We start from the raw sequence: 144,179 nt of genomic DNA, 5'->3' as shown, positions 1-144,179 counted from the left end.
GTTACTGAACTCGTGCAATCTGGTGGCTAAGGACTATTTCTCCTACTACAGTTATTTTTCACTTAGAGTCTTTGATTATCCCTTGCTGGGGCTGGTGTTGCCTGAGAGAAAATGATGAAGAAAGGAGAAGAAGGAAGGGGAGGAGAAAACTGTCAGTGTTTTACTTTACATCAAGATACGGTAAATATTTTTTATCTATCTATCTATCTATCTATATTTAGCAAGACTTAGCAAGCCCAGCTTGTGGTTCACATAACATTGTTGACTCTTTTTTTTAAATACTTTGTTGACTCTACAATGGGTCTGATGTTGTTGTATGAAAGGTGAGGAAGAGGAAATGCTTGCCCTCCAAGATTCCATTCAGTTAAGAAAGTAAACAAGTAGACAATCATGAAAGTTATGGAAAGCTGGTGCGACTCTCCTTAGAAAAGTCAGAAATGGTAGTGCACTTTAAGTGGAAATCTCAAAGATTATAATGAATCCACTAGCAGGCTGCAGCTATAAACGGTTTGAAAGAACTGGAGAGACTGTGGAGACAGATGACTGTGGAGAGGAAGACTGTGGCTACAGCGGTTCTTATCTGGACTGCTCATGAGAATCATCTTTTCAAAAATAATAAAAAAGACTTTAAAAAATAGTAAGAGGTCAGTGAAAATGAGGAAGTAGGCAACTGAAAGCACTCATTCCTCCACAGAAGCATTAAAAAATAAAAAATAAAAAAAAATCAAAGGAAAACTATCACGGAACCACCTTTGCCAAAGCTCTGGAAAACAGCCACAACTAAATGATGAAAGAAGGACAACTGAAAAATGATAGAAAAGCTTCATGGCATTTTTACTACTGTTGCCACACTCCTTCCCCAGCTCAGCCGTAGTCCTGAAGATGGCCACGCATATTCCCAAAGTGGGACCCTGGTCTCCGGCTCTGGGAGGAACCGGGCAGAACTTATTTGCAAAGAATTGTGTCTCTGTGTTTTAACTTGTGTGGGGCTAACTGAAAGACAGACAGGAAGCACTTGTTTTTGTTTCACCTCAGAGCTCAGGTTGGAAAAGCAGCAGGCAGACCTGAAATCATTCTAAGATGAACTAGCAACCTGTAGTCTCCTGGGACAAAAGATTACAACTGAGGTGTATGACAGAGTGACAAAAAGAGAGAAAGCTGGTGAGAAAATTAGGGTATACAAAAGCACCTTTGTACACTATGGAATTTAGAGGGCCGTGCACATACCCAAGACAGGATATATTCACACAAGAACCAAGAAGGCCTTAAGTTATGACTTCTGGCTGATTTCTGGGCTCAGTGCAAGCAGAATGGGCACTGAGATGTATTTTTAATGACCTGGCTAAGTACTGATAGTACACCAGCATAGAGTCAATGTGCAAAGACTGGGAGAGGTTGTGTGTGTGTGTGTGTCTTTGGCCTTTTTGTTTCGCCTCTTCCCCTTCTCCTCTTCCTTGTTCTTCTCCTTTGTCTTTCCCCCCACCCAAGCTCCTGGTGTTCAAGGAACTTACTCTCAAAACTTCAGCTAGATACAAACTAAAGGAACAGAGGCTTCAGAGACCACACATGACAAAGAACACACACACTTAACAAAAATAGTTAAGAAGGGTCACTAACAGGTGCCTGGGTGGCTTCGTTAATTGTCTGCCTTTGGCTCTCAGATCATCATCCCAAGGTCCCGAGATCAAGTGCCACATTGGACTCCCTCCTCAGTGGGGAGTCTGCTTCTCCCTCTACCCTTCCCCGCTGCTCGTGTTCTCTCTCTCTCTTTCTTTTTCTCTCTCGGTCTCAAATAAATAAATAAAATCTTTTTTTTTTTTTTTTTTAAAGGAAGGGTCACTAAACAAAAAACACCCCACAGCACACAATAAAAACAAATATAAGGGGGAAAAGTCTGATTTCCATATTTACTACATTATACTATTTACAATGTCCAGTTTTTAACAGTGTAGGAGGGTTCCCCTTCCTCTGCATCCTCACCAGCATCTATCATTCCCTGACTTGTTAATTTTAGCCATTCTGACTGGTGTGAGGTGATTATCTTATTGTGGTTTTGATTTGTATTTCCCTGATGCCCAGAGATGTGGAGCACTTTTTCATGTGTCTGTTCGCCATCTGGATGTCTTCTTTGCAGAAATGACTGTTCATGTCCTCTGCCCATTTCTTGATTGGATTATTTTTTCTTTGGGTGTTGAGTTTGATAAGTTGTTTAGAGATTTTGGATACTAGCCCTTTATCTGATATGTCGATTGCAAGTTATCTTCTCCCATTCTGTCAGCTGTCTTTTGGTTTTGTTGACTGTTTCCTTTGCTGTGCAAAACCTGTTAATCTTGATGAAATCCCAATAGTTCATTTTTGTCATTGCATCCCTTGCCTTTGGCGCTGTTCCTAGGAAGAAGCTGCTGTGGCTGAGGTCGAAGAGGTTGCTGCCTGTGTTCTCCTCAAGGATTTGGACGGATTCCTTTCTCACATTGAGGTCCTTCATCCATTTGGAGTCTACTTTCATGTGTGGTATAAGGAAATGGTGCAATTTCATTTTTCTGCATGTGGCTGTCCAATTTTCCCAACACCATTTGTTGAACAGACTTTTTTCCATTGGACATTCTTTCTTGCTTTGTCGAAGATTAGTTGACCATAGAGTTGAGGGTCTATTTCTGGGCTCTCTATTCTGTTCCATTGATCTATGTGTCTGTTTTTTGTTTTTTTTTTAAAGATTTTATTTATTTATTTGACAGAGAGAAATCACAAGTAGATGGAGAGGCAGGCAGAGAGAGAGAGGGGGAAGCAGGCTCCCTGCTGAGCAGAGAGCCCAATGCGGGACTCGATCACAGGACCCTGAGATCATGACCTGAGCCGAAGGCAGCGGCTTAACCCACTGAGCCACCCAGGCGCCTTATGTGTCTGTTTTTGTGCCAGTACCATACAGGCTTGATGATGACAGCTTTGTAATAGAGCTTGAAGTCCAGAATTGTGATGCCACCAACTTTAGCTTTCTTTTTCAATACTCCTTTGGCTTAAAATATTAATCTTATGTTGGCCTCACCTCAATAAAAAAAGTAAAACAATAACAATAATAAAGCCTGGACATCAACCCATGTCAATTAAATCAGAATTTTTAAGTGTGGGTCCAGGAACTTTTAAGTCTTGAAAACTGCTCAGGTGATTCTAAGGAATATCCAGATTTGAGAAACACTGGGCTGGATTAGGAAGAATTTGTATTTTATGAATATTTTGTTTGAATGTTATTTTTTTTATACTTAGAGAGGGAAGCCCTTGAAGAGTTCTGAAAAGAACATGAGAAGACACACCTTTAAGATATATGGTAGCATAATAAAGATCACCTGAAGGGGGCTTAGATTGGAATCAGTGAGTTTGAGGGGACTGAGACTGAGGGGCCTAATGCAGTCAAAGCCAGAAAAGACTGAGAGGATCCAAGAAATAAAACACATGTGGAGGTGGAGCACGAGGATAGAGTTTTGACCTTCAGTTGACTTAGGTAATTGAATTAATAGTATTATCATTAACTAAAAGAAAAACTCCAGGAGATGGAAGTAAGAAGAAATGCTGGATTGCCTTAATTTAGGATGTACTGAGCTCTAGGTAATGTGCTCATAGGACATGTAAGTAGAACCAGGCAAGGGACAGTCAGAACAACTCATCTGAGAGTCCTGTTTATGATGTGCTTATTGGCTTTCCACAACATATCCTCTCTGATACTTAGGAGATTCACAAAAAGACTACAAGGTAACACCAAAAATAAGACTGGCAGCACACCTCACAATAACTTGGAAGGAATTTCTAAAAACAACATCTGAAGCATAAATGGAAATACAATCATAAGCAATAAATTTTTTTGTCACCAAAGCCTAAACTAAAACTTATTCCTTCCCCCAGTGCTTACCTTGTGACTCTGTACTGAGCCTCTTCTTTGAGGAAACATCTAGCCTTCTGTCTTAGTAGTTCTACATTAATTTCTACCACCACTGTGAGGCTCTGAATCCCAGAAATCAAAGAACAAGAATCATCAGAAGGGAAAGAAAGGAGAAGACTGACTCTGAGGTACACATAATTCTAGAAAGTGCCTCTGAAGGGCATCACGAAAAAGACACCAGAGAGAAAAAAGGATTCTCAAGTACTTGACACATCGGCTATGTGTGGAGGGCCTTTGAAGAGCCTAAAAAGATACAATATAGTCTCAAAAGATGAGAGAAGGTTTTTTTTTTCCCCACACTTCTTCTAAGTACAACTAAAAATCCCTGGGCATAACATATAAGAAAACATAAGATGACTCAAAGTTGGAGAGAACAGGCCAAACATGATAGGGGCCTTGGGACCTAAAGGAATGACTCAGCAGTGAGTTCCTGGGTTTTATTTTTACCTTATCCTCCCAGACTGGGTGCTGGAGAAGTTGGCAACCTAGAATAATAAATGAGTGCCAACAAAAAAAAAGTCCCAGGCTAAGCCTGCTCTAGTCAAAAGGTGAAGAGAGAGACAGCCTAACAATACAGAGAACTTTTAATAAACAACTGCTTTCCTGACAAGGTTTTCAGGAAGCCTCTGGGAGCTAGAAAAAGCAAGGAAGGGACTCCCATAGAGGCTCCAGAATGAATATCCTGCTGACACCTTGATTTTAGCCCACTGAGCCTCATTCTCAGAATCCTTACCTCCAGAACTAGACAGTAACAAATCTGTATTGTTTTAAGCCACTAAGATTATGGTAATTTTTTAGGGCATCGATTGGAAACTAATATAGATTTTGGTACCAAGAGTAGGGTGCTGCTATAAAACAATGCCTAAAAATGTAGAAGTTGCTTTAGAATTGGGTAAAATGTAGAGGTTAGAAGAGTTTTCTTTTCTTTTCTTTTTTAAAGTAGGCTCCAGACCCAAATGGAGCCCACTGTGGGGCTTAAACTCATGACCCTGAGATTAGGAGTCTGATGCCCAACTGACTGAGTCACCCGGGTGCCCCAAGGCTAGAAGAATTTTAAGGAGAATGATAGAAAAAACTTAAGACTGTCTTGAACAGACTGTTAGTTGAAATACAGATATTAATGACTCTGTTCATAAGGACTCAGAATGAAGTGAAGGGCAAGGTTGAGAAAAAAAAAAAAAAAAAAAAAAAAGACTGTTAATAGAAACAAAGACATTAAGGCCTTAAAGGAAGTGAGAAAAATATTACTGAGAATTGGAGGAAAAGGGATCTTTGTTACATAGTAGAGTAGCTGGCATAATTTACATTACATAGTGGCTTAGGTGAACTGTTTCCTATTTTTTTGTAGAAAGCAGATTTATAAGTTATGTACTTAAACACTGTTGAAGAAAAGTATATTTCAAGGCACTTGCTAAAGAGAATAAGTAATGCTGTGACTAAAGAGGGGGAAAGAGGTGATCAGAGCCTGAGCTAAACAGGAGACTGAGCTGTTACAAGGACCTGTGGAGATTTACAGCCAAGAACAGGGTGGGGTAAGTGGATGGAACATTCCTACCCAAAAAAACACTAGGGATAGGGGGATTCCGGTTAAACCAACTTGACAGGATTTTTGCTGAAGACAGGTTAACAAAGGTTGGGGATTATGAATTTGATCAGATTATCAAGGGTGGGGATTTTCACTAAACTGACCCAGCAGGATTCTTGCTAACACTAAACTAAATAGGCCAAGGACAGAGCTCAAGGGCAAGGCCTAGTTGAAAGAGGACTCAGAGGAGCCTGACCTAAAGTTTGGTCAAAGGAGAGAGAATTTGTCAATATTTAGCTGAGGTCTTCAAGTAGAGTACTGAAGGTGAAGCAGGCTTTTCTTGCTACCTATAAGTAAAATGTGAGAGGAAAGAGCTAAACTGAAGTAAGAAGTGTTGAGCAAAAAGGAATTAGGGCTTGATGATTTAGGAAATTTTCATTCTATCCACACTGCCAAAGACGCTAAAATTTAAGAGATTCACTGTTAGGAAAGCATACTCAGAGAGAAAAGCTAAGAGTGTGGTTGGATAACCTTTTGGTAGGTACCTCAGAAGGATAGAAAGGTTGGAGTACTCAGTCACACAGAAGCTCTCCCAAGAGTAGGAATTTGATGCATGGATCTCCTCAGCCACCTAAGCAAAAACCAGGAATAGATACAGCATTATGTGGGAATGATTTGTGGAGGAGCCTCTTGTTTAATAGAGTGAAGCTGAGACATACATGAGAGACCCACAAGGATCCTGGCAGAAACACTGAACTGAAATGGGTAAAGACAACAAAATGAAGAAAGGCTGCCCCATGGTCAGACTCCCACAGTTCTTCAGACAGGAAAGAGGCTGATGGATCTACTCAGATGCAGATAACTGCTACCTTTTATGAAAAAAGAAAGAGAATTCCAGGGGATGGAGCCAGGAGTCCAGAAGGCAAAATGAGAAACCAAGGTGAATCAGTGAACACAGATGATTATTTCCAGACTCTAAAACCCAAGGGAATTTGCCCAGTTGGATTTCTAAATTGCTACCAACCAGTAAGTACTTTTCACCTTCCATTTTCTCTTTGAAATGGGAACTTCAGTAACTAGTATCCCAAACTTGTCCTACTATTATATTTCTTGTTTTCTAGTTTCATAAGCCTACAGATTGACAGGAATCTTGCCCCAAGATAGATTATGCAAGTTTTAAAAAAATTATACAGAGCATGTTCTTTGACTATAACAGAATGAAACCAGAATCTGATTACAAGAAGATAATAGAAAAAAATTTCAAATTTATAAATTAAACAGTATACTTCTAAATAGCCTACAGATTAAGAAGAAAATATGAAGGACAATTTAAAAAGCACATTAAAGTGAATGAAAATAAAAACATAATATATCAAAATTTGCAGGACACAGCTAAAGCAGCATTTAGAACAAAACTTATAGCACTAAAGTGCTTATATTAGAGGAAAGTCCTAAATATTCTAAGTTCTCACCTCTAAGTACTAGAGGAAGAATGAACTGAAACTGAAGCAGAAGGCAGTAATATAGATAAGAACAGAAATCCATCAAACTGAAGGCAAAATACAACAGAAAAAAATCAGTAAAACCAAAGATTTTTTGGGTAAAGATTAATAAAACTGACATACCTCTAGGAAGACCAAAAAAGAAACAAAAGAAAGTACAAATTACTAGTATCAGGAATGAAACACAGGATATCACAACATATCCTGCATTCATCAGAATGGCAAAGAAGAAATACAAAGAAAACTCTGTGCACATAATTTGACAACTTAATTGAAATTACCATAACTCACCCAATATAAAATAGGCAATGTGAATTTGCCTGTAATTACTGGGTAAATTGAATTTTTATCTAAAACCCCCTGAGAGAGAAATCTCTAGGCTCAGACAGTTTCACCAAAGAATTCTACTAAACTTTGGTTTAATGAAAATTCCATCTCTTCCAGAAATTAGGAGAAACGCATTCTAACTCATTCAATGAAGGTAATATTGTGCTGCTATCAAAACAACACAAAACAGAAGAAAAGGAAAACTACAGATTAATATCGCCATGAACATAGATGCAAAAATTAGCAAACAGAATTCAGCAATATAGAAAAGGAATTATACACCATAACTAAATGTTACCAAGATGCAATGCTGATTCACTATTTGAAACCTGATCCATGTAATCCACCCTATCAAAATGCTAAAGAAAAAAAATCACATGATTTTATTCACAGAATCAGAAAGAGAGTAGAATAAAGGAGAAACATCTTTAATTTGATAAAGAACATCTGCAAAAAAAAAAAAAAACACCTACAAATAACATTATGCTTAATGATGAAAACCTAAATCGTTTTCCCCTGCAATCAAGAAAAAGGAAGTATATGTACTCTAACCACCGATAATCAACTTAGTTGAGGAAGCACAAGAAGACAAGAAAGGAAATAAAGGCATACAACTTGGAAGAAGTAATACTGCTGTTCCTATTTGTGGATAATATGATAGTTTACCTATGAATCCCAAGATATCTATTCACACATACACAGAAGTTGTATAATCAATGGGCTCATACATGGAAGTTATATAATCAATGAGTTCAGCAAGGTCACAAGATAGAAGGAAAACATACAAATAGCAATTGTATTTTATATACTAGCAATGAGTATGTAGAGGCCAAAATTTAAAATTTAATACCATTTACAACTGCTCAAAAAAGTGAAATAAATACTTTGTTGTATATTTAACAAAATATGTACAAGATTTGTATGCTGAAAACCAAAAAACAAACTAATAAACAAAAAAAGCCACTACTGAGAGATAATCTGCATCTATGAATGGGAACACTCAACACAGTATGTCAGTTCTCTCCATATTTTGAGATACAGGTTTAACAGAATTCCTACCCAAATCCCAGAAATGTTTTTGTAGATGTGGATGTGATTATTTTAACATTTATAGGGAAAGACAAGAGGATTAGAATTTTAAAACATTATATAGCTAGAATCATAAAAGACTATGTGATATTAGCAGAGGGATAAACTCATAAATCGATGAAAAATATAAAACCCAGAAATAGTTCCATATACATACTACCAACTGTTATTCTGAAAAAGTGCAAAAGCAATTTAACGAGGAAAGGATAATCTTTTTATAAATGGTGTTAGTGAAATTGAATATTATAGGAAAAAAAACTCAGCCTAAAATTCATACCTAATATAAAACATTAACTTGAAATGAATGATAAGACTTGAAATATAAAACTATAAAACTTTTAGAAGACAATATAAGAGAAAAACCTCTGGTACCCAGAGTTCCACGAGTAGTTCTTAGGTATGATCCCCAAAATAATAATTTACAATAGACAAAACTGATACAGCGGACTGTTAAAATTGAAAACTTTTATTCTGCAAAGCACCCTATTAAAGGATGAAAAGACAAGTGACAGACTGGGGAAAATATTTGCAAACCACAATTTTGACAAAGGACACATACTTTGAGTACGTTAAGAACTCTCAAGCATGACATTAGAAACAGAATAAATTCAATTCGAAAATGAGAAAAAGATATAAAGAGACATTTCACTAAAGAGAGTATACTAATGGCAAGTAAGCACATAAAAAGATGTTCAAGGTCACTATTATTAGAACAGCTAAAATTTAAAAAGAAATAGCAACAATATGGAAGACTGGTGAGGATGTGGAGAATCTAGTTCCCTTGCACATGGCTTGTGAGAATGTAAAATGGTACAACCATTGTGGAAAACAGTTTGGCAGACTCTTAAAAACACTAAGCAAACACTTACCATATGACCTAGTAATTGAACTTCTGCATATTTATCCCAAAGAAATGAAAGCTCATGTTTTCAGAAAAACCTGTACACAATTGTTCACAGCAGTTTTATTTGTAATAGTCCTAAACTAGAAATAACCATAGTGTCCCTTAATAGGTGAATGGTTCATTTGTAGTACATTTATACTACTCAGAAATAAGAAGGAAAAAGTACTTACTTATACATGCAACAACTTGGGTAAATATCCAAGACATTATCTTGAGTGAATAATGTCAGTCACAAAATGTAATATATTGTGTGATTCCATTTATGTAACTATCTTTGTATGAAAAAGTCAGACATGGAAAACAGATTAGTGGTTGTTATAAGTTATGGCTGGTTGGAAAGGATGGGTGTGATTACAAAGGGGGTAGAAGATGAGAGATCTTTGTGATGACAGAATAGTTTTATGTCTTGATTGCACTGGTGGTAGCAGGAATCTACACATGTAATAAAATTACATACAGTTATACATATAGAAGCAATGTCAGCAAGACTGTAGGTTAGGAGGTCCCATCCCCATTGCCTCCCCCCACAAAAACAATGGCTGAACAACTACCTATAGAAGAAAATAGCTTTGGGAAAGTTCCAGAGTACAATTAAGAAATTGCAGCCACTTGTTGGAGCATAAAAACTAAGAACAGCTGCATAGAAAAGTACAGGAAGGATTTTACCTGTGCTAGCCTCATTCTCTAGCCCAGTACAGTTTGGTGTGGAGAGGGATCCCCTCAGTTGTAACTTTCCTTGTGGTAGGCGGTGAGAGCTAGAAGACCCCAGCAGCCCTCACCACTGCAGCAGACACTCATTGCCTTTGCCAATGAGGACTCCCACAGTCTTTGCTGATGCCCACGAAACTGCCCGAAGACCATGCTGCTGAGCACCACACTTCCCTAACTGGAGCTGCCTCTGCACCCACTCCTCCCACCAGGCTGGAGCCAGCCCAGAGACCCTGTTGCCAGGGCTGGAGTTACTGCATAACACACCTCCAGGCCTGGTGCACTGCACTCCCCCTGAAACAGTATCATTACAAGCCCCCAGAAAAAGAACCCCTATAGTGATCTCCACACCTCTCTATACTGATGCTGAGCCTGTGACTGCTGTGTACCCTATCTCCAGGCAGTCTTGTACCTACTACTGGTGAAGGTCTTTCTCTACCAGGCCAATACAAAAAGTCTGCAAGCGGTGACTGTTCTTTTTTTTTTTCCTTTTAATAATTTTTTATTTATCTATTTGAGAGAGAGAAAGCACAAACAGGGGGTTGAGGGAGAAGCAGGGGGGTGAGGGAGAAGCAGGCTCCCCACTGAGTGTGCGTGTACACACACACACACATCAAAGAAACATGACACCACTGAAAAAACAATATATTTCGAGTAAACACCTCCAAAAAAATGGAGATCTACAAATTTCCTGACAAAGAATGCAAAATAATTGCTTTAAAGTTGCTCAGTGAGCTACAAGAGACCACTTATTTGCTGGCATAAGACACTACAAAAGAACACTGATAAACAATGAAATCATGAAACTAGTACACAAACAAAACAAGAAGTCTAAAAAAGAGATAGAAATCATAAAAAAGAACCTAACAAATTCTGGAGGTGATACAGTGAACGAAATGAAAAATGCAATAAAGAGCTTCAACAGCAGACATGATCAAGCAGAAGAGTCACACATGCATATTGTACAATGTCAAGTTCCTGGTTTGATATTATAAATATATGAGATATTAAACCAAGTAAAAGGTACAGGGAACTCTCTGCACTACTTTGTAATTTCCTGTGACTCTGCAGTTATTTCAAAATAATCTCAAAGATAATGAACAGGACTAGAATCCAGTAATCCAAAAGGGTGTGCTATAATTTTCTACTGAAGCATAAAATTTCTCTCAATAGTCACAATAAATGGTTAATTTTCACAACAAATATACCAGTAGATCATTAGTTTATGCATATGAATTAGCTTATCATTTTTATTCCACACTGTTAGGGAGCTATGCAATACAAATATATTCATACAGTGTGTATTTCTGCTTTATGACTTCCATTTTTTATTGCTACTGCTATCAGACTAAGAGGATCTTTATATTTGGGATACTGTTTTCTAATCTACTGTTGACTTTCTTGTTTAGTGACAAGCAAAACCTTAAACTCTCTTATCTTTAAGAACTGGGACTAGGATCCTCAGAGAGTCATTGTTAATAAGATTATGACTAAGCATGAAGGTAGTGGCAAAGGAAGTTACCAGTCCATGTGAGAGTATATTTTTCAGCTTTCTAATACAAATAATAAACATGCACCTTGGCACTTGGCTTTTTGTTTGAGTATCTAACAGTGAGACTTTTCATCCTCATATTTTGGTGTTTTCTTTGTGGAAATGGGAAAATTACCTACCTCCTTACAGATAGATTGAGCCCTGTGAAAAGTTCTGGCCAATGAGTTCTGGGCAGAAATGATTTGTGTCATGTTCAGGCTGGACTACTTATTTGCTGGCATAAGACACTCCAAGAGCTCTCTGTTCCTATTATAAAAAGTGCAGAAAGCATGTGTTAATATGGTGGTGTCTGGAATACTGACCCTATCCATGGAGGACAGCTGCCTAAAATATCACATGATAAACTTTTGTGGTGCTATGCCAATGCAATTTTGTGTTATTTGTTAGAACAGCATAATCTGGCTTATTGAGACCGATACAGTTGAATCAGTTATTATCATAAAGCCGTATAATTTATCATTCAAACCTGGACATCTTTGAGAGTAAAAGGATACATTATTAATAATTAGAACAAGACAACAGTCATTGACTGGTACTGTCTTGAACAATGTGGATGTATGGTCACCTTAAACATGTAGTAAGTAAAAGCAAAGGTACTGAGAACAACTGACTGCCAGAGGTCTCCAAGAATATTCTCCTGTGGCATGTTGGAACATAGTTACAACAACATATTGTGCAAGTTTTAGGCCATAAAACAATACAGTCAAAACTTTTTTCTAGTCAAATTAATTTTGAGTTTGTGGTCAGGATCTGTGGAACTAATAAGAAATTTTTAATAAGAAATTTATTAGAAATAAATAATAAATAAATAAATAATAAATAAATAAATAAATAAATAAATAAGTAAGTTTCTAATAAGAAATGTTTTCAGGTCTCCTATCTCCAGGATTCTGGGGTCTTATTGATGGTCAAATCATGGAGTCTTCGGTGGTCATGAGCCATCAGTTCATAGTGGTTACTGCCAAAATGCCCATTGTCCCACCTTTTGTGGACCTTTTAGTTCTGGAGGTTCTGCTTATTCCATCCTACCTTTGGGGCATGAGAAAAATGTGGTAAAACTGCAAACTCCAAGTCTGAAAATCCAGCCTCTCTGTATATACTGTGCATCTACTTTTTCTGCTCTTTCTTCTACTTTCTCATCTCTTTCTTTGCCTCCTGCTTGGGGAACTGCTTGGTAAACAGGTATTTATTTTGTTTTGCTATTCCTTAGATCCAGAGTCATCTCTTTCATTCCCCTTCTGGGGAGGGGTAGGAGGGTTATTTTTGTGTAAGCAAGTCTGGTTTCTGCCTTGCCAATAACTTTACCTCTACAACAAGGCAAAGAATCACACAACTTGGCTACCTGCTAAAACAGATTAAGAAAAAAGGAAAAATTAGAGAACAAAAATATGAACAATTAGTTCATAGATATATTTCAGAGATATATTTAGAGATAAATATTCAGAGATATATTTCATCTTGCAGTCTTTTAATTAGAAACTGAAGGAAGCTAAGAAAACAGAAGTCCTCCTGACTCTAACAATCTAGCAGTAGCTTACCACTGAGGCCAGAAATCATTGGTAGAATATCATTATTTAATTGCTTTGTAATAATTTTACATTTTAAGAGTTCTCTAAATAAAAAGATTCCTGGAGAGATATCAAGCTGATTTTATATATGAAGCATCTTGATATGAATTCTTTTCTCCTATCATATGATCTTTCCAATATAGTTCTTCTAGCTGAGTGCTGGATTGAATAGGACACACTAGAGAAGTAGAGAAAAGGCTGGGCAAGGTATGGATGAAACTTTAAAGGGATATACACACATAGTCTCAGGCAGCTTGAGGGAACTGTTTCTGAAACTGTGACACACTCTGCTCATGTTACACACTGATTTATAGCCAGTACTGGCAGCAGAAGCAGTAGAAGCAGTGGGATCCAACCATTTGTGCTTTTTGGATTGCCTTTATCACTTAGCCATGACCTTCCAATTGGGCAACACTGAACACTTTTCCAGAATGTTTGGTGTCAACCAGACTCTTTAAGTGTCTCCTTGAAAGGACACTGAATTTAAATCACATTCTGATTTATCCAGCATTTATTCAGCATCTAAAAGGAATGGTGTTGATAATTTAGAATAAGGGATGGCTTTAGGATTTTTCATTTAAAAGATTTTGTTCTGTCCTAATAATAGATTTGTTGCCACAACCCCTATTTTTAATATTATTTTTAGCAAACTATTCCATTTAGTGGAATTTTAAAAAATACTCTATTTGAAGACCAATTGGTTCCAGCCAATTCCTCATAATTACTGTGTTCAACATGATCAACCTATTTAGAGCAGAAAGAATCTATAAATACTAGTTATCACTTCAGTGCTTGGACTCATTACTGTGGTTCAGTATCTGATCAAGTCAGTCAGGCTTCTGGCCTAGTAATTTATCATCTTCATTTCAGAATTCTAATGCCATAGCTTACACACACACAGAGAGAGACACACACAGTAATTTCATATATACCATGAATCACTAAGGCAAACTCTCAAATGGTTTGACCTAATAACAACAGCTATGTATGATTTTTTAGCTCTAAGGCACTAGAATCAATTACACATAAATAAAAATGAGTATGGCTTCCCACTGCCTGATGCATAAAATCTAATGACTACCAAAATCTACCAAAATCTTAATCTACTTTTCCACACTTGGCTCCTATTATCCCTTTTGCACTTTATATTGTAGCTAAATGAGTTTTATCTCTACTATATGAAAATGCACCATAAATTTTCTATTCAATGTTATACTTTTTTTTAAAGATTTTATTTATTTTTGAGAGACAGAACGAGCAGGGGAGAGGTAAGGGGGAGGGAGAAGCAGACTTCCCTCTAGCAGGGAGCCTGTTGTGGGGGCTCGATTCCAGGACCCTGGGACCATGACTTGAGCTGAAGGCAGACGTTTAATGACTAAGCCACACAGGTACCCCTCAGTGTTATTCTTTATGCTATTTCCTGTCCTAAAAATGACTGCTTTCATCTTTGTAATGCAAAAGTTCTACCTAAATTTTAGATCTTGATTCAAATTAGACTTCTGCCATGGAGCACTTCTATGATGCAATAGCATCTTATTTGTACCCTTTTTATTATGCCATGGGTCATTTTCTTATTTTATTTTAGTACAAGTTTATTAAGAAAGCAATTATGTTACATATTGTTATATAGCTTCAGCACCTATTATAGCTTCCCAGAATATGTTTGTTGATTTTTTTAACCCGATTCTTCAAAAATTGAAAATTTAAATAAATAACAATTCAGAAATATTTTTTATCTATAGTTTTTGATCCATTTAGTTTATAAGCAGAATTTTTAAGGAAGGGAAAGCATCTATATGGTTTATTTATTTATTTTTTGGAAGATTTTAATTATCTGAAAGAGAGAGAACGAGAGCGAGAGAGCACGAGAGAAAGGCGGGTCAGAGGGAGAAGCAGATTCCCCACTGAGTAGGGAGCCTGAAGTGGGACCCATCCTGGGACTCCAGGATCATGACCTGAGCCAAAAGCAGCCACCCAACCAACTGGGCCACCCAGGTGCCGCATCTATGTAGTTTAAAAATCATAATAGTGTTAAAGTTAAAGTCCCTATTTATTCGACACAATAAATTAGAAATATTTTTCTGAAAGAAAATTCTTTTTGTTGTTAATTCTGTTATTTCCTCTTATTAGAAAAATTTCCAATATCCTATTAATGTTGAATCCAGTATAACTGCCAAGTTAGTTAATACTCAACCCATCTGTAAAACATGAGGAGCTCACCAAATGGCTTCTAAGATATTGTTCAGTTCTAAAAATTTTTATATTAGTATTCCATAATTTCACCTTGTTTTATGTACAGCTGCGTTAAAATACGTACTTAAGAATGCACGGGACTTTGCTGACATAGTATCTGCTATATCTCATGCTCAGCATATCTTATATTCTAAGTACTTATTGAATGAATAAGTTTGTCTTCCCTCCCCCATAAGTTTATATATTATGGAAATTCCACTCAATACTTTTTTTTTTTTTGTGAAGCACTGATCATGAGTAGGACATTGTGCTAGGCCCTGGGCCTCTATTAACCTCACAACCTATCTGGAAAGGTCTGTCAACAAATTAAATATGAACACAGCTATAAAAGAAGTTTAAAACAAGATAATATGGAAAAGGCAATACAAAAGGATAAGAAAGATCAACTAATTTGGCCTATTAGTAACTTTACTAAATAGAGAATGGGAGTAGGCACCTGCGTGGCTCAGTCGCATTAAGCTCTGCCTTTGGCTCAGGTCATGATCCCAGGGTCCTGAATAGAGTCCCACATCTGGCTCCCTGCTCAGTGAGGTGCCTGCTTTTCCCTCCCTCTCTGCCTCTCCCTCCTTCTTTGCTCTCTCTTGCCTGCTTGCTGTCTCAAATGATAAGTAATCTTTAAAAAAAAAAACAACAAAGGGAATGGGAAGTATTAATAGTTTTTAATTTTCTTTCTCTTCTCTCTTTGCTCCCTTCCTTACTCTTCTTCCCTCCTCCTTACTGTGTCTCCTCCTTCTTAGAGGAGAAATGTAGTACTTTATTTACAGATTATAAATCTCATGGTACCAAGGAAAAGGTAATACGGAAATGAATATGCTTCCACTATTTCTCTTCAATACCTCAGTAAAGGACTGACCTTACAAATTTGAAAATTATATGCCATTACTCTTTAAGTTTCTTTTTTTTTTTTAAGATTTTATTTATTTATTTGTCATAGAGAGAGAAGCGAGAGCAAGCACAGGCAGACAGAGTGGTAGGCAGAGGCAGAGGGAGAAGCAGGCTCCCCGCCAAGCAAGGAGCCCGATGTGGGACTCGATCCCAGGACGCTGGGATCATGACCTGAGCCGAAGGCAGCTGCTTAACCAACTGAGCGACCCAGGCGTCCCAACTCTTTAAGTTTCTAATAGAATTTGTTTATATGCAGTTCTCTGGGATAAGCCTTGGTATTTAAGAAAAAAAAAAAAAAACAAAAACTAAAAATGGATCTGAATCCAGATCCAATGAGTTATATTTCTCTTTTCTTAAATATTAATGATATCTGAAAATTGAATAATCTACTTTTTCTGTTTATTAGTGCTGGATAGCCCTGAGAAAAGAGATAATAAAAACTTGGAAGAAGAAGAGGTTGAAAGTTTTCATGGATATAGAGTATCCTAAATACTGTTTGTCAATAAAATAACATCCTCATTATATCTATTATGTTAGTAGCTTAACATATACTTACAATATATAGTTAGCAAATTAGGGCAATCCCTTTCTTAAATTGTTATTCTAATGAAAAAGAAAAACACATATTCATCCATATTTGAGTTCCAAAACAGCCTGTTTTCAAGAAACAATGTACATTTCATCATAAAGAAATGTTTTAACTTTTTAAGCTATTACAGAGAGAAGCAGAATCTGATATGTGCATGGAAGACAAATTCCAGGGCAAGAGAAAAAACAGGCAAAGATAACTATATACTCAATATACAATTATTTCAATTGTTTAAGATGAAGCAATAAAAGTTCTTTTGTCCCATCCAAAAGCACAAAACACACATTCTTCTCAAGTGCACATGAAACATTTTCTAAGACAGATCATATGTTAGGCCACAAAACAAGACTTAATAAGTATAAGAGGATTGAAATAATATCAAATACTTTTTCTAGCCACAATAATGAGATACTAGAAATTAATTACCTAAAGAAAACAGGAAAATTCACAAATAATGTGCAGATTAAAACAACCTGCTACCAAACAACCAATGGGTCAAAGAATAAATAAAAAAATACCTCGAAACAAATGAAAATATAAATGTAACTTATCAAAATTTATAGAATACAGCAAAAGCAGTTGTAGAAAGGAGTTTATAGAAATAAATGCCTACTTCAAAAAACAAGAAAAGCCTCAAATAAACAACCTAAATGCCCTAATTATCCTGAAGGAACAACAACAACAACAAAAGAACCAAAGAAGCCCCAAATTAGTAAGAAGTAAGGAAATGATAAAGAGCAAAAATAAATGAATAAAGACTAAACAAATAATAGAAAAGATCAAAGAAACTAAGAGCTGGTTCTCTGTAAAGGAAAACAAAAGTGACAAACCTTTAGTTAAGTTCACCAAGGAAAAAAGAGAAAGGACTCAAATAAAATACAATCAGAAATGAAAGAGAAGATGTTACAACTGATAACACAGGTACACAAAGTATCATTAGAGACTATAATAAATAACTATATGCTCACAATCTGAATAACCTAGAAGAAATGGATACATTTCTAGAAACATATATCTAGCAAGACTGAATCATGAGGAAATAGAAAATCTGAACAGATTAATTACTAGTAAGGAGATTGTATCAGTAATCAAAAATCTCCCCCAAAACAAAAGCTTTATTGGTGAATTCTACAAAACCTTCAAGAAAGAATACCAAACCTTCTCAAACTCTTCCAGAAAATAGTTGAGGAGGGAACTCTTCCAAACTCATTTTACAAGGCCAGCATTACCCTGATACCAAAACCAGACAAGGATACCACAACAAGAGAAAATTATAGGTGAACATCCCTCATGAACACAGTTACAAAATCTTCTACAAAATATTAGAAAATTGAATCTAACAATGTATTAGAAGAATCATACACCATGATCAAGTGGATGTATTCCAGGGATGCAAGGATGGTTAAACATCCAAAAATCAGTCACTGTGATATACCACATTAACAAAATGAAGGATTAAAAAATCACATGATCATCTGCAGAAAAAGCATCTGACAAAACTCAATGTCCACTAATGATAAAGACTCTCCACAAAGCAGGTATAAGGGAATATTACTGAACATAATAAACACCACTTATGACAAGCCCACAAGTAATATCATACTCAATAATGTAAAGTGGAGTGTTGCCTGGGTGGCTCAGTGCGTTAAAGCCTCTGCTTTCGGCTCAGGTCATGACCCCACAGTCCTGGAATCCAGCCCCATTGTTACGCCCTCTGATCAGTGGGGAGCCTGCTTCCCTCTCTCTCTGCCTGCTTCTCTGTGTACTTGTGATCTCTCTTTGTCAAGTGAATAAAGAAAATCTTAAAAAAAAAATGTAAAGTTGAGAGCTCTTCCTCTAAATTCAGGAACAAAACAGGGATGCTTACTTTTGCTGCTTTACTCAGTACAGTACTGGAAGTCCTAGCCAGAGCAATTAGGCAAGAAAAAGAAATAAAAGTCTCAAAATGGAAAAGAAGGGGAAAAGCTCTCACTATTTGTAAATGACACATTATTTACAGGAAATTTTAAGAACTCAATAAAAAATATTAGAATAAATTAGAATAAATTAATTCAGTCAAGTTGCAAGATACAAAGTGTGTAACTACAAACTCTGTTAATGACCTATTCTGATAATGAACCATCAAAAAGGGAAATTAGGAAAAAAAATCTGTTTATAATTGCATCAAGAAGAATAAAATACCTAGGAATAAATTTTTTAATCAAGGAGGCAAAAGATGTGTATATTGAAAACTATATGGCATTGAAAAAGACACAAATACATGGGAAGATATTCCATACTCATGGATTCAAATAATACTGTTAAAATGCCCATATTACCCAAAGCAATATATGAATTCAGTGTAATCTCTATCAAAATTCCAACAGCACTTTTTCACAGAAATAGAACAAACAATCCTAAAATTTGTGTAGAACCATAAAAGATCCCAAATAGTCAAGGCAAATTTGGTAAAGAACAAAACTGGAGGCATCACACTCTCAGACTTCAAGCTATATTATAAAGCTAGAGTAATTAAAATAGTACAGTATTAGCACAAAAACTGATAGATCAATAGAACAGAATAGAAAGTCCAGAAATAATCTTACCCATACATGGTAAACTAATTTATGTCAAAAAAGAGAAAGAAAGAAAAAAAAAAAGAGAAAGAATATACAATGGGAAAAGGATAGTATCTTCAATAAATGGCGTTGGCAAAATTGGACAGCCACACATGAAGATGAAACTGGATTACCATCTCCCATCATACACAAAAATGAACTGAAATGAATTAAAAACTTGAACCTAAGACCTGAAACCATAAAACCTCTAGAAAGAAAAATAGGTGGTAACCTTGTCTTAGCAGTGATAGTTGGAACTGAGATCCAACTATCACACACACACACAACAAAAGATAAAATAAACTAGTGGGACTATATCAAATTAGAAGGCTTCTGCAAAACAAAGGAAACCATCAGCAAAATGAAAAGGCAACATACTGAATGAAAGATAGTATCTGCAAATTATGTATCTGACAAGTGGCTAATATCCAAAATATATTTTAAAAATTAATACTGAAAAAACCCTAAACAATCCAATTTAAAAATCGACAGAATATTTGAATAGACATTTTCCCAAAGACATAAAAATAGCCAAAAGAGACATGAAAATATGTTCTACATCACTAATTGTCAGGGAAATGCAAATCAAAATCACAATGAAATATCACCTCCCACCTGTTAGGTTAGCTATTATAAAAAAGACTAGCAACAGTAAGTATTGGTGAGGTTGTGAAGAAAAGGGAAAGGGAACACTCTGCAGTGTTGATGGGAATGTAATTCGTGAAGCCACTATGGAAAACAGTATGGAGGTTCCTAAAAAAATTAAAAATAGAAGTACATAAGATGCAGCAGTTCCACTTCTGGGTATTTATTCAAAAAAAGCAAGAATACTAACTTGAAACGATAAATGCACCCCCATGTTCACTGCAGCCAACCTTACAATAGCCAAGATATGGAAACTACCTAAGTGTCCACTGATGGGCAGATGGAAAAATTAACAATGGTATATTATAAAATGGAATATTATTCAGCCATAGAAAAGGAAATCTTGCCATTTGTGACAACATGGATGGACCTTACAGTTTTACGCTATGTGAAATAAGTAAGACAGAGAAAGACAAATACCCTGTGAGTTCTTATACATGGAATCTAAAAAAATATAAATTATAAATTAAAACAAGCTCAGAAATGTAGAGAATATATTGGTGATGGTGGAGGGCGAGAGAAACGGATGACTTGTTTTTTAGTTTAAATAAATTGAAAAAAAAAAAAGGTACTTACGTTATTACTTCCAAATAATTATTTCATTTTGGGAAAGCAGTTTTATTTTCAGTACTTTAATGCTTAGTGAATCTGAGATGCTAAAAGCAACTTTTCTGCTTTTTAGTATTTTGCTTTGAATATTTTTGGTGGAGGGAGGTGGTTGGACTTGACAAAACATGTGTATTTATATTTTCGTTTGGTCTCATAAGAGTTGTATACTTTGATGTTCCAGCTTTGTTCCTTCATTCCTTCTTATTTCCTTTTTTTTTTTTTTTAAAGATTATAAGTTTATACAAGCTTTATCACAGCTTTTTAAAACACATTTAGAAGTTTCAGGAAATACAGAATAGTTTGGAAGAACTGGAAAACATTGGGGTCTACTGATCAATTTGGCATTTTGGTTAGTTACTTCCCGAGGGGAAAGTAAAGAAAATAAACAGTTACTAAATATTAAGGCCCACTAAAGGTACAGGAGTGCCTAATTCTGGGCAACCTTCTAATGTGGAAAGGATCTCTTGGGTTGTCTTTTCAGTAACATTCACAATCACAGATATCATCTTTACATGTGAACAAGAACAGCAACAAAATATCCTATTGTGCTTGAAGGTCCTGAGAAAAGCTCATAAAGGAAAAACTGCTGGGTTGGGTCCTTGAGCAAAGAGTAAATTTGCCTTAGGAGGGGACAATACAGATATTGGAAATACCAAGAATGGAGTATTTTCACCTTTTGGTGACTGCAATGTTGCTCACTATGTGAAGTAATCATAAGTGGAATTCCACAAAAGTGGAATACAGTATCAGGGAGAGATCTTGTAATTAAAGTAAAAAGTGTAAGTGGCAATAGACAAAAGTTGGAAGTTAGAAGATTCCCTTTTATCTGTCAGCTCGAAGACTTTTGTATTTCCTCAATTTGTAAACTACATAGATATTACTTTTCTGGAATGTAGGGTCTTAAGCTTCCTCCCCCATTTTCAAATTCTAGTTCTACTTTAGAAAACATTATCCTCTTCCCACAAACTACACTTACGTTTCTTCAAATCAGGAAGGAAATGTTACTATGTTTTGTTTCTTAAACAGAAAAAAAGAAGCCCTGTGAAACTAAATCTCTTTAGAGAGCAAGTATTTGTTTTTGTTTTTTGGGGGGGGCAGGAGGTGAGGGACTTGTAACTGTACTGAAAATAGTACAAGGAAATAAAATTGTAGAACAAAACAATTCCATATTTAGTAGGATTTAGTTCTGGGTTTTCCCCAGACACTGCAGGTCAAATGAAAGGTATAAGGAAATTTTTTCAGGCCTCAGAGGCTAGACTTGGCACTCTAAACCAAAACCAAGGCCTATTATGCAACACAGGTGTTTGCAAATAACTCGATGATTCGTTCATATGGGCAACACAGGGAGACCTCAAATTCTGAGGCTTAAGAAACATGCAGCAACTCTGCCATGCCTGTGAGAAAGAAATGTGAAGTGCTATGATGTTGATAGTAGTTTGTATGTTGATAGTAGTTTGTATGCTGAGTTTGATTTAATTTAATAAGCATCCGTTGAATGTCTTAGGAATTCAAGTCAAAGCATTTCTAATAATACAAGGCTCCTGCCTACCCAGTACTCTGTATTCACAAGGATCTGCTTTGTATTTTTTTGCTTTACATTAAAATTGAAAACAACGTGGTATGGAGAATTAAGTTACTATTTTCTGTTGCAAGGACCAGACTTGCTGCAACAGTAGACCAAGACCTCCAAAATAATTATTTTTGGATTATCTAAATTAATTCCAGGCTAAATAAATCTCTAAGTAATTCTACATGATGAAATAACTTAAAATTTAAATTACCTGTTAAACAAATACAGAGTACCAACACTGAGGCAGATTTTGTACTAGGCTTTCCAGCAATAGTGAACATGGTGGGCATGTGCCCAGCCTTTGTGGATTATATATTAGTAGTAACACACACACTCACCAGAAGTAAATTATATATGAAAAGCGCTAAATACAGGAATAATCAGAAATAGTTTTAATGGTGGAGATGGGGTGACATCAGGAGATGTGTGTACCACAGGAAGTTATAATGATGGCTTACTGCTCTTCAACTACTTGCCCACAAGAATAGCGCTTACTCCTGTTTATTAACAAAGTACTTACTAGTAGTCTTATAAAAAATAACCTGTGATCAACTTAAATGTAGTAGAGGAAGAAGAGAAAAAAGGTCTGGAACTCTGAAAAATTCCTGTAACAGAATAGAGAAAAATAAATTTGTGAAGGAGAAAAAATGGGGGAAAGGCCATAGCAGTTATTTAAAGATTTTAACTGTTTTCCTAACTTAATCATTCCTACTTAATTTGCTTGTGGTAAGGTATTTTCATGAGCTAAAATTCCTGCTTGGGGTAGCAGAAAGCTAATCCTGTTAAAACTGTTACATGATCCCACCACAGTTAGAGGACAGCCCTGGAACCAGGCCAAGGGCCAAAAAATCTGTGACCAAAGGGCTCTCTCTAATCCAGAAGGCAAGTAAATAGATTTTGCAGTTAGAAGCAAAATGTCCACTGTATTTGAATTCATATTAAATAAAACAAAGTTCATTAAAACAACACAAGGTTGTTGGATTGCTGGCAGACCAGGTTAGCAGTAACTTTTCTCTTGTTTGAAAAATTCTCACTTCCCAATGTCACCTTTAACCTTGACTGCATGGTCTTCTTTTAGGAATATATTATTTAATCACTTTTGCACACAATCAACTACGGTGGGAAATAGCAACCTGGGCATCAAGAACGTTTTAATTCTAATTTACCGTTGGTTACCTTTAAAGGTAGCTAGCCTACAACCACGAATACGTCTGAAAATCAAAACCGAATAGAATTCGAACAATGCAAACCTCCTAGTGGGCTGGAATGGCACATACACTCAAAGATGTGAGTCAAGAAAGCAGAACACCGGCACAGAAATTACCGTACTTGGAAGACATAGTACATTTTAGGCATACTAAACCCCACTGAGAAATCGAACTAGCTTGTTTACTGCCTAGGTTCATGGGGCAACATTTTCTCAGCTCTGCAGACCTTGCTCTCCTCTCCCTTTCTCAATTTGCTAATCCCTCCCCTCAAAACCCTGTCTTTCCAGTCACGGGCCGTGCGACGCTTGGGCCAGCCACGAGAAACTTGCTTGGCATACATTTTCGCCGCTTCTAGGTACTCAGTTTGTTGAGTACTGAACGCGCGTTAGTTACGGAAACAGGATCAACTCCCAGGCCAGGCCGAGAACACCGGCCCACGCGAGGGCCAGACGGCGAAAGCGCTAACCCCGGGAGGTGGGAAGCTTCTAGATGCTAAACGGACACTTTCCCGTGGCACAATCTTGGGAAAAGTCGTTGGCTTTTCAGATAAATCGGTGAGCACTTTCCACTAGTTACCCCGCGGGGAAGCACCCTCGAAGATGCTCCGACACCTAGATGCCCTGTTCCGAATCATCGCGAAATAGAACAGCCACCTCACAGCCAGTTCTCCAACCTCAAGTGCACTCCGCCACGGGTGACGGCCTCTCAGCGGCTCTTCGGTACCCCAGCGTAAGGACGCGGGGTAGGGGGCGGGGAGGTTGAGGCCCTGTTCTCGCGCGATCTCTCCCAAAAGTTGTCGGTCCCCAGGTCTCCTCAGAACCTCGCGTTGTTTGGGCGTGGGGGCGGAGCAATCCCTGTGGGGGCGGAGCCGGATGGGGGCGTCCCCCTAGCCTTGTTGACTTCGGCGTCCTCCCAGAGCAGTCCTTGCGCCCGGTGTTCTCTGCGCATGCCCAGGTTCCCGACAACTCCCGAGGCCGCGACGGTCGGGCTTCCCCAGCCGCGGATCCGGGCCCCGCCCCTCCTCCGGGCTGCGGCGGTGGCGTTGTTGTGGCGGTGGGGGAGGCGGGCTGCTGTGGAGCCCGCCGAGTCCTAGTGCCTGACCCTGTGCGTCGCAGCGGCGGGCCAGACGGACAGCCTCACCGCAGGTAACGGTGGTGCCTGTGGACTCGGGGTCCTGCGGGTCGGCGTATCCCGCGTGCTGGGGCAGGCGAGGGGGGTGGTCGGGGAGTTCGGGTGCTGGGGAGTCGGGAGAAGCTGAGGGTTTCCAGGGGGGCCGGGAGGTTGGGGGTTGGGCTCGGCAGGGTCGAAGAGGCTGGGAGTCCAGGGTGGTCGAGGGAGTCTGCAGGGGTCGAAGGGTTTGGGAGGTCGGGGCCGACGGTCCTAGGTCTCTGACCTGGGATCGGGAACCGGGACTCCTAGACACTGCGGTCCGAAGACACCCACAGGCCCCTTCGGGCCTTTTCAGTTCCACCCCGTGACTTTCTGTTGTTGTTTTGATTTTGAAGGAAGAGAATCCAGCCTACGTAGGCTTGGGGAAGCCTTGGGGGTTGAGGCTGCGAAAGGATTTACGAGGCTAGAGCAGGCGCTAACATTTTCTTACTTTGTTTTTTTGTTTGAGCGTTTACTACTGTTTAAGTGTGGTACCCGTCCTTAGGGTATTTCAAACATTGGCGTAGAGAGGACCCAAGAGTGGAACCAGGGGGAGTAATTTTGCAAATCCAAGATTTTTCATTTTTAACTTCCATGACTGTGTTTTTGTATGTCTTCTTTTTTTAAAACTGAGAAATCGTAACTATGTTTTAAAAATTACCCGAAAGAATTTGGGTACGGAGGAAAAAGTATAGTCCTACCAATGGTTATTCTTTTCCCGGTTATTTTTTTAATTACAAAAGTACTACGTGCTCTTTAAGAAAAAAATTAAGCAGCTAAACAATGAAGACGTCTGCTCCCCACCCCCCCCCCCCCATTTTTCCTCTTTTAATTACCCAAGGTAACCAGTCTTCAAGTGTGGTATTTATTAACCATTCAGGATTTTTCTGTTTGTGTAAGTATGTTTTAAAAACAAAATTGGGATCATATATAGTATATACTTCTTTTGGCCAAGGGATACTCAGAGATACTCTTCGATTTTATTACATACCTCATTCTTTTTAAAAGCTACCACATAAGGTGTGTGTGTGTTACTGCTGAACATTGTTTCCAGTTTTTCTGTAATCTTTTATTATATAAGCTTTTAAAAAGGGCTACAGCTTACTATTTTGAAACATAATGTGGCAAAACTTATAGGTTGTCTGAGGCCAGATGGAGATACTCATGTATTAGGCAAGTTAAGAATTACATTTACACGGAGTTTATGGTAGGTTACAAGGTTTGGATGATTTCATAAAGCAGGTTACTAAAATAGTAATTTTTTGTTTTTGGTAAGTGCATTTTTCAAGGTAATTTTGAATTCTGTGTGGTCAGTTGAAAACAAATTCAGTTTCTTAAACAACTTACTCATGTTTGAAGATAGAAAACCAGCGGCCTAGAAGTTTGTATTTTAGACAGGTTAAAAAAAAAACAAAACCTCAAAAGAGCCAGGAACTAAATATTTTGTTAGTAGACCATAGGGAGTAAGCTGTAAGCTTATTATATTATACTTCTTACTATTAAATAAGACAGAAAGCTAGGAAATCCCTATTACATTTTGTATTTTTGTGTGCAGAAGAGCTGGAGGTTTTGTTGATCTAATCAGTGGCATGTATTTATTAAAAATGTACTGTGTGCGTCTTCTTGCCAACTTCTAGGGAAAACATAGAACTGAGTAAGATAATCACAAAGAAGTCTGGTTCTAAGCATAAATATGTAGCCTGAAATCTTCGGTCCTGTTGTGTAATTATTTGGGAAGCTGTGTTTAAAAGGAACCACAGTGTCTGTGGCATTTAAGTTATAGTTGCTGGTAATAATATTTTTCCTATTTATCTCTAACAACATAGGTGACATTCTCCCCAATCTAAGTATTAATAAACAGAGGCTCTGAGAGATTAATTGAGTTGCTCAAGATCTCATCAGCTTTTTAGTGGTAGTGACTGCATTTGAGTCAGGCTTAAGCCAAGAACCTGTGTTTTCTGCTCTGCCAGGCTGCCTTTTGTTAATGAAAACTACCTTATAAAATTGTGATCTTAGAGTTTTTCCCTCTTTTTTGCCTTGGAGATATTCCTTGCAAAATAGAGACCTGAATATAATCATGTATTGAAAAATAGCCTAAAGGATAAATAGTATGAAACTATGGTATTGTTTTAGATGAGGTTTCTGTGCTGTGTTATTAAAATATTCCTTGAGCTGGTGCCATTGACCAAGAAGAAGGGGCTTTGTATTAGTCACTCTGTTTGATGCCGGGGTAAATTTGGATATTATAGTAAATTGTAGCTCTTACAGGTATTTTTATTCCTTACAAACTGGGGTGGGTAATCTCATTTCCTGTAGCATTTTTATGAACCCAGTTGCACTTTAGTATAAACTAATGTAATAAGATTAAAGTGTGCTTATTTCATTTTAGTATTTTGTAGTCTCTTAAAAATACATTATGACAATTTAATGAAGTATAGCTCCTAACATTTTGGTGTATTAATCTGTTCTGTGTTCTCAGCATATATGACAGCTATGTATTTTATTTTTATTATTATTATTTTTTAAAGATTTTATTTGAGAGAGTGAGTGAGTGAGAGAGAGAGAGAGCATGAGAGGGGAGAGGGTCAGAGGGAGAGAAGCAGACTCCCTGCTGATCAGGGAGCCTGATTTGGGACTTGATCCCAGGACTCCAGGATCATGACCTGAGCCAAAGACAGTCAGTAGCTTAACCAACTGAGCCACCCAGGTGCCCGTCTAGTTGGGTTTTAAAACCTAGATGTTTAAAACAACTACTGTGGAATTGCATAGAGGACTGTTGCTTTCTGATGGTTCTGTTTCTAGGTAGAAACTAGTTAAGATGAAAGGGAAGCCAAAATAGGAGAAAACCTGAGAATTGGCTGTCTTAGGAAGGAGGTGGGGAGTTTCCTCAAATGATGGTAATCAATAGAGTCAAATGTGTGGATGGATGTTAAGGAAGATGAGGACTTAGACGTTAATACTTTGAGCTTTGAGATACTAGAAAAATATCTGATTATAATTATACTGCGTTAGCTGTGTCCTGCTCGGGGTTGAGTCAGAATAATTAACACTTTTCAGTAACTTGCAGGCTCTTAAAATCCTATAATAAGCACATAACCATAAGTCTGCTTATAATCTAAATTATTATGAGCATCTAAAGAGTTATAGAATATGAAGTGCTGTCAAGGCCTTGTCTTCCCGTAGTTTGTACAGGCCAGCACCTCAGACTTACACCTTGTGGCTTTGTTCATTTTCTCCTCGCACTTATACAAGTATTACTTTAGATTGAGTCCTCACTTCTTTTTAGAATTGTATTTTCTCCTTTATAGTCCTGTGCACACCCATGGTTTCCACCGTTCATTCGCTTCCCTGCCAAAGCTCCAGTTCTGCATCACCAGCCTCACCATTGTCTTTCCTAAGCTTCAGACTTGCCTTTTGTTGTTCTCCATGATAAACTCTTCAAGTAACTGGCATTTTGTAATCTTGAATCTGTAGATTCAGAATTAAACATTCTCCTTTGCAACTTAATTCCTCCCTCATTTTCCTGTTTATATTAATGATCTTAACATTTTCTTAATCATCTATACTTAAAATCAAAGGTTGCCTTTGATTCATCACTCTCCCCCTTTCTCAGAAATTCTTAGTCATTTTATTGCATTATGGTTCAGGAATCACGTTCTCCTGCTGCTTTTTCATTTTCCCAGCAAGAGAATACTTATAATACCCTTGCCTCAACTACTGTTAATAAGACATCCCTAATCTCTGGGTTGTGCCATTTATCATGCATGCTGCTATCAAATTATTTGTCCTGAAGACATCCCTAATCATATTTTCTCTGCCTGACAGAAGCAAACAAAACAAAAAACACTTACTGAATGTTTCTTATGTCAGTCTTTGTGTTGAATGCTTTATTCTGATTTGGTCCTCAAAATAGTTCTATGTTGTAGACACTACTTTCTCACTCTACAGATGAAGAAACTGAGACTTCATGGGCTTGCAGGGTTGCTAGTAGGTAGAAGAGCTGGAATTTGAATCCTAAGCCTTCCAAATCTGTGTTCTTGACCACCATGGTTCTGTGGAGTGTCTCCTGATCAACTCTAGAATGAAATCCTTGTTCCTCAGTTTGCTTTTTGAAACTCCATTATTCGGCCTCCGTGCTCTTTCTCAAATTTAATTTTTACATTCCTTCTGGAGCAGAAGTATTTGTATTTTGTAGTCTGGAACAGAAGGAATGTAAACTTTTGGTTTCTTATGCATCTCCACTTGGAATTTTTTCCCTTTCCTATTTCTGCCTTCTGAAGTCTTTCAACTAAAAGGCTAGCTCATACACAGACTTTCCCTAGAGCCCCTTTTCTGCTTTCATAGGTAGTAAGGTCTTCTCTTATTTGTGCAGTTTCTTTACCTCTTGATGATGACTTTCTATTCTGAATTAGTTTTTGAGTGCCCTAACAGTAATTGAATTATAAAATGCCTGAAAGCAGAAACCATTTCTTATTGTTGTATTTCCCAACGGATGCTCAGGAAATATATGTGAATGAATATGAAAATGATCATGGAATTTAAGTAGTATTTGATTTTAGTTGCTAGATGACATATATAGTAGTTAACTGAAGTTTTTAATTGTGTATGCAACAAAACCAGATTGTCTTGTTTTAGGCTATCAAATGAGTTCTTTATTTTCAGAAAGTTCACTAGGTAATTATGATAAATTGTTTATTTTAAAAGATGCTGTTTTATTTTTCTGTATTCTGTTTTATTTTCTGTATTTATATTTCTGTATTCACATTATTATTCTGTATTCTGTGTTACTCATTCTTAAAACTAATGGTTTGATATTTGAATTCTTTCCCATGTTGTTGAATTCCGCAGTGTTAACCATAATTCTTTGGCCTCTGTTTTTAAAATGCTTATATGAATATGAAAGGTAGAATAAAACTTTCCCTATATTGCAGTGTCATTTTCTGCCTTTGGGTAACATCAAGAATCTCCAACTATATGATAGCTGAAATGCCCTCGCACAAATAACACATAAATCCTTGCTTTTTCTAAATAGTTCATGTGAAATTTCAGACATACTTGAATCCATCAAGGTTAATGGTTACCATGTAAAGTTTACAATTTTATATTTCTCTTATATCCTTGCATCCTATATTGTGTTACAGTTTAGCAACTTAATAAGTAATTATTGCTTTATTAAATAAAAATAACTTTTGCTGTTAGAAATTAATAAGGTAGGATATCTTGGTGATGGTGTTGGGGCAGACATTTGGGGTTTCCTTTGGAGTACTGAAATGCTTGATTATAAAGGAATAAGGTTGATTCTTAAGGTTGTCAGTTTTATCCGCTCTCAACTTTGAGGAATTAATAGCAGATACTTTGAATATAAGGGAAGATACTTTGAAGATAAGAGTTTGAAGCAAGTTTAAAATAATTGATTCTAAAATTAGGTAATATGATTACATGGTCCAAATTTTAAACATACAAAAGGTTTTATAAACTGGACATGTCTCCTCCCTCAGTGTCCTACTTTCCCCACTAGGAGGTAGCCATTCATCTTTGGAATGATGTAAAAGAAACATTAATTTATTGTATGCAAGTACATATGAATAAATATGCTCTTTCTGCTTCTGTAAAGATGAGGTGCACTGCACAGTTTTTCACTTGATTTATCACTAATATTCCTTGTTTGTAGATGAAACATTTCATTCTTAAAAAAAATTTTTTTTGTCCTCAAAGTATTTGCTACATAGTTTACATATATAGATTATATATATACTAATTTAAGCGTATTTTCTGTTGGTGGGCATTTAGATGGCTTTCAGATTTTTACCGTTACATCCATTGAAGCAACACTTTGAAGGAAGAGAAATAAAAACTAGCAGTTCTTTCCTTGTGGGGAAGATAAAGCTTGAAAGCTGAAATGAATGTTTCATGGTGGGGAATAAAATGGATATCTCTTCTGGCCTGGATGATTAATAGCTAAGTGAATGGAGAAAAGGCAGAAATGGAGAATCATTAAAAAAATGCTTGCTGGAATTCAGAGTTGACGGTTGAATTGGAATACCAGGGATGGCAGTGCTGGTGGGTAGCTCCTGTGACCAGTTGTCTGATCTGGACAAAGGTCAGCCCTGGATGTGTTTAGTAGAAGTTTGATGCTGAGAAGTAATCCTTGATATCTGGAAACTGGTCTCTGAGATTGCGGCCTCTAATAATATATTTAATAAAGCTGTTCAGGGGATGAACTAAATTCCTTCTATCATCTGGAAGGAAATATCATGGCCTACAATGCAATATACTTGATGTGGTCATTAATTTTTTATTGTATTATTATTGTATGTCAAAGATAAGATTTGAATTACTAAAATGCATGAAGTTAAAAGAAAGTTTCCTTCCTCAGCAAGTCTCCCCCTCCACATCTGTCCATCATAGGTTGCTTGGGTAATGTTTTTTTAATAGTGTAGTGTGAGTCCTTTCAGATTTTTACGTATAAACAGAAATAACACATTCATTCAAGAATGTCATTTGGAATCCTGTTGGAGTGGTGGGAATGTTGGAAGTCAGAACCAAATGGAATAACAAGCGAATAAGGTGATGGTGGAATACAGCGTAAATAGTGAATGCCCTTTGATTCTCTCAGACCAGGGGTGCTATAAATACAGAGTATTGTGTGAAGTGTAGCAGCTACTGAGGTTCCATAGCTGCTCTATCAGGTTACTCCTGACAAGTCATTTAAGGTTGTGCAACCTGTGGCTTTTTTTTTTTTTCTTCCTTAAGTAGTACTATATGGCTTACTAAATAGTCAAGTGTTTTCTTTGTCATTTTTCAGTCATTCTCTCCTAATTATGTAATTTGAGTATTTTTCTAATTAGCATTTAAAAATTAGTGTTTAGATGTTTGCTAGATATCTCATTTCCATTTGCTTCCATTTACTTTCCATATACTTTATTTTTTTTAAAGATTTTATATATTTATTTGCAAGAGATCACAAGTAGGCAGAGAGGCCAGCAGAGGAGTGGGGGGAGGCAGGCTCCCCGCTGAGCAGAAAGCCTGGATGGATGCTGGGCTCCATCCCAGGACTCTGGGATCATGACCTGAGCCAAAGGCAGAGGCTTTAATCTGCTGAGCCACCCAGGCACCCCAATACTGTATATACTTTAGATGGTACTTTACATAGTTTAGATTTTTTTTGAACAGTGGCTCTTTGCACCTGTGATTCTGTTCACTTAACATGCATGTTATAGTCACTGTAGACATACTATATAAAAAGGTTATTTGTTTTTGCTTTTCTTCCTTTAAACAATAACAGTAGCAATTCACTATAGAAAAACTAGAAAATATGGTTTAAAAAGTACAGGATTATCAGGAATGTTACCACCCAGGGATGGTATATCTTGTAGTTAATTCTGAGAGGCTTTGTGTCTTGCTTCCCTCTATATCCATTAGTACCCTCTGTTGTGTAGAGCATTATTAAAATCAAGTACTGTTCCTAAATGTCTTAATATGGGTAGTTTGTCTTTCCATTCATTTTTAGTGACAGACTGAAAACATTTACCTGTAGGGCAGTCTATTTTTAAAAGGATGCTGCTGCTCCATCTTGAGGCCAATCTAGAATCCTACTGCATTAAAGTTTGACAATTTTGAATCTGCTACAAATCTTGGTGGGTACCAACAGCTAAGGAAAGGTGTGGACTATCATGTACAGTGTCTTGCTTATGTTGAACTGAATTTTTGTAAGCACACAGAATGAATCCACGTAATTACTTTCCACATTTCTAAAAGTAAGATCAAGACTTAAGCAGTACTGACCCCTAAGTGGTTTTTAAGCTTCAGGTTTAATTTAGGCACAATTTTCCCAGTGGTATAAAGTATTAGAAATACTGCATGTTTTTTGTAATACTGTATTCAAGGGTTATTAAGACTGGATATATATTTTCTAAGAGAAATGATTATACATTGCATAATAATAACCAGACAAAAAAGTTGATGATGGTGTTACAGTGTTTCCAGTTGGTATTTCGAATTTAATTTCAGGGTATTTGTAAGGTTCTCTTACAGTTAGTCTATTGTGTAGTTATTATTGATTCAGTTAGAGGACTTCGTCCTCTCTTAAGAATGTGACCACACATTATATATAAGAGAAAATGAATTCCAAGTTCTTTCAAGGGATGAGAGCATATCTCTCTGCACTGATTATCCTTGTGATCTCTCATTTCCTTTCCTGTATCTGGGGGGGGGGGGTGCTGTGGAAATAGGACAGGTGAGGATGGACTTGGGTTGCACATTACATGTTTAAGTTGGTTTTGTTTGATTCCCTACTCTGCTGGAGATTGAGGACAAATACAATTTGGGTAGGGTAGTAAAAAGTAATGCCTCTTCCCCTGCAAAGATGCTCATGTTTTAATCCCTGGAATCTGTGACTATGTTACCTAATCAGGCAAAGGGGAATTATTAAGGTTGCTGATCCCCTGACTTTAAATTAGGAAGACTATTACGGATTTTCCTGATAGGCCTGGTGTAATCACAGGGTTCCTTAAAAGTGGAAGACTGGGGAGGACTCAGTCTGACTCTGGCTTTTTAAGATGGAGGAAAGGATCATGAGTCAGAGAAGTAGATGGACACTAAACAGTTGAAAATGCAAGAGAACAAACCCTCTAAAAGCCTCCAGGAAGGAATTCAGCCCTTCTGTTACCTTCATCTCAGCCCAGTGAGACCTGTATCAGACCTTTGACCTCTAGAACTGTAAAACAGTAAATTTGTGTTGATTTAAGCTGTTAATGTTTGTGGTGATTTGTTATGGCAATGATAGAAAACTAATATAGTTAAGTATTTTGAGACCATTTGATCCCTTAGGGAAGTGATTGCTAAGCAATCCCCTTCCCCCCACAAAATAACTAAGATGACATATATAAAACTGATAAAACTAGTGCTACTTGGTTTAAATGATGATGGACTTGAACCCCTGACAGGTAGGATTTCTTCTCATTTTTGCAGTTTCCTGGAATTTTTGGAGCTGCTGCTTATCCTTAATGATAAAAATGTTATATTGGGCATGTGAATCAGAATGGTATACAAGATAGTATTGAAGTTGGGAGAACCACAAGTATGAAAACTAAATTGCAGTTAGTTACAGTACTCTAGCTAATACTGATAAGGATAGTGACAGAAAAGGATTTTCAATAAAGAGGAATATGAGTAATTGAATACAGTAGCTAGTGTGAGAGGTGGGCTATATAGAAGGTTTTGGGTTTGGACATAATTTGAAGTGATGGCAGGAACCCCTTCCCCTGTGAAATTAATCTAGAAACTTAATAAATGCACTGGGAAATTCTGCGAAAGAGGAGGAGGATTTTGAATCATCAGAGGAGGGGAAGAAGAACTACATACCTATCCTAAAGTCCTTGAGGCTATTATGTTGGAGAAAGGCAGTGACAAAATTAACAGCCATGACATTGCTTTTCTGCTAGAAAGCTGGGATCCTTGTCAGTTTGCTATGTGAGTCTTTCCAGTTGGGAATCAAGAGTCTTATACTTGAAGTTGTACGTATGTTTTGTTCTTAGTAGGAAAGTGCATTCGCTGTGCATTCCCTGTGTGTTCCCTATAAATGCACATAAATGAATTTTTACCTTAGGCTCACCAGCTGTAAAACATGTTTGGAGAAATTACAGTAAGGTAATGAGATAAGAGAAGTCACTACAGGTTACTATTTTGTAAAGTATTTTTGTTCCTTCAAAACAGGTATGCCTTCCAACCCATCATACCTTAAAATAAAACAAATACCATAAAGAAACATAAGGCTTTTAGGCCACCTGGGTGGCTTGGGTGATGATCCCAGGGTTCTGGGATTGGGTCCTGCATTGGGCTCCCTGCTCAGCAGAGAGCCTGCTTCTCCCTCTCCAGCTCCCCCTTGCTTGTGCACGTGCTTGCACTCTCTCTGTCAAATAAAAATCTTAACAAAAGCAAACAAACAAACAAAAAACCCAAAAAACCCCAAAGCAACATAAGGTTGTTTTTCTGGCAATTACCTCTTTTCTTTGGGGCCCATTGCATTGGATTTGTAGTACAGTAGCAAGCTAAGTGTGGCTTGCTTAGTGTCATTTACTATGGAGTTCTTCCAGAATTATTTTCTGCTGAATGAGTGATACAATAAATTTGTTGAATTTTTTAGTGCCAGCTTATATCTTTAGTTTTCCTTCTCTGTTTCTCTGCTTTTTTTCCCTAGAAATAAATATATATTTAGATTTTATTTATTTATTTGTCAGAGAGAGCAGAAGGAGGGAGAGCTGCAGGCAGAGCAGGCAGAGGGAGAAACAGGCTTCCTGCTGAGCAAGGAGCCAGATGTGGGACTTGATCTCAGGATGCTGGGATCATGACCTCAGCCGAAGGCAAATGCTTAACCCACTGAGCCACCCAGGTATCCTTCAAGAAATATTTTGTGGGCACTTGGGTGGCTTAGTGGGTTAAGCCTCTGCCTTCGGCTCAGGTCATGATCTCAGGGTCCTGGGATCTAGTGCCACATCGGGCTCTCTGCTTGGCAGGGAGCCTGCTTCCTCCTTTCTCTCTCTCTCTGCCTGCCTCTCTGCCTATTTGTGATCTCTCTCTGTCAAATAAAATCTTAAAAAAAAAAAAAATTTTGTGATGCTCTTTTCTTTCATTTTGAAATGCCACTAAGAAGAAAAAGTAACCTTTATAATTGCTTATATCCCTGGCATTTGTTTCAAGAATTTGGGTTTTCTCTTAACCTGCTCTTTTGTAGTCTGCTCCTATTTTTAGTTTGCCTACCATGCATACATGAAATTTAATGAGTTTTTCAGTGGTTTTATTTTGTCCTTTTTCAGGTGTGCTAATAATCACCGAAGTCTATAGAGGGGAAATGGGCACCAGAAAGATCATGTACTTCTCTCTCTTTTTTTTTTTTTTTTTAAAGAATTTTTATTTATTTGACAGAGGGAGATCACAAGCAGGCAGAGAGACAGGCAAAGGGGGGAAGCAAGATCTTCTCTGAGCAGAGAGCCCATCCCAGGACCCCGAAACCATGACCTGAGCCGAAGGCAGAGGCTCAACCCACTGAGCCATCCAGGTGCCCCGATCATGTGCTTCTCTTAACAAGCTCATGATTAAGCTGACTCCCAGTAGATGAGGCCACTAAGTCATCCTCCTGTCTGAAAGTTTGACAGTGATGGATTCCTAGTAGGGAATTTAAGATGGCAGAAGGGGCAGCTGCTGCCGTTCGGTACTCCAAAGTCACTTGGTTATCTAATGTTCCTCTCTGATCAGGATGGACAGCTCTCAGCACAGAAAAGCTGGTGACAACATTTTGCCGTGAAACTAAGATAAAACACACTCAAATACTTAGCAGTTAAAAAAAATCTGTTTTCAAGACATAGCAGTTTAAATCAAATCCAAGGGATTGTGGATGTTTTGGCTGGCAGCATGTCAGGATTTGTTGTTTTCACAGTTCATTTTTTTGCCTGTTTGCTTATTCTTCATTCCCTCACTGACCTGAGTGTCATCTTAATGGTTTTCAGCACTGTATCAGTCTAGCTCAAACAGGAAGGAAAAACCACACAGGATTAATATGAACAGGGAAAGTTTAATGTAAAAAAATGTTACCAATAACAGGATTGGCTAGTAAATAAACAGAGTTCTAAAGAATATGGGAATAGGGTGCCTGGTAGTTCAGTCTGTTAAGCATCCCAGTCTTGATTTCAGCTCAGGTCATGATCTCAGGATTGTAAGCTCGAGCTCTGAGTTGGGCTCTGCACTCAGTGTGGAATTTCCTTGAGATTCTCTGTCTCCTTCTACTTCTCTCCCCCCACTCCATGCTTTCCCTCTTTCAAAATAAAATCTTTTTGAAAAATACAGAATATGGAAAAAGATACAAGGATTAGGTTCTACCCCTAAGGACCAAGATTAAGCACCTAAGGAAGAACCCCACCCAGGGTTGAGATCTGGACCTTTTTGAGAGGATGTGTGGCTCACTGGATGGCAAGGAAGTTGCTATGGTGCCTCCATAATGGAATTGCCAGACATCTGCTTTCTGATACCAGGGAAAGATGTTCACAAAGAGATGTTTTACCAAAGGTTGTCTTCCGCACACGATCCAAGGGAGAGCGCTGGGGGAAGCTGATGGCTATTGTGCACTGTGGGAGTGTATTGGTGGAGAATGCTTAAGGACTGCAGGAGCCTGCCAAGCAGTCCACCAGACCTAGAAGCAAAGCTCTTTTCTCATGCAGTGTCTTTCTGGCACCATCTGCTCATGCTGTGGCTGAACGTTACCCATCAGTAGGAATTGATACAGGAAGTAGAATTGTTTTCTGTGTTTTAATTGAATAAATTTAACATATGACACAGTATAAATTTAATGTGTACAGTGTTACTTTGTTACATTCATATCTTATAATGCTTCTGTAACAATATTTATCATATTACATAATTACAGTACAATATTGTCTGGATTTATTATATTGTACTTTAGACCTCTAGGACTTACTGCTTTTTGCAAGCTTGGACTCTGAAACACTATCAGTCTTACCACCCCACTCCTCATCCCCTGGTAACCATCATTTACTCTCTGGAAGTAGAATATTTTTAATTTCTACTTAATTTCTCTTTGACAGAATCAGGGCAATGAACTGCTGCTCTTAAAACCTGTCTCCATTGCTCTTGCTTCGTTTGCCATTCTAAACCTTTCTCCCAGCTAAAATGATGGTAGACTCCTTTTGACTTAAAGGCCACTTGATATTTTTATGTTTTGTTCCCAGTCAGCTAATCTTTACTATTTTTTGCTGGCCTCCTGTATTCTCTTAAGTATCAAAATGGAGTCCTAGTCCCTGAACCAAATATTTGAGCACTGCTTCTTTCTTTTTACTACACTGTCTCGAAAATTAGCAGCTCTGTCTTCACTTTTAGTAAGGACTCTACACTTCTTCCGTGTCTTATTTTAACAATATGAGGGTTTTGTTTTAAAAACCGTAGGTGAGCACATGTTATTTTAGAAAAGTTGTCACTTTTTGAGCTTTAATTTTATGATGTATTGAAAAAAAAACTCAACCAAGGCTCTGGAGCCTTGAATTCTGTTAGTATGACCTTGAACAAATAGTTTTGCCCCGGCATGACAGGGTAAATTGGATAATTTTAGAGGTTTTCTTCTCTACAGTTTATTATTTTTCTCGACTTTTCCACAAATATCAAAGTTGTGTATTTTATTTGGGTTTATATGCACAGAAAATTATATAGATTATGCCTTTGGTCTCATGGATTACAGACTAAAATTTAAAGTTCTAGAATGAAATATCAAATGTCAGCAATATATAAGTATCCTCCACTTTCTGAAACATAGCATTGGACCACCTGGCATTTCTGAAAGATCTGCATTAGTACCTATTTTCATTAACTGAAAGAAATCTGTAGAGGATTTTCCATTTAGGAAAAGAGCCATTACCATACTAATGTAGGTCTTTCTTAAAGCTGCATCTGAACACAGGGGAAATACTTTCTGCTTTATGCCAGTTTGGCTTAGGAAAGTTTTCATAGGAACACTCTACTTTTGGATAGCCTGGGACATCTGTAATTTGTTTCTGACTCATTTTGTTCTATTCATTTTATTGCAACCGTCACAGTACTTCACCTATAAAGAATTAAGATGCCAGAAAAGCTCTTGGAACCTATGCTAGTTAGATCTGTACCTCACAGGAATTTAGAAAATGTTGCTTTCAGGTTGACTTTCTGAACACATTTTTAAGATCTTTTGGACATTTTGCCAACCTTTGTGTAACTCTTTATACTTACAGTACTTACAAAAGTGATCCTTATAGGGGTCAGCAAATTATGGTCCATGAGCCAAACCTGGCTCACTGCCTGTTTTTGAATAGTCTGCAAACCAAGAATAGTGCTTGTATTTTTAAATGGTTGGAAAAAAACCTAAAAAGTATATGAAAATTATATATAATTGAAATTTCAGTGTTCATGAATAAATAAATTTGGAGCATAGCCATACTTCATTTACATGTTGTTTGTGGCTGGTTTTGCTCTTACAGGCACAGAATTCAGTAATTGTTAACAGAAACTAAGGCCTGCATACTCTAATATATTTACTCTTTGGTCTTTTCCTATAGCATTAGTGATACTGAAGATTAAATTTAGTGGTAGAAAAAGAATGGGCAAACTACTTGTAATATGTGATTGTGGAATAAAATTAGAATACAGAGGTTGGGCAGTGGTGGAGATAGGTCCTTGGAGTTTAAGGCATAGTGATGGTTGTTACCTTTGGGGCTTGAATAGTTGAAGGAGATGCCCAGGATGCTTGTGAGGCCTGGGAGCAGAGAAGACTGCCGCAGAGATACCAGAGTCCCTGCTACTGATGAGAGGGGTGGGTTACTAAGTGTCTTCAGAATGGAGAATGGGGAGATTACTATTAATAGCTAGGAAAATGTAGTAAGTAAAAATGCAAAACATATTTTCCTACATACCTTTTCAAGAAGAGTTTGAGTTGTTTTTGGAAATATTGTCTATCTTTTAGACATTCACAAGCAAGGAAAAGTATGTATATGTATTTTCTATAACTTTGTATTTTGTTTTGCACACGTGTGTGTGTATGTGTGTATACACATACAGTTTTCCAGATCAAGTAATGAGTTCAGACTAATTCTAATTCTATCCAGCATCACAAGATATGTCCCCAAGGTCTTTCCTCATTTTTCCATGCTTTGGTTTCCCTCAGAAACACCATATAGCTATTGAGATTTTAATGAAAACTGGCACCTAAAGTCCAAATTATTTTATATATATAATATATTATTACTGGATACAGATTTGTAAACGCTGAACAAATGCTTCTTGAAGTGGGAACATGTTCTTTTGTGAGAGGGTGAAGTAGGTCTGTGTTAATAGAAACAGGTAGCACCTATTGAGTGCTTGGTACGTGACCAGGGACTATAGGCAGTTTACATACATTATCTCAGGTACTTCTCCTGTGAATCCTGTGAGACAGTTACTGGTATTAAAATTAACATACATAGAATTTATAGAATTCGGGTTCCAATCTAGAATCCACACTGTATTATGTGATCTTTGAATTATAATTTTTACTTACATTGAAATGCATTCTATTAGAGTATAACTCAGTGAATCTAATTTGATATGAAATCATTATTATTTGATATATTAGTATTCAGTCTATAAATAATCATTCTAAGATGAGCAAATGAATAAAGTAAAATAGTTTTATTCCTATTGCTATAAACCCTATTGAATTCAGATCAGAATTTTACATTGCTTAATGTTATAACTCACCATTATAACCTGTGTGGATTCAGTTTAGATATATTTAATACATTGTTATATAATTATTATCTAGATATTGATAATAATTCATAAAATTTTCTGTGAATAACATTAATAGCTTCAAGTAAAAAAGTTATTTAGATGACTTATTATTATGTTTTCTTTAATAGTTTAAATTTGGCTTTTTTTTTTTCCTTACAGTCTCCCAACAAACTGTTAGAGTCAGGTTTTAGTAATATTGCTTACTCTCTGTAATTAAATACTGAAATTAATAAAAAAATTATTTTTAAAAGAAGCATTTTGCTTAGTTTTATGAAATCTAAAAGGAGTATTAGATCTTTTTGGCCTTATATGTCCTCATGTTTGAAGAGATTTTCTCATATCTAGATTATTATAAAATGACTTATAAATCTTGGGTTTCTTTTGAACTTGTGTGATCTTGGACAAGGCAGCTGCTGGGGCTCATTTCTTTATCCGTGAAATGAAGTGAGCTCTTCTGCTATTCTTACCTCCTAAGAAAGCTATTTAATTTGAGTTTAGCTTCTGGGAGTATGATCTCTGAATCCTCCATGCTTATCATAGTTTCTGAGGCAGAAGTAGGTGATAAGTTTTTGTTAACTGAATGAGGAAATCATCAGATGGAAGTCTTTTGTGCAAAACTTGGAATCTCCAAATGTAAGGCAATCAAATTGCATTGAGTAGCTTTTTGTTGAGAGAGCATTTAGTATTTTATGTGTACTGTTAATAAACATACCTATACTGAGTTATGAGGACATAGTTTGACCATAGTCTGATGTGAAATAATTCCTTACATTATGAAAAATCTCAGTTCTGTGAATTTATTGTAGTCAATTAATACACACCATTTAGAGACTTAATTTCCATGAACAAAGACTGTCTACTGAATTGAACTGAACTGAAGCCATTTTTTGGCTTTCTATCCTCAATGTCCCTGCGTCTTATAACTTTCTGGACCTGTGGTGAAGAACTTCTTAAATGAAGCCTGGAGGGAGGTATGGGGCCATAGTTTAACAAGCTTTCACAGCATTTTGGTTGTTTAGTTTGCATGGTGTTCTCCAGATGAATTTTATTGATAACAAAGAACTGTTGATGACAGATTAATCATTTGAAATTAAGGTGTACTTCCTAGTAATTACTGTAGAGCCTATAGAATTATGGTGATGATCTTATTACAGTTTTTTTTTTTTAAAGATTTTACTTATTGAGAGAGTGAGAGAGAGCAAGAGAGAGCATGAGCAGTGGGAAGGGGAAGAGGGAGAAGCAGGCTCCCTGCTGAGCAGGGAGCTGGACATGGGGCTCAGTTCCAGCCAGGACCCACTCTGGGATTATGAACTGAATTAAAGGCAAGACGCTTAACTGACTGAGCCACCCAGGCATCCCTGATTACAGTTTATTTTAAAGAACTTATTAAACTTTCTCTGGGTCGTGAGTAAAAATAGGAAGAGAGTTACCTGTCCCAATAAATGAGATGAAGGTATTAGTATCAAATGTGGTATGTGTATATTTGTCAAAAGGTTTTAGACCTATATTTCTAGTTGCTGTATTTTCTTATTTGTGATAATGTGAATGTTAGTGGTAATGGATGCCATCAGATCTTTGAATGAGACTGGAGTATCTTTGTATTATATGGGAAATCTAGAACAAACAATTTGTTCTTTCTCAGTTGGTGTTCTTCATTTGCACAGTGCAGGTAATACCACCTCTCCTTTGTAAATACCTTGGGGGTAGTTAATGAAATTATATGAGTTGTTATTGAACCACTGAAAAATTAAGAATGACATATAACTACATATTGTATTCTATATAGCTTTCACTGTCCATAGAAAGATTATCATGGACTTTGGAAAGATGCCATTTTTATAAGGTCAGAAAACTTGATAGTTATTTACATTCTTTATTTATGTATAGCAAATATACTTAGACATTTTTAAAGTTTTTACAGGTCTCATTGAGAAGATTTGATTTAGTGGCAGTAACTTCCAGGTGAAAAAACCAAAGCCAGGAGGGATAACAGTTTGCTCAAAATCATAAAGTATGAGGCCAGTCTTTGTATGTCATAGTATGATAATCTATAGAAAGAATGTCTTTGGTGTGAGCTCATATTTGGTTTGTGATATGCTAGTGGAAGGGAACAGATACAGACCATCCAAACTCCCAAATTATGAAATTTTGCTTTGGAATATTGTTTTATTTTTTTATTTGAATATTGTTCTTTGTGAACTCTGAATTTTTCAAATAAAAAATAAGCCCAACTTAAAAAGCCTGACCCCAGAGGAGCCAAAAATGTGTATGTTTTTCTCTCATGCTTCCTTATTTATCTCATTACTTCCTAAGAACATAGCCACTTAATGAATTAAAACCAGAAAGCTCAGTTGTCATTTCAGTGTTCTGCTTCAGACTTTTCCCGAGTTACAGGAGGTAAACAGCTCTTTTTTTTTTTTTTAATTTTTAAATTTATTTATTTGACAGAGAAAGATCACAAGTAGTCAGAGAGGCAGGCAGAGAGAGAGGGTGAGGGGCTGAGCAGAGAGTCCAGTGAGGGGCTCCATCCCAGCACCTTGAGATCATGACCTTGAGCCAAAGGCAAAGGCTTAACCCACTGAGCCACCCAGGCGCCCCAACAGCTCTTCTTTTTGAAAGGTTTTCTAGGCTATAGCTTCTACAGGGATTTTTTTTTTTTTAAGTGTGTTGGATGGTTACTAGAGCATTTCTTACGTTTCTTGAAAAATTGAAGATGTTAAGCAATAATCCTAAAAATCTGAGGCAGTTATTCTCTGACGATTTTGTTCCTCAAAGTTGGGACTTTGCATATTGAAGGCATTTGTAGTATATGGGTGTGACTGTGTTTAGGAATATGGATACATGCTTCATTGTGTAGTGATACAGATTTGAAGAGGTTGTACGTTAAGATGTTTTAAGTGAAAGGAATGGAGGAGACATTGGAGATACATGAAATCCTTTAACTTTCAAAATGATAACATTTCAGCTCAAGTTGCCTCATCTTGTGCTTTAAAAATGTTTTATATTCCTCTCTACTTTTATATCCTATACCTTGAACTCCCATAGAGCTATCCCCTACTGTGTCTCCATCTTGTATGAGTTTATGCTGATCTTCACTGCCCCAGGCAAAGAGAATAGGAAAATTAAAAGAATAAGGGGGAAGGTGGAGAGAAGGAAAAGGCACAGGAAGCAAGACTAGAATAGAATTGAGAATATGACTGAAAAGTCTACATCTTGAATGTAGGCATCTTAAAACTTGATGAACGTTAAAATATAGAGGGGCGCCTGGGTGGCTCAGTGGGTTAAAGCCTCTGCTTTTGGCTCAGGTCAAGATCCCAGGGTCCTGGGATCAAGGGGAGCATTGGGCTCTCTGCTCAGCAGGGAGCCTGCTTCCTCCTCTCTCTGCCTACCTCTCTGCCTACTTGTGATCTCTGTCTGTAAAATAAACAAATAAAATCTTAAAAAAAATATATATATATATAGAACCTACTTGCTGCCAACAGAACTTAACTTCTGTTACTTGAAACAATCTGTAGTAGTGAATTGAAGGGTTAGGGAGCAGATGATTTTTAATTATCTTGAGACAGTAGTGTATCTGCTGTCTGATCGGATGAAGATTCCTGAGTTCAAGGGACAATAAAAGAAAATTGTACTTTCACTTTGCTGTAGCTGTTAGATATGTTAAAATTTGAAAGGATGTCCTGAAGTAGAAAGCTAGAAGTTACTCCTACAGCATTTTATGTTAAATGCTTGCTAACACCTTTACAGGTGTGATGAAAATTTTGCGTATTTTATCTTCATTTTATTTTATCTTTATTACTGAGTTACAGTTTGGATGGAAAACATTTCAAACCAAAGAAAACTACACAAGACAGGTAATTTTTGCTAATGTATGTAGCAAATTCTCCATTAGAAAAAATAAGCACAGGTAGAAGTTAGCTTGTAAGCTACTAAAGAGAGAAGCTCAGTACCTGACTGCTGCCTGAGCCCACGTAAGTGAGTATAGAGGGTCCCTGGTCCTAATGTAGGCCTTTTGTCAAAGTTTGTGGGCCAGAGCATGACCAAAGGCTCTGCCTTGTTTTTTGTTTTTTGTTTTTTTTTGTTCTGTTTTGTTTTGCTGTTATACTAACATCTCTCAGTCAACTTACATGTGAATGGGTATATTTTTCCTTTTGCTTCTGTATACACTGTTCCTTGGCGCCCCCCCCCTCCTTCTAACTTTAGGATTTACATTTTATTCTGTAGTTCTGTCTTAAGGAAGTCATTAGGTGATCACTAGATTGCAGAACTGACACTTTTTTGTTTTCCCTGTCTGGTCTTTTGGGTTTACAAATGAACATTTCAAATGTGTCTTTTTTGTCCTAGATGTGAAAGAAAGTGAATTAATTATTGGACATGTGAACGTTAGAAGCTTTATGTCCCATGCACTATTTATGGTTTACAAATTTATGATGTGGTTATTATTTTTCCCATTTTATAGACAAGGACCCTGAAGACCACAGGTTAAATAATTTGCCTGATGTCAGTACCTGACATCAGCTGCTTTATTTCCACCATTCCATTCTTCTTCTGGAACCTAGAATACTAAAAGGGAGGAAAAAGGAAATGAGAGAGAGGGAGAGAGATCTGAATCTTTTCAGGCAAGGGCACAAAAACTCTGCTTTCAAATTATGGGGCAGGAGCCTCTTCGTAAATTGTTCTGCTTCAGGAGGATTTTATGGCTTGCCAAACTGGGTTTGAGTTGAGGCTTAGCTGTTTATGAGCTCTGAGCTTGTCTTGTGCTCTCTCCAGACTTGGCCTCCTCATTAGTAAAATGAAGTTAGTGCCCCTTCATAGAGTTTTGGTGAAGAAATAGAGCCCAGGGCCTATATGCAGTACAGGCCACTAGAAATAAATAGGCACAATGAGTGGTGAAATTTAACGTTGGAAGAAAAAATTTTCCTTCTAGCCTAGGATTAACATAAATAACAGGAAATTAACATAAAACAGATTAACAGGAGAAAAATTTAATTGCACAAATTGCATATATGTGATAACCCCACCAAGACAGGGAAACCCAAGGGTAAGCTGGGCGGGCATTTGTGGCTTACATGCCATCAGGAGCTAAGAAGTAGAAGAGGGGCCTGGGATGTCACAGGGGAGGAGGTGATTCACAGGATGTGAAGAAGAACAGAAGTTTGGTAATTAGATGTTTGCCTTGCTATACAGATAGGTCATTCAGATTAAAAAAAAAAAAAAAAAGTTGTATCTTGGTAATAGCTCTTTCTCTGGACCAGGGTCCTTAACTAATTTCTTTTAGGTAGTTTAAAGGGAGGTAAAAGTTTTTCTTTAGTCCGCTGGGTCTTGATTGTTTTCAGCTCAAAATGGTCCATATGTCAAAGTAGCACATTTTGGGGAGGTTTGCTCTGAACCCCTTCATTAACCTTTTCTTTCTTTCATTTTTTTGTATTTATGTCTCATCATACCTGTTTGCCATCATTGAGAAAATTTTTTCTCCTGTGTAGCTGTTGCCACTCTCAAAGTAGCCTTCATACATGACTCCCATGACAAGATCTCTGAGAGCATGGGGAGGAAAGATCCTTTGTTCGTGCCCTCAAATAGTGTATTCCTCCTTTGAATCACCAGTCTTCTTTACTCCAAAGCTGGGTGAGCTTTGTCCTCACCTTTGCAGAGAAAGGAGCAGCAAGCAGCAGTTGGCTGCTTGCCACTGGTTGCTAGGAGGGAAAGAAAGTGAGTCAGCATTCATTCTATTCTCTGACTCTGTGACATCTGCCTGCCATCTGTTTGCTTCCCGCATCCTTTGACTTGTCTTTAACCTTCCATAAAACATCCTTAAGCTGCCTGAAAGACACCCATAATATTGAACTAGGCCTTCAGTAGATCTTCCCCTAAACCAAATACATTAAAACTACGTATCTTATTTTGAAAGACTAGAAACAACTTTTGGAACATCTTGCAAATCATTTCAGGAGAGCTTATGTGAATGTATGTACCCCAGACACTCGTACTAGAAAGAAAATGCAAAAGAGTGAAATTGTGTTCTGTGAGTAAATATGATAACTTCTTCTCAAACAGACGTATCTGCATAAGCTATTCTTTTATTTTCTGATGCTTCTCTCTTTTGCCTTTGCCTTTTCTTCTTTTCCTTAGATTCCATGTTTTGCTTTTATTGTTTAATGCAGGACTTGAACACTCCTAATTTTTTTTTCTTTTCTTTTCCATGTTAGAGAAAATGGCAGGAATGGGGCACCAAAAAATGTGACCGAAGTAACAGATGTTGAGAGGCATGAGCAGACATTTCTGGATAACTAAAACTGAGCTGTACTCAAATATGGATTTGATGCCAAAATAGCAGGGAAATTAGAGCTCTGGGGAACCTTAGGAATCATATAATTTAGCCTCTTCATGTCACAGGTGAGGAAATGATGTTCTAGAGAGCTGCCTAGAACCATACAGAAAAGTTATCAGTAGGACCAAGGCTAGACCTTGGTCTCTTGACTTGTATTTGGCACTTTTCCATGACTGAGATGGAATTATCTCAGAATTAACAAATGGCAAATGCTTCCATGATTTAATGATATGGTGGTTTTTTAGTAGTATTTGCTTTACTCATAAAAATGAAGTGTATTTCAAGTTAGGGGATTATTAGGGAATTATAACAACATTTATTATAGATTTTTAACTTGCAAACTCCTAACATGTACATTAATTATAATCCAAAATTCATGGTGCAGCAGTCAGGGGACTGATTACATTTTGGTGTCTCCTTGTGGTGGGATATCACACTTTTGGATTTTGGAAGAATTTTTGATGGCATGAAAATCTTTAAGACACATTAAGCAAAAGTTTGAAATATATACCATATAATACTAATATTGCATTAAAAAGAAAGTGGATAGATGCTTAGAAAGTAAATTTTAACAGTGGCTCTTTAAATATTTGGGTTATGAGTAATTTTTATTGATTGGTTTTCAAATTTTCTACAAATACACATACTATTATAATTGAATCGGTCAGTGTTATGAAAATGTAATTTAGTTTATAATAGTTAATTTTCTACCCACTATCAGGAATATGTATATGATAAAATGACGTATCTTTTGAAGCTCTGTAGTATAAATTATTAGTATCTCTTTTTTTGTTCTTCGATTTTTCTACTGTAGCCTCTTCATTAAATATATTTTTATTCCTTAGGAAATTATATTCTCTTGTCTTTTATCTTATTCTGGTTAAAAAAAATACATACACACATATTTATGTATCCCATTTATTTTCAGTTTTACTTGTCAGTTTTGTTCAAATAATGCATTTACATAATTTGGAAAGTCAAGTGATTTCCTGAAGACAAAGTATAGCAGTTCCTGGCTCTACCTGCTTCCACCTGGAGGCTCACATTCCAGAGGGAATTTAATGCATTCAGCTATTTCATGGTAGGGAAGTTACCTCCACATTGCTAACTAAGATGCTCTTTTTAAATTCACTGATTTTAGATAGCATTTACTTTCCTATAATCACAGATGAAGTATTAACTTCCATGCCCCTCTTTTACCTCTTCCCTTGCATCCTATTGTGGTTAAATGACTATTCAGATTGAATCAGCAATTGTGTTTTCACTATTCTGACTACGTAAATATTGTCTTCCCCAGACCAAATAATGTATAATTGTATTCACTTTCTTTTATAGTTTTGGTTTTTCCTTTACATCTTGCTTTAAAATTAGTCACACAGTGTGTTTCTCATTCTCTAAAAAGCCTTTGTTGGCTCCATCCTCTGGGAGGAAGTCCAAGCTCCATGTGTGTGTGACCTGCAAGCTTCATTTTTCATTCCTCTTTATTGCTGTAGCCTCCAAGGACTACTTTCTATTCCCAAACTTCGGCTCTTCGATACTATTTGTAGTGCCGCAAGTGGGTGGGTGCATTGCCTCTTGTCTCCTTGTCTTTTTCTGCTTGTTTTGAACACCTCTACTCCCTTCTGCCTCTGAACTTACCACGTCTTCATATTTAGGAAAATCTTACCATCCTTTTGTCTCCACCCCCATGTCTGGGCTGGTGTTCTATAACACCTGTGTATAACTCTACCACGGTCTGCCCATCCCATTTTGTAGTTTTTCATGCCATCTCTTCTCCAGGGGTGGTCTGAGGACCCTCATGTTTCCTAAGGTTCTTTCAAGGGCCTTACAAGTCCAGTACTGAGTTTTTCTATAACATCAGAAAACACCCACTGATCTTTTGCAAAACAGTAGGACTTGTGGGAAAAATAGCTTTGGAACATACTACTGAAAACCTATGCATCTGTGTAACCAGTTTACCAACAAAAACAAAAAACAAAAAAATACAATTTTTAGCATAGTTAAATCTACTGGGATTTGCATGTTAGCATCACAGTCATTCATTCATTTATAGTCTTAAACCCTAAGGTTTGTCTTCCTCTGAAATTTAGGCTCTGGAAGATAATTTGCTTATGGATATCGTTTTATTTGCATATGTATATTTTTATCAAAATTTAAAAATCTGAATCTGGGTGTAGCCTCAATTAATCTGTTGTTTTTATCTAGAGACAGTGTCTTTATATATTTTTGGTCTGCATTCACAGCTTCCTTAGACCACTTGAATTGCCTTAGAGGTGGACACTCTCTATTTTCAGCTTTTTACTGAAAGTTTTCTTAAGTTGCTAAGGTATCTTTTAATATGTGTAAGCTTGTACCTTCCTGTCACTTCCAAACATGAACATGGAAACCACCACAACTTCTTCATTATCTGCACATTGTTACCTTATGTAACTTACGTAGCCTAAATGTATGAATTAACAATTTGTGTTAAACATGATGCATTGTAACTGATTGCACATCTTATTCCATAAAACCTTTCCTGACCACCTCCCTCCTAGATACCTTACAGCTTTGTGTTTAGATGTATTCATCTTTCCTATCAAAATAGGCAAAGGAGTCTAGGAAACCTGGCTTTAAATTTTTGTGGTGCTCCTTGTTAACAAGGTGTGATGTGTGTCCTAAATTTCTTTCTTTCTTTTTTTTTTTTTTTTAAGATTTTATTTATTTATTTGTTTGCTTGACACACAGAGATCACAAGTAGGCAGAGAGGCAGGCAGAGAGAAAGAGGGAAGCAGGCTCCCTGCTAAGCAGTGTGCCCGATGCGGGGCTCCATCCCAGGACCCTGGGATCATGACCTTAGCTGAAGGCAGAGGCTTTAACCCACTGAGCTGCCCAGGTGCCCCATGTTTCCCAAATTTCTGAGTACTTGGTCTCTGGTGTGTTGCAGTAGATCAGAAACACAAATTACACTGCACTTTCTACAATGGAAATGTAATTCTCCCTTTCTTGTTAGTACCTGTGGCTAACTTCTTTACATCTAATAGATGTTCTTAAATTAGATTTAACTCATGGGTCTGTAGGAACTCAGGATCCTTCTGAAGTTGGATGTAAAACTTCTCATTCATTCATTCATTTTTTTTTTTTTAAATTAGGGAAAGGGGCCCAGAAATACCAGATTCTCAAAAGGGTCCAGGCTTTAAAAAACAAACAAACAAACAAACAAACAAACAAAACTGGTCTGCTGGATAAATGTCTTACGGTGCTGGAAGGTACTCAACTACATGTAGTTTCTTAGAAGTGTTACCTGCTTTCTTGCTTTAATACCAGCCATATCCTCAGCCTTTAATTCCCTTAGTCCTTTAATTGCATTACACAATCCATGCCTTTTTAAGAAAGCTTTCCTGGATCCCTGGATCCAGTTTCCCCTGTGCTCCTTTAGCCGCAGTCACATGCATTGTAGTGCCCTAGTCCTTTATACATTATTTCTGTTTGAAAATGGTCATAGGAGTGCCTTCCTCATAGGCTTATTGTAGCTTTTAGTGAGATAATATACAAAAAACACTTAATAGAGTGTTCACCAGCAAATGGTAGTAGTTCTTGTTGGTTTGAGTCTTCCTCTTTGCCTTTTTCACCAGGAGTGTGCGCTTTTGTGCAGTAAAGTCAATGTTTGTTTATTTTGCTGTGATAATTTTGGACAGGCTAGAGTTCAGAAGGACCTGAGAAGGATTAAGTTGCTTTGTGGAATAATTTTTCAGACTAGTAAAATACAGCATTTCCAGGAGAGCCATTAAATGTCTGCATAGTCAGAATTAGGCTTATAAAGTCCTGAGATGGGTGCAACATTGGAGACTCAACCGAAGCTGCCTCCCAGTCTAATGTAGCAGTTTTTCTTTCATTTTGGGAGGGCATTCAATCTGAGTACCAGGTAAAAAAGTTAACCTGTGCTTAGAGGCCATGTTAGTAAAAACAAAACAAAACCCCACACCAGCTTTAACCCATTGAGCCACCCAGGTGCCCCCTTCCCCACCAACTTTAAATGCTAGAATTGTGCTCAGCGAGTTGAGATGCTTGGGTTATAAAAGGATGTCCAAACTAAGACCTGTTGAAGGAAGAGTGGATTGATGTTTCCAGTTGTACTACATGCCATGAAATACACTCGTTGAGGAGAATGGTGCTATGAGCCCATGTATTTTTTTCAGTTACTTCTTTTTTGGGGTGTGGGGGACATTGGAGCCAGCCATGTTTGTATAAGTGAGTTTGAATAATTTAAATAGGAGTGTGACATGAGTTCACAGTATTTCCTCCACTTAGAAAGTTCAAGGAGATCATTTGAAAATACAGAAGAGGACAGAGGCAGGCAGTGGGGACAGGGACAGGACCTGGTGAGGCACCAGCTCCAGTAGTGCTCAGGCAGGTTGGTACCAGAGGTGTGAAGACCTGACGAAGCTCAAAGCATCAGTTTCGTTTCTTCTCTAAGGTCAAGAGTGAGTTTACAGCCTTGCCATAGTCTGGCTGTCATAACTCTTGTTTTTGGCTGTAAGCATTTCATTTTTTACTTCCCGTTCTCCTGATGTATTAATTCAGAAATTGTTACATGAATTTACTAAGTGTAATTGAATAAAGATTAAGTTGTGTTCAATTTGATGTATTGAAATTTAGTTTATCAGGTTGTACTAATGTGTTCATTTAAAGATGCTGAATTTGACTTTAAAGAAGTTTATTGTATTTGTATGTGTAACATATGTTCTGGTACGTGTACCATTAAAGTTGTTAATAAAATTTCTGGTCTCCTTATTTATCACCACAGGGTTTACCAAGTAAAACATTCTCAATATGTCTGTACTTGTGTGTGGGTGTGTACATTTTAAACATGTGGATCTGTTGTATTTTTTTATATTTTGTATTCTGTGTTTGGGTAATATCTTACTTTGTGTTAACATTTTGAATTTATGTGGTGCGTTTAAGATGTTTAGCATTTAGGTGTTAGTGGATTTTTAAGTTTAGGAATTTTAAATCAATCAGATGCGTATTGAACTAGACTCATGGTACTCCAAAGGCCTCCTGGCTTAATTAATGCTTAAGAGCATGGTTTCTGAAGCATGGTTTCTGTACAGATGAGATCAAACTGTTGTATATCTTTGAATGTATCCCAGCACTGTCACTTTCTAGAGCAGCTCTGTTCAGTGTGACAGCTACTGGCCACATGTAGCTATTAAACACTTGAAGTGTGGCTAGTGCGCCCGACTGAATTTTAAATTGCATTTAATTTTAATTTTGGTCTAGGTAGCCACGCCAGACTAATGGCTATCATATTGGGCCTGAGGGTATGCAGTGACTGAAACCTTGTGTGTCCGAGATTTCCCATCTGTACAGATGAGATCAAACTTAAGCTACCTTTTGTGGTTGTTAGAAGAATAAATAAAGTAATATACTTAAAGAACTTAAAACTATGCCTAAAACAGAATATGTCCTTGAAAAATGATAGTTATGATGACTATTATGTATTTAATAAAGAATTACTTTCCTGTGAGCATTAATTTAAACCTGTTTATTTTTATTCTTCCCTTTCAGGATTAATTTATTTTTGGAAATCAAGTGCAATATTAAAGGGAAAACAAACCACACTACATTATTGGAAGCCATTTCTGCTAATTTTATTACATTTTAAAATTTATGATTTGATTTGAATACTATCATGGGAGGAGCTGTGAGTGCTGGGGAAGATAATGATGACTTAATTGATAACTTAAAAGAAGCTCAGTATATCCGCACTGAAAGAGTGGAGCAAGCCTTCAGAGCGATTGACCGCGGAGATTACTATTTGGAAGGCTACCGAGACAATGCTTACAAAGACTTAGCCTGGAAGCATGGGAACATACACTTGTCAGCACCTTGCATTTATTCTGAAGTTATGGAAGCATTGAAACTTCAACCAGGATTGTCTTTTCTTAACCTGGGAAGTGGAACCGGATATTTAAGTACAATGGTGGGCTTAATTTTAGGTAATTTTATTTTTGTAAAATTTTATTTTAAAAAATAAGCTGAGTTTGTGTTACTGTTTATGATTTATAGGGTTTGTAAATTTGTATATCTTTGAATGTATGTACTCAAAGTAGTTCTCTTCCTTAAGTGTAGAAACACAAGGCAGTAGTAATCTTTTTTTTTTATTTGCTCTGATGCTGAAAGTTAGCTTGTGCATTTAATCCTAGACTTAAGAAACCCTTGGAATTGTTTTTTCAATCATTGTCTGTACTTAAAATTGAACAGCTGGTAGACAGGAAAGTCAGGGGTATCATGTAATCTGTTTCAGGTAAAGGGTTGTGACTGACTGCTGGCTTAGAGGGTTCATTAGTCACCAGTGTCCCATTTTATTTTATTTTATTTTTTTAAAGACTTTATTTATTTATTTGACAGACAGAGATCACAAGTAGGCAGAGAGGCAGAGAGAGAGAGAGCAAGGGAAACAGGCTCCCTGCTGAGCAGAGAGCCTGATGCGGGGCTCCATCTGGACCTGGGGTCATGACCTGAGCCAAAAGCAGAGGCTTTAACCCACTGAGCCACCCAGGCGCCCACCAGTGTCCTAAAAAGGGAATGGAGCCAGGTTTTTGGTAGCAATGCAGGAGTTTGTGGGATATAGAGTATATGGCACTGATGAGGCAAAACAAGGGATTGGGAGAAAAACAGAAGAGAAGTATGTCAGTAAACTTTTAGCATACTTACTGTCTGTTCTGTCAGGCATTTTTCCTGGTATAGGTATATAGCAGTGAACTAAAGGTACAGTTATCTCTGCCTTTGAGAAACTTACTGGGTGCTTACTATGAGGGTGAGGCATTGTTTAAACCACTTTTACATAGAGTAACTCACTTAATGTTCCTAATAATCCTGTGACATATATACTGTTTTGGTTCCTGTGTATATAGGTGAGTAAACTGAGGCTTAGAGAGGTTAACTAACTGCCTCAAGTCTCATAGCTAGGAAGTGACACCTGCAAAATACAGAATGTGGGTTGAAGAGGCATGGATGGAGGAAAACATGTGCCAAGACTGTAGGATGTTGCTGGAGGATGAACAACCATTATTTTTACTAAGCCTCTTGGTATTTACTGAGTGCTACTTTGTGACAGGCCTTAAGGTAGAATGCTATCAAGGCCCATAACGTAGACTCTTGTCCTTGAGTTCACAGACTGGCAAGAGGAGAGAGATGAGAAAAATCAGCCATTTTCATCCAGTATGGTATGTGCCATAGTTGAGGCATATGCCTGAGTTCTAGGGATGAGACTGTGGTTTAAAATTCACTCTGCAGTGATGGAGAATCATTGAAGGATTTTGAAGAGAAATGAGTATACTCTAGTTGGGTGACTCTCTGTCCCAGGGTGCTGGGTCCCAGTTTATCCCTCTTGTCCTAGCATCAGTATTTATAATGTCCCTTTCTTTCCCAAAGTGTCCCAGTTTTGACAATAAATTATATAGTCACATGAAATGACTTCTAAAGCATTTTCAGGCCTGAAATTCCCCTTTCTTACACACTTACTGTAGCTCCTTACATTCTTTTCTTGTTACAGAACCTGCAGTCTATTTCATAAAAACAACTGAGTCAGTTCCTATTACATAATACAACCTAATACATAAAACAGTCTACTTGATGTCACTACTAAGTTTCTGATTCATAATGATATGCTCAAAAAGTAGTGAAGTATTAATTTTTACCATGAAAGAGATTAAGCACCTTATGTTTAAATTTGGTATTCCTGCCTTTCCTGAGACAGGAGTTTCTCTGCAGTTTGGAAACCCCACATACCTAATTAACTTTTGAAAAAGGAATTTCAGGGTTTGAGATTGTCTCCAAATCAGAGGAACTTAGTTGAGGGAGTAGGGAGAGCCTTTAAAAAATGGGAATTGCCATTTTGAAAGTGCATTTCTTGACCAGCTCTGGCACCTTTAGGCTGGAGTCCAGGCTTCCTAGCATGTCTGGCTAGCCTCAGAGCACCTGTTACCCTGTCTTTTACCTCTCTAGCCCTGTCAGCTGGCTCAGGCTGAGGGAGGTCAGTCTTATACAAAGGCCTGCAGGGAAGAGGGATTCATAATTAGCAACCTTGCTAGCTGTGAGATTGCCCCCCTTAAACTCTACTCCTCAGTCTCAGTCTCCAAGAGATTCCTGTGGCCAGATGCAGCTGTAGGCTTACCTCACAACTTTATTGTATCTTGAATAAGAAACAGACCCCTGCTTAAGTGATCCATAATGCGGTTGATTATTTTCCTTCTGTTACAAGGCTCCAGGGAGTCATGGTCTTTGGTTACATGTATGACAATGGTTATTGGACATTATTCTAGGGTTTATCTGTGTGTGACCTTGCAGTCAAGACCAAGATAAAGTTCCTTTCTTTTTGATTGGGAATAGTCATTTGGTGAGAAAGATAAAACACTTCAAAGAAGATAGAAAGGCAGAAAGAATAGTCTGTAAAACAGTGATTATGGCTAATAAATTTTGGATCTGTCTAGCTTCTGAGGAAGCTTAATCTTGTTAACCCAGCCTAAACAGTGAGTGTTTTAAGTCAAGGAGATAGACGCAAAGAAAGATGCTTACATGTTCCCTACAATTTTCTAAGTATGGTGAATCAGATTTGGCCTCATTCCTTCACAGTGACCTTAGTAACAGAAGTTCTGTCCTTATTAAGTAACTGTAATATCATGGCTCTAAGCCATTTTTCTCTCCTAGTCACAAGATGGGGATGACAGGTGCTCACCATAGGCAGGGATTCTTATTTGAGGACATGATCTGAAAGAATTGTGGCTAAGGCAGGGAAAGCAGGGTGTCTGTGGTTTGGTAATGCAGAAAAAACTGCTCACTGAGGAATTTCCACTGCCTTTCCAGAAACACACCTGGAGGGGATGGACTGCAGTCTTGAGAGAGCTTTTGTTCAGTGAGAGGAAGTTAGGCTTATCTTAACCTCAGGAAGTAGCTTGTGATTAAAGTATACTTGAAGCAGTTATTCATAAGTGGAATTCATTTTTGCTCCAGACCTGGAGAATGGATTGCTCTGATTCCCAGTGTACCTCATTTACACAACTTCTTTTGCTTCACACTGAAGATAAGTTCTTGTTCCACTTGCTTCACCTTAAGACTCTTCCTAGACCTCACAGAGAATCAAGCACTTACTTAACTCTCCTCTCAGTACTACTGTCTTTCCATACTTAGGGTTTCCCGTTGAAAAACAGGGTCCAAGAGAAGGTGGCTCCCAAGTCCTCTGCTTCCCAGACTTGAGTTATGAAACTCATCAGGTTTATGAAGGCAAATTGGTCTGATTATCTTTCCGATTCAGGTAGGGATGGTTCTTCATTCTGATCCTTTTTGCTTAGAGATTCACTCCCATTTTCTAAACTTATGAGGTTTCATCCAGCTTAATGACTTCCTTAGTCTCTTGACTAGTTCTTGAGTTAATAGAAGTGATTGGGAAACTGCCAGAATCATTCGAATACTATGTTTGCCACTACCTCAGCACTACATTAGTTTCTAAAGTTAAAATAGTTGGCAAACTTATGTGCTTAACAGGCAACTCACTGCTAACATTATATTGTCCAATGCTGCTGTATTGTCCAAAAGGCTGATTAAACTACATGTTGCCATCATGTTTGGTCTCTAGTCTCTCATGAGTCTTACGTTATGTTTGGTCTCTATACTCTTTTATTTTATTTTATTTTATTTATTTATTAGACAGAGATCACAAGTAGGCAGAGAGGCAGACAGAGAGAGAGGCGGGGTGGGGGAAGCAGGCTCCCCACTGAGCAGAGAGCCCGATGTGGGGCTCGATCCCAGAACCCTGGGATCATGACCTGAGCTGAAGGCAGAGGCTTTAACACACTGAGCCACCTAGTTGCCCTTGGTCTCTATCTTTATCTTTTTACCAGAGGACATTAAATGGTCTTTAATCTGCTGCCCTTAGATTGCCTTTGACTTAAGATACTCATGTTTTAACTCTCATTTTAGCCCCCCTTCTCCCTTTAATGAGATACAACTTAACATCAAGTTTGCCCATTTTAAGGGTACAATTTAGTAAGTTTTCGTAACTTTGCAGAGTATGTGAACATGACCATCGTTCTGTTTGAGAATATTTACATCACCCCCAAAAGATTCCCCATGCTTGGTTGAATCCACTCCCTGTACCCACTCTAACCCCTGTACCCACTCTAACCCCTTAGCTGTACCCACTCTAACCCCTTAGCTGTATGTTCTGTCTCTATAAATTTGTCTTCTCTGTACATTTATATAAATAGGATTATATGAAATATGGTCTTTTGTGTATGGTTTCTTTTACTTAGCAATATGTTTTCAAGGCTGTAGCATGTATTAGTATTTCCTTTTTATGGTTGAATAATATTTCATTGTATGGGCATGCCACATTTTGTTTGTTCATTCACCACTTAATGGACATTTGGATTACCAGTTTTTGGCTATTGTAGATGATACTGTTGAGAACATTGAAAATGTACAAATGTGTGGACATCCATTTTTATTTCTCTTGGGTGGATTCCTAGAAATGGAATTGCTGGGCTCTATGTTTTTATGTTTAACTTTTTTTTTTTTCCCCAAGATCTTTATTTTGAGAGCAAGAAAATGTGCATGAGTGTGAGTGGAGGGAGGGGTAGGAAAAGAGAATCTTTGAAGCAGACACCCCACAGAATGTAGCTCAGTCACATGACCCATGAGATCATGATCTGAGCTGAAACCAAGAATTGGACATTTGACTGACTCTGAGCCACGAGGAGCCCCTGTATTTAACTTTTTAAAGAAATTGTCAAAGTATTTTCTGAAGTGGCTGTAGTATTTTATATTCCCACAATGAATGAGGTTCTATCACAAATGGTTGTGTGGTTTTATGGTTTGTTTTTAGTAGGTATAAAATGCTATCTCACAGTGCTTTTAACTTGCACTTACAATGATGTGGAGGGGCATCCATTTCTGTGTTTTTTAGTCATTTCTGTATCTTTAGTTAAATGCACTTTCAAATCTTTCTCCCAGTGTTTAATTAATTGTTGGGTGTTTTTATTATTGAGTTATAAGTGTTCTTTAGATATTTTGGATACAAGCCCTTTATCAGAGCTACAGTTTTCAAGTAATTTTTCATGGTCCTTAAATACCTCTTTTAGATCTGTCTTGGCTCACTGAGCCAGAGAATCAGGGAGATCCAGAGTGGTCTTCAGCTCCCCTTCCCTATTCTTTCTGAAATGACAAAACAAATTCTGCAGGTTCTCAGGGTTCTCTTTAAAGTAGACCACATTTTCTTCCTTAAACAAAACCTCAGTTTTTCCTCTCCCCTTTTTTTTGGGGGGGGGGGTTAAATTTTCTTTTTTCTTTTTAAGAAATACAGAGGCTCTTGGTATGCGCTTTATTTTGGGCTCTGAGCAAATCTATTTTGAAAAGAACCATTTCATTTAGGCTAGTCATTTTCTAAAATCAGGAAAGTTTGTTACTATTTAAACTGTTCTTCTTAGTCCTAGTTAGGCTTCTCTGCATCTTTTCTTCTGCCCACATAGCCTGTATTGAGTTGCCATTATTTTTCTATATCTTGGTGTTTTTCCCCCCTCACTTCTGGTTGTGGAGTGAAAGTCATTACTCTCAACCATCTCTTTTGTTGCTGCTACCTCTAAAAAGAAAGGATTTTGTGTTTATGTGACATTACTGCTAATTGTTACTGGGCAACAAACAGTAATAAAAATCTCAGATATTAGGAAATAGTATGGGTTTTAGAAATTTTAAAGTTTTCATAGTAATTTATGGTTATAAGTCCTCCTACTGTTCTTTGAAGTTATAAGGCAATCCCCTCAGTGGTGTGAAAAATCTTAAGGTGGTTCTCTGAGCATCTTGAGTTTTTATTTACCTTCGGGATCAACTCTACCCAACTCAAGATTATCCTTGTACCAAATACAGTTGATTCCTGTTGTTTGTGAATTCACTACTTAAAATTTGTTAGATGGTGGCTTTTGAAGTCATTTGTGCACATGGCCATAAGCACCAAATTACCAATGAACCATTGTTCCTTGGGGAAACATAAACTGTTAATAATTTTAAATCCTAAAAACTCATCCTGGTTGTTTATTTGCTTTATTTTTACAAAAGAGAAAATGAACTTCTAAATATTAAGAGATTTGCCTGAGAATGGCTCAGGAGGGGCCAGAAATGGACCCCAGGTTGCACTGCATTGTCCCCTTCTGTCATCATTGGCTAAATTTTCCTTCTGTTGTGTTTCTCATTCTGGTGAAAGGTACTTTTTTCCTACCAACAATTACTTAGATGGAAACCTGGACATCGTACTGTTTTCTCTTTAATTATGTTTTGTGGAATAGGTAACATATTGGTGGGGTTAAAAAAATCCAAAACACATACTTTATTAATCTTTATTTTTATTTTTTGAGAGAGGAAGAGAATGCCTGTATGTTTGTTGGGGGACAGGCAGAGGGAAAAGAGAATCCCAAGCAGTCTCCATGCCCAGAGTGGAGCCCATCACAGGGCTTGGTCTCACAACCCTGAGAAATCAAGAATCAAACGCTCAACCACCTGAGCCACCGAGGTGCCCCTCAAAAGGCATACTTTAAAAGGTTTTCCTTTTCTCCGTTTTTTTCTGTTTGTCTTTCCACTTCAAGAATAGCTTCAGAGAATCTGAGATACCTCTCCTTTTGCATAATACTCACATGATTGTAGGGCTAATAATTGACTTGAAGTCATGTTTTTCTTAGGTATGTAAAGGAAAATATGTATTGTATTTTAGAAGATTCCTATCAACAGCTAAAATTAGTAAGATTTCTTTTGAAAGGCATGTTTTATCTTCTGTTTTCTGTGGGATGCCTGTTCTATAATAATAACATAAAATGTATCTGACATATACTTAATGACCTTTGCTAGTGTACTTTAAGACATGAAAAATAGCATTTTAGGCTTTGTGTATATCATTTGCCTCGGTCTTGGTTGTGAACCTTTTAAGTTTGTGACCATAGCTACTTTTTTTTTTTTTAAAGATTTATTTATTTATTTGATAGACAGAGATCACAAGTAGGCAGAGAGGCAGGCAGAGAGAGGGGGGAAGCAGGCTCCATGCTGAGCGGAGAGCCTAATGTGGGGGCTCGATTCCCTGACCCTGGGATTGGGATCATGACCTGAGCTGAATGAAGGCAGAGGCTTAACCCACTGAGCCACCCAAGCGCCCCATAGCTACATTTTTGTGCTTTACCATTCTTTTAACAAAATATTAATTATATCGAATATTTGCGCCATCTACTGAGGATACAGCAGTGCAGAAGGCAACCTGTAACATTGAAATTGTGCCTATCATCTCTGAACTAGCTATAGAAGCATTGTGTCAGTTTCATTGGCTGTTCTCTTCATTTAGTTCATGGTATTTATACTATGTGAATTGGTCACTACACTGGCCCCAGCATATCTTCAGGTATTTCACAAATAAATATTCAGTGGAATGAAAGAGCTATTGAAAATGGCTTCCAGGGGAAATGATTGTATTAAAAAGAATTTAGATAAAAAGCTAAAGCTGTTTAAATTAGCTTTGAAAACTTTTCCATTTTGTAGGTGAGCACAGCTTTTTCTCAGTTTACTGAATTTCATAGAAACAATTGATATTAATGTTCCACTGTAGAAATAGTCATAAGTTGTGAAGATACTGGACTTGACTATTAGCCTACTGTGTGGAAATATGTAAATGAGCTGATTTTGATGTCTGTTTTTTGGTATTTTAGAGATGTAGTTTATGTAGGGGCTTGGATCCATTTTCTGTAACCGTTTAAACCAAAATGTTCAGATTTTATGTTAATACATGTCTGAGATTTAAGTGTAATAAAGAAAAACTGCTTATAAATCCATCAGCTGAGAGGAACTCAAGGGACTGGAACTGGAACTTTCTGGAAAATTTTTCAGGATTTGCTTGTTAAGGCCTTTCCTAAACCTAGAGAGCAGAGAACCAAGTCTCTGGTCTAATCTTGGATATAATCCAACTAGCTTCAGAATGGTTTCGCTAACGTGGCCAGACTCAGCAAACATTTGACAGTGTTTGTTTTTCTTTAATGTGCTCATTTTGTGTGATATAATAGGATGGAGAAACCATAAGAAATTAATTGTATCTTAAGTATCAATAGATGAGATCTGTTTCTTTTAATCTAGTTAATGATTACCTAATCTTTTGCTGATTCCTTTTACTCTCCTTTCCTTTACCTGCCTTCACACTATTGTGTGTCTCTTTGTTATACTACAGGGTGTTCACAGCAGTGAAACCTAATCTTGTCTGCTTACCTATTACTGTCTCTGAATTCTTAGAAACTTACAAGTCTTTCCAAAGATGCCTTATTTTATACAACTGAAATTAGTAATAAAATATCATTAGAACTTCCTAGAAGATATTTTTACAATACGTATTTCAGTTCTTACTGAAAAACTTTACACTGGTTTTCATAGAAACCAAAAAACTGGTTCACCTGCTCCCTCTTGTGGTAAATACTTAGTTTTATCCATAATGCTTTTATTTGCAGTTATTAACTCTTGGTAACACTTTACCAGTGAGGGCAGAGATTTGGATAGTCCAAACGGATTTTAAATATTAGGAGGATGTGGCTAGTGTGCTTAACCTAGGCTGCATTTAAAGTTATCGGCAGGACCTGGGCCATACCCTAGGAGATTCCCTCTGCCTGCCTTAAGTGGGAACCAAGCATTTACAGTTTAAATCAAATTAAATTATATCTACCTTTAATTATTATTTAAAAATTCCCAGGTATGCAGTCAGAGTTGAGAACTATTTAAGGGTTACAGTTTTGCTTCTGTAGCTAATTAGTTCTGTATACAAAGAGAGGGCATGTTATGATTTCTAATAATTTGTACCCGTTTTGTACTTCATAGTGTGTAAAGCACTATGTAAATTAAAGCATAATTTACTTGGTTTTCCCAGGAACCAATTTTACGCAGTAGGAAAGACTTCAAAGGGTAAGTGACTGGTCTCAGCTCATGCAACCGTTAGGAGAGGAACCAGATTGGAAACTAGGACATCTTAACTTTAAATCCACTCTTTCCTACCACTCCATAGAATGTAGATCTGAGTCCTCAGTTGAAATGATGGATCTTAAACTAGTTTATCTTGAGAGCTCTTCTGGTTTTGGTATCATGAAGAATTTTTTTTTGGCCTGTAGCTGTGTTCTATAAATTAGCTTTACTAAAACAAAATACTAAAGGCACCGAAAACTTCATTAAAATGTTGTGTAAAGCTCTCCTGATTTCCCTGGATTGCCTAAGGCCAGCTCTAACCTTCATACCACATTCAAAACAACGTTTCAGGGTGCCTCAGAGAAGGAAGCTGGAGTATTGGGTGTCACATAGGGTCAACATACATGTAAAAAAAAGAAAAGATCTAGATATTGTATAGATTACTAAACCTAGTAATTATTGACCTTTATATAATAAATATGCTTTGATTATTGACTGATAGATGATAAATGAGGTAGATTAGATCCCACTACTACAAAGGAAAAATAGTCTCAATTTTATTATATTGGATTTTGTTATATTTGTTATTGCTCTTAATAAATAGGCCTTTCCAGCCTTAAAAATCACATCTAACATTACATAGGACACCTAGGTTTTTCTAGTAACTATTTGTCTTAAGAAGCTTTGACTTCTGTGAACTGTGTATATTTCAATTTTTTCTTTAATGTTTACCTTTTAAAGGTAATGGTCAACTGTTAGTACTTTTAAAAAAATATGTATTACAAAAATGATGCATTTATCATTTTACAGAAAAACTTCACATTGGAAAATACGAAATAGCATTGGAAACTATTGAATAGAAAATTAAACTTGCACTTATCTGTTAGATGGTGTTAGAAAGTGTTGACAAAGTTTGTCTTTTGGATACTGTTTCATTTTTTTCCATTGACCTTTCCATTGTACCTTTCTGTCAGAATTATTGTCTATTTTATTAATTTGAAAAATCTCATACTGAAGTTTTTTCCCATCTCTCTGACTAGCTTACTCTTTTTGGATTGAAAGGTTACAGGTATAGTTAAGTCAGGACACTTTAGGCAAGGGTATATGTAATGATGGAAGTGTGTCCTTCTCACCTTAGATCTCTTAGTTCCTTTCCTTAGAAGCAGCTTTTTTAGTTTGCTGTTTAATACAGATGTCAAATATGAGTTTTAATAAACAGTATCACACTACATTTTTATCATACAATTGCTGTGTTCTAGTTGCATATCACATTCTAAATAAATGAGATCGTGACATTGCTATTTAAGTTCTGCCTTTTAATAATGCATTATTTTAGATTTATTTTTTCAGTATTACTGTTTATTAGTGATAAAGGTACTTTTTTCTGTGTTATTTAATTTTATTCACAAAAAATCATAAATGTTTTTGCATTAGAAGTTAATACATAGTCTATTCTGCATGTCTATTTATGATATTGTTAAGTCCTTTATACGTTAATGAAATTGTTTTCACTTTATGTTAATGTAAAAAACAAGTTATATGAAAAACATTCTTAAGATATTTTCTGAATGAACTTTAATCTTATTTTCAGAAGTTGTCACTTTGGTTTTAGACTATAAGCAGAAAGTAAGGAAAGGAAAAAGAGATCAGTGGTACCTTCAAGTGATGAACACCTGTGTAGTCCCTTTGATCTAGAACTCTGAAGTCTGACTCCCTCTGTTAAGAAAGCAGTTTGAAAGACTGAATAGAAGCCATGGTTTCCGGATTCTTTACTTGACACCTTTATTGCAGTGCTTATGCATTTGGTCCTAACAGGAAACCTCAAATTATAGCAGTATTGATGTTTTTCATTGATCTCTTACCCATGTAGCCCTAGTTTTGTTTTGTGTTCATAAAAATAGTTGATTAGTATAGCTAGATTCTTAACGGATGATGAAAATATGGAAGTCTCTGTTTTAAATGGATCTCCTTTAAGGATTAAAGGAATTCATTTCATAGAACAGTATTTTCCTTATTATATACATAATGTTAAATAATTGTGGTTTAATTTGAGTTTTTAAATGAGGAAAACTTTGTTCAGTGGTTGCTAACATTCTTTAATTCCTTATGGAAATTCAAGTTATTGAAATATTCAGATTTTGTATAAATTAAAAAGAAATGTCACCATGTATTCTTCTGTAAGTTTAGTTTTTAGTCACTTTATTTTTTGAAAAGTGTTTTTGTTTGACTCAGTTTATGGTAAAATAAGGAATTACAAGGGTTCTTAAATGCTATCAGATGGATGTTCCAGTTTTCAGAATAATTTAAAAGCATAAAAACAGTGCAAAGGAAGTTAATTCTATCTGTTGTATTTTGGTGGATCAGATAACTTTTTTTTAACCTCCTTATCTGAATAAATTTCTCAAATAGAGCCAGTTGTTTTTTTTTTTTTTTTTTTAAATAATACTAATCAAATGCAATATGATAGAAATGTAGTAGGATAAAGAATTATCTGATTCTGGCTTGAAGATAGTCTCCAAATATTTTGGTTTAATTTTTATAGTTAAGTGGTTCTAGATCACTTTTTTTTTTCATGTGCCCTCTGAACATTCAAACATGGTAATCGGTGACTTTTGTTGTTGTTGTTTTAAAAAATCTTAGAGGTCAGTAGAACTTCACCTTACATTGTATTTTAATGACATTCAGTAGGAGGCATGTTGAGTTAATTAGTTCCTAAGATACAGAAAGTATGTGTAAGATAGAGAAAATACATACTCAAACTTCTTCCTAGGAGACCAATTCCAAAATAACAAAATATGTAACAAAAATATAGAATGGAAAACTCTGTTCAGCTCAATTTTGGAAGTTCAAAAGTAACTAGCCTAACGAGAGGAGTTGGTGTGTGTGTGTTACTTTCATGTGTCTCATGGGGCAGGCAGTAATGCACAGAAGCTTTAGGAAATGTGAATCCTGTAGGTCATATTCTCAGCGAAGTATACTAGGATGCCATCTGAGGACCATCTCCTGGGCTCACTCATCTTTTTCTCATTCCTGTGATGTCACTTATCCATGGCTCTGGGTAAAAAGAAATACTAAGTGAAGTGTGAAGTGTGCTAGAATAGGAGAGTAAGATCAGCTCTGCAATGAAGTGTCTCGATGGCCACATTCTGCTAGATACTGGGAACTACAAAAGGCATAACATAGAATGTGGTCTTGGCCCTCCAGGAATTTAACATATAGTGTGTTGGTGTGAGATATTTATATAGCATCTATGTTAGCCCATGGTTTCACGCATTTTAGAATTGCCGAATTTTTAGAAATGATAAATGAAAATGTAATGGTAAAGAACTATGTAGGAATATAATTATTTCTTTGTCAGTATTGTCCTGACAGATAAGCTTTTCTCTTGAGAGAACTCTTCCTTACTTAGCCTTTCTGTTTTTCTTTTCTTCATTTTTAATTAAAGCCATGTAAGTAGTGAGATTTCCATTTAGCATTTTAAATCTGGCTAGCAAATGTGCATATATTTAAGCCTTTAAGTGCTCCTGTGATAGATAAATGAGCAGAAATTAAAAGAGCTCTGTAAAGACATATTACTAATATATATATATACATATATGTATATTATAAAAATGCTGCTGCTACAATTGCAGGTCCTTTTGGAATAAATCATGGGATTGAGCTTCATTCAGATGTGGTGGAATATGCCAAGGAAAAATTGGAGAGCTTCATCAAAAATAGTGATAGCTTTGATAAGTAAGTATTCACATCTATAGTTTTGGTTTGAAAGCAGCTGATAAGTAGATATATATGACATGTGTGTTCCTTAGTGCTATTAGTTACTGATCCTGAATTACTCAATTGAATGCAGCAAAAATCAGTGTGGTATAAAATGACTGAAGAAATTAAGTTAGAAAAATTATTTGATACTGTAATTTTTGTTCTATCTAAGCTTATAGTAAATTACAAATAAATAATTTATAATTCTGTATTACCATCACTTTATTAGTGATAGTACTGTTTCATTCATTAGATAGCATACAAGTACTTTTTGGAAAAAGAATGTAAAGATGCTTGGCTTTAGAGAATTCTGGAACTGGTTTTATACCTTTGGAATGGTATTTAAGAGATCTGCCCTCTTTATAAAATAAGGGTGATACTTGTTAGCATACAACGGAGTTTTTAAAAACATTGAATTACCTTGTAATATAGCTAGAGATAATTATGATAGAAATACCTTGATCTATTTTGTGATAGGGGTATGTTTGAGCAATTTCTTTAGAAAACCATGGTTTTGAACTCTTATTTTGCCTCAAAGAAATACTGCACAGACTTTGGTCCTTAGCCTGGTAGGGGAATCTTCTTGGTGTGTAACGTTACCAAAATTCAGCAGCGTCAGAACTATGGGTCCACAGTGTCTTGTGCTAAAATCCATGAACTCTGTGAGATTGTAAAAATTTGACAGCATTTATATCTCTCAACTCATATTTTTAAAGAAAGGAAGTTCTAAAATCTTCAAACACTAGCTTACAACTCAGTCACCTTCTATAGCAAAATTTTAGCACAAAACCAGAGTTCCAACTTGGGCTTTTTGGGAGTGGGTCTTCTTCACTCATCTCTCTACACCCTGGCCATGACCATGGAGTTGAGAAATTGGAGGTCTGAGTCAGAGCTGAGGGTTTTTTCCCAGAGAGTCTTAAGCTTGAGACAGTACCATGAAGAAAGCAGGGAAGACCCTGTGAATGTCTGTTGGAGTGTATTTTCCTTCTTTTCCATTCTCTGCCTTTTCTCTCCCTCCACTTGCTCTTTGCTTTTACTCCCCTTGCCTTTGGCCCCATGTTCTGTCCTCTGGCAAGTGGCACTTGATTGGTTGAAGAACAGAAAACTGCTACAAAATCCTCAGTGTTACAAAGGGAAGGAGAGGTCTTGTGTGTATAGGTGTGATTGTAATTGGGTTATTAAAGACCTCAGGCAGGCTTGAGAGAGTTGGAAAACGTTCAGGTTTATTTTGTTCTATAATTAATACAGTGTATTTGAGCAAGCTATTTGAATTTTCTGCATCAACTTGCTGAATACCATAATTTATCTTATTTCTGTTTGTCTTTATAAATAGTTAAAATTTAATTCACATTTTACATTTTGAATCATTTTTCAAGTGCTTACCGTGTTGGTTCATTTTCTATTTCCAAGAATAACAAATTGTTTGACAGAAATAAAAATAGTTTCTAGCCTGTGTTGTTTTATAAGAACTTGGGATTCAATTTCATCATTCTTTTGTGTCTTGTGTTTCTGATGATTTGTAGTATGTTAAATACTTAAGATATGAAATGGGAATTTTTTATATTGTTTATTAGAGGTATAGAATTTTATTGAATTTATTGAATTCCTATTGTATGTGTTTTGATGTTGAAAGAGTGTACACATAAGGACTTTGTGAATACATTTGAACTTAGAAAATATAAAAGTACTATTAGTAGAAACCATTGTTTAAGGTCTAACTTAAGGTCTATTATATATTAGATAGAAATACATTTCAGGCAGAACACACACAAGGATGAACCTTGAATCACTGAAACACCTTTGTACAAGTATCTCTGGAGCTCAAGTTTATTGCTGAAAAGTGGGCATGGTCCTGGGAAAGAGTAAAATATGTCTTTATTCAAAGAATTTCTATGTTGATGTAATTTAAATATTAAATAATCCCCAACAGAGAAGTTCGAAGACTATATTTGTGTCTCGATTTAAAAAAAAATTTCTGAAATTATTTCTATATAATTGTAAAATGATTAGATTTCCTTGTATTTCTTGAGTTATTCTGTTAAGCAGATTGTTACTCATAAAATGATGAATCATAAAATATGGTGACATGACTGATATAAATGCTTCTTTATAGTTTTCAGTAGTCTTGTCATTTTAGTTAAAATAATTAGGCTTTTTAATGTAGTTCTTTCTGAAGTGTTGCAACTTATTTTTAAAACAGATTGAGACATTGATAAACCAGTCTAAAAAAGCTAATTCTGGAAATGTTATCTATTCTGGTTTTCAGTAGTGTTATAAAGTGTTAGTAAAAATTTTCAGATTATAAAAGTATCTTGCATACAAAAAGTAGTAAGTACTGGGAAAATGTTTCATTTCCCATAAGGTAGTGAATGGTTGTAAGCTTAGTAAAGTTGACGTGTAACTCATTGGGGTCCTTTTTTGATCTTTATATTACTTGGTTTTGGTGATAGAAATTCTAAAGATATAATGGTTTTCTTTCTATCTTGTGTTTTGATGATTTCTTCACAATTTTTCTTGATGTTTGTGGGTGATATTTCCATTTATAGTAAATTTTTTGAATTAGAAAAACTTGAGGAGCAAGTCATTTTAAAAATCCCATTTTCAAGCAGTTTCATTATGTTTAATTGTATTATGGTATATCAAAATACATATTTTAATTAACAAAATATAAAGTATCTCTGTTACATTATTTGCTATTTTTGTATTCCTTAGTACCCGATCATCCTTGATTATATGTAATACAGAGAATAGATCGCTAAAACCCAATACTCGACCCAATCTTACGTAACCTGTTTGTTTGGATCTTTTTTATCAGTTCTTTTTTCAAAAGTGTTGTTATGTCACTTACAATTTAAATTGCATCTTATAAATCTGTTAGAAATCATAATGAACTCTAAATGTAGTAGATGGGAAAGAATCTATAAACTATATATATATGTGTGTAATATATATGTGTATATGTGTGTGTGTGTGTGTGTGTGTGTATACAGTCACCTTACCATATATATACACACACAAATACATATATGTGTGTGTAATATATTGCACACATATATACCATATACACACACACAATATGTATATATCACCCACACACACATATAGTGTGTGTGTGTGTGTGGTAAGGTGACTATTTAAAAAGTACAAAGATGTGTTTTATAAAGCAGACTTGGTTCCTGAGTCTTGACAGTAGCATTTCTTCTTTTAGAAGAAAGAATCTTTGTTGTAATGTATATACTTTAGTTTAGTTTCCATGCCTTACTCTTGTATCAGCAAATGAAATAATTTGGAGAGGTTACTCTGAATTTACTGTATTTGGAGATGGGCAGGAAGGGGGAACTCTCCTATATGGTTTATCCCTTTGTTCTACCTGTGGTATTTCCAGAATTGCTGAAATTCCCTTATAAAACTGACATTTAATTTCAAAGTTCTTCCTAAATATTGGCAAAACTTTAACAGTAAAGGACCAAATAGAAACTATTTTGGGCTTCCTGGGCTCAATGATCCGTGCAGCAGCTGCTCAACTCTGCCATTGTAGTGCAGAAGCAGCCTTAGACACCATGAAAGTGAGTAGGTATGGGGTGTTCTAGTAACACTTTACAGAAAGATGCAACAGGCTGGATTTGGCCTGTCTGCTGCCCCCTGTTCTGCTCTTCACACATACTCTTTAGAGCACCTTTATTTTAGCCCACTCTGATCTAGACAAGTTTTGGGGCCTAGGTTTTAAAGGCTTTTATGAGGGAAGAAGTTTGCAGAATGTCAAATTATCAGTATTTGTGCTTGAACAGTAAGCAAAATAATCTCTCCAGTTACAGGAACGTGGAAGAGTAAGTCAGTTGAAGTAGCCTGAATTGTAAACTTTTATCCCCTAAGTACTTTGCAAATGAGTAGTAATTAGTATAATATTTGTTCATATCAGTAGTCATGTACTTCTATGTGTACATGTGCATGAGGTTGACTTAGCTCTCTGGAATGTGTGATTTGGAATGTGCCATTACCTTACAGCAGATGAGTCCTCCTATTTCCCCTCAGTTTCAAGGGTTCTGTAGCTGACTTTGGAAATATTCTAACGTCAGTAGCCAAATGAGTGCAGCATGGTCTGATTTATTTGAAAATTTTCATTCTATTTAAACAAGGAGGACTATTGTTTCTATGTAGTTTGTCATACAATGAGTCATGATAGGAGTACTGAAAAACTAATGAGATAATAAAAAATAATGTGTTGTCTGTTCATTAAGTACCATGTACCATCCATTCTAAGTGCTTAGTCCACAGCCCAGCAGGCAGTATTGGTGTCCACATTGCCGAGGTGGGAAAACCGAGGAGTAGACAGGCTGTGACCTCATTAAGCCAGCCTTCTTATTTAGTTCTGATTTAGCTATGGTGATGTAAACACTGATTTATTCTAATATTTCCTCCGAACAGTAAGCTGCTACCCATGGATTACTATTGAGCAACTGAGCTCCAAATAAAAAAGTTGAAGCAGCATTTACTTTTTCATCATCTACTTCCCTCAGGTTAAAATTAAGGAATGCTGTTAACATGGTTAATTGCACCACAGCTTTTTATTACAAAGCACACCTGCTCTGTTCATAAATAAACTCCCCTATGGTATGAGTTACTTTTGAGGGCAGAGATGACTGGGAGAGACAATGCAGTCCTCAATTTTAGTTGAGGCATAAGTTTTGTTTTTTGTTTTTGTTTTGAGGCATAAGTTTTAAGTTAAGTGTAGAGTTGGTATTTTAGACTATTTATTTAATTGATTTATGACAGTATCTAGTGGCATAAGTTTATCTTTAATTACAGGTTCATTTTTCATGTGATTTGATTTACATTGGAAAAATTAAATGCTTCCAAATCCTGTCAGCTTTGTCATGGGAGTAGTCTTTAAGAGAATTACAGCATACTTGAAGTAGTTTTGCTATCTGCAGATAGATATTCAACATTATTACAAAACAGTTCTCAGATATTTGAATGGTTTGATATGCCAATAATATTCAGATGGTAGTTTATAACAGTTATTACAGGTTGTACACCATTTTAAATCATGACAAACATTCAAGTGGTGGTAACAAATGCTTGATAATAGTCATCAGGGCTATATATCAGTTTTGTATTTTAACATCAATGAGAGATGGAATGGGGAAAAGTTGGATGGCTTCAAAATATTTATAGGAGAATAAATCATTGTTGAAATACTGAAGGCTCACTTTTCGGTAATGTACCTGCACATTTCCTATAAAGTGTTCGGAGATTGTTTTTGATTCCATGGATTTTCCTAAAGCTTCATTCAATGGAAGAAAAATATGTGTACTTATTCTTAACATTTTGCTTTAAATAATTCTTGAATTATTCTGAGATGAGTTTGGTGCAGTTGGAAGGGAAAACACTTGAAAAGGTAAAGTCTTTGTTTTTTTGAATTTTACTTTATTCAATAGTTTAATAATTGATTGTAAGTCTTTGAATGGTATAACTGCATTTGGAGATCAAGATATAATGTTTCCCTGGATTTTCTTCCCAGTGGAAAGTGTTGAAGTTTTGTCTTGTTTTGACTGAGTACTCATACCTCTTAAAACCCAAAATGTGTATTTTGACAAAGTGTTTTGAGAAAAAGAGGTTTCTATGATTCATTTGGCAGATTGTTTTGGATGAGATATAAGAACAAGGTAGAATTTTCTCCTATGACCTTGAAATCATTTATTCCATTGGAATAATTGTCTAAACTTTCAATGACAGCATCCTGTGGCACATGATAAACTAGGTGTGCAAATTTTCAGCCCCCACTTCAACAGTGTATTGAAGGGGAATGTTGTTTTTTCTACTCTCAGTCAGCTCCTAGACCTAGACTATCCGTCTAAGAGGGAAGCTGCAGGGCAAGGCTAGGTCACCCTGATCTCCTAGCAGCTTATCAAAAGAATTATATGGGCAAGTTGGCAAGGTCCCTGCTGTGAGGAAATCATCTGTCCATCTCCAGACGAAGATATACCAACACGCACCTATAAAGAAAACCACTGCTAAGGTAAGTGATGAGAATCCCGGTGTTATTTGGGGCAAGTGTTCATGTTGTAAACCAAGATAATATGTGCTCTATATTTTCCGCAATTTATTTTCAGTGTACACTTTAGTAAGAGTGTGCCATATATTTTCCCCTCTGCATAAAAGTCTAAAAACAGTTACTAGATTTTCAGATTTAAATCAGCAAGTGATTATATAAGTCTAATGTGAATCAATCTGTAGTTATTACATGTATTTCAGACTGTTTATTTTGTATACAGATAAGTTACATTGTTAGGTATAATTCAGTATAATTTAGGAGTATGAGTCATCTCCATCTGGGAAGTTGTGTTTTAGAAATTTTTTTCAAAGAATAAAAATGATTGCTACTTTTCATTTTACTAACGGACAAAATTTTAACGAATTTTCCTAAATTAAGAAAAAAAATTAGATCAAGCACGCGTGAATCATACTTTTATGAATACAGTACTAACCACATAGGAAATGCCCCACTCAGGTTTTGTATAGTATGTGGTTGATGTAAAAAATGGAATTTGGATTTTCCTTTTCACTATTTTTAACCTAGATTTTATGTATAGATCTATAAATAGTGTAGTACTATTTTGTAATAAACTGAAAACTTCTGGTTAGTTTATTGCTGAAGTCTTCCAGATTATACACAAGTTGTATTTGTGGTTTAAAACATGTCCTTTGCCTCTGTAGAGGTTTGTGGAAACCTAGGTGAGATGCAGCGTTCAGAAGATAGTGAAAGTCTACGGAAGAAAATGTTTTCTTTCTTTTCCTGTCTACATTGGAAGACTGAGTAGGAATTGTAATTTACTTTGATAACATGGTAGCCATCATCCACGTCTCCAGTCACTTGTTTAGCTCTTTGTAAATATTGGCATGAACATGATCTGACACAGGTAGGACCATATCCATAAACATTGCCCTAAGCATTTTTAAATCATAGACTTTCTCAAAAAATATTCTTAGCCTTAGAAACGATATGGGTTTATTTATGTGAAATGCTATTATAAAAATAAGCCATAGTTTTAATATTAGTATACCAAATGTCTAAGTAAGACCCTCAACTATGTACCTAGTTAGAAATACTAAAGCTCATCTCTAAGTCCTTTATTAGAAAAGATAATCCATTACCCATTTATTTTTTATGTGTGTGTGTGTGTGTGTAATTGCAATTTGAGAATTTTTTTGTGTTCTTTACTGATGTGAAGGATTCATTTATTACTGGTAGAAAAGATCAAGCCATAATTACAAAAAGGAATCCCCAGATAAGACAGTCTCTGGTAGATGTTTTTCTTAATAACCACTAAATTGGTAGTGTTAGAGTTTTTTTGTGATGTGTTTGGCATGTGAATTTTCTGTGTTCTAGATGTTTTAGTGCCAACATTTAAAAATATACAGTGTTCTCCCCAGTGTTACTTTTGTCCCTGCAGTTTTACTATTTTGTATTTAGAAATAGTCCAATACTTTGGAACATCTCAAGTTTGATTAACCTTTCAGGTTTGAGTATTCTGTTAAAGGAAATTAATTTGACTATGGTAAATGAAAGTGTAAAGATCCCATATGTATTTGTTAGAAATATATGTTCCATTTGGATTAGTAGAATTTGATAGATTTAGAGATCTGATTTTCAGTATAATGATCCTTTGTATTACTCCCTAAGTGGAAGCAAATGTACTTGTTTTAATCTGTATTACAGGGGAAGAAAGCATTAATTTGTTTCCTAAAATTATGGTGGCTTATTTAAGATCTTCAGAAAGGCCCCCCAAAAGTGCCTTTCAGTTATAGAACAGTTGATTTATTCATTAAAGACAAAGGTTTTTGTGTTTTTTTTAATTATTTGAGTTTTGCTTTTTTAATTATTTTGAGAAAAACTGTATTCTGTAGCATAAGGTTATGGCTTTCTATAGCGATTAATTTAGTAAAACAAGAACCATCATATTGATATAGAAAGTGCCATAGGCATATATTTTTCCTGTAACTTTCTGGGCAAGTTTCTCTTCTAGCCCTGAGCTTTTTTTGGGGGGCGGGGGGGGGGGTGTTCATGTTCAAAGTTGGCAGGTGGAAAAGTTGACAAAACATATGTTTTTTATATGGTTCACTCAGTAAATACACTTTGAGGACTGTAATAGGTAATGGAGATACATTTTAAAATTACAGAAGAAATACTCACAGAAGTAACAGGAAAACCAGGAGAATGTTTCAAAGGGTAGATTGTCTTAAGGAGAAAGTATTTGAAGCTCTTAGTTACAAGTGATAGATAAGTAGAAGGGTATTTGTTTAGTATCTTCAGTTTATGTGGCTGTTGAAATATGCACAAACACACACATTCTCACACACTCACCCACCCCTATACACATAAATATAAAAGAAGTATTGAGTTATTTTATATTTATTTTGGACTAAATCTTTGAAGTCCCATGTGAATTTTATCCTTAAAGTACATTTCGATTTGGACTGGCTGCATTTTAAAGGCTCAGTATCCACATGTGGCTAGTGATTACCATCTTGGCTACCATGTACCTCTAGATTGACCTGTCTCATCTTTCAGATCTTGACATTTCTCAGGGAAACTTTCTCTGGTTCCATAGATCTGTCCATTTCCTTTCGTCCTCAGTTTTATGGAATCCTATTCCTTTCCTTTAGATAAAGCATTTATCATAGTTGTAAATCTTTATTACTGTGATTCTTCGATGTTCATCTCTTCAACTAGATGTAGGCATGATTGTTTCTCATTGTCTTTTCAATCTTTACACAAAACGGATGCTCAGTAAATAATATTTCACTTAGCAAATTGTACTTATTAATAGTATAAGGAAATTTGACCAGAATCACACATTTGGTTTCAAAATCAGGCACTGAATTCTTTCTAATTAATTTTTTGGGATGAAGACATAAAAAATATCACTTATCTGAGAAGTGGTTTTAATTATAAGTTGTTTACTTGCAGTGATATTGTCCTAGGTAATAGTTCTCTAAGCTCTCTTTTATTTTTAGTAGGTAGAAAGCTATTAAAACCATAAATGTATTTTTGAGTTTATTTAACAGACTTAATAAAGAGGTTTTAATAATTTAATTTTTAAAATATAAATTCCCGAGGAGTCAAGATGGCGGAGAAGTAGCAGGCCGAGACTACTTCAGTTAGCCGGAGATCAGCTAGATAGCTTATCTAAAGATTAAAATATAAATTCCCTGCTCATATTCATCCTGAAAATAAGACTAACTTAAATTATTATAAAATTAAATTAATTAAGATGAATTTTTAAAAGAATGAATATTTTTAGATAGACTTCATTGAAAATAGTCTAACTTTCTCATTTTAAAGAATTCTTATTGTGAGTTTGGTGGAAATGATTAAACCACATGATTCACGTTATCCTGTTAGTTAAAAGTCAAGAAATTGTATTTTGGCCATATTTTAGACAATCATAAGTTGTACCATAGTCTTGAGTTTAAAAGGAATTTAAGCATGGTCCCCAACGTAAGTTAGGTTTACACTTCCTATGTACTATGCAAATAGAATGAGGTACTATTAAGTAGAGTTGGGTAAGATTCATTTCTAAAACTAATATTTGAACTGTATCTTGAAGGGATAGTAGGCATTTATCAAGGGAAGAGGAGAAGGAAGGGTATTTCAGTCAAAGGAACAGCATATACACAGATACAGGGTTTCAAAACATTTTGGAATAGTTCCACTAAACAAGTGGGAGCACACACAATTGACCCTTTAACAACATGGGTTTAAACTGTGTAGAATGGCTTAAATGCAGATTTTGTTATGGTATATTATGATAAATATGTTTTCTTCTATTAATATTTTCTTTAGCTTTATTGTAAGAATATAGCATACAATACATGTAACAAACAAAGTATGTGTTAGTCAACTGTTTATGTTACCAGTAAGGCTTCTCAACAGGTTATTAGTAGTTATGTTTTTTGGGAGTCTTAAGTTATACTCAGATGTTTGAGGAAGGAGGTTAGCACCCCTAATGTCTGCCTTGTTCAAAGGCCAACTGTATTCAGTCTGGCTACAGCATAGTATTGGCTGGGGACAGTGTGGGGAAGGCAGGGCCAGGAAATGAATCTGGCACAACAATTTGATGTTAAGGTCATAAAGAGTCCCATGTGGTACTGTATGGGAATTTCACCCTATACTGTGCAATAGGGAGCAAAATGATGGAAGAGTCCTAAAAAGTGTGAGCAGAAAGGGGATAGTTACAGTGAAAGAAATAATTGGACATGGACTACCTTAGTGTGGGGGGTGTGGAAAAGAGAGTAAACACTGATGACTCATGCCACCCCAACCTCACACCCCTTCCCCCACTACCCTTGGCCCCTCCACTAAGAAGACAGGATACTGAAGACAAGGCATAATTCTGGTAAATTCCTCTTTAAATATTAATGAAGATAATGTCTCTGTGTTTTAGTGAATTTTAATGGAAACTTGTGTAATAAATCTATTAATTACCAAAGGAATAGGATATGTTTTACAAAGTAGAAATGGTTATGATTCAGTCAGTGTCATTTTTCACTACATGCTGAAACTTGTAACGTAAATCATTTCATTCTCAAATAATAGCCTGATTTTGCTGTGTGGTCATATTAACTTTAATCAACTTAAAAGTAAAAGGATATTCCATGAATTAGTTTTTTTTAAAAGATGACATGTTTTATTAGTGCATTGGGGTTTTAATTAAATTTGTTATATGTTAGAAACTGTTTTCCGAATTGTTAAAATTTAAGGACTAAAGTAGAAGTCTAAATAGGGTAGTTTGTAAAAGCATAACTACATACCATGAACCAACACTGTAACCAAAACAAGTGGCCTGGATAAGATGCCTTTGCTTTGAAACTGTATCTCCTTCTGTTGCATTGGGAGATCACAGGGGCCAAAGCAGCAGTAACATCTGTAACAATACTGTAACATAGCCCTACTAAAATCTATTAGGAAAATCTCCCTAATCTTAGTGGTTGCTAAGGTGTGTGGTCAGGGCATTGGTGTCTTTTCCTAACAAAGCTTTCCACTGTTAGCCATAGCAAAAATAATCAGAGATAAATACTGCATGAGCTCTTCCCATTGCCACTGACCCGTCAGCTTTTTTTGGAAAGAGCAGTGAAAGGTGAACCTTTTCTTGTTTGCTTGACCCTTGTGATTCTCATCCTTAGTATATATCATTTGTGGCACATCACAAGAGTGGTATCCTGAGGGGCTTTTCATTATGTTCATTTTTTAAAAAGATTTTATTTATTTATTTGACAGAGAGAGAGAGAGAGAGAGAGCACAAGCAGAGGGAACGGGAGAGGGAGAAGCAGTCTCCCTGCTGAGCAGGGAGCCCGATGCGAGGCTCAATCCCAGGACCCTGGCATAATGACCTGAGCCGAAGGCAGAGGCTTAACCAACTGAGCCATCCAGGCGCCCCTGATTATGTTCATTTTTTTAAGCCCTAAGTGAGGGTTCACTGTGGCAAAAAAATAGATCAATGCTTTGAAAACATGCACTATATCATTGATGATAAAACAATATATTTGACTAGTTAAACTTCATAAATATGATATTTAAATAAAATTTCGTAATGATATTTTATCCTAAAATTAATTTTGGTAACTTCACTATTTCAAAGAACTGAATTATGATATTTAAATAAAATTTCATAATGATATTTTATCCTAAAATTAATTTTGGTAACTTCACTATTTCAAAGAACTGAATTATGTTAAAATTTTTTAGATCTGATCTTTGTTTAAATGAATTAAAATAGATTTGTTTTTTCATGCAGATTTGAGTTCTGTGAACCTGCATTTGTGGTTGGTAATTGCCTCCAGATAGCATCTGACAGTCATCAGTATGATCGAATTTACTGTGGAGCTGGTGTCCAGAAAGACCATGAAAACTACATGAAAATATTACTGAAAGTTGGAGGCATTTTAGTCATGCCTATAGAAGATCAGGTAACTTCTTCTGTCCTTTGCTTAAACACAGTAGTTTAGTATGGGAAATAAAATCAGTGAAAATTGGTTGTAATTTTAGACAAGTACACTTTATAGATCTATATATAGTAAAAAAAAAATACAAAAACCTTGAAATGGATTCTTAATTATGGAACCAAAGAAAATACAGAAGAAATCCTTTATACTAGGATTTGAAGAGATTGGTCTTTTCACCAGAGCTTAGCCACTACCTGTGTGGTGGTTGCCGAGTTGCTTCCTAACTACAGTTTCTTTACCTGGGGCTTTTTAATTAAATGTGATGGTCTCTACTAACTGCTCAGTTTCCAACATTCTTTAGTTCTTTAAACATATAAAAAGAAAATCTATTTTGGATTTGGTTTGTACTGCTTAAATCCATTAAAGAAACAGATAAGTTTTTAAATCTTCATTTAATACTAGATAGACTTATTTAAAAATATTTTTCAGCAGTTTGCCTGCCCTGGTTTAGAATTACTAGGTATATTAAATGTATGAAATACTGATGTATTCAGAAAATGGGTGGATCTTTCAAAAGGAAATTACTTAATGTATGAAAATACATTTCAAAAAATCTTTAATATTCGTATTAACCTAAGTTTGAGATGTTTAAAATGCCCTGTGTTTTATACAGTAGAAGATAAATTTTATAAGACAACTGGGACCTTGCTGGATTATTTTGGAGTTTATAATCCTAGGAGGAGTCCCTTAACATCACAGCATATTATTTGCAGTTCAGTAGATTTCATCATTACCCTGCACTGTGCTCTGTAGCAAATTATTTGTCAGTTATTAAAAAGACATAATAAAAACGTTCATTAAAAAGCATTTTTAGAAAAATGTTACTTGAATGCTTCCACAATTGAGACTCCCAGATGAGCAATCTTCTGTTTTCTCTTAAAGATATATTTTCAAATACTTAAGATATGGCTTCCCATTGGTATTTTATTAAATACTAATTATATACTATTATGCTAATGTCAAATACAATGCACTGATTTTTATAATAGAAATTGAAGATATTAATTCAACTTGATCAAGCCGTGTAACTGAGCTAATATTTTTTTCCAAGGACTGGGGATGGGTTTTTGCCAGGTAGGTAAAACTTCTAATCCTTTTGTGATTAATTACATTATTTATGAAATACTAATTTGGGATTAAAATTAGAATCTGCATTGTATTACTATAATGGAGCACCACCATGAAGTTGAGTCTTTGGTACACTAATCAGAACATGGTTTGGGGGTGCCTGGGTGGCTCAGTCAGTTAGGCAGCTGCCTTCAGCTCGGGTCATGATTCCAGGGTCCTGGGATCAAGCCCCATATTGGGCTCTTTGCTCAGCAGAGAGCCTGCTTCTGTCTCTTTCTCTGCCTGCTGCTCTGCTTACTTGTACCCTCTTTCTGTCTCTCTGTCAAATAAAATCTTAAAAAAAACAAAACATGGTTTTATTAGCATAGTGCTTTAACCAAACAACAGAACCTATGTGAGACCTATATTTTGGGAGCCACTAGCAGGTGTGGATTGGAATAAGACCTCTAAAAGCGGGACACCTGGGTGGCTCAGTTGGTTAAGCAGCTGCCTTCAGCTCGGGTCATGATCCCAGTGTCCTGGGATAGAGTCCCACATTGGGCTCCTTGCTTGGCGGGGAGCCTGCTTCTCCCTCTGCCTCTACCTGCCACTCTGTCTGCCTGTGCTCGCTCTCGCTCCTCTCTCTCTGACAAATAAATAAATAAAATCTTTAAAAAAAAAAAAAAGACCTCTAAAAGCTATTGGATCCCAAATACAGCATGATGAGTCACTTGACTATATTTGGATATTTTATTTACATGGACTAATCTTTTCTTGAGTTGCAAATATTTGTCATTCCTTCTGTATTACTTCATGGTAAGTATTGAAATGAAAGTAATTTGGTTGCATTCAAATAGAAATGATTATAGCAACCACAGGGGCATTTATTCCATTAAAACAAAATTGTGACTGTAAGGTGATCACATTTCTAGGATTAAGCTATTCTGTTTCTGTTTTTCCCTCTAAATAGTTAACACAAATTATGCGAACTGGACAAAATACTTGGGAAAGTAAAAATATCCTTGCTGTTTCATTTGCTCCACTTGTGCAACCAAGTAAGAATGATAATGGCAAACCAGATTCTGTAGGACTCCGTAAGTAACTGTTGGTCCTTTCCGATTGAAATGTGACTTAGATTGTTCAACTCTTATGTTTGGGATTTAATGGACTACGTAATTATGAAGAATTAAATAAATAGGCAGTAATATCTTCAATAGATTTAACTTTTTTGTGGAGGTGGGTTAAAGCCCCTACCTTGCACCAGATGCTGTTAGCTGCCTTCAGGGACATATGAAGAGAAGGGGCAGGTCAAAGAAAACATGAATTTATTAACTATAATTGTGAATTTACTACGTATATTAAATTTGTTGGCATTTTCTATACAGAAGGACAGCAAATGAAAAAGCCTTTGTGAGCTGAAAAGTGCTTGGTTGTCCAAAACCAGAAATAAGTTTCAGGGTAGTTGAAGCTCATTGGTTAGAGTGTAGAAGGTATATTATAAAAGACTTTTCTTAAACTGAAAGGGAAAATCAGTGTTGGTGTGGACAGAGGTAGAAAAATAGTGGACTATGTGGAAGATGGTTGTAGAGGAAAAAAGTACATAAAGTTTTCCCTTGAGTAGCTAGCTGAGTGATGGTACCATTTGTGCTGTTTGCAAGACTGGCAGTGGTGTTGTTTGGAAATAGGTGTGGGAAGATCAGATATTTTATTCTGGCCATGTTTGAGCTCTCTTTTGGCATGTGAAGGAAAGGTAGTTGAGTAAGTATAAACCTACTGTGTGAGGGAGGTATAAATGAAGAATCTCAATGTAAAAATGGCATTTTAAGCTATTAGAATAGATGAAAGCACTTGGGGGAGGGTGAGGAGAGAGAAGAGGTGTTTGTGTTGGAAACCAAGAAAAAACATATTTCAAGGAGAAGGGAGTGATCTGTAGCTGAAATACAAAAAAGAGGTGAGTAGTATTAATTGGTTTGTGATTTATCATGGTTTTGGAAATCAGTTATTAAGGTTCTGTACCAAAAATGAACTTTACCATGGTAGACTTCTTTCTATAATTTGCTTTTTTAAATGAATTATTTCAAAGTAATCTGGCTTTATATTTAATTTTATTTTCATTTCATTTTTCCCTCTTTTGAGCTTTGTGATTTTTGTGGCCTGTTTTTCCCTGTTCAGGTTCTTAACCAATGGAGAGATGGACTTGGTGGAGAGATAGCTAGGAACTGAAATGTCAGTTTTATTACCTAATCAAAGTAGGTGGGGGAGTATGGCTTAGGTCTGCACGTTAAACTATTTTCTCCCTCCTGTTTTCCAACATTAGAATTATAGGTTATTTATGTCAGTTTTCTTTAACCTATCATAACTGGTTAGAAAGTCATACAGAGAAGTAATGAAAACAGTTCTGTGACACTGTTTAGTCTTGACAGTGGCCTAACTTAACCATTAACTTAACTTAACCTAATGTAACCATTAGCATGGTGTATGCCTGTAAGGATACAGATGAACCAAAGGATCTCTGTGCATCTCTGTGGATCTCTGTGCATCAGCCACTTAGGTATTTTTCTTTCTAATGGGCACTGTCATAGCCTGAGCATTCCTCTTTATCTGACAGTTTTCCTACTTTAGTGTCCTTTTTTTAAAAAAAGATTATTTATTTATTTATTTGACAGAGAGAGAGAGAGAGATCTGCACAAGTAGGCAGAGAGGCAAGCAGAGAGAGAGGAGGAAGCAGGCTTCCTGATGAACAGAGAGCTTGATGCGGGGCTCCATCCTAGGACCCTGAGATCATGACCTGAGCCGAAGGCAGGGGCTTAACCCACTGAGCCACCCAGATGCCCCTTTAGTGTCCTTTAGAAGAGTGTGGTTGTAAGTGTGGTTTTACAGTGACAGAGTTATGAATGACATGGATGATGATTGGTTATAAACGGGCAATTTTCATTCTCTCTCAGTTTAAGGATGTCAGTACAAACAGATCTGAATAGTTAAAAAGAGTGTCCTTGGTTGGGTTGAGCAACATGACCATGAATGTAAAGTAGGGATAAATTTGGTTCAAAAGGATAAAATGGAAGACAAGCCTGAATTAAAAAAAATTAATTATGCCTCTAAAGTATTTACAGGTGAAATGATCTGTCTCAGTTTTCATCAGAGTAATATGGTGGGATTGGAAATAGAAATGGCACTGCTGATGAAGGAAGAGTAGCTGGAAGGGGTCGTTGTTGAAGCTGAGTGTCCAGTACACGAGATTCCTTATACTGTTAACTCTCTTGGCTATACTTGGAGGTTTCTATAATAAAAAGAAAAAAAAAATTACCAGTTTGCAATGGCAATTTATAAAAATGAGTCAGGAATTGTGATGTTGTTTAAAAAAAAAAAAAGCTTCACTACAAATAATCACAGAATGAAAAATGTTCTGAAAATATTATTTGTGAAAGTTTAATAGGGTGTTTGGAGAATAAGAACAAGTTTTCTCTTCTGTTAAAATTGCTTTCTGTTTAGAGAACATTATTTCATTAATTATAGGGGGTTAAAATAAGAATGTTACTCACCCCCCCAAAAAAAACCACACACACAACTAAAAACATACACATGCAAGTCTTTGCCAAATGTATTTTGTAGCTATGAAATTACCCATAATAAACAGTTACTAAATGTAATTACACTTTCCTCAAGCTTATTTTTCTCCACTTCTATGGTATACACACTGCTCTAAGTTTAGGGCAGGCCCTTTAGAACGGGATGAAAGGAAAAGGAAAAGGAAAAAAACTATCAGCTAAAGAAAAATTGTTTCCTTTATACACCACCCATCCAATATTTCTTTCTGTATTCCACATGTGTGGGTGTTCTACATCAAGCCATTCTCCAGTCCTGTGCAGATACCAAGTAGGTGTCCTGTGATCTAACTCCGTTCTGACACTAACCAATGTTAGCATAGACCCTAAAGCTTAAAGGGTCCTATCCCACAAAGCTTCCCCCCTCCTCCTCTAGCTGGAGACACCAATCACAAATACAGGTTTTCATCTATATTTCTGATCTCCTGGCTATAAATCAAACTCCCATGACCCCTTTCTAGAGTTTGATAATTTGTTGGAGTGGCTTACATAACCCAGGAAAACAGTTTACTTACTAGATACCAGGTTTATTATCAGAAGATCTGACACAGAAACAACCAGGTGGAATTGACTCATGGAGGAATCCCAGAAGTTCTCTGAACCCTTTCAGTTAATGCTATTTATGGAGGTTTGATTGATTAAATCATTGACCATTTATGATTAAGTCAACCTACATCCCCTATTCCCCTTCCAGAGGGTGCTAGTGAAAGTCCTAGTCCTCCAAGTGCATGGTTGGTTCCCCGGGCAACCAGCTCAGCATCCTCAGTCACCTTGGTGAGCCCAGCTTACCACAAGTCCTCTCATTAACGTAAACTCAGGTGTGATTGGTTATCACTTACAAATTCCAAGTGTTTTTAGAGTTCTGTGTCAGGAATTGGGAAGCCAAATGTGCATTTCTTGTTACAAAATCACAAGGGATAAAGGAAACTTCAGAAATTGTGGCACTAAACTACCTTGAATTATATGGAATAGTTTCTGTTTTTGTAGGCTAAAAATGGCCTCAATTTATCACTTTTGTGAGTTTGACCTCAATATAATGCCTTTTTAATCTCTGTTAATAAACAAAAGTGAAAGTGCTGACTGCTGGGTTCCTTTCTGTTCAGAGAAACTTTTGGGAAACAAATAGAGCTTATGTGTGTGTGTTTGTGTGTGTGTGTGTGTGTTAGAGATAAACTTAATTATAATTTTGAAGTGAAAGCTTTAATTCAAAATAAAATTTTAATAGCAGTTAGGATTTGCGATCTAGTCCATTAAATCCTTATCTCATGACTGGAAGCATTAGAAACAAGGGAGTGTTAAAGAATAGAAAATAATGGGAGACTTTTGAATATCTAGGGCTGAGAATTATCGAGAAGTTTTTGTATCATTCAGAAAAACTTAAATGCAGCTCATGTGGAAACTATTTTAGGACTTAAGAAAAGTCTGAATCTTTTCCATTGTGGATCTGGTTTGTTCTTTATGAAGTTCAGGTATTCTGGCAGTTTAGGATTGAAAGATTGTAAGATTCATCATTCTAACAGTGTCCTTGGAATGGTAGTGTTGGCAGAGGAGGAACATAATTAAGGTGTGAAAAGAGAGGACAAAAAATTTAAGAGGTTCAAGAATAAAGACGAATTACAGCTCTATTTCTTAGTTCTTTAATAATTCCTAAACATTTTTTTTTTAAAGATTTTATTTATTTATTTGACAGAGAGCCATCACAAGTAGGCCGAGAGGCAGGCAGAGAGAGAGAGAGAGAGAGGAGGAAGCAGGCTCCCCACTGAGCAGAGAGCCAGACGTGGGACTCCATCCCAGGACCCTGGGATCATGACCTGAGCCGAAGGCAGAGGCTTTAACCCACTGTGCCACCCAGGCGCCCCTCCCAAAACTCTTTTATGGATTTATTTTCTACTAGCTTGCCCTGCTTTTTCAGAGCTTTCCTCAGGCATAGGCCTTTATTCTCTGTCTACACTCCCTCTTAGGTGCTCAAGGAGAGGCTGACGGCTCCCAGATTTCTGCCCCCAGCCCTGACTTCGCTCCTGAGTCTCGGAGGCATGATTCAGCTGCTTGTGTTTGGGCAGGAGCCTAGACTGTGAAGTTAAATGCCCATGTGCAGGTCCCAACTCACGTCACTTATTACAGCCTCTGTGACCAGGATCAAGTTTTTCACCTCTGTCTGCTTCCTTTTCCTCACTTCATGTGAAATGTGTTATTGCCTGTAACATGATGAAATGGTGATTAGTGTGTCACTGTTGTTTTTCTTCCTGAAATCTCCATTCAGGAAACGTGATAGACATTTCAGATTTTGCACAGAACAATTGTGCTTTTCTTCTCCCAAGCCACTCTTCCTCTCTGTCATGTCAGTAATTGGCTGTTAGCACCAACTAGTTTCTTGGGCCAGAAATTCTCCTACATCCAATCCCCATACATCCTGTCTTCAAAATGTGTTGCAAATTTGTCCAGTTCTCTACATGTTTGCAGCCACCCTCCCTTACTCCCATCTACATCAGAGCGTGGTCAGATCTCAGGTGGATGACCGGAGTGTTCCAGCTGGTCTACTCCCTCTCTTTATGATCCATACTCTACAGAGGAGCCTGAGTGCCATTTTTATTGCATTTCAACTCTGTTTTTTAAAAACCCTTGAGTAGCTGCATGGCCAATACAAGGCACATTTTTTACCAATGCCTGCAAGGTCACCCATGATCATACTTCTTACCATTTTCTTCTTGCTCTGAACTTCATCTACACTAGCCTTCTTTCAGCTCCTTGAACATGCTAAGCTCATTTACCCCTTAGGGCTTTGCTATCCCCTCTGCCCCAAGGTATTTACGTGGCTCTTTCCTCTTGTCATTTAGAGCTTAGCCCAGGCATGACTTCCTCAGGGAGATGTTTGGACTCCAGTCAGAAGTAGCTCTACCACCATGTTACTTTCTGTGTCATTGGTGTTTTTTTCCTCCTGTCCTCTTTTTCATAATTATTTTTTTATCTACCTCCTCCCCTAAATACATAATCTCCATAAAAGCAAGGACTTAGTCTGAAGTATCCACTATATGTGAGTTATTTAATAGTAGGTGTCATAGAGTTTAACACAGAGGTGTTGAGTGAATGTTAAAACAGCTTAAATAGTTTTGGGAGGTAGGCAGAGCAGGTGGTTATTTTACACATTTTAACATATAAGGGAGGAGCTCTCACATGTTTTTACTTACCGATGTTCACAACACTCCATTATGGCAGAAGCAGGACTTGAACTCAAATTTTTGTGTGGTGTTTCAGTTTCCATCTCATACAGTTGAGAGCAGGCCCAGGAACAAACAGTTTCTAACTAAACATGCCCAGTCTGGCTCTTTGGAATTCTTTCCTATTTCAGGTTTCAGTAGGGAGTTGAAAAAAGACAGTTTGAAGAAAAGGTTTTATAGTAGGCCACTTAGGTAGGTGCTGAGGTATCTTTGAATCAGTCTGAAAAGTCTCCCATGCTGGAGTTTAAAAAAACCAAACCAAACCAAACCAAACAAACAAACAAAAACAACACAAATTTATCTCCTGTAGGGTATATCTAATTTGTGGTAGGGTCTGGTGTTCAGAATACAGGAAGGACTCTGAGCCTTGGACAGGATGATGTACTGTGCAAGCCTAGAGTGTACAGGGCCCTGTGGGGAGGACAGAGAGGAAATGCTGTGTGGCCCCTTACTCCTGGAGCTTTTATAGTCTTGTGGTATAGAGATACCACCACCAGAGAGTTCCTAAGGAAGGCAGGATTTCATAGGCAAAACAAAAAAGTGTGCAAGGGAAGTATCCAGAAAAGAGTACCAAAAGTGAAGAAATAAAGCTAAATGGTGAAGATTTTTTTTTAAAGATTTTTATTTATTTATTTGATAGAGATCACAAGTAGGCAGAGAGGCAGGCAGAGAGAGAGGGGGGAAGCAGGCTCCCCACTGAGCAGAGAACCTGATGTGGGGCTCGATCCCAGGATCCTGAGATCATGACCTGAGCTGAACACAGAGGCTTAAACCATTGAGCCACCCAGGCGCTCCAAAGGTGAAGATTTTTTAATGCTGTTCAACTGGAAGAGGGTTATGTCCTATTTTGTTTAAGCATTTGAGGATACTTGATGATAGTTTTATTTCTACAGGGCTGGAAACTTTGTGGGACTAGAGTTAATTTCTGTATATATAAAGTATTAGAACAGGTTACAAAGAAGAGTATGTGTTCTAGGGCTTATGCATTTATAGGTCTGTGGGAAATGGGAGTGAAAAGACAGGATAGGTTCCAACTGTGATGTGTTTGATAAAAGTAAACATCAGTAACTTAAGGAAATCTGTGATGTGTTTTGGGGTTATTAAATTATTGACAGCATGATTTCTGGTGGCCTTTCACCTATGAACCAGTTCTACTTACCAAATTACAGAGAAAAATTCTGTGTCTGTGTGTGTGTGTGTGTGAGTAATAGCTTTAAAGCTCAGACTGAAGGAGCTGTTCAAATATTGCCTTTATTTGAGTTTTTGGAATCAATTGTTCTTTTATGATTTTTCAACATCAAAAAGTATAAGAAAGGTATAGTATAAGATGTCTCTTTTATTCTTGTTCCCTAAGTACTTCATTCTCATGTAGCCTATTTCTAAGTTCTTAACTTATTCTCTCAAAGAATTTTTATGCATATATATGGGGACATACATTATCTGTGCACAGAAACCTTTCCAGTATCCACAGAATTTAAAGATTTGTTATTTTTATTTTTATTTATTTGACAGACAGAGATCACAAGTAGGCAGAGAGGCAAGCAGAGAGAGAGGAGGAAGCAGGCTCCCTGCTGAGCAGAGAGCTCGATGCGGGGCTCGATCCCAGAACCCTGGGATCATGACCTGAGCTGAAGGCAGAGGCTTTAACCCACTAAGCCACCCAGGCACCCCAGTAGCCATAGAATTTAGAATGGTGGCTTGGCAAATAATAGGCATCTTGAAGTCTTTGTTAGATGGAAGTCAGAGTAGCTAAGAAATACTTGTTTTGTTCTGTGAGGGAATGAACAATATATTATGTTTTACTTTTTTATGTTTTGTGTGTGTGTGTGTTTTATTTTTTTTTATTTTTTATTTTTTTTTGTCTTTTTTTTTAGCCCCCTGTGCTGTCAGGAATCTCCAGGACTTGGCTCGTATTTATATTCGACGTACACTTCGAAATTTCATAAATGATGAGATGCAGGCCAAGGGGATTCCTCAGAGGGCTCCACCAAAAAGGAAAAGAAAGAGGGTTAAACAGAGAATTAATACCTACGTATTTGTGGGTAACCAGCTTATTCCTCAGCCTCTAGACAGTGAAGAGGATGAAAAAATGGAAGAAGATAATAAAGAAGAGGAAGAGAAAGATCATGGTGAAGCCCTGAAGCCCGAGGAGCCGCCTCAGAATTTACTGAGAGAAAAAATCATGAAACTACCCCTACCTGAATCTTTAAAGGCTTACTTGACATATTTTAGAGAAAAATAACTTAGATCAAGAAGAAAGAATACCTACTGATTATTCCTTTAGTCTTGAAAATGTAGCATTTGTTAGGAGTTAAAATTCTTTCATCAGAGCATACTATAGTGGAAAAAGTATAACTTGTTTCTGTCTTAGTAATTTAAAAAAATGATGTATTCAGTAATTAAAGAGAATCCCTTTTATAAAATATATTTTTCTTTAAATCTTGGAAAATGCTGTTTTAACTCAGAGTGACTTTAAGAATGGAATGCAACAATACTCAAGATTTGTGTACTGTAAATCCTTTTCTCATTCTTTACAGATTTCTAGTGGTTAGGCTTACATTTAATTTTGTATAAGGCTAAATAATTGTTAAGCATATACTGATTTTTGAATTGTAGTTGTTTGCATTTCCTGTATGAAAACTTTCTTACCTAATTAGAAAATCAAATGCTGTGTAGAACCACTTACCTTACTTTGTTGCAGTCACTATTGCTGAGTTGCTATAGTATTCCGGGCAATATATGAGTGCAATAACAATACAAATATTGAATAATTTAGCTTTAAAAAAAAAGTTTCATGGAATTCAACAGCACTGCTACTTTTGCTTTTGAATCTATTGCCAAAAGACACGGGAAATGATCTGCTTCTCTCATAGAGATTTTAAGAGCACATCAAGTGAGTATTAAATAAAAAGTATATACCTAATACAGTTCTTAATTTGTGTGTGGTCCCTTTACATTTTCAGTATTTAAAAATAATGGGGTTATCTTATTTGCTGGAGTTTCAGAAGATAGTACATTTAGGATTGGTTTTCCTCTTATTCAGTGTATAAAGTATTTGTTTTAAAAAAGAATATCCATTGTTCTGAATGACTGTTGACAGCACAGACAGGTAGGGAGTAAACATGGGTAACAGCCTCTTTCTGAGTTGTACTCAGAGGCAGGACCAGAGCAGATTTGGTCAGCAGGTGCACTTTAGCCAAAAGAACCATTTAAATAATTGTCTTTGACAAGTTGGAACTGATCTAGCCTACATATGCTTTGAAATTCATCTTTGTGTAGTGTATGAGATATTCACAGGAATTGTATGTAGATGCCTTTTTGCTTTGAAAATTGTGTTCAGAATCATAGTATAATCTTTGGGACCTATGTTGTGCTCATTTAAGTTATCATGGTGTTTGTGTTTTTTCTGGGTTTTTTTCTTTTTTTTTTTTTTTTGGTAAAATTATAATGATTTTCACTTTTTTCTTCATATTACATACTTAAACTATCCATCATTTGACTATTAGTTATAGCTTTATTGGGGATAAAACAGGTAGTAAATGCCATTGTTGGTTTCTTTTCTTCCTACTAGGACCTGAAAACAGTCATTCCTTGTTAAGAAAGTATACAGTGTAACATATTTACTACTTAGTGTCACATAGATTATGTATTTTTGAAAAGGAAAAATTTGAGAGTAACACTACCAACAGCATCAGTATTGTAGTAGTTGATCAAATATGTTTAAGGAAACCCAATTGATGTATATAATAAAGGATTGTTATCTCTTGAAAGATTAACTATTAGTAATATACAGATGGTTTCAAACATCTCGGGTAATTCTACATTTTTAAAACAAGTGTTTGAAATATTCTAAGTTATGAATTCTCCTAAGTAAATAAGGATATTTTAGTAACAGAAAGGATAATTTCATGGAAGGTATTTGTTTTATACCAGTGCCTGGGGTTAGGGGTTAGGGTTTGGAGTTGCGTGTATCTCCACAATTTTTTTTTAGATCATTACTAAGCTGTTACTGTTAAGAAATGTCCCATCTCATTTCTGTCAAGGAAAAAAAAAAACAACAACAGTTTTACATGATTGTCATCTGTTAGGAATGTTCATTTTATTTTAAATTAAGTGTTTTAGAGGTTTAATACCAAGTTCCCAATGCCCACATATTTTTATCTAGCTCCCTTCCCCTGGCCACCCTCTGCACACTTTGTTGGTTTTGGAGCTAGTATCCAGTTATGTAAACATAAATAATTCTTAAGTGATGATTTTACTATTCAAAAGAGAGTTTTTGTTAAGGATATATTTTGAAGATTGACTTATTCATATGGTCCCTTACTCTGTTGACCTTAGCAAAGTGTACAGTAGATTTTCATGATCATTATATGTTTTTTTGTCATTGAAATGTATCTTTTGTGTTTTTAAATGCATTCATTTTACAATTGTGACTTTATTTTTGAATTTAAATGAAATAGAAATAAAAAATGAAAATTCAAGTGAAAAGCCCTTTTATCTATTAGTGGGAATATATTAGAATGATTAAGAATATTTTGGGTTTGTGTTTATTTTTTAATGAATTTACAGTTATTTGAATATGGTTAATTATGCTTTTTTAGGCAAAGAAGTAGCAAATAAAGGTTAGATAAAATTGAAATTGATGAAGAATATATTCATGGGATTTTAGCAGCCAGATAAAATGATAGAAATAATCTAATCTAGGTTTTTTTTTTTTTTTTTTTTTTAATTTTACGGAAAGAAAGTAGGCTTAGGGAGATAGCATGATTTGCCTAAGACAGACAGCTAGATGGAAATGGCTTGAAGTAGTTTCCAGCATCTGATAAATCCAAGAAAGCTTTAGCAGCACCACTACTACCAAGAAGATTATTTAAATCTATACCTCATATTGGTTGACACATTAGGTTCTAGTTTTAGTAAAGAAAAAAATGTCATTAAAATAGCATACATAATGGTTAAAATACAAAAAATGTTAAATGTTGATTTCTAGCTGTTTGAGAGGATACAAATGAAGTGCAAAGCCTGAAATCATGGGAAGGTCTTGGAAAACTATTTTAAATAAACAGTTGCATATTAATTAAACTTTGTTCTCCAGTGGCCTGGCTTTTTTTCTTTTTAATTTAGAAAATCCCAATGCATCTATGACTATATGCTTGAAGTATTGTATGTAGTTGTCTGTATTCAGACATCTCATTTCCTTTTGACTGTTGACACTTCTGAAGACAGTATAGATTTTTTAAAAATTTATTTTTATATTCAGTAGATATGAAGAATATTGAGAAGATATATGCAAAACCCAAAGAATAAGTAATTCAGTGTACCTGTAAGTACATGTGTGTACCTACAGCTAGCTTTGACTACTGGCATTACCATGACTTGTGTTCCCCTTCCTAATCTCCTCTTAATTCTTCTCTGGGGTCTTCCTTTTGTGTTTATCATAACCTTGCCTTTTGCTGTAGCTTTAGCACATATGTTTGTATCTCTCAAGAATATATCACTTGGCTTCATACATACTTAACTTTATATTAATGGAATCATACTCTGTGTATTCTGCAGGTTATTTTGTCACTTTATATTGCCTTTTCTGAGATTGCTCTGTGTTGTAAATAGTTACGTTGTATCCACGACTCAGTTTAATTAATCATTATACTGTTGATGGGCATTGTTGTTACATCAGATACTTTGCTTGTCAACATTCTTAAACATGTCTTGTGACTGTATGTGTGCAAGACTCTTCATAGATTGTGCATCTAGGTGTAGAATTCCTAGATCATAGAATATGTTTATATTCACTTTCACGGGTGGTGCAAATTTATTTCCCAACATAGTGTTAACAGTGTGTTTCTTCCTACAGAGTTTAAACGTTCCAGTTACTGTTTAACCTAACCTATATTTAATAGTGATTTTGCCTATTTAGTAGTATGAAGTGTTAGAGGGGCTTTGTTACTTATTAAGGGGGTTTTATACCTTTTTGAGTGTTTTTTTGGTTTTAAGTTTCCTTTCTGTAAAGTTCCCAGTAGACTCTTTTGAAAATGTTTTATTCCTTAGTTTCTTTTAAAGAAATTGACTTGTAGGGTTCCTTTTGTAGCCTGGCTATTAACCAATTGTAAGTTATGTGTATTCCAAAATCTTTCATTAGTTTGTGGTTTCTGTTCTCATTCTGTTTGTAGTGTCTTTCTTGAATTAGATTTTTCAATTTTAATTGTTAGATTCATCTTCACACAACATCAGTTGTGTGAAGTTTTGGATATGAAAATATATTGAAAATACATTTTGAAAAATAATATGAAAATATTAGCCTATATTTTCTTACAAAAGTTCTGTGATTTTTGTCGTTCACATTTAAGTCTGTAGTACACTTGCTATTGATCTTTGAGTAAAATGAGAAACAATACTTTTTATTAATCTTTAAAATTAATTTTATTAATTATTAATTAATATTTAATTAAATATTTAATTAAATAATATTAATTTTTAATTTTATTTTTTAATTTTTAAAAATTAACATATAATGTATTATTAGCCCCAGGGGTACAGGTCTGTGAATCACCAGGTTTACCCACTTCACAGCACTCACCATAGCACATACGCTCCCCAATGTCCATAACCCCACCACCCTCATAATAATTTCTTTTTTCTTACTTTGTTGATCAACTGTTTCAACACCATTTTTTGAAAAGTCTCATTTTCTTCCTCTGATCTGCAGTATTAACTGTCATAAATTTATGTATCTTTTTGCTTTGTGTCTAGGTTTTCTTTTCTATTTTGTTAGAAATAGATTTGTTGGATTCCTGTGCTAAAATTACACAGTCTTATTTACTATAGATTTATAATAATTCTTGATCTAGTAAGTAAGTCCTTTCAATTTAAATTTCAGGAATTTCTTGGCTATTTGTCAGAGAGAGAGAGCGAGCACAGGCAGACAGAGTGGAAGGCAGAGGCAGAGGGAGAAGCAGGCTCCCTGCGGAGCAAGGAGCCCGATGTGGGACTCGATCCCAGGACGCTGGGATCATGACCTGAGCCGAAGGCAGCTGCTTAACCAACAGAGCCACCCAGGCGTCCCTTCTTGGCTATTCTTGGACCATTTGACTTTGAAACACATTTTAGAATCAGTTTCTCAGACTTCATATACACAGTCCTCTTGGGATTTCACTTGGAATTACTGAGTTTATAGATCAACTTGTGTGAGAACATGTTTATATGATGCAGTGTCCTCCAATCCATGAATAGGGTACTTCTCTTTTTTATTTAGATCTTATTAAATGTCTTAATAAAGGTAGGCAATTTTGTTTGAAGCATCTTTTGGTTTATGTGTAGATATTTTACATTTTTTTCAATGCTGTTTTATTATTTGTTAAAATCACACTTTGCTCCATTATTGATTTTTATATATTACTTAAATCCCACTGTCTTGTGATTGCTCTAAATTTTCTACATAGACAACCAAATCATCTTTCTAAAGATGTTTTTTTTTTTTTTCCTTTGGGTTTGTTTGTGTTTGTTTTTGTTCATTTTGTTTTTGTTTTTGGTCAGATATGTTTTGTTGGGACCTCCAGTACGGTGTTCAGTGGAAGTGGTGAACAGGAACCTTATTTCTTGTTTTATTGCCCGGATACAATCATTTTTAATAAATGGCTTGGTGTGCTTTGAAAGAATATTCTGTTCTTCAGTATAGTATTCTGTAAATGTAATTTGAATCAAATTTTTTATTGTATTTGAATCTAATACTTTTAAACATTTTTTTGTATGCTCTTGTGATTTTCAGCAAAATCTCTCACTTTGATGGGAGAGTGTCCGTTCATTGTAGTTCTTCCAGTTTTTCCTTTGTGTATTTTGATGCAGTGATGCTACACTCTGGGTTTCTTATGTCTGTCTGGTGATTTAAACCTTTAAGATTATGTAGGACACCTATTTGTATCTATCCTTTACTTCAAAATCCATTTGGTTTGATACTCCTATAGCATTGGACGGGGTGGGGGGGTGCTGGTCGCCTAGTGTATCTTTTTAAATTTTTACTTTAAAAGCTAATTTGGGGATACTACATCTCCAGGGAGACTTTTTTTATTCCCTTCCTTTTCATAGCAAGTTTGAAAGAGGCAGTTTTCCTTGTGTTCTCTGGGTGGATGGGGACAAGGTAAAGTGGATTTCTAGTTCATCCTTAATGAACTTGAGGAAAATTCAGGTTTTCCAGTTAAGACCCTCCACTTAGGAAAAGGCTTTTTTTTTTCTCCCTCCTGTAACCCTGATACTTGGGTATCTATCTATTTTACTTGGTTAAGCAAGTACTCTTCAAGCTGAACCAGCCTTCAGTGTTTACTTACATTGCCAGGTTCTCATTTTTTCTTCAGTTTTGGACTCTTGTGTACATGTTTAACTTAGCACCTTGATGCATTTTTTTAAATGTTTATAATACTTAACATATATAATATACTTTTCTGCAGGAAAGTTGTCCTGAGGCATTCGAGGAAAGAATCTACAGTCTGTAGTAGCTGTGTCACTCATGTGGTTCTCTGCCTTCCTTATAGTTCTTAACCTTGTATTCACAGGAGGTAATCAGTAGCAGTAGCATTTTCTCATTTATTGGAGCTTAGGTTTCTCAGTAGAGAGTGTGTTGTCTCTCCTAGAAAATACTGTATGAATACAAGCTAATACATTTTGAACTGAAAGCAATGCGCAAACGTGTGTGCCTTGTCCATCCAAGTCACAAGCATTGGCAGAAACAGTAATTGTAAGGCATGGAATTGAAAAGAAGAGATTAGCTTTTTTTTAAAGTTTATTTTGATATTTAGACAATAAAGTAAACATGAACAATTGTCAAGCATACTTGGTTTATTTTAAAATCATTCTTCATAGTATTTTTTGTTGTGATCTGTGCATTTTAATTAATAAAACCCCACATATTTAAGTTTGAACATTTTGCCAAAAGAGGGCAGTATTCACCCATTGTAGAATGTAAGAGCGCTGAAAAATTACTGGAAAGAAGGAAAATAAATTTATTTTTCCTTATAAGGTTGATAAGCTTTGACAAAACGAGATCTGTAGTCATTAGATCTGTCTCCCAATCTGGTCATCTGGGAGTTGCCTAGATTGTACCATCCCAAATTTTAATTTGTTTTTCTATCACTTTTACATTTTTTAAAGTTCTAGTTTAGGGATTTAGTCTTTAAGGATAAAACCATAAACCTTTTCTAAACACCTGCTTAGAGTAACCAAAAAACTCGTTTAAAGCATATTTATTGGAGTCTGTCTTTGCCAGTGTCCTCCGGGCCACTCAACTCAGTGACCCGTGGCTAATTAAACCTGGTAGAGAATGTGTCTTCAGCCATTGGTGCTGCCACTGAGCCCAGCGGTGGCTCGACCTTGTTCTATTTTACACATACGTTTGTCTATCAGTTTGTCTTCTCTGCATGGTGGTGTAGTAGTTCATGATGTAGACATAACAGCTTTAAATACTAAAGGAAGAAATCGAAGTAGCTTGTTTGAATCTTCGTGAGTGAAATGCTTTGGGCTTGAGGTGTAGAATATATAGGAAGAAAGGAAACCGTTTTTTGAAAGCATGCTTTGGAGCCGGGAAGGAAAATGTGAGCCCAGATCAACTAATTAGAGCTCTGCCCTTTAGGATTTGGTAATAACTGCTGCCTAAAAAGAAAAGCTGTTCTCCATCGATTCATTAAGTAACCAGCTTGCGCTTCAGAAGGACAGCCGGGGGAGAAAAAAGGACAGCTAGGGGCTAAGAGGCTAGCGCTTACATAACATGTAAAATGGAAGCAACTTTGGAAAAGTTTATATTTGCATTATGCTGCTGGAATAGAGGGCTTTGGTTTCCTGAAATGGCCTTTGCGCGGACTAGAGTCCAGCGCCCCCTGGAGGCGGCGGGTGCCCTCCGCCCTGTAATGTGATCTCCCTGCTCCTGGATTGGTCGGAGGCTGTTTCCCCCCAGGAGCAGCGCCTAGCCGGGGCTCCCAAGGCCGGCCCCGCACCGCACGGCAGGTCCCGCACCGCAGCAGCCACCGCCGCCGCTTCCGTCGCCACCACCGTGGCTGCTGCTCCTGCTTCTTGGCTTCCAGCAGCGAATGGAGCGATGGAGTCCAGACTCTCCTGCTGGACCGCTTGCTTTCTCCTGGTCGTTTGGTGCCTGCCAGTGCTGCCCTGCCCTAGCCGGTGCCTTTGCTTGAAGAGCACCGTTCGCTGTGTGCACTTGATGCTGGATCACGTTCCTCAGGTGCCGCATCAGACCACAGTTCTGTAAGTTGCCAGAGATGCCCGTTCAGCACTTTCCCATTGCCCTCTACTGAGACTGAGCACTGCTTTTCACCTAAATCCCTGCTGTGTAACTGGAAGAGGGTTTTCACGTTTCAAACGAATTAATGGTCCTGCTTTGTTAGACTAGAAAATGGGAGCGATGATGTGTTGAAATAAATGTTTGCACGAGGTGCAGTTGTATTTTCCAGCACCTTCCAGAACTTACTAAGAATTCACAACTCTATCCTAAAAGAGTAGTCCTGCATAGAGTGTCAGATTATTCCTTTCATCCTTTCCAAAATCCAAAATTGGGTCAGCATGTGTCTGTCCCATTTGAAAAGAACTAATTCAGCTTCGGAGTGTGCTTCCAACTGATTGTGTGCTGGCGATTTGCATTTCTTATGTTCATTATTGGGCTTTGTATTGCGTGTGCCTCTCAGGTGGGTGATCCTGTCAACCTTGCGCCCTTGAAGGACTGTTGGTTTTCCAGAGCAGACCCTGTCCAGTAGAGCACTGGGTACTTAGAAGCCTTCTGGAGCAGTGACTTAATCAGCATGTAGGAGGCATTATGGGCTGGTAGTGGGATAGTAGAATAAACCATGATACGAGTATAAGATGGGCCTTGGTTCAAATCCTTATAGTAAGGTGGGGATAATAAACCTGTATTATTGAGTTAACATTTGGATTAAATTAAATAGTGTGTGTGAAGTGTGAATTGTTTATTATCATTTTTAAGTCTTAGATCAAAACAAGGCAAAACACTGAAAGGACATACCGATTTGAAGGGTTCACCTCTCTGTGGTGAAGTTTTTGCAGATTATGTCATGTCCATGGAAGAGAACTTTCACAGTTCCAAGTCCATTCTTGAGCAGAGTGAAATAGCTTAACATTCCTGGGATTTTGAGATGTGAGATAAGAAGATCAGCACTGTTGTTCTTTTGGTCATCATCATGAAATGAGGAATTTAGCTTGGTAATGAAAAGTTGAAGTTAGTGGTTGGTACTTGTTTAGAATAAGATCGATATTTGCCATACATATTTATGGTAATTTTTATTAAGCATTTTGCTTATTTCATATGCTTGCAAATATCAAAATAAGTCTAACTCTAAAAAGGAGTAAGACAGGTTCTTGAAACTGGGACTGCTCCACAATCTGCACAGCACCAGAGAGGCCTTTGGCATTGTAGCTGTCCCTGTATCATTTTGGAGTAGCAGTTTCTGACAGAGTAACAGCCTTACAGAAGGGGCAGCTTGTCTAATCACGTGCCACAGACTTAAAATAAAAAGCTACTTAAGCTCCAATCTGGACCTAAAATTTTGATGTTTAGGTGTTTCGAAGAAGAAATTAGCACTCATTAGACACCTTTTTTGAGACATATTGGACAGAACTGAACGGACACTATTGATGTACTTGTGAAGAGCCTTCCACTACATGTGGAAATAAGTCCTAATGGTTAGGTTCTCAGGTTCCAGACTGGGCCTGCCGATACCCCTACAGATGAAATGTGTGTTGCCTGGGTGAGTTCCCAGCTTCATGATGTCTGTTTCCTTTTCCATAAAATGGAGATGCTAATAGTATTCATCATCTAGGGTTATTCTGAAGATTAAATGAGTTAATGCATGTTAAATACTTAAAATAGCATCTGTCCCTACTTAGCCGTAGAAGCATTCGCTATTATGTTTACAGTTAAGGATATAATTTGAGCTGCAAACTCAAATACCCCAGAAGTTGGCTGGTAAAGTAATGTGAAGGAAGTGGGTGGGTGAGGACAAACCACTTCATGAGTAGTGTGATGGACTGCAACCAACCTCAGCTTGGGTCTCTGGGGACTGTGAGGAGGAAGTGGTGAGCCAGCAAGGGCCGGCCAGCCCCTGAGCTCATTGCTGCCCTGTGGGAATTTGGGCCTATTGTTAACGAGCTTGCTGTATTTTTCAAGAAGATATGAAAGTAAAAAATGAAATTCCCTAACTTTTCAATCTTAGAGGATCAATTTTTTTTTTTTTTTTTTTTTTTTAATGTGAAAGGCAAGAGCACACAGGCCCAGCCACACATATTTGTAGGTTACTTTTATCCCAGGACCTTCCATTTGTGATCTCTATTAGAGAAATAGTATAAAGGTCAAGAAATAGATGTAAAGCTTATAAAAGTTGGTGCAGTCTACTTCTTTTGGGCTTCAAATCTTTGACATAGGATTACTTTTTCAAGCAAGCAATCATGAAAATACACTGCTAATTGCATTAAAATAAGAATTCTGGAAAAGAAAAAATCCAGCCTTTGGAAGCTAAGGCACATGGGGCCTGGCCCAATTTCTCCCCAACAGCAGCATCAAGAGTTTTTGTTAAACCATACTTAGATATATATGTGTTGTCATCGTAACTATGGAAACAATGTAAATAAACATAGCCAAAGTGCTTAGTAAATGTTAATTAGTAGTAGTATAGCTATCTTGAGTTGTCTTTACATGTTTTTAAAATTTTAACTTTAATACAGAAAATACTTTTCTCAACCATAGGTAAGGAAACTTCACTATACTTATGATTGATTATGGTTGGTGTTTCAAGTTTAGCAAAATGAAAAAAACTACTCCTCCCAATCTTTAATTCCATCTATAAAGATATCATTGGGTCATTTACCAAATAGGCTGCTGCCTTTTAGGAACTCCCACTCTTCATGCTCTCTGTTTTAGTAAAGCAGATCTTTCAGAATTTGGATTAGCAAACAAAAAATTTCTAGTAATGAACTTCAAGGAACCTGTCCAATAATCAGAAGCCCTGTGTAGCTTTTGTTGATTTTCCTTGAGCCCCAGGTCATTAGGTTGTACCTCCAGAATCTCAGCTGCCAGTTCAGAAATGTGATGTTCTTAGAATTCTCAGGAGTGAAAAACTGAGCCTTGGTTGAACTCAGGGACTGTGATTAAACAGGCTCTAAAAACCATCTCAGTTCCACCAGAAAAGATGTAAAAAGTGATTGAGAATTCCCCCAATTTTTAAATTTTCCCCTAAATTTAAATTTTGTACCGTTTTAAATTTACAAATAAGTAGAGAGTGAAGTTTTAACTATTTAATTAGGGTATTTCCTTTATGGACAGAGCTTACTTTGCCCTCCAAATATACCAACCTTGGGAGGAAGGCTGGGTGGCAAATGGGAAAATGACAAGTTAGTCATGAAAACATTTATCCAGCTGATAAAAATGTCATGTTGCTCAAGAAGAAAATAGAATTCCTTCAGCTCTTTCCAGTTTCCAATCAAATCAGACAATTAGATTTTTTTTTCTTAAGTTTAACCCTCAGAGGTTATTTTGACCTTTGAAACAGAATTTTTCATAACTTTTTTGCAACTGACATAACTTGCTGGCTTTGAGTTATCACTTAGTCGTGAGCAGGCCCGGACTCCCTTGACACTTTCCCATTTGGCATGGTTGAAGGGAAGCGTGAGGGAACTGGCAGAACTATGTCTGAATTCAAACCTACCCCAGTTAATTGACCAGTTGGGGAGAGAAATGGAACTAAAAGTTGAAATGCATTTCCTATTTCATTGCCTAGTTAATAAGTCAGGGTACACGACTTCAGCAAATGCCCAGTCTTGGGAGCCTAACACGATGCAGCCTCACTACCCTAATGACTCAGGACAGGTTGGTCCTCAGGAGCTGGAAGAGGCTGTTCTAGAAGGTAGGATGAGTGTTCATGGAGCCCATATGAGGATCTTGGATGGAGAAACAGTGAGGAGAGAGCAGGGCCAGGGGTGTGGAGGGATAAAATCTACCAGCTGTGCATTGCAGTCTGGGCTGTGACCCACCTCTGATACCTGGGAGTCAAACCAACCTACAGGAGAATTCGTTTAGGGAATAAATGAATCCTATCTGGACATACTAATTTGGGGGTCTCCCGTGGGACAAATAGTTCAAGAAACCCAGCAGGTAGTTACGGGGACCAGGAGATGTAGATCTGTGATGCTGAGCACTCCCCTTTTTAAAGCACTAAGGAGGGTTTAGGGTGGAGCCATGGGACAGGAACACACGACCAAAGGGGAGAAAGTGAACTGGCCAACACAGGGAAAGCAGTAGGATGTTTCCCAGAGGGGTGTGACCGAGGTACGGCAGAGTGGAGCTTGGACACTGAAAGACAACCTTACAGTTGGATGGTGGAGAGGACAGTGAAAGCAGCTTTGTCTGATAGGAATAGAAGCCTAGATTGCAAGGATTAGGGTTGCTTTTCCAGATTTCAGAACTTGGCCTCCACCAGGGAAGTGTTAGCAACCCCATCTCTGCATCTCAGTATCCTCATAGGCATCTCAGTATCCCTCATAGGGATGAATAATTGTGTAGTGATGCCAGAATCCAAGCAATCTAAACTCAGGATATCCTACAGTAATAGCCTGTACTTAGATGATATATGCTGATTTAATTAGTGGAAGAGAATGGTGTTTTCTCTACCGAACCCTGCATGTCAATCCCTATTATAGATTCTATAAGGGAGATTAAGGGAAGCATTGCACAATAACAGCTTTGGGGGGAATAGTTATAAGGCCACAAAGCTGAGGTCCCTGTTCAGTTAGAGAGCTAGTGCATATATATAAAAAAGTTAATAACAGTACAGGTCTGATGTAAGAAGGACATTTAGGGAGTAAGAAAGGATGGTGAATGTCCTGTTTTGTCAACTTGATAGGGTAATGTAGATAGTGAAAATAAGTAACAAAGAGGGAAAAAATCTGAAGGACAGAGAAAATCTGTTGAGTGTTACTTGGGCAATGGGTGGAGAGGATAGGGGTTCAGGAATATAGTAAGCTTGGGAGGAAAGGGATGCAATTTTGAAAGTCACTGGGGTAAGAGTGTGCATTAATTCAGCGGAAGGGAGGAAATGTGATTTCCAAGGAGGCCCTTGTGGAATAAGAAAAGTCTGCATAGACTAGAACTCTGGAAAGCCCAACAGTCAAGGGAACACATATGTAAGCAAGAGCCAGGACGGTCAGCTGGGTTTGTAAAGTCTGTACACTGCTCAACTCCACACTGTGCTGGGAATGGTGTCCCCCTGCAGTTGTGCTGTGTGCTGGTCCTGGGGGCAAAAGGAAGTGGAGTCAGAGAAGAACACAACAACCAAAGTAGTAGGAGTACCAAAAATGAGTGCTCTTAGTATTTCAAGAGGGAGAGGGTAGTCAAATCTGGCAGAAAAGGTTGAGGTAGCTGAGTGCATATTTTGCCTTCGAGCTGTTGGAAGAATAAAATGTTGAAAGAATTTTGTTGTTTTTGTTCATTTTTTAGAGGATGGGGAATGTTTTGTGTGAATGGCAGACAAAGGGGACGGAAGTCACATAGGAGGAGTAAAGATATAAGAGGAGAGAGAGGGTATGTTTTTGTTGGAGCTTGCAGCTCCAAGGAGAGGTGTTTGTAACAGATGAATGTAAGCAACCAACTGAGAGCTTGATGTTTAGATAGATGAGGCAGGATGCGGACCTTATCTGAAAGGGAGAAAACACACCAGGACAGAGTCTAGAAACCTCAGAGCCAAGTCATCTGGAGGCCATCATGCTGCAGCAGATATCTTAGCCCAGGCTCAGAATGAGTCTGATGTTTCTGGCTCCAAACAGAGAAACATTATAGTAATAGTGAGAACTACAGAAATTAAGTTGAGACAGTGAATGTTGAGCAACTAGATGTCTCCATTGCTTCAGTGGCATCTTCAACAAATAATTTTTATAGTGTTCTTTTATTCAATTGACTGTTAAATTTACTTAAGGTGATTGTGTTAGTCAGCTCAGGGTGCTATAACAAAATACCATAGACTGGGTGATTTAAAAGACATTTGTTTCTCAGAGATCTGTATGCTGGGAAGTCCTAGATCCAGTGTCTGGTGAAAGCTTTTTTCCTGGTCCAGTGAGATGGCTGCCTTCTCATTGCCTCACATGGTGGAGAGAGAGACCATCTCTCTAAGGGCATTAATTCCAACATGAGGCTTCTACCCTCAAGACCTAGTTATTTCCCAAAGGTCCCACCTCCTAATACCACCACAGGAGGATTAAGTGTTCAACACGTGACTTTGGAGGAGAATCAAGCATTCAGTCCTTAGCAGTGACTCAGGTTGAAGTTATCAAAATGTTTATCCAAAGCAAATAGGATACTGATATAATTTAGACATTCTGGTATGTTCTTTATTTAATCTGTATGTTCCTTTCTGCTCTGGGATACAATAAGCTATTTCTTGAGATACATGGAGGGCATAGTATCCTTCTTGCTATTACATGAAATTGAGCATATCTGACCAAAATACAAATCATGAGACTTTTCCAAATGCAACATGAAAACATTTAAACTAAATATTCTGCCTTTCTTTCAGGCAACAGAGTAGCCACAGCAAATGACATAAACAGTTTTATTGTCTAACTCCAGACTATGCAGTGCTTGAGTTATGATTAAAAATCATCTTGTTTTATTGTTCTGTCTGATCAGTTTGGATCACTGTATCGTTCCTCTCCCAGTGATTCTTCCTCCGAGTAGGAAAAAAAAAAGTTTTATGTTTGGATTTTAAAATGGAAAAAAGGAAAACATGAACATCATTTCAGCTGAAGATAGTGTGAAAAAATTCCTAAGTCTACTAACTCCCATTTATTTTAACTAAAAGGCAGAACCAGAAGGTCCTCTTTTAACCTCAGTTGTTGAAGAGTGCTATATCTATATAATATGATAGGTATCCATAATACTTTGTGTAAATGGTTTCCAAGAGAAAGGACAGATCTTCTTTTTTTAAAGCTTTTTTTTTTTAGTTTTTATTTAAATTTCAGCATTGTTAACATAGAGTGTAATATTAGTTTCAGGTGTACAATACAGTGATTCAACATTTGCATAATATACCAGGTGCTTATCACAAAAAAGTGAACTCCTTAATCTCTATCACCTATTTCATCCATCCTTACAGCCACCACCTCTATGGTAACCATCAGTTTATTTCTCTAGATTTAAGAGTCTGTTTCTTGCTTTGCCTTTCTCTCTTTTTCCCTTTGCTTCTTTGTTTTATTTCTTAAATTTCACATATGAGTGAAATCATATGGTGTTTGTCTTTCTCTGACTTATTTCATGTAGCACAATAATCTCTAAATCCATTTTGTTGCAAATGGCAAGATTTCATTCTTTTTTATGGCGGAATAATATTTCGTTCTTTCTGTATACCACATCTTCTTTATCCATTCCTCAGTTGATGGACACTTGGGCTGTTTCCATAATTTGGCTATTGTAGATGATGCTGCTATAAACATTGGGATGCCTGTTTCTCCTTGAGTTCGTATTTTTGTGTTCCTCGGGTTAATACCTGCTAGTATGATTGTTGGAATGTAGGGTAGTTGTATTTTTAACCATTTGAGGAAACTATGTACTGTTTTCCAGAGTGGCTGAACCAGTCTGAGAGGGTTCCCCTTTCTCAAGATCCTCACCAACATGTGTTGTTCCTTGTGTTGTTGGTTTCACCCACTCTGACAGGTATGAGGTGATATCTCATTGTAGTTTTGATTTTCATTTCCATGAAGATCAGTGATGTTGAGCATCTTTTCATTGTGTCTGTTGGCCATCTGGATTCTTCTTTGCAAAAATACATGTTCATGTCTTCTGCCCATTTTCAAATTAAATTGTTCTTTTTTTGGGTGTTCAGTTTTATAAGTTCTTTATATACTTTGGCTACTAACCTTTTATTACATATGTCATTTGCAAATATCTTCTCCCATTCCATAGGTTGCCTTTCAGTTTTGTTGATTGTTTCCTTCACTGTGTGAAAGCTTTTTATTTTGGTATAGCCCTAATAGTTTATTTTTGTTTTTGTTTATCTTGGCTCAAGGGACATATCTAGAAGGAAGTTGATACAGTCAATGTCAAAGAGGTTACTGCCTGTGTTCTTCTCTAGGGTTTTGTTGGTCTTTAATCCATTTTGAATTTATTTTTGTGCTTGGTGTAAGAAAGTGGTCCATTCTTTTGCATGTTGCTGTCCAGTTTGCCCAACACCATTTTTTGAAGAGACTATCTTTTTCCTGTTGCATATTCCTTACTTCTTTGGTGAAGATTATTTGACCATACAGTTGTCAGTTCATTTCTGGGTTTTGTATTCTATTCTGTTGATCTATGTGTCTGTTTTTGTGCCAGTACCATACTGTTTTTCTCTCTGCAACTTTGTAAAATAACTTGAAGTCCAGAATTGTGGCCTTGTGGTGTAATGATCAGCACTCTAGACTCTGAAGTCCAGAATTGTAATGTCTCCAACTTTACTTTTCATTTTCAAGGTTGCTTTGGATATTTGGGGGTCTTTTTCACTCCATACAAATTTTAGGATTGTTTGTGCCAGCTCTGTGAAAAATGCTGTTGGTATTTTGATAGAGGTTGCATTAAATGTGTAGGTGGCTTTGGGTAGTATAGACATTTTACCAATATTTGTTCTTCCAGTCCATAAGCATGAAACGTTTTTCCATTCCTTCATGTCATCTTCAATTTCTTTAATCTGTGTCTTACAGTTTTCAGAGTACAGGTCTGTCACCTCTTTGGCTGATTTATTCCTAGGTGTCATTGTTTTTGAGCAATTGTAAGTGGGATTAATTCCTTAATTTCTCTTTCTGCTACTTCATTATTGGTGTATAGAAATGTAAATGATTTATGTACATTGATTTTGTATCCTGTGAGTTTACTGAATTTGTGTGTCAGTTCTAGCTTTTTTGGTGGAGTCTCTGAGGTTTTCTGTGTAGAGTATCACATCATCTCAAATAGTGAAAGCTTGACTTCTTCCTTGCTGATTTGGATGTCTTTTATTTATTTTTCTTATCTGATTGCTGTTGCTAGGACTTCCAGTATTGTGTTAACTGATAGTGGTGAGAGTTGGCATCCCTGTCTTGTTCCTCACCATAGAGGAAAAGCTCTCAGTTCTTCCCAATTAAGGATGATATTAACTGTGGGTTTTTCATAGATGGCCTTTATTATGTTGAGGTATGTTCCCTCTAAACCTACTTTATTGAGGGTTTTGTTTTTTTCCCATGAATGGATGTTATAATTCATCAGATGCTTTTTCTTCAAGTATTGAAATGATCATATGGTTCTTAAACTTTCTTTTATTAGAGCAGTGCATCATGTTGATCAATTTGCAAATATTGAACCACACTTGAAACTCAGGAATAAATCCCACTTGATCGTGGTGATTGATTTTTTAAAATATATTGTTGGATTCAGTTTGCTAGGTTTGCTAGTATTTTATTGTGAATTTTTGCACCCATGTTCATTAGGGATGTTGGCCTGTGGATCTGTTTTTTAGTAGAGTCTTTATCTGGTTTTGGTATCAGGGTAATTCTATTCTCATAGAATGAGTTTGGAAGTTTTATTCTCTCTTCTATTTTTTGGAATAGTTCAAGAAGAATGGGTACTAACTCTTCTTTAAATGTTTGGTAGAATTCTCCTGGGAAGCCAACCTGACCCTGCACTTTTGTTTGTTGGAAGTTTTTGATCACTGGTTCAATTTCTTTGCTGGGTATGATTCTGTTCAAGTTTTCTATTTCCTCCTGTTTTAGTTGTAATAAATCACATGTTTCTAGGAATTTGTCCATTTCTTCCATCTTGTCTAATTTGTTGACATATACATTTTCATAATATTATTTTATAATTGTATTTCTGTAGTATGTGCAGGGGCTTGTGCTGGTCTTCTAGGGGAGGGGCCTGCTATACTGGGATTGAGGCAAGCTTGACTGAGAAGGCCAGTCCTGCCAGAGCACAGAGTTGGTGGGGTTTGGTGTAAGCAAGTTAGGCAGCCAATGTTGGCATTGTTCTGCAGTGGTTCTGTGTTTATGCTGAGGGACAGGAGAGGGAAATGGGGTCAGTCAGCTCCTTTGTTCCCAAAGAGGCATCTTGATGCATGCTGCCTCTCAGGGATGCATTCTGAGAAGAGGGAATAGTCTCAACACGATGTGCCCCAGGTGTTCCTCACTCTTTCCATGCTGTCTGTAACCCCACTGCCCCACCCCAGCTGTTTGTCTGTCTTCTTGCCAGAAGCAGGGCATTGCCTTCTGGGCTCTATCCCAGCCAACCCCACTGACCTTTAAAATTCCAAGCTTCAAGTCCAATTGGTTGCGAGCACTCACAAAATCCACCCTCTCTCATTTTTCAGGCCAATGACTTTGGGGAAATGTTCTCCTTTGGCATTCTCCTACATGTTCCTCTCTCTCTTGCTCATCTCTTCTACCACAGTCCCTTCCCTCCGCAGCAGCCAGGATCCATTTCTCCCCGAAACTATAGTCTTTGCGTTTCCTATCTTCTTCCATGTGGCCTCTTCTCTCCCTTTAGTTGTGCAGTTTGTTCTGTCAGTCTTCAGGTTGATTTCTGGGGTATTTAAGATAACTTGATAGTTATCTAGCTGTGTTTGTGGCACCAGATGAGCCTAGGGTCTTCCTACTCTGCCATCATTTTGAAAATGTAGGACACAGATTTCAGGATTCATTTACAAATTTCACTTGAATTGTGAGCCCCATGAGTAATTAGAAGAGGCAGCTGCTTACATCCATGCATGGTTTGGAAAAAACTTAGAGGTCTCTCAAAGATAGATTCCCCAACTGCTTACCAGATCCTAATTTTCCACCATCTACCCTTGTATGAGATCACCTAGGACTCCAGTGAAAATCATCCATTTTATCTTGCAGGAATGTTGTGCCCTCATGGATGAAATAGGACCACCAAATCAGTTAATTAAATTAGTACTAATCGAGCCCCTGATACAATTAGAACTGATGTAGATTGTGCTTCTAGGAAGGTGCAGCAGAAAATCCAGAGATGCAGGGAGCCAATGGTCTTTGTTCACACTGCTCTTTTGGCCTGGAATGCATGAATCCGCGTTTTCCTCACTTGGCCTATTGGTTTAGTCTTCAGAGGTCAGCTCAGAGCTTACCTCTGGGAATTCTTCTCCATCTCCTTTCCCTTCTTCCCAGTTTTTGGGAGATACCTTTCCTGTCTTGATCAGGGAACATGTCACATGGGATTAGGATTGTTAACTTGTCTCCCTGACAGACCAAGTCCCGCCAGGGCAGATAAGACAGATTGTGTCTTTTCTTTTTAAACTCTTAGGGCCTGCCAACATAAAATATGTTGATCCATGAATGGGCCAGTTGGCAAAATGAAACTTGAGAGGCGGTGAAAACATGCTCTACCTTCTAAGAAACCTGCAGACTGCTCTGTTTGGCCTAGATTAAGATGATTTCTTGTTAGTTGTGACTCTTACCTACTGCTTCTCTTACGTTGATCGCTGCTCTTGTAAGAATTCTATGTAATGTGCTCTTGAACTGCAGGCTGAGAGAAGAGAATTGATGCCTAGACACAAAAAAACTTAGGGGAAAGGAGGTAAAGAAGAAAAGAAAACTGAAAGCTAAAATTCCAGCAAGTCGAAATTGGTTATCTGAGTGCTGACTGATACTACAGTGCTGGGACAGGGAGGAGGTATTTGTGAATTTCCTTGCTTCTCGAGTTGGTCCTTGGTTTGAAACAAGGTATTGGTGCACAAAAAGATGGTTTGTTTTCTTCTTCACCCCACACACATGCATCAGAGTACCTTCCACCTGGAGCTGCTTCCTTCTTGTTTCACCCACCATCCTTCCTGTTGGGGAGAGGCAGACTTGGCTATCATCTATATTTGGCCACCTCTAAAGACAAGCATAATGAAAAGCTGGTGCAATATTAAGAACTTATTTTATTATTTATTTTTATTTTATTTATTTAATTTTTTTAAGAATTTATTTTTAGAATGTCCCAAATCAGCTAAAAGCAGCCACCAACTAAGGATTATAACTCAGGGCCTATGGGAATCCTCAACAGTGCTCATAAAGAACTTACCAAGAAAACAGCGCCATCACTTATTATACTGTTAAACCTTCCCAAAATTAGTTATAGTAGTATTTTATTTACTTATGCCTCACATTTGTCCAGAAAGTATTCAAGTGGCTAGTAGCTATTTTTAGTTAAGGGAGAAGCTAAAATTCAATGTTTCCCATCTACTTTTTTAAAACATTGAGTTTTCCTTTTTTGCACTTTTCTTATTTCTGATCATGTTTTCCTTTTAATATTAATCTCTCTGAATTTATTGAATGCAAAAGACGAGGAAGTGGAATTCTATTCTGACAGAATTTTCTAAGTGTGACATCAACAGAGTTGTAATCTAGTGCTGAATCTTAGAGTTCCAGGTTACTATATTGCGGGTGGGACCCATACAAAGAATCTGATATCTAAGACTTTGCATCCATGACTGAATTTATCCAGTGTGATAGGTCAAGTTCAGTACTAACCTGGACTGTCTGGAAGGAAGCAGGAAGCTAATTAACTTTACTAAGGGGAGTCTAAATTGGCACTCTAAATTTAAAGATTTGCCCAAACTGGCAGGGGTGAATGTGATGCAAAACATTTTGAGTACCGTTCTGCACTTTTCTTCCCCCAGCAGATTTGAACAATGAGATCCTGGCCAGGCCTTCAGAAAGTCACTGGACTGAAGTTGTTACCCCTCAGCACTTGGGCGCTCTCTTACTATCTCAGAATGGCTTTTCATTTAATGAACTTCGGGTCCTGCGATGTTGCCTCTAAAAGCGGGTCATTCTAAGAGACTGCATGTCATGTCTATGCGGTGTGCATGGTACCTCGTGGTCAGTATGGACTGTATACTTGTGATATGATTCTAGTCACACTTGGAATAAAATCCCATTGAAGACATATGACTGTATGGCTTCCCAGTATTTTTCTGTGTGAGAGGAAGAATATTAGTAGGGTTATATTTTGCCTAAAATGCATTTCAGACTAACAGATCTAGTTGTGATGTAGTGTGCTTAGTAGTCAGGATCATAGACTTTGTAGCCAGACTGCCTACATTTGAATTTGCCCTTACCAATTTTGGCTTCATGTCCTTGGACAAGTAACCTAAGTTCTTTGGCTTCAGCCTTCTCCTGTGTGAATTAGTACTTATCATGTGTTGGGAACTATTTAAAAGTTACTTGCTATAATTAGCACTAATATTATTATAGCCCCCGAAGTCTAGAGGTAGAGATATCAATTCTAAAAGATCCTCTTTTTTTTCCTCTCTCTTTTTTAATAAGGCAGGGTATAAATATTATTTATAAAGATTCTGAAAATAAATGATCAACTCATGTCTCTTGAAACTAAAAGCTTCCTTTTGTTGAGAAAACATTAGAAATATTCTTAAGCATGATTAAAATCATGCTTAAAAGTATGGTTGTGTCTGAAGTGATTTAATGTTTAGAAAGTGTTATTTATTTCTGAAATTGAAGTTTTTACAGAGTGTGAGGAATATATGACAGTAAAATTATTAGCCTAGAGAGTAGGTTTAGTAGATTGTAACATTTTGATAAAATCTATAGATTTGCTTTTTTCCAGTATAGGGTCACACTGGTTTTGATATTATGGTCATCCTGCTTGGTTTCTGTTCTGATCCCAATGCCACCATGCTATTTTAGCAAGGAGCTTGGTATAACAGGAAAGGGGAAACTCTTCAAAGTCCCTGATGATTGTAACACAGAAACAGTTTCTAGTTCTGGCAGTGAATGTCATAGGTTAGAACACAGTTTTATGCCACTCAAAACCATAGATTGTCAGTTGTACAGTTTTTCCAGATTCTAGTGTGTATTTATAAAATTTCTGAGATTTATACTGTGGGAAAATGCTCTCTTCATCTTTCCCTTGGGAGATATATGTAAGGAAGAAGGAGAATCTTAAGTCGTGTGTGTGTGTGCGTACACAGCTGTAGAAGCCTGAAACTCTAGAGTTTTTAAAAATAAAAGAAGTTGGAGACAGTAAAAAGTCAGTGGTTGTCAGAGGTGGGAGGGAGGAGGGTTGAATAGGTGGACAGAGGATTTTTAGGGCAGAGAAACTACTCTGTATGATACTACAATGGTGGACACATGTCAGCCTGTAGAATGTACAACACCAGGAGCGAACTTTAATATAAACTGTGGACTCTGAGTGATAAGAATGTTTCAGTGTGTGTCCATCAATAATAACTGCATTACCCTGATGGGGATATTGATAACTGGGGAAGCTGTGTGGATGAGGGGATGGGAGATATATGAAAACTCCGTACTTTCTGCTCAATTTTGCTGTGAATTTAATATAGTTCTAAATATAAAGTTTAATTAAACATATAAAATGAATAAAAGATGACCCTGGGGAGTACAATGCAGGAGTCTAGAAAGGAGTAGGAGATTCTAGAGATCAGGAAAGTACCTGGAAGCATGGGGAAGGGGACAAGTTGAAAAAGCAAGCCACTTATGGATTAAAATCTCTAGCCCGCTTTAGTGTCTTGATGGGGCGGGGGAGGGGGATGGGGGTGGGGGACAGTGAGGGAGGGAAGGGAGCCTCTTGATAGGTCTCCAGAGGAGCCAAGCATCCTGGTGTGGGTCTGTTTATATGATCAGGTAGTCATCAAAGTTTGAGATGTAAGTAAAGCATCTATAAATTTATTTTAAAGTTTAAAAGTATAGATCCTACTATTGTATACTTCTCAATGCTTTTTGGCAACTTCAGTCAATGTTTATTTTACTTATTTAATGTTTTCCCCATGACTTTTCAGCTCCACAAAAGAAGGAATCATTTTGTCATTGTTAACCCTCCATCCTCAGCTCATAACACAGTTTCTGGAACATAGGAGATTCTCAGTAAGCATTTGGTAAATGAAATACCTAAGAACATTACTATTAACAACAGTGGCTTCCATTAAGCATTTCCTGCGTGCCAGTCTAGACTAATTATAGGAAAATACACGTGTGCATAGATCCTTCCAGCAGATCTGAGAGCTCCCCTGGGAGGCAGTCATTGTCTTTACTCTTCTGTCATTTTACGGATTCAGCTTGGAGCCTTCCCATTGCTGGGACAGAAACAGGGAAGGCCCTTGCTTCTTGGAGCTTGCATTCTAGTGGATGACATACAGGGTGCTGCAAGAGAAATGGGTTTTGGGCAGGAGGATGTGCTTGTTTAGATGCAGCGGTCCCAGAGGCCCACTGAGGCAAAGATGTTTGTCATGGAATCTGAATGACCAGAAGGAACAGGTTTCTGAGGTTTGGGATGAGCATGCCAAGCAGAGACCAATGGTGGGGACAAACATGGTCCTTTTGAAAGAGGCCAAAAATAGATGAAGAAAGAAGATAGGGCAGAGAAGGAGGGGCCATGTTTGAGGTTCAAAGACAGGTATGGATGCAGCAGGACTTCCACGATAGAGCAACAAGGATATCACTGGCAGGTGCAAGGCAGAGGAGAGGAGAGGAAACCGACACTTGGCTCCAGGGTCTTGGGGAAGTGCATGTAGCATCGTCTCCTTCAAGATGCTTCTCTCCAGGACCCAGGGCTAAGTTTCCTGGACCCCATCAGCCCCTGCCCTCTCCCTCCATCAGTGTGGCCAGGCAACCTAGTCTTCATACCTTTTGTCCCTTGTGTGGCTTTGCTTTTGTTTTTGTTTTGTTTTATACCAAGACTCCCCATCTCCAGGCCTTGTCTCCAAGCCCTCGTTTTGCCCTTCAAAACTGGGGTTGGGAGCCTAGATCAGTATTGGAGAGAATAGGACTGATGGTCATTGTTCTTATAAAGGAACAGAGGACTCTTGGGCTCTCTGACTCAGAGCAAAATAATGGCGCCACTCAGTTGCTCTTGGGTGTGAGAATAGGAAGTAGGAAAAGGACATAGCCTTAGAAAGGCTGCTCCTTTATCTTGAAAAAATGGTAGAAACTTCCACCAAAATAATAACAAATGAGATAAAAATTTAATGGTAAAATTTAAAAGTAATTTAATAGTTTTTTGGAATATTCAATCTTTGGAGTCTAAGTAAGGCAAGTTTCACCTCACAAATAACTGACTGACAAAATACCATACTTGCTGTTTGCAGGCAAGCTGATAAAGAATTTTTTACTCTTAGCTGTAGAAAGTTGTTTACCCAAAATACTTTCTGTCATTTTTCTTTTAAAATGGAGTTTGTGCAAAAAAAAAGCTATTAGTGAAAGTTAACATTAAAGTAAATTTTACTTGTGAGTTGTTCCCATTCCTGTCTCTAATCTAATCATTTTGTTTTCTTTTCCTATAAAATTATACTATGCTTTTTTCCCTTTTAAAAATACTGTATTTAAATATCCTTGAATAATCTCATAGATTTTCATACACCAGAAGCATTTTGGAAAAAGAAACAAACAAACCAAACATCTACTTTGGTGGTTCATTATGAGTCTTGTTGAATTTCAGATTTGCTGTAAACTCAGAATTGAAAAATAGGGGAAAATTTACTAGAAAAATATTTTGCAAATATGTTATGTTTAGGGCAATAATAATGGGTACAATAATTCATTTTTCAAAAGTGATTGAATCTGAAGATAAGCAAACACAAGTTTCCCTTTCATTTTCAAATGTATGTTTTTATTTCTAAACTCCAAACCCCTTTCTTTGTATGTTCTTTCTCCTGAAAGATACTCCCTGGGTAGATTTATCTTGTAATAAAAAGACTTTCCTATTTAAGGAATAAACAGGCTATAAGAAAGCCAAAAGAGTACAAAATAGGAGAAGGTAATGTTCATAGCTCCTTTGTCTTTATTTATTTTGACTGGCATTTAAAATTGCACAGGCCTGGCATCATGGAAGGCCATGAATCAGAATACCTGTTTTCTTTTGACCCTAAGAAAGTACATGGTCTTGGGTCAACTGTTTAAGCCCCAAGCCTCCAGGGTTCTCTTTCTTCTCAATGTATAAAATGAAGACTATACCCCATAACCTCCCGGGATGCTGCTGAATGCTGGTCGTTGCCTGTGCCTGAAGACCCTTGTTTCATGCCCCGAACACTTGATCTTGCCAAACTCGATGATTATTCCTTCTGTGAAAGAGAAAAACCAGATTTTACCTCTGTCAGGGCACTTTTGGAAGTACAGGTCTTTTCTAGAAATGTCAACATGTTATCTATGACTTTCTACTTCTGGTTTCTTCATTTCATGTTTAAGGTGGAATGATCATTATCTCTTCCACTGTGAAGAGCGAAGTGTGTGGTGGCCTCTGCCTCCCTCAGCACCTTCCCAGCAAGGGCCTTTCCTTGCACCCATTCTCAACCACAGATTGTAGGTGGAATAATGTCATTCCTAGCTTCAGGGGGGCAATTGTTCCATGAATCCTGACCATTATTAGCTGATATACAAATATTTATTACTAATAGTTATTATATTCATCAGAATAACAATAAAATCTTATTTTTCTCCTTGGAACTAGACTTTAAATGTGAACATCTCAAGTATTACTTAATTAGCCATGCTTGTTCTTTCATTCAGGTCCTTTGATCAGTACAAATACCCAGCATTATACTGTTTGTAATGAAGCCAAAAGAATGAGTTCTGTACTTAAGAGTCAGGACAAGTTTCAGAGAATGTGAAATTCAATAATCAGGAACATGTTAGAAAGCAGCTTGTTAAGACAACTGACAGAAAGGGAGAAGATATTTGCAAACGACATATCAGATAAAGGGCTCGTATCCAAAATCTATAAAGAACTTAGCAAACTCAACACCCAAAGAACAAATAATCCAATCAAGAAATGGGCAGAGGACATGAACAGACATTTTTGCAAAGAAGACATCCAGATGGCCAATACACACATGAAAAAGTGCTCCTTGGGGCGCCTGGGTGGCTCAGTGGGTTAAGCCGCTGCCTTCGGCTCAGGTCATGATCTCAGGGTCCTGGGATCGAGTCCCGCATCGGGCTCTCTGCTCAGCAGGGAGCCTGCTTCCCTCTCTCTCTCTCTCTCTCTGGCTGCCTCTCCGTCTACTTGTGATTTCTCTCTGTCAAATTAATAAATAAAATCTTTAAAAAAAAAAAAAAGTGCTCCATATCACTCGGCATCAGGGAAATACAAATCAAAACCACAATGAGATACCACCTCACATCAGTCAGAATGGTTAAAATTAATGTCAGGAAATGACAGATGCTGGCGAGGATGTGGAGAAAGGGGAACCCTCCTACACTGTTGGTGGGAATGCAAGCTGGTGCAACCCCTCTGGAAAACAGCATGGAGGTTCCTCAAAATGTTGAAAATAGAACTACCCTATGACCCAGCAATTGCACTACTGGATATTTACCCTAAAGATACAAACGTAGTAATCCGAAGGGCATGTGCACCCGAATGTTTATAGCAGCAATGTCCACAATAGCCAAACTATGGAAAGAACCTAGATGTCCATCAACAGATGAATGGATAAAGAAGATGTCCATCAACAGATGAATGGAATACTATGCAGCCATCAAAAGAAAGGAAATCTTGCCACTTGCGACAACGTGGATGGAACTAGAGGGTATCATGCTTAGCGAAATAAGTCAAGCGGAGAAAGACAACTATCATATGATCTCCCTGATATGAGGAAGTGGTGATGCAACATGGGGGCTTAAGTGGGTACGAGAAGAATCAATGAAACAAGATGGGATTGGGAGGGAGACAAACCATAAGTGACTCTTAATCTCACAAAACAAACTGAGGGTTGCTGGGGGGAGGGGGGTTGGGAGAAGGGGGTGGGGTTATGGACATTGGGGAGGGTATGTGCTTTGGTGAGTGCTGTGAAGTGTGTAAACCTGGCGATTCACATACCTGTACCCTGGGATTTAGAATTATATGTTTATTAAAAAAAAATAGCAGCTTTTTCTATCTACAGTGAAATATTTAGTACCCCGAAGTCTTGATGGCAAGACCAGTACTTTCACTGGAGACCGTATGCTGAGAGAAATATGTCTTGGGTGTTTGTTTATAATTTTATGCATTATAGAAACATTGCAGTCTAGAGTATTTAAATCATTTCAATAAACAAAAGATACATAATGAAGATATTTTAATTCTAATGAAGATATTTTAATTCTAACAATAATATAATTTTTCTTACTAAAAAGGGGTAAATGAATCTTTGTTTCTCAGTTGTTTTAGGCACTAAAATATGACTATTTTCTACATGTATCATTCTATGCTATAAAGTTTACAGCAGCATAATAAAAGGAAGCAATGTGGAATGATGGTTTCTAACTGCAAGAGAAAATTCTGTGCTGCTTAATAAGTGTTCCTCTGATGAACAACATACTGTTTATTGTGTGTTCATACATTCTTCTATCATTACTAGAAGCAGATTGTATTTGTTTCCATGTAATATTGATGCAATTAGGAGCAATGCTCATGTAAAAAGAGATAGAGGGTACAAAGATGGACTGTAATAAGAAGAGTACATCAGACAGGCTATCTAACTGCCATATTTTCTGTTTAATGTTATATGAACTGTCACAGGGCTTGAGGCTTCTTTGGTACTCACAATGATTTTGCATTGCACTTCTAGTAAAGAGCATACAAAATCCATGAATGAGATTATGGTATGAGTGTACTACGCCAATCTAGCAATTCACAAAAATAATAAAATAGCAAAACTTGTTAAGGAGAAATGATTATCTTTTGACTGGTAGCATACACAGTTTGGTTCTGGCAGGTTTACATGGATCTTTTACCTATGTGGTGATGCTATAGTAGAAGCCCAGCCATCTGACTGATAAAACTCTTAACAATTCAGAATTCTTATTCCCTATGGAATCTCTCTTGGTTGAGAGAAGGCATGAAGAGTGCCTTTCCCTGCAAAATCAGATATGTATCTTATTTCAGTAATGGCCTTCATTAGTTTATCCTCTGTTTATCCTATATTGAAGACAGGAGAGGGTTATTTCTATGCAGTTCAATTATCATAATGCATGAATGGGAAAGCACTGAGATTAAGAGTATCCTGGGTTATCTTTTTGTTTACTGACTCTTGGTGTGAGTGCTTCAGTTTTAAAGGAATGTGACACACTATAAAGCCAATCAAAAGCATCTAGCCAAGGGGCGCCTGGGTGGCTCAGTGGGTTAAGCCTCTACCTTCGGCTCAGGTCATGATCCCAGGGGCCTGGGATCGAGTCCCCGCATAGGGCTCTCTGCTCAGCAGGGAGCCTGCTTCTCCTCATCTCTCTCTCTGTCTGTCTCTCTGCCTATTTGTGATCTCTCTCTCTGTCAAATAAATAAATAAAATCTTTAAAAAAAAAAAAAGCATCTAGCCGGGACAAGTTATTCAGTTAATGTTCTATATTTCTTGCCTCAGGATTCTGAGCCATTTCATTCCCTATTAGTAAAAGCATTAAGTATTACTCAATTCAGCAACATAAAGAGGTTTTCTGCAATGGCCAGTGGTTACCGGTATTTCAAGCTTGCATACATTATAGTGAAGATAATAAAGCACTTCTCATTTTGATGGTAAGGGTGTGCATAGCTACCAAATACCAGCTAGTTCTAGACACCAATTACTTATGGCCTAAGAACTCTATCCTTTTGCAAAGTAAACTGGAGTGAAATGGTCTTCAGGTAAACTTATACTGCTTTTACACTTAGCTTGATACATTTTTACCCAAGAGGAAGCCTACAGTCATAATTATGTAATATTGAATTTTTTAAAAAGATTTTAATTTATTTGACAGAGAGATCACAAGTAGGCAGAGAGGCAGGTCGAGAGAGAGGGGAAAGCAGGCTCCCTCCCAAGCAGAAAGCCCGATGCGGGGCTCGATCCCAGGACCCCGAGATCATGACCTGAGCTGAAGGCAGAGGATTAACCCACTGAGCCACCCAGGTGCCCCTAATATTGAGTTTTTAACTCAAGTTTTATAAAACTTCATACATGTTTGAATATTGCCGATTACCTGAATCAGCCACTGCAGATCTGAGAATGTGATACCTTTTTTATAAGTCAACTTATTTTATGATTATTAAAATCTCTGATTGCCCTGCTTCTTATATTGAGTATAGAGGGAATGCTCAATAGGGAGAATGTTTAACGTATTCAGGACCTTCATAAACCACTAAAGTAAATTTTCTGCCTGAAAGGAAAATTTAAAAAGGGTAAGGTTATGTTAACTCTGGAAGATGGTTGTTGGTAATCTTAGCTACATGGTTATGTACATATCTTGAAATGTTGGCTTGAAGGTACTATATTTTAGCCGTACAGTGAAATTCTTTTATTTAACGTACTGTAAAGGAGTGAGCATATGCTTTATGGATTATTCAGCATGATTCAATAAATATGAGAAGTGATTGAGAAGCATCTACCAATATTCTTATGTGGGATGATTTATTCAACAAATATTTGATCAGTGACTATCATGAGTCCAACATTATAGTAAGAACAAGGGAGGAGAATATGAATAAAATCTTTAAGGAGCTTGTAGTTTATTGAGAATGAAAGTAAACCTACCAAAAGGTATAATGAGTCCTGCAGTTGGAGGGAACTAAGAGAAGTGGCCTTCCCCTTAAACCTCTCTAACCCACAGTGTGTGGTGGGATCCTGAGGCCCCTCTGAAGGCCAGCTAGTGCTACTCAGTTTGTGGGAACTCTTGCTCATAGTGCAATGGGGCTCTTTATAAGGGTCTGGCTTCCCTGAGGCATGTGTGGGCACCGCAGGCAATAGTCCCCATGACCCCAGCGTTTCCATCTTTTCACAGAGGTCCCAGACACCAGTGGGGAAGGACAAGCCAGTCATGCCATGTCCTCCCCAAATTTCTGACCCAGAACAGCATGATGTTTTAAGTCACTAAATTTGGAGGTGGTTAGTCTCATAGACTTTGCACTGAACATGTTTTCTGAAGTGGTGGTAGCTGGGGATGCCCTGGAAGCAGCTGGGCGAGGAGCGAAAGGAAGATGCTGTAGGCAGGAGCAGCTGTGGCAAGGGCTTACATTGAAAATTAGTGTTATATTCATACACCTCCCCTTCTCTGACTTTTTTTTTTTTTTTTGGTTTATATTTGCTCTGAAATAATAATGTCATCAGAGTGTAATATCAGGAACTGAAAATTCAGCAGCAGAGAACGATGAGTTTACACATTGATGCAAACAAGAGATAGCAGGCTTCCCTTGCCGGGGTTGGGTGGGGGGCGGTGACCACACTGTCTCCGTCCTCTGGTGACCTGCTTCCCTCAAAACTTTCTTTTCTCTGAAGGAAGAGGATCCCAAGAAACATGTTTTATGTGAACATGGCTATTTGCCACTAGACAGAAGTGAGAGTTTTCACTAGGAGGAAGGACGAGCACAACTGAAAACCAGTCATGGTGAACCAGTATCAAGAAGATGAAAGCATAAGTAACTGGATGAAGAGTCCTAGGGAAACTAACATGCCACAAAGTCTCAAAGGATAGTAACATTTCAACTGATTGTGAGTTTGAATCAGTGATGTTTCTTCCGCTACCATAAGTACCCTTGTTCCTAAATGCTTTTGGATGTCATTTTTTTTTTAAGATTATATTCATTTATTTGTCAGAAAGAATGAGAGAGAATAGGTGCATGCACACAAGTGTGGGGAGGGGAGGGGCAGAGGGAGGAGCAAGCTTCCCACTAAGCAAGGAGCATGGTGCAGGACTCGATCCTGGGACCCTGAGATCATGACCTGAGCTGAAGGCAGATGCTTAACCGACTGAACAACCCAGGCAATCCTGGATGACACTGTTGACAATAGTCAGTCAAGATGTCATGTGTGTATGTACCCTGAGCAATTTACACAAATCGTACAAGGTAAAACTAAAAAGAGATTGCTTCTTATTCTCCCCTTTCCCAATCCCTAAAACATTCACCACAAAATGAAATACTTTTTTGATTTACAGATGCTGTCTTTACACACTGGATGTATATCATATAAGTATTTTATTTAACATCTGCATACATAATTTTAAAAGTTTTATCAGTTTAGGATAAGTTGCCATGAACACTTTCTCCTAGAAGTATTTTTTTGAGCTGAGGTCCTTGAAATCATGCAGACTTACATATATTCTTGGCTGTCTGAGAATTTTCTATGAGAAAAGCTGTATATATATTTTTCATTCTATTGACATTCTGAATGCCCTTCTTTCAATGCTTCTTACAATTTACCATGCAAGCAGATCACTGGAAGACTTTGTTACAACAAACATGTTCTCAATCAGGTCTTAGGAGGGCCTGAGTTATTGCCTTTCTAACACATTCTCCAGTGAAGACAATGGTTTGAGTCTGGGGACAACACACCTGAGTGGCAAGGACCGAGATGCTACTTTTCAAGTAGTGTCACGGCCTGCATTGTGTTTATGTGAGTGATCATAGATGACCCATGCTGCACTGCTGGGATTGCCACAGTTGAAAGGAGGATGAGGATGGCTAAGTATTATTCAGCAGCATCTTGCCATTGACAAGAAGCAAAATGGAATTCTTGGCACACATATTCAGGAAAAATCCTGGCTCCAGGGTGGACTAGAGCTGGAAGCTCCAGGCCATCAGAACTCTCCACCTTTGCTCAACCTTCATGGCTGTGGGCTTGGCCTGACTTCCTCAGGGACACAGCTTTTTCCCTGTAATGAGAAAGGTCACCATCAAGTTTTGCTACACCCTACATTACTGTACCATCTCTATCAGAACTATTTTCCTTTTAAGATTTATTTGAGGTTGAGTGAGAGACAGAGCATGAGCAGAGGGCAGAGGGAGAGGGAGAAACAGACTCCCCACTGAGCAGGGAGCTCATCGCAGGGCTTGATCCCAGGACCCTGGGACCACGACCCGAGTTGAAGGCAGAAGCTTTAACCGACTGAGCCACCTAGGAGCCCCTGTCAGTCCTGTTTTCATTCCTTTTCTAACTCTTACTGTCTGGTATCTCCTAATTTGGGATTTTGTGATAAGTAGTCTGAGGTAGATAAGAGGTTGCCTCTCATACATCCTGGAAACTCACCAAGGTGCTGTGTGGACTTTTCCCATTCCAGTCAGACTGTACTATGTTGTGACCTTTCCTTGTGACCTTGCCTAGAGAACACTTAGATTATGGTTTATGGTTGCGTTTGTTTGGGGACAGGGTAATTACAAAGAAATGGCATACTGATGAGAGACTATAAACTGATAAAGAAAATATTAATATTTATCCATAGTCTGATAACAGTATTATCTTTCTACTCCTACACTTTTTGATTAGTGCTCTTTTATTCAAAAATCTTCCTGTGTTTTTAGATTTATGTGGATATGGTGTTTTAGAATCATCTCAGAACCAGGTCTGTTGGAAACCTCTGAGAAAGTGATAAAGTACAGATTCAACAAAAACTAGTGAACAATATAAAAATTATCCCTAGGTTTCAGTTTTTTGCATGCTTTTAAAAATCTCAGAACTGTAAGTAGCAAAAATTAGTGTGTTCTTTAAAAAGTAAAGGAGCATATTTTTGGATAAGAATATTTGCAAAAACTGAATCATAAATAAAATATAGCTTCTGGCAGAAATTGGAATGCCAAAAAGAAGACCTAAGAGCTATTTTAAGAATTATCATTATCTTTCATTTGAAAGTGAAAGTGTGGGAGGCTGCACAGCAAGAAAAAAGAGCGGGGTTTTGAAATCTAACGACTTGGGTTTGAATCTTGGCTCTGCCACGTTCCAGCCTAATGATCTAGGGCAAGCTGCTGAATCTCTTGGAGCCGGTTTCTTTCTCTATTAATAATCTCTAACTTGGAAAGTTGTGAGTATGAAACAAACAATGCCCTTAAAGTGACCAGAGAGAGCCACACCCATGGTAACCACTCACCTACTGAACTGTGCTTTTAAAAAACTGTGTGCAGAAGAATGGTGAGGCTATTGGATTGGCAGTACCCTGTGATCATGCCATGAGTGCAAAGGGGTAGAGAAAGGAGCCCACTGAGGCCTGTCACTGTGTGGGGGAGGGAGTGCTGGCAGAGTAGCCACCCTTCTGATGTCACCGTCTCAGTATCCTTGGCAGTACCGGAAGATTCTCGTGAAAGAATTCCAGGTCAGACTGGTTTCGCTTATCTGTTAATTTGTTTTGTTTCAGGTCTGGAGTTTGTGAACATTTGCTATTATCTACGGTTCTCATTTCTGGCTATTTCTATTCAGTTTGCCTTTTCCCAGTACACGCTGAAGAATAATTTCTCTACACCTGATCTGACCTTATGAGAACTGTGTACTTGGTACTGACTAAATTTGTAGGGTATTTTTTTTCTTTTAAAGTCAATTGACAGAAACTTCAGAACTGAACATAATAAGTCAACTTGATCATTTTTTTCTGTTAATGATTGTGATGTGTTACCTGGTATAAAGTACTTTGTGGCAGCCATGAGTTTGTTTTCCCCTTTTGATTATTTTTGTGAAGTTTAGATTTATTGAGAAGTACTACATCCCAAGCACTTGACATTTATTAACACTTTTTAATTTTCACGGCCCTATGTGGTGGATAATAATGTTATTTCCATTTTAGGAATGTGGAAATGGCTCAGAGAAGCTAAGTGACTTGATCACAGTCACCCTGCTGGGTAAATGTTAGAAAATTGGAGCTTGTTTTTCTGCCTTGAGGGAAAGCACTGATATTTAACAAAGGTTTTAGAAACTATTATCATTCATATATATAAATATATATGCATGTACACACATATATATGAATACACACAGTACATAAATTTATATATAGATATATATAATGGGCATATGGCTGTAAGACATCATGTAGGAAATGAATAGTTAATGTAATTTACTTACATACTTACTTCTACTTTAATGTGAAAATACGAAAGGACTGTGTAAGTCCGTAGTGAAAAACTTTTTGTTGCTAACTCTAAGTTATGGAATGCTTATATGGTGTAGGCTGTTTAAAACTACATTTGTTGCTGGGCTAATAAATAGTATTAAAACCAGAAAAAGCAAGAGGGAGTGGTGAAGAAAAAAAATTATTCTGACCGTTGTTAAAAGGCAAGGAAGATTTTATTCAGGAGCACTGTGATAAGTAATAAGACTGTCATAATAGAGGAGAGAGATTAGGTTCACCTCTCGATATAGCTAGGGGCTTACAGCTGTCGAGGAGAATGAGGGGATCAGTGGATGGAAAATTGCTAAGAGGAGACATCAAGGGTAAGGGCAATTCTTGCTAAACTGACTTAACAGGATTCTTGCTGAAGACGGCAAAAGAGGATGATCTTACATTAAGGGTGGGGGAATTCTCTAGAAATTGACTTAGCAGGATTCTTGCTACATTTGAACTAGGGCAGGTGGAAGACAGGGCCCTGCTGAGCAGAGGGCTCCAAGGAGCCTAACTAAAGTTTGCTCAAGGGCAGCACTGGTGAGTCCTCTAAGGAATCAGGAAAATGCATGACATCCTGGAAATAGGACTATATTATCCATGTGAATGTTAATGGATGCAGTTGTATGTTAAGTTGGTTTTAGTATTTTTCTTTACTGATTAATTTCATGATAAAGTTAATAAATGTTAAAACCATTGATTTTCTTCCTATTCTCCACATAATTCTCTGTTGAGGGTACCTAACTTCATTAGCTTTGTTTTTACTCTCATATTGCTGAGGTTTGTTTTTTTAGTAATCAGATCAGCCTGTAAATTTGCACTAACTGGCCTTTGTGGATGGAGAGATACTAATTAGTAAACAAACTACCTAAGTAAATAACTATTGTATAAACATGTTCAACATAATTAATGGGAGAACAAAACCCATAAAAAGCTATTTTGTTCTTATGTACATATTTAACTTTGGAAGGAAATTAGTCACTCTGAAATGTAGACTTTTAAAAACCTCTTGCTTGGGTGAATTGTAAGCAAAGTACAATTCCACAGTGACTTGAAAATACATTGTATTTCTTACTCTCAGTTATGAAAACGTGTTATGACATAAAATGCATTTTTCTTGAACTTTTATGTAAACTTCATACAACAATATGGGGGAATTAGTTGCTTATATTTTCTACTTCAGAATGTAGTTTTTTTGTTTGTTTCTTTCTTTTCCTCTATTTTTGCCTACCTCACATGAGACCAAATGATAAAAAGCCAGACTGATGTTCTAAAGACAGTAACCAAGATCTATTCCTTTGCTTCCGCCCAATTTACAGACTTCTAATTTATCTTTTTGAAATTCTTTTTGTGAACTTACAGAGGGAAAAGGTTCACATGGTTCTTTTAAATGTCTAATCAACCTAAAATTCTTAACATTTTAATCTTCCCACCCTGGATAATTTAGGAAACATAACAATGATTTTGGAAAGTAATAAAAAAGATAGCCTTTAAAAATGTCCTTTTTATTAATTAACTAGTGAATACCATTGGAAGTTAAGCTCCTTTTACTCTAAAGAGGTTCAACATTATTGCAGTTAAGTAAGGAGAAAAAATTCTCATATTATTTTTTAAACAAAGTAGCATGTAGGTAGGACACAGACACAGTTTGAAAACTCAAAGTTCTGAATATTATGAAATGGAAGAATCCTGTTTCAATTACCATGAAATAATTAAAATTGCATTATCTTAAATAACTTCCTTGTAAATTATATCACAGTGGATTAAAGAAGACATTTATTTCAAAGTGCTGTATTGAAATTACACTGACAATTAGTATTCGATGGTCTTTTCAAATTATCTTCTACATAGTACCATCTTTTTATATACCATTTTACATTGATCTGATTACCAATTCCAGCAATAATGCTACTTTAAATGAGTAATTTATTGAAGAAGAGAAGGACTTGCTAAAGATAACTACAGACCACTTTTTTCATATGTTGTTTATAAAGATTTAGTTCAGAGGAACAACCTCGAATAACTAGTAACAAAAAATGAACAGCTACTGAAAATGGCTTAATTCATATGTACTTGATGGAAGAACTTTTCAATATAAAAGTGTCAAAATACACTCTTTCTTAGAATGTTGAACTTGATAAATGGTAAATAAAAGTAACTCATTATAAAACTATAGCGGAGTAATCTGATTATATCTGACTTCCATGAGGAGTTACAATTCAAAATTCAGATTGTGTTGCCCTTCTTGCTCCTTGTGATGGAACCTCAAAAAGGTAAGCATGAGCTACATTTTGAGTGTCCAGCTTACAGTCAGTCGGCCTCTCTGCCCTCCTCTATATCTGTCCACAGATAAAGTTAGCATCATGCAGGAAGACTCCTCCGCAGGTCCTAGCAGAGGTTCAATACAGGCTGGGCGCTCTTCTCCCAAGGGGTTTTGGGGCCAAGAGGGAAAATTGTGTGAAGGACTGAGGGTGAGGTGGTGTTTCCTAGACCTAGAGATGAGGGCTTAAATCCCAATTCATCTCTTACTAGCCCTGAATTTGAATATGAAAAAAAAAAAAAAAAGGTAAGAAAATACTTGCCTCCTTTTCATGAGGATTAAATAAGAAAATAGAATATAAATATAGGGGTTAGCACAATGTCTGACAAATAGTGAACAGTCAAATGTTAGCTATGGCTTCTTCCAAATATGTCAGGTTGCACTTCTCAACAACTGACATTATCATCAAATACTACTTCGGATTCTCTTCAGTCTAAGCTGTTTTAACCCATTCTCTCAATATTCCAATCCTGTATCTTGTCTTAGAAATTGTAGAGCATTGTCACATTGTTGTAAGGGTTAAAGTAGATCTATGTAATTACCTAGAACCATAGCAGGGCATTAGCGTGCAATAAAGGCAGTGTCTAACTTGTTGGTTTTCTGTCTCTGTTAACAGGTTGGTGTCCTCTCAGTCTTCCACATTGGAACCCTTCTAGTCACTCCATGGTTCTCCAATCCTCTTGGTTCTATGACAAAATCAACACTCCTCTCTAATTTCACTTTCTTGGTCCCTTTCTGTCTCATGACAGCCCACCTAGTATGTCACAACCTCTTTTTCTTCAGCCCGTCTCCCTCCTGCTCATTCCCCACTCCAACCCCAGAGGTATCTCCTTAGACTCTTACTAGGTTACCTCACTCTGAGGTAAAATAAGAACAATCACAAAGTTGAATTCCTTAGCTCCCTACTTTCCATGTTCTCAGATAATTCCTTCCAGAGAGTTTTGGGGGCTTCAATGCAGATGATTCTAATGTGGCGTTTACCATTTTTCTTTTGTGCCACAGTTTGTTGTAATTACAGCAGCTGCTCTGATGGGGTTTGCCCAAATCTGCCATGGCTATCTGTACACCTGACCTCCCATCCGCAACCCCAGTTGCTACCAGGATTTTCTTCCTTCTTCTTTTTTTTAAAAAAAAGATTGATTTATTTATTTGAGTGGAGGAGGGGCAGAGGGAGAAAATCTTCAAGCAGCCATGCTGCTGAGTGTGGAGCCCAGTTCTGGGCTTGATCCCATGACCCATGAGATCATGACCTGACGCAAAACCAGGAGTCAGACACTAAACTGATTGAGCCCCCAGGAGCCCCCAGAATTTTCTTCTTTAAAAAGAAAATCTGGAGTGCCTGGGTGGCTTAGCTGTTAAGCGTCTGCCTTTGGCTCAGGTCATGATCCCAGAGTCCTGGAATCAAGCCCCCCATGGGGCTCCTTGCTCGCCAGGGAGCCTGTTTCTTCCTCTCCCACACCCTCTGCTTGTGTTCCCTGTCTTGCTATCTCTCTCTGTCAAATAAATAAATAAAATCCTAAGAAAAATAAAATAAAAAGCAAATCTGATCCTGAAAAACCCATTAGAGTCTCTTGACACCACATGATATCCACCAGAAGAGCAGGTGTCAGTTGGTTCCAGTAAGCCAGGAAAAAGAGTGTGGGACACATGAAGAGATGGAACCCTGAGGCATCTAGAATGTTCACACCTATCCTGCTGATGACCTGTGACCTCCCTTTCCAGCTAATTTTGTTAACCCCCCCACTGCTCCATAACTGTTTCTCCAGTCTCTGACAAACGTCACCCTCTAGCTCTAGGAGGTGTGGTTCTCTCTCTCTCTCCCTGCCCTTCTGTACTCCACAACTGCCCTTGTGGCAAGTGACATACTTGCAGGGTCCTCCTTTCCTTAATTGTCCCAGTGATAATTTAGGGGTCTTTGGCATCTGAGGGACAGCTTCTGAGGTCTGGACATCTCAGGGAACTTTGCATATATCCCCACCACAGGCCTTGTAAGAATTACACTAGATGAAATAGATTATGTCATTATTCATTACTTATATGTTTATTTTTCCATTAGATTCAAAGCTGCTCATGTAGTTAAGAAAGTATATTGTTTATAACTCTCCTAATTCTTATAAAAGAATTGATTAATATAGTCTGTATTTACTAAAATTTGTCACATTTTACTGCTGTGGATAGGTTTTGTTTATTTTAAAACTTTCCCTTAACATGCTCTGTGATATTGAGATTTATCAGGAGCAGTGTTCCTTGTGTCAATTGGTGGATTTGGCTAGACATATTTTTTATTCTTGACATATTTTTGAAAACCCAAATACAAGCCCATGGTTTTAGGCTACTCTTCAGTTCTGGCATTGTTTTGGCTTCCAGAGATGAGACTGATAGTAGCATGCTATAGTGAGTGTGTCATTCTCTTGAGTATCCCAGATACTGTTGTTACTGCTGCCACCATCCATGTGTCTGTGAAGGCATCTTGGGGAGCAGGCACTTTCCTTTCTTGATGTGCTGTAGTGTTTAGAAAGATTTTTATGTCTTGCGTTTGAGAGGCCACCTCTGTCTGAGAGCTGTGTTAAGAGGCCCTGTCTGCCATTGAGAGCCAGTACAAAGGCATCCAGAAGTATTTCTACTAACTTTAACATTTTCATTACCTCCACTTTATTTTTGCCATGAAGATACCAATTCACTGAAGATATGAATGTTATGTCTGGTTTAGAAATGTGGGGAAACTCCCTTAATTTTAAATTAAATGAGTACTTTGCTTCTGAGAGCCTGCTGGAAGCCTATTGTATCCTGATCAGGAGACAAGAAGAGAGGATCATACAGAGATCCCTGGCCCAAAGATTCAGGGACCAAAAGAGAGAAAAGCCAGTCACATTCTGCCACAGGGGAACAACCAAAGGAAAAAAACCTTCAGAGTAGGGGTCAGGACATCTGGGACCCTGTGCTGATCCCTTTGGCTCCAGCAAAGCCAGTGTTTTTGAAGCCTCTGTTTTCTCTTGTAATATTAGCTCCATGAGGGAAGAGATTTTCTCTTACTTTGTCACTTGATAATAGCTATTCACTTAAGACTTGTTGACAGAATGAATGTAGGGTGGTTCTAAGTTTCTTTTAGTAAAAAGTTTTGATTATTAGGTGTTAAAGTGTATATCACAGGAAGAGGAAGACACAATTGAAGACAAAGAACATCAGATTATTAAAGACATGTAGTTCTTGAATAGCCAGAGCGGAGAAAGGGCAAAGTTTTTACACACAGGTGTTTAGGACTACCCAGAGAATAGGACTGAGATCTGTGAAGTCAGCCCCAAGTATCAAATACCATGAACAGGACAGTCTGCTCAGTAACAAACCCAGGGGTAGTAAATTAGCTAAATGATAACTTGGATCCACAATTGCACTTGTGAGTTGTACTGAGAGTCAAGGTAGGTAGCAGGAACCCAAAGCTAGCAGAGAACTTTGAAAACATCAGGCTTTTCTGTTGCTGAAGCTGTTTTGGAGAAATGGTAACTATAGAACCAGTTTCATTAGAGTGGATGTAATGTTGGCTAGGGGTCTTCAGTTGCTTCTGGGCCTCAAGGACAAATTCTCAGGGGTATGGAATTTCTTCAGATGTGGACTGTTAAGCATATGGTAAACCATTAATAAATATCTGCGAAATGAATGAAAGGTATAATGTTGAATTGAACTTTGATGTGACTCAACTAAGACATGTGCAGTTAATGTCACAATTTATCTGTTTGCCAGTGATGTGCATTCTTTTTCATTCTGTGTTTTGGCTTGATTTATAATATATAGAATGGTGGTTGCTGGACATGTTTTTAGGTTATCATGTAAGTGTTTGAGGGTTTGAGTACACATGCACTCATGACAAGCTGAAGCTGGCTCTCAATGGCAGACAGGGCCTCTTAACACAGCTCTCAGACAGAGGTGGCCTCTCAAACGCAAGACATAAAAATCTTTCTAAACACTCCCTTTTGGTCCCTGAATCTTTGGGCCAGGGATCTCTGTATGATCCTCTCTTCATGGCACATTTTTGATGCTGGGAAAGCTCTTCCAATCCTGTATGAGTGTAATTATCTAAAAATTTAGAACATGGATTTAACTGGCATCATGAATTTTTCCACAGGTTCTCTTTTTCCCAGAATTTGCACTTGTATTTGAACTTGAATGTAACAAAATTAATTTCTTTTAATTTGTTTCTAATATAGCAGAAAGACCAATGAATTTGACATCAACCTTGGATTCTTATAAAAACTCAATTATCAACTTGCTGTGTACCTTGAACAAGCCAGTTAAATTGTCTTGGCCAGAAGAAACACTTAGGGAGTGTCAGATTAAGGACTTCCAAAAATCTATTTATTCATTATAAACAATAAGAACATTGGCAATTCCCCCTCAGAATTCTAGAAATTAATCAGAAGCTTATAAAAATATAAGGAGCATTTATGTAAGAAAAGTGGCATAATTTCAGTAAGGATCTAGCTTTGTAATGTTTAATGTTTGTAATGTTCTATTTGCTTTATTTCCTTCTCTTCCTTATCTCCAGAGTAGCCTTGAAAACTAACAGCCTCGCAGCTATGGTAATTGTGAAAACAAGCTGCCTACAAATCGTTAAGAAGGAAGAATATGTTTGAAAATCTTTAAAACAGACCAGTCCCTAGAAAATTACTATTTGACCTATCTGGAAAGCCCCTCCCCCAAAAGTCCTATTCACACATCTAGTCTTTATTTTATTTGATTCAGAGCTGTCTCTGTGAGGAAAGCTGGATGAGGACATCCTTAGGACATTGGTTGAAAACAATAAGCAGCAGTTGTTTAATATCACAGCTGCCCTAAGCAGTGACAGTAGTTGGGGCAAACATGAAGATGGTCACAAAAACTTAAATGGAAAATATGAGAAATGAGATGTCTGTAGAAAACTTTGAAAAATGCTGACATATTCCAGGGGATGTAGAAGGTCATGCACATGTACAGGAAAAAATTGAAAAGGCCTCAATCTTTTACCTATGGCTTACATTGAGATATTGCAGAACAGGAAGTGAAAGCTACAGCAGAGTAATAAAATGCTAGAGTTTTGAAGGCCCAAGGTGTGCACGCGTGTGCGCACGTGCATGCGCACAGACACACACACACACACACACACACAAACTGAACAAAGGATGGAAGACTTATGTTTCAAGGAATTTAAGGAAATTGTTATTTAATCATTAGCTACCTAATGATTAGCTATCTGAACAAAGATTTAACTGGCATTGCAAAATAAAAAATGCAGACTTCAAAAAATATTTCAAGAAAATCACTGTATAAATAGCAAAAACATGGGAGAGGGCTTCTGATTTTCAGTTTTGTCACACTGTATTATGTTAAATGTTCAGTTTTCTAAAAGAGGGAAGAGGGGGACAGAGAAAAAGAGAGAGGGAGAGATTGAGAAAGAAAGAGAGAGAGAGGCAAAGAAATAGGAAAGTACGGCCCATGCAGGAGAAAGAAAAAAAACAATCAATAGAAATTATCATTATGTAGAAGATCAGGTGTTGGACTTACTAAATAAATATTTTAAACTGGTTGTTATAAATATCTTCAAAGAACTAAAGAATTGCTCAAATTATGCCCAAAGAATTAAGCACAGTATGAGCATAATGGCTTACCAAATAAGGAATATCAGTAAAGAGATACAAATTACTAAAAAGAACTAGATAGAATTTCTGGAGTTAAATAGTACAAAAATGGAAATAAACAACTAGAGGGCTGGGAGAGTATTTTTGATCTGGCAGAATAAAGAGTAAGTAAACTTGAAGATGGGGCAATGGAAATTATCTAAATTATGTAGTCTTAGAAATAGAAAAGGAAAAAATTGAAAGAAAATGAACTGAGCCCAAAAGGTTCATAGGATACCATCAAGTGTACCAACCTATACACAAAAGGAGTTCTAAAAGGACAGAAGCAGGAGAAAAGAACAGAAACAATATAGTGAAAGCAATGGCTGACAACTACCAAAATTTTCCAAAGACAATAAACACATCAAATAAGTTCAACAAACTCCATATAGGATGAACTCACAATGATCCACACCTAGACACATTATAGTCAAATTGATAGAAGCCACAATGAATCTTAAAAGCAGGGAAAAAAAAAATCACATACAAGGGAGGGTCACAATAAAATTAACAGCCAATTTCTTATCTGATACTATGGAGACCAGAAGGCAGTGGAATGACATATCCAAAGAGTGAAAAGATTATCAATAGTTCTATCTCCACCAAAACAATATTCTCCAAATGCAGAAATTAAGACTCTCACAGATCAGCAAATACTAAGAGGATTCACTAGCAGACCTGCTCTACCAGAAATACTAAAGAGATTTTTTGGGGGGATGAAAGGACATTAGCCTATAATTCAAATTCATACAGAAAATCACAAAAATTATTACATCAGTGAAAGCATAACTATATTTTTATTTGTACTCTTCTCCTTTCTGACTTAAAAATCAATCAGATCAAACAATTTCTTATAAACTGTATTGATAGGCTTAAAATAGATATGTAATTTACATGACAATAACAAAAAAGGGCTCTAGGAGCCGTTTTTTGTGTGTTTATGCTTTTTAAAAAAATTTATAATTTTAAATTAACATATAATGTATTATTAGCCCCAGGGGTACAGGTCTGTGAATCGCCAGGTTAACACACTTCACAGAACTCACCATAGCACATACCTTCTCCAATGTCCATAACCCAACCAACCTCACCTACTCCCCTCGCCCCAGCAAACCTCAGTTTGTTTTGTGAGATTAAGAGTCTCTGCTGGTTTGTCTCCCTCCCAATCCCATCTTGTTTCATCTATTCCTTTCCTACCCCACAAGCACCCCCCATGTTACCTCTCAACTTCCTTATATCAGGGAGATCATATGATAATTGTCTTTCTCTGATTGACTTATTTCGCTAAGCATAATACCTTCTATTTCTATCCACGTCGTCGCAAATGGCAAGATTTCATTTCTTTTGATGGCTGCATAGTATTCCATTGTGTATATATACCACCTCTTCTTTATCCATTCATCTGTTGATGGACATCTAGTCCTTTCCATAGTTTGGCTATTGTGGACATTGCTGCTATGTACATTTGGGAGCATGTGCCCCTTCGGATCACTACATTTGTATCTTTAGGGTAAATACCCAGGAGTGCGATTGCTCTGTCATAGGGTAGCTCTATTTTCAACTTTTTGAGGAACCTCCATGCTCCTTTCCAGAGTGGCTGCAACAGCTTGCATTCCCACCAACAGTGTAGGAGGGTTCCCATTTCTCCACATCATTGCCAGCTTCTGTCACTTCCTGACTTGTTAATTTTAGCCATACTGACTGGTGTGAGGTGGTATCTCATTGTGGTTTTGATATGTATTTTCCTGATGCCTAGTGATGTGGAGCACTTTTTCATGTGTCTGTTGGCCATCTGGATATCTTCTTTGCAGAAATGTCTGCTAATGTCCTCTGCCCAATTCTTGATCGGATTATTTGTTCTTTGGGTGTTGAGTTTTATAAGTTCTTCAGAGATTTTGGATACTAGCCCTTTATCTGATATGTTGTTTGCAAATATCTTCTTCCATTCTGTCAGTTGTCTTTTGGTTCTGTTGACTGTTTCCTTTGCTCTGCAAAAGCTTTTGATCTTGATGAAATCCCAATAGTTCATTTTTGCCCTTGCTTCCCTTGCCTTTGGCGATGTTCCTAGGAAGAAGTTGCTGTGGCTGAGTTCGAAGAGGTTGCTGCCTGTGTTCTCCTCAAGGATTTGGATGGATTCCTTTCTCACATTGAGGTCCTTCATCCATTTTGAGTCTATTTTTGTGTGTGGTGTAGGGAAATGGTCCAGTTTCATTTTTCTGCATGTGGCTATCCAATTTTCCCAACACCATTTGTTGAAGAAGTTGTCTTTTTTCCATTGGACATTCTTTCCTGCTTTGCCGAATATTAGTTGAGGGTCTATTTCTGGGCTTTATATTCTGTTCCGTTAATCTGTGTGTCTGTTTTTGTGTCAGTACCATACTGTTTTTTTTTTTTTAATATTTTATTTATTTATTTGACAGATGGAGATTACAAGTAGGCAGAGAGGCAGGCAGAGAGAGGAGAAAGCAGGCTCCCTGCTGAGCAGAGAACCCGATGTGGGGCTCGATCCCAGGACCCTGGGATCATGACCTGAGCTGAAGACAGAGGCTTTAATCCACTGAGCCACCCAGGCACCCTACCATACTGTTTTGATGATGACAGCTTTGTAATAGAGTTTGAAGTCTGGAATTGTGATGCCACCAACTTTGGCTTTCTTTTTCAACATTCCTTTGGCTATTCAAGATCTTTTCTTGTTTCATATAAATTTTGTGATTATTTGTTCCATTTCTTTGAAAAAAAGGGATGGGGTTTTGATAGGGATTGCATTAAATGTGTATATTGCTTTAGGTAGCATAGACATTTTCACAATATTTGTTCTTCCAATCCAGAAGCTTGGAACATTTTCCCATTTCTTTGTGTCTTCCTGAATTTCTTTCATGACTACTTTATAGTTTTCTGAGTACAGATTCTTTCCCTCTTTAGTTAGGTTTATTCCTAGGTATCTTATGGTTTTGGGTGCAATTCTAAATGGGATTGACTCCTTAATTTCTCCTTCTTATGTCTTGTTGTTGGTGTATAGAAATGCAACTGATTTCTGTGTGTTGATTTTATATCCTGACACTTTACTGAATTCCTGTACAAGTTCTAGCAGATTCGGAATGGAGTCTTTTGGGTTTTCCACATATAGTATCATATCATCTGCAAAGAGTGAGTTTGACTTCTTCTTTGCTGATTTGGATGCATTTAACTTCTTTTTGTTGTCTGATTGCTGAGGCTAGGACTTCTAGTACTATGTTGAATAGCAGTGGTGATAATGGACATCCCTGCTGCATTCCTGACCTTAGTGGAAAAGCTCCCAGGTTTTTTCCATTGAGAATGATATTCGTGGTGGGTTTTTCATAGATGGCTTTGATGATATTGAGGTATGTACCCTCTATCCCTACACTTTGAAGAGTTTTGATCAAGAAAGAATGCTGTACTTTGTCAAATTATTTTTTAGCATCTAGAGTATCATGTGACTCTGTTCTTTCTTTTATTAATGTATCGTATCACATTGATTGATTTGCAGATGTTGAACAAACCTTGCAGCTCTGGATTAAATCTCACTTGGTTGTGGTGAATAAAATCCTTTTAATGTTCTGTTGGATCCTATTGGATAGTATTTTGGTGAGAATTTTCACATCTGTGTTCATCAAGGATATTGGCCTGTAATTCTCTTTTTTGATGGGGTCTTTGTCTGGTTTTGGGATCAAGGTAATGCTCATCTCATAAAATGAATTTGGAAGTTTTCCTCCCATTTCTATTTTTTGGAACAGTTTTGGAAGAATAGGAATTAATTCCTTTTAAATGTTTGGTAGAATTCCCCTGGGAAGCCATCTAGCCCTGGGTTCTTGTTTCTTGGGAGATTTTTGATGACTGCTTCAATCCCCTTACTGGTTATGGGTCTGTTCAAGTTTTCTATTTCTTCGTGGTTCAGTTGTGGTAGTTTATATGTCTCTAGGAGTGCATCCATTTTTTCCAGTCAAATTTGCTGGCATAGAGTTGCTCATAATATGTTCTTATAATTGGTTTTATTTCTTTGGTGTTGGTTGTGATCTCTCCTCTTTCACAATTCATAATTTTATTTATTTGGGTACTTTCTCTTTTCTTTTTGTTAAGTCTGGCCAGGGGTTTATCAATCTTATTAATTCTTTCAAAGAACCAGCTCCTAGATTTGTCGATTTTTTCTACTGTTTTTATTGTTTCTATTTCATTGATTTCTGCTCTGATCTTTATTATTTCTCTTCCCCTTCTGGGTTTAGGCTTTCTTTGTTGTTCTTTCTCTAGCTCCTTTAGGTGTAGGAGTAGGTTGTGTATTGGAGACCTTTCTTGTTTCTTGAGAAAGGCTTGTTTCGCTATATATTTTCCTCTCAGGACTGCCTTTGCTGTGTCCCACAGATTTTGAACCATTGTGTTTTCATTATCATTTGTTTCCATCAATTTTTTCAATTCTTGAATTTCCTGGTTGACCCATTCTTTCTTTAGAAGGATCCTGTTTAGTCTCCATGTATTTGGGTTCTTTCCAAATTTCCTCTTGTGATTGAGTTCCAGCTTCAGAGATTGTGGTCTGAGAAGGGAATGATCCCAATCTTTTGGTACCAGTTGAGATCTGATTTGTGCCCCAGGATGTGATCAATTCTAGAGAATGTTCCATGTGCACTAGAGAAGAATGTGTATTCTGTTCTTTGGGATGGAATATTCTGAATGTATCTGTGACGTCCATCTGGTCCAGGGTGTCATTTAAGGTCTTTATTTCCTTGTTGATCTCTTGCTTGGATGATCTGTCCATTTCAGTGAGGGGAGTGTTAAAGTCCCCTACTATTATTGTATTATTGTTTATGTGTTTCTTTGATTTTGTTATTAATTGGTTTATATAGTTGGCTGCTCCCATGTTAGGGGCATAGATATTTAAAATGGTTAGGTCTTGTTGGACAGACCCTTTGAGTATGATATAGTGTCCTTCCTCATCTCTTATACTCTTTGGCTTAAAATCTAATTTATCTGATATAAAGTTTGCCACCCCAGTTTTCTTTTGATGTCCATTAGCATGGTAAGTTATTTTCCACCCCCCTGTCTTTAAATCTGGAGGTGCCTTTGGGTCTAAAATCAGTTTCTTGTAGATAGCATATTGATTTTTTTTTAATTCTTTCTTACACCCTGTGTCTTTTAATTGGGGCATTTAGCCCATTTACATTCAGGGTAACTATTGAGAGATATGAATTTAGTGACATTGTATTGCCTGTAAGATCACTATTACTGTATATTGTCTCTGTTCCTTTCTGGTCTACTACTTTTAGGCTCTCTCTTTGCTAAGAGGACCCCTTTCCATATTTCCTGTAGAGCTGGTTTGGTGTTTACAAATTCTATTAGTTTTTGTTTGTCCTGGAAGCTTTTTATCCTCCTTCTATTTTCAATGATAGCCTAGCTGGATATAGTATCCTTGGTTGCATGTATTTCTCATTTAGTGCTCTGAATATAACATGCCAGTTCTTTCTGGCCTGCCAGGTCTCTGTGGATAAGTCTGCTGTCAATCTAATATTTTTACCATTGTATGTTACAGACTTCTTGTTCTGGGCTGCTTTCAAAATTTTCTCTTTGTCACTCAGACTTGTAAGTTTTACTATTAGATGACGGGGTGTTTACCTATTCTTCTTGATTTTGAGGGGGGTTCTCTGTGCCTCCTGGATTTTGATGCTTGTTCCCTTTTCCATGTTAGGGAAATTCTCTCCAATAATTCTCTCCAATATACCTTCTGCTCTCCTCTCCTTTTTTTCTTCTTCTGGAATCCCAATTATTTTAACATTGTTTCATCTTATGGTGTCACTTATCTCTCGAATTCTCCCCTCATAGTCCAGGAATTCTTTTTCTCTCTTTTGCTCAGCTTCTTTATTCTCTGCCATTTGGTCTTCTATATCACTAATCCTCTCTTCTGCCTCATTTATCCTAACAGTAAGAGCCTCCATTTTTTATTGCACCTCCCTAATAGCTTTTTTGATTTCAACTTGGTTAGATTTTAGTTCTTTTATTTTTCCAGAAAGGGCTTTAATCTCTCCAGAGAGGGTTTCTGTAATATCTTCCATGCCTTTTTCGAGCCTGGCTAGAACCTTGGAATCATCATTCCAAACTCTAGGTCTGACATATTACCAATATCCATATTGATTAGGTACCTAGACTTTGGTAATGTCTCTTGTTCTTTTTTTTTTTTTTTTTTGTGGTGAGATAAAATACTAAAAGGGTGGCAGAAACCCCAGAAAAATGTGCATTAACCAAATCAGAAGAGACCCCAAATTGTGGGTGGAAGAAAGGAGGTAAGAAGAAGTTCAAAAAAAATTAAAAAGAAAAAAGAAAGTATGTATATTAGACTGGTGAATAAAACAGAGCCACTCACTTAATTTTGGAAGTATTTTGTTCTTTTAGAAGAAACTCCCTCCCAAAATTTTTGAGAAAGGAAAAGTTACATATACATATACATATACAAAAATAAGGGTAAACATGATGAAGGGATGGAATATGACTGTAAAGAGAATTTTTATAAAATTCTAAAAAAGGAGTTGATAAGATAAGTTGGTTGGGAAAAGAAAGAAACAGAAAGTGGAGAGAATTTGCTCAGGCTGGAGACTAGAACAAAGCTCATTGCTAGATTTAACATAATTTTGATCTATTAGAAGAAGTATCCAAAAATTTTTTTAGAAGAATAAAACCCTATGTGTATACAAAAAATAAAGTTAGATACAATGAAGGATAAAATAGCATTATAATAATGAAGGTTTAAAAATATATTTTTTAATGAAAGGTAATATTAAGATAAACTAGTTTAAAAAACGTTAAAAGAGGAAAGTAAAAGTTAAAAAAATTAGAATAAGAAAAAAATAAAATTAAAAAATTAATTAACTTTGCAAGACTAAAGAATCATGGGGAGAAAGCCATGAATTCCATGCTTTGCTTTCTCCTCCTCTGGATTTCTGCTGTTCTCTTTGATAAGTGAGCTTGGTCTTGGCAGGATTTCTTGCTGATCTTCTTGGGGGAGAGGCCTCTTGTAGTGATTCTCAAGTGTCTTTGTGTGAGGTGGAATTGCACCACCCTTGCCAGGGGCCAGGCTAAATAATCTGTTCCAGTTTGCTCTCAGGAGTTTTTGTTCCCTGAACTCTTTCTGTAGAATTCTGGAGGACAGGAATGAAAATGGCAGTCTTCCAATCTCTGGCCCAGAAGAGCCGAGAGCTTGGGCCCCACTCCTCAGTATGTCCTCAGAGAAAAGCAGTCAGTCACTCTCATTTCCCTGGCCTCCAGCTGCATGGCAAACTCACCCATCCTGTGACTGAGTGTTTCTGTCTCTGGCACACAACTCCACCTGGAGTCTCCAAACCCAGTAGATCCCTGCTGCTCTTCCAGGGGATCTCCCCAGACCTACCACTTGTTAGTTCGCTGCTCAAAGAGCAGTGGCCTGTGCCACAGATCACAGTATAGTTAACCACGAGTTGAGAGCTCACTCCTCTGCTCTGTCTCTGTAGCTGGCTTCCCTGCTCTAATACCTGTGAGCTCTGTGATACTCAGACACCCCTGAGTCTTCTGTGACCCCATGGGACCTGAGGCCACACTATCCCCATGAGGGCTCCACCCTCACTTAGCCTCTGGAACAATGTCCCTCAGTGGAGCAGACTTTTAAAAGTTCTGATTATGTGCTCTGTTGCTCTGCTGCTTGCCAGGAGCTAGCCCCTCCCCTTGCATTCTATCTTCCCATTGCTTTGGATTCACTTTTCTGCTGGTCCTACCTTTCAGAAAGTGGTCGATTTTCTATTTCTAGTATTGCTAGATACTAGAAACTCCTGTTGGATTTATAGGTGTTCAGAATGGTTTGATAAACTATCTAGCTGATCTCCTGCTACCATATATCATCTAAGCCTACCACTTCTCTGCCATCTTGACTCCTCCCCCACACTTTTTTTGTATACTATTGAAATTGATATGGTATTAATAAAAGTAATTTATTTTAAAATATTAACTGTAATCCCCAGGGTAACTACTAAGAAAATATCTACAAAAAATATTAACAGAAACAAGGAAACGATTAAAATGGCACACTAGAGAATTTTGAATTAACAACACAAAATGTAGTAATTGAAGAAAGAGGAACAAAAGGATATGAGACATAGAAAACAAAAGGTAAAATGGCAGGTAAATCCTACTCTATCAATACTGACATTAAATGGAAATGGATTAGATATGCCAATCAAAAGGTGAATATTTCAGAATGAATTAAAAAAAACGTGATGCAACTATGTCATATCTATAAGAGACCCACTTTTGAATTAAAGAAACAAGTTAAAAGGAAAAGAATAGAAAAGATATAGTAAGCAAGCAGCAACCACAAGATGGGCGAAATGGCTATACTAATACTAGAACATACTTTAAGACAAATTTTTGCTAGAAACAAAACAGGAGTTTTACAAATAATGAAAGATTTAATCTATCATGAACACATGATAATTTTAAATCTATATGTACCTAACAACTGAATCCCAAAATGCATGAATAAAAAATCGATAAAATTGAAGGTAGAAATAGAAGTTTTAATAATAATAATTGGATACTTCAATACTTTCAATAATGTAATTCAAATAATACAAAGTATTTACTCCCTGGAATGGAATTTGAAATCAATAACAGAAGGGAATCTGGGAATTCCCTATATGGAAATTAAACAAAACACACCTAAGTAAACAAAGGGTAAAAGAAGAAATCACAATGAGAATTGGAAAGTGAAAACTTAATATGGGAACACTTAAAGGCTGTAGTGACAGTCACGATTAGAGGGATATTTGGAGTTGTAAATGCTTGTATTGAAAAGAATAGAGACCTCAAATGAATAACCTAATTCTCCACCTTAAAAGACAGAAAAGGGCAAATTAAATCCAAAGCAAACAGAAAAAAAGGAAGAATAAATATTAGAGCAGAAATAAAATACAAAAACAAAAATACAATAACAAAAAAAGTGAAACAAAATAGAAAGTTGGTTCTTCAGAAAGATCAGCAATATTGACAAATCTTTAGTAGACTGACCAAGAAAAAAGGAGAGAAGATTCAAGTTACTAGAGTTTGGTATGAAGGAGGCGACATTACTTCTGAAATTACAGAAATAAAAAGAATTATGAGGGAAGACTTTGCACATAGTAGGCAATGTAGATGAGATGGTCAAATTCCTAGAAAGAACATAAGCTTGTTTTCACATCCAATATCTACTGATGTCACACACCCCATTAATAGAATAAAGGACAAATACCACATGACCATCTCAATATACACAGAAAAATAATTGACAAGTCAGCACCTTTTCTTGTTAGAAACAGCCAACAAATTAGGAATAAAAGGGAGTTTCAGCCTTATGACCTAATTCCCTCCCAAATTTCATCACATTGGGAATGAAGCTTCAACATATGCATTTTGGGGGAGACAAAGATTCAATTCAGTCAACAGCACATTGGAACCATGTTGAAAGACATTAAAGAAGAAATAAATGGAAAGGCACCTCATGTTCATGGGTTGGAACACTTAATATTGTTAAGATAGCAATATTTCTAAAATTAGTCCGCAGATCAAATAAATCCCTATTCAAGTTCTAGCTGCTTCTTTGCAGAAATTGACCACCTGATGGTAATATTCATATATAAATTTAAGACACCCAGAATAAGCAATCTTGAAATAGAAAAAAACAAAGTTGGAGAACTCACACTTCTTAATTTCAAAACTTAATACAAAGATACTATGATCAAGATTGTGTGGTAATGGCATAAGGATAGACATACATATCAATAGAATAGAATTGAGAGTCCAGAAATAAACTCGTATTTATGATCAAATGAATTGACAGGGTGCCATGACAATTAAATGTGGTCAAAACAGTCTTTTCAACAAATGGTGCTGGAATAACTAACTGTATGTCTACATGAAAATGAATGAAATTAGACCTCTGTTTTAAATAAAAATTAATGCAAAATGGATCATTGACATAAATGTAAATGTGAAAACTATAAACACTTAGAATAAAACATGGGAGTAAATCTTCATGGTCTTGGGTTAGGGATAGATACTTACAATGCCAAACACAGAGTGACTAAAGAAATAAATCATTCTTCATCAAAGTTAACATCTTTTGTATGTCAAGAAATGAAGGGCACCACCAAGAAAATGAAAAGATATTGCAAAGAATGGGAGAAATATTTTTAAATTCTATGTCTGACAAGGGTCTAGTATTTAGAATATAGAACACTTTCATGTCAACTATAAAAAATAACTTGATTAAAATGGGGCAAAGTATTTGAATGGCTGTTTCTTGAAAGAAGATGCACAAACCCAATAAAGCACATGAGGTGATGTCCAATATCATTAGTAATTAAGGCAATGCAAAAAAAAGACAATAAGATAAAATTTTCCATTAACTAGGATGGCTAAAATTTAAAAAGGCAGTTAATAACAAGTATCAGTGGGTGTGGAGAAACTGGAACCCTCATTCACTGCTGATGGAATTGGGAAATGGAGTATTTACATGGGAGAACAGTTCGGCAATTTCTCAAAATGTTAAACACAGAATTACCATATAAACCAGAAATGCTAATGTCAGCTAAATAAATAAGAAAAGTGAAAACATATTTCCTTACAAAAGGCTGTACATAAATGTTCATACTCACATTATTCATCAAGAAGAATGGATAAAGAAAATATGGAATATCCATATAATGAGATATTATTTAGTAATAGGAGGGATAAAGTATTGATTCATGCACAATATGGATGGCACTTGAAAATATTCTGCTAAGTGAAGGAAGCCAGTTACAAATCATCATATATTGTATGATTTTATTTATATAAATGCTCAGAATAGACACATCAATAGACAGAAATGCAGATTAGTAACTGTCAGGGCTGAGAGGTGAGAGTCAATGGGGGAATTAGAGCTAATGAATATGGTATGATGATAGGAATAATAGGGGATAATTACATAGGGTGATTTTTTGGGGTGGTAGAGATATTCTATAAATCCGTCAATATTCTAAAACCACTGAATTATACCCATTGAGTGATTTTTTGGTATGCAAATTTTATCTCAAAAGAGCTATTATAATTTTTTTCAATTGGTCTTCAGTTTCTCATTTGAGAAATGAGAGTTGGGGTTGATTATCTCTATAACTTCTAGCTCATTTTACTCAAAAGATGTATGCCTGGAAAGTTGTATGGAAATTGAACTTTGTAAAGCAGAAATGTACTTTGCTCATTGTTTCATTCTCAGAGATACTTTAATTTTATTTGTTAATTTTAATTTTATTTGTTCTTTGTTAATCCTGTATGCTGGCTTCAGTTGCTCTGTAGAGAATGCAAACATTTCAGGAGTTCCCAAGACTGTATAGTTAAAAAAAAAAAAAAAGAATGTGTATATGTGAACACATACATTTTGAGTGTTAAGTGTAAAAGAGATAATTTTAATCCCGCTAGAGAGGTGATCTAAATTAAGTCAAATTTTCTGTAATATACTTCATTTTTCTCAGTAAGCATTTTTGGAATATCTTTTAATCAAACAAACTGGAGACACTAAAGTAAGTGGAAATATTTTAGATTAAGTAGGTATAGTTACTGTATATAATAGCAAGAACATTAAAAAAGTAACACCAGAACATGTGAGTTTAATTTGAATTTTGATATGGGCAAGTTTATTAAGAACCTTAAACCTTAGCTTTTTATTTTAAAATATAGATAATAAAGAAACGTGTGTGTGTGTGTGTGTGTGTGTGTGTGTGTTTAATTACTGGATGAAATTCCCTTAGAATTTATCAGAAGTAATAATAAAATAATAGGTGACATTTATTGAGTGCTGGATATGAGCTAAGTGAAGAATCCCTTGGGATAAGGATTATTTCTCACTTCATTTTGCAGATGAGTAAAACTTACGTCATCAGGTTAATGGCAGAAATAGGCTCTTAGCCTCAGGAAATGTTCTTCATAGTAAAATCACAGCAAATGTCCTGAGGCCTCTAGGAATCCTGACATTTATAAAAATCATGTCATGTTTCATTCAGTGCAGTAGGGAGCTGAAGAGTTTAAATGATTTCCTTCAGGCTTACAGTGGAAATTGGCTGGGGAAAGGAGATTCCCAGTGAACTAAAGCCCATTCGTATCCTGCACAGGAAGAGGAAAAGAGAATTTCAAAACCACTGTGTTCAGTTAAGCTTACCTCACCCACTATCCGTTCTCCTTGTACGTATTTATAATACATCATGGATATTAGTGCTTAAGTTTTCAAATGCCACAAGTCCACCTTATTTAAAAAAATGCTTTAGAAATGACATGCTATTCTAATTATATAAACACCTATATAATTATAGTGTTTTAAGTTCTATCACAATACATTAATATTACATGGAGTTGGAAAGTTCAAGCACTTAATCATATTGCAAAAATCTCATTTGAATGTAGGTCAGTGTATGTCTCACATCCTGTGACAGATTTTTAAAGGATTTAATTTAATCATATTAAAGTACAAATTTGTTTGTGATATATGAATAATGATAAAAGTAGCATGAGTTCCAAACTAATTACTAAGAAATTTGATTTTTTTCTCTTTTTTTCTAAAGAAAATTAGCTCAAGAGTTATTAGAGAAGTTTGAGATGTGTGTGAAGAGTCTAAAAGGGACTGCACAGGAAAGATATTGCAAAGAATGGGAGAAATATTTTTAAGTGACAGCATCTAAGGGATGTTTGGAAGTGGCTACATTTAGCAGGGTTTACAAAGGGCTGTTAGGCCCCACAAGCACTCATGCCTTAGCTAATTTATCTGTGTAACAGCCCTGTCACCAAGCAGAATGTGTCCTGGATGCATCCAAATGAAGACCCAGTTAAATCAAATGCTTAGACATCTGGCTAAGATATTGTTGAGGGTAAGGAACTTAGCTCTTAGATGTTAAGTCCAGTATGAGAACAACATAATTTAAATGCTACATTATTGTTTACTTTTTCTTGCTTTTAATTTTCTACAACACTAAAATGTGGCAAAATAATGAATGGTCATTTCTAGAAGTATTTTCAAACGGAGAATTGATCTGTTTATACCTCTTAGCTGTGGAGAACTTCCTTGTCTTTTCCCTCTCTGCTTCCCACCAACAATAATGAGTGCATATCGTGTACTAATTGGAGGGCTTTGTGGTCCTTCCTTGTGGCTCTTATACTTGAACGGTACATAGATAATAAAGAAAAAAAAACAAATATATAGAGTGAGAATTCTGAAACTATATAGGAAACAGTGCAGTAATGAAACATCAGTGATTGGGGTGGGGGAGTTTATTTAGAAGCATCAATGCTCCCTTGCCCAAGAAAGGTACATTTAAGTTGTACTTAAAGGTACACTCCTGCAGAATGAGGAGTTAGCCATTTGAAGAACTTCCAAGTGGAAGTGTGAAGTCTAAGGCTGGAAAGATTTTGGCACTTAAGCAACTGGAAGAAGTGGGCAGTGGGACTTAGTGACTGAGAGGAGGATAGCACAAGACATTTAGTAGGTGAGGTGAGTAAGTGAGGAATCTCTTTCAACCAACTTGGGGCAATCAAACAACTCATGGGTGCCTCTGTCCCTGGCATCTGGTGCTCAGTGCCGGCAGAGTACACCTATCACCCCAACATCTGATCTTACAGTCAACTCTATTCTGGTCTTGGAAAATGCTTCTTTACACACCTTGCCTCAATTCCTCAAAATGAAAGGTGATGTTACCTCTCCAAATGCTGCCAACACTGGACAGGGCCACTGCTTTGGAGTTCAGAGAGGATTTGAGATGTGAAAGTATGTTGCTAAGAGAAAGCACCAATACGTTAACCTGTCAAATCTCACCATTCAAATTAGCATGAAAATCATCCTAATTCTTGAATAATAAAATATTATTTCCCAATATTGTTGAACATCCATTTCCTTAATCATTTTCATATACCCTTTCATGATCTGAAAGTACTCATAAATTAGCCTGGCATTTGAAATAGTTGCACATGGTGGCTAAGGAATTTATAAAAATAAAATATAATTTTAATTTATAATTTATGGTAATACAATAATAAGACAGTTTTTCTTATCCTTAAATGCACGACACTTTACAGTTATATATAATATATGAAGTATGATACAGATTCCTTACACTGGTAACTGTATAGACCTAGAATGTTTAATTACAAATAGATTTACTTTTGTAAAATACTTAATGAGATTTAATTGAATTTTATAATTAAAGATTTTAGTTTAATTTTAAGAAATTTGATTTAAATTTTATTTGAATCTTATTTGATTTTATTATGTATTTTATTTATTATGTTTATTATTTATTATATTATATATTTATTTTGAATTTCTCTTTTTTTAAATTTATTTTCAGCATAATAGTATTCATTATTTTTTCACCACACCCAGTGCTCCATGCAATCTGTGCCTCGATAATACCCACCACCTGGTACCCCAACCTCCCATCCCCCTGCCAATTCAAACCCCTCAGATTGTTTTTCAGAGTCCATAGTCTCTCATGATTCAACTCCCCTTCCAATTTCCCCCAACTCCCTTCTCCTCTCTAACTCCCCATGTCTTCCATGCTATTTGTTATGCTCCACAAATAAGTGAAACCATATGATTATTGACTCTCTCTGCTTGACTGATTTCACTCAGCATAATCTCTTCGAGTCCCATCCATGTTGCTACAAGAGTTGGGTATTCATCCTTTCTGATGGAGGCATAATACTCCATAGTGTATATGGACCACATCTTCCTTATCCATTCGTCCATTGAAGGGCATCTTGGTTCTTTTCATAGTTTGGTGACCGTGGCCATTGCTGCTATAAACATTGGGGTACAGATGGCCCTTCTTTTCATGACATCTGTATCTTTGGGGTAAATACCCAGGAGTGCAATTGCAGGGTCATAGGGAAGTTCTATTTTTAATTTCTTGAGGAATCTCCACACTGTTCTCCAAAGAGGCTGCACCAACTTGCATTCCCACCAACAGTGGAAGAGGGTTCCCCTTTCTCCACATTTCCTCCAACATATGTTGTTTCCTGTCTTATTAATTTTGGTCATTCTAACTGGTGTAAGGTGATATCTCAATGTGGTTTTAATTTGAATCTCCCTGAGGGCTAGTGATGATGAACATTTTTTCATGTGTCTGATAGCCATTTGTATGTCTTGATTGGAGAAGTGTCTGTTATTATCTTTGGCCCATTTTTTGATATGATTGCCTGTTTTGTGGGTGTTGAGTTTGAGGAGTTCTTTATAGATCCTGGATATCAACCTTTTGTCTGTACTGTCATTTGAAAATATCTTCTCCCATTCCATGGGTTGCATCTTTATTTTTTTGACTGTTTCCTTTGCTGTGCAGAAGCTTTTGATTTTGTTGAAGTCCTAAAAGTTTATTTTCGCTTTTGTTTCCTTTGCCTTTGGAGACATATCTTGAAAGAAGTTGCTGTGGCTGATATCGAAGAGATTACTGCCTATGTTCTCCTCTAGGATTCTGATGGATTCCTGTCTCACGTTGAGGTCTTTTATCCATTTTGAGTTTATCTTTGTGTATGGTGT

The 144,179-nt window shown here is 36.9% G+C and overlaps 2 protein-coding genes across 3 annotated transcripts in view; both read left to right on the top strand.

Annotated features, from left to right (window-relative positions):
• Positions 1–24,354: 24,354 nt before the first annotated feature.
• On the top strand, positions 24,355–89,908 carry PCMTD1 (protein-L-isoaspartate (D-aspartate) O-methyltransferase domain containing 1). 2 transcript variants are annotated; one of them, XM_059394571.1, is made up of 6 exons: positions 24,521–24,607; positions 51,793–52,223; positions 64,827–64,929; positions 76,752–76,923; positions 78,977–79,100; positions 86,701–89,908. In XM_059394571.1, exons 2-6 carry the CDS (start codon positions 51,917–51,919, stop codon positions 87,066–87,068), a joined length of 1,074 nt encoding a protein of 357 aa, XP_059250554.1. In that variant the 5' UTR covers positions 24,521–24,607; positions 51,793–51,916; the 3' UTR covers positions 87,069–89,908. The 2 variants fall into 2 exon arrangements, with proteins under 2 accessions (XP_059250555.1, XP_059250554.1); XM_059394572.1 differs by lacking the exons at positions 51,793–52,223; positions 64,827–64,929 and having other exon boundaries at positions 24,355–24,607.
• Positions 89,909–94,777: 4,869 nt separating this feature from the next.
• Positions 94,778–144,179, top strand: part of PXDNL (peroxidasin like) — a 479,104-nt gene continuing 429,702 nt past the window's right edge. Inside the window, exon 1 of the mRNA XM_059394566.1 lies at positions 94,778–95,071. Within this exon, the coding sequence (XP_059250549.1) occupies positions 94,908–95,071 (164 nt within the window). The 5' untranslated portion in view covers positions 94,778–94,907. The remainder of the gene's footprint in view (positions 95,072–144,179) is intronic.

The sequence above is a fragment of the Mustela nigripes genome, chromosome 3 (assembly GCF_022355385.1).
Source record: "Mustela nigripes isolate SB6536 chromosome 3, MUSNIG.SB6536, whole genome shotgun sequence".
NCBI classification, from domain to species: Eukaryota; Metazoa; Chordata; class Mammalia; order Carnivora; family Mustelidae; genus Mustela; species Mustela nigripes.
The sequence above is the reverse complement of the archived record's forward strand: the minus strand, read 5'-3'. Positions and strand labels throughout refer to the sequence as shown.

Bases quoted from the DNA above. Each gene is read 5' to 3' on its own strand.
- PCMTD1 (XM_059394571.1), top strand. From the start codon at position 51,917: ATGGGAGGAGCTGTGAGTGCTGGGGAAGATAATGATGACTTAATTGAT. The intron at 52,224-64,826 runs GTAATTTTATTT...CTACAATTGCAG, and splicing joins AATGGTGGGCTTAATTTTAG to GTCCTTTTGGAATAAATCAT. The intron at 76,924-78,976 runs GTAACTTCTTCT...CCCTCTAAATAG, and splicing joins TCATGCCTATAGAAGATCAG to TTAACACAAATTATGCGAAC.